Source organism: Balaenoptera physalus, assembly GCF_965194825.1.
Source record: "Balaenoptera physalus genome assembly, chromosome: X".
NCBI classification, from domain to species: domain Eukaryota; kingdom Metazoa; phylum Chordata; class Mammalia; order Artiodactyla; family Balaenopteridae; genus Balaenoptera; species Balaenoptera physalus.
Window position 1 is genome coordinate 145,450,328 of NC_138903.1, and position 144,179 is coordinate 145,594,506.

The window sequence follows — 144,179 nt, forward strand, 5'->3', positions numbered from 1 at the left end:
ATAGCCCTTTTGACCGATGGGAAGCGAGACTTCTTTGTAGCGCTGATTTGCCTTTCCAGGTTGCTTGGTTGGCCAAAAAGGGCGTATGCGTTTTTTCCTGAATATATTCAGGAAAAAACGCATACGCCCTTTTTGGCCAAGGGCCTCATTGTCAACGTTTTGCTGCTTTTCATGTGCTTTAAAGGCGATTCGAATCTACCTCCTGAAATCTGTTTCCTGAAATTCTGCCTTGATTTCAAATCCTCTTCTTTGCCTTCCCTCAATATATTTGTGGACGAGAGTTATCATTTATAACTCTGCAGGTTTGTGAATTGCAGTTCCCTGAAGCTCCATTTTACAACTCGCCTTTTGGGAGTTGGCCGTAAAAGCGCAGGATGGCTTCAGGCCCTGTTCTGGTTCCGGGGGGCCGCTGAACCTGTGGTTAATTCTTCTTCCTGATGGGAAAATAGAGTGACCTGTGCCTGTCCCAACACCTAGAGCTAGTCTCTCATTGGTTCCCCATCTTCCCATTCATCCTCAGGACAAATTGCAACCTGTACGGAACAGGAGGTTAAAGGTGCTGATGCTCCAAGTTGGGAGATTGCTAGTAAAGTGGCTGGAATGGCGAACCCGAGCACAAGGAGATGAGAAATGAGATGCGTTTTAGGAACCTTTCCCCATCACACGGTGTACCATCTTCTGGGTTTCTCATGCATGTTTTCGATGTAGGAAGATGCCCTTGAACCTGGAGATTTGGGACCCATGGGATGGGTACCACACAGTATTACTTTAAAGGGTCTGCGTTTGCTCACCCAACCTCACCAAACCTCTCAGCCCCAAGAGTGTCCACCCTTATGTCTCATCCAGCTGTGGGTCTAGATATGGTCAATCCGGGTTGCATCACAGCCCCTGAACGAATTGTGTAAGAATTTCTCTCTCTTTCTCTGTCTTTGTTACATGGGTTTTTAAAAGTAATTTATTTTTATAATGGGGTTTAGCTGCTTTTCACTGCTGTCTTTATGCCGCTTTACACCCACTTGACACACTAACAGAGAGATTTCAATACATAGGTTTTAAGATTATTACTAGTCAGATATATCCTTGTGTGGTGAATAGGGGGTGTTAAGTCCAGTTCTCTGAGCAAGGAGTAGGTCTTGTCTATTACATGTTGGGTTTATGGAACGGTATCTCAGCTAATTTGAAACCCTTGTTTTATGTATCACCCCACCTCACCTTTCCTGTTAAGCAGCCATAGTGTGTTTTCTGCATGTGTGACTCTGTTCTGTTTTGGAATTCAGTTCAAGTGTAATGGTTTTTACTTTCCCTGTATAAGTGATATATTATGAGAAGTGTCCTTTTCTGTGTGACTTATTTCACTTAGAATCGTTGTACCTAAATCCACTCATCATGCTGCTACTAGCCTTATGACATTGATTTCATGGCTGAGTGATATTCCATTGTACATAAGGACCACAACTTCTTTATCCATTTTTCTCTTTCCTGGGATATTTAAGGTGGAATGAAGTGGAGGTCCTTGGCAACAGAGCAGCCCTAAACTTTGGTGTGCTTGTGTCTTGCTGATTTTTAATTTTCCCAATTTATACCCCCATGCGTGGAAGTGCCCTATGCGCTCTAAGCTGTGTTTTTTAGATGTTTCAGGACACACCGTACCCTTCTCCAGCGTGGCTGTTGGCAATTTACATTCCGCCCATCAGCGTAGCAAGGCTCCCATTTCTCCATGGCCTGTTCTGCATTTCTGGTTTTGACACTTTTCTCAGCATGGCCCTTTTGACCGATGGGAAGCGAGACTTCTTTGTAGCGCTGATTTGCCTTTCCAGGTTGCTTGGTTGGCCAAAAAGGGCGTATGCGTTTTTTCCTGAATATATTCAGGAAAAAACGCATACGCCCTTTTTGGCCAAGGGCATCATTGTCAACGTTTTGCCGCTTTTCATGTGCTTTAAAGGCAATTCGAATCTACTTCCTGAAATCTGTTTCCTGCAATTCTGCCTTGATTTCAAATCCTCTTTTTTGCCTTCCCTCAATATATTTGTGGACGAGAGTTATCATTTATAACACTGCAGGTTTGTGAATTGCAGTGCCCTGAAGCTCCATTTTACAACTTGCTTTTTTGGGAGCTGGCCGCAAAAGCGCAGGATGGCTTCAGGCCCTGTTCTGGTTCTGGGGGGCAGGCTGAGCCTGTGGATAATTCTTCTTCCTGATGGGAAAATAGAGTGACCTGTGTCTGTCCCAATACCAAGAGCTAGTCTCTCATTGCTTCCCCGTCTTCCCGTTCATCCTCAGGACAAATTGCAACCTGTACGGAACAGGAGGTTAAAGGTGCTGATGCTCCAAGTAGGGAGATTGCTAGTAAAGTGGCTGGAATGGCGAACCCGAGCACAGGGAGATGAGAAATGAGGTGCGTTTTAAGAACCTTTCCCCATCACACGGTGTACCATCTTCTGGGTTTCTCATGCATGTTTTCGATGTAGGAAGATGCCCTTGAACCTCGAGATTTGGGACCCATGCGATGGGTACCACGCAGTATTACTTTAAAGGGTCTGCGTTTGCTCACCCAGCCTCACCAAATCTCTCAGCCCCAAGAGTGTCCACCCTTATGTCTCATCCAGCTGTGGGTCTAGATATGGTCAATCCAGGTTCCATCACAGCCCCTGAACGAATTGTGTAAGAATTTCTCTCTCTTTCACTGTCTTTGTTTCATGGGTTTTTAAAAGTAATTTATTTTTATAATGGGGTTTAGCTGCTTTTCACTGCTGTGTTTCTGCCGCTTTACGCCCACTTGACACACTAACAGAGAGATTTCAATACATAGGTTTTAAGATTATTACTAGTCAGATATATCCTTGTGTGGTGAATAGGGGGTGTTGAGTCCAGTTCTCTGAGCAAGGAGTTGGTCTTGTCTATTACATATTGGGATTATGGAACGGTATCTCAGCTAATTTGAAACCCTTGTTTTATGTATCACCCCACCTCACCTTTCCTGTTAAGCAGCCATAGTGTGTTTTCTGCATGTGTGACTCTGTTCTGTTTTATAATTCAGTTGAAGTGTAACGGTTTTTACTTTCCCTGTATAAGTGATATCTTATGAGAAGTGTCCTTTTCTGTGTGACTTATTTCACTTAGAATCGTCGTACATAAATCCACTCATCATGCTGCTACTAGCCTTATGACATTGATTTCATGGCTGAGTGATATTCCATTGTACTTAAGGACCACAACTTCTTTATCCATTTTTCTCTTTCCTGCGATATTAAAGGTGGAATGAAGTGGAGGTCCTTTGCAACAGAGCAGCCCTAAACTTTGGTGTGCTTGTGTCTTGCTGATTTTTAATTTTCCCAATTTATACCCCCATGCGTGGAAGTGCCCCTTGCGCTGTAAGCTGTGTTTTTTAGATGTTTGAGGACACACCGTACCCTTCTCCAGCATGGCTGTTGGCTATTTACATCCCGCCCATCAGCGTAGCAAGGCTCCCATTTCTCCATGGCCTGTCCTGCATTTCTGGTTTTGACACTTTTCTCAGCATAGCCCTTTTGACCGATGGGAAGCGAGACTTCTTTGTAGCGCTGATTTGCCTTTCCAGGTTGCTTGGTTGGCCAAAAAGGGCGTATGCGTTTTTTCCTGAATATATTCAGGAAAAAACGCATACGCCCTTTTTGGCCAAGGGCCTCATTGTCAACGTTTTGCTGCTTTTCATGTGCTTTAAAGGCGATTCGAATCTACCTCCTGAAATCTGTTTCCTGAAATTCTGCCTTGATTTCAAATCCTCTTCTTTGCCTTCCCTCAATATATTTGTGGACGAGAGTTATCATTTATAACTCTGCAGGTTTGTGAATTGCAGTTCCCTGAAGCTCCATTTTACAACTCGCCTTTTGGGAGTTGGCCGTAAAAGCGCAGGATGGCTTCAGGCCCTGTTCTGGTTCCGGGGGGCCGCTGAACCTGTGGTTAATTCTTCTTCCTGATGGGAAAATAGAGTGACCTGTGCCTGTCCCAACACCTAGAGCTAGTCTCTCATTGGTTCCCCATCTTCCCATTCATCCTCAGGACAAATTGCAACCTGTACGGAACAGGAGGTTAAAGGTGCTGATGCTCCAAGTTGGGAGATTGCTAGTAAAGTGGCTGGAATGGCGAACCCGAGCACAAGGAGATGAGAAATGAGATGCGTTTTAGGAACCTTTCCCCATCACACGGTGTACCATCTTCTGGGTTTCTCATGCATGTTTTCGATGTAGGAAGATGCCCTTGAACCTGGAGATTTGGGACCCATGGGATGTGTACCACACAGTATTACTTTAAAGGGTCTGCGTTTGCTCACCCAACCTCACCAAACCTCTCAGCCCCAAGAGTGTCCACCCTTATGTCTCATCCAGCTGTGGGTCTAGATATGGTCAATCCGGGTTGCATCACAGCCCCTGAACGAATTGTGTAAGAATTTCTCTCTCTTTCTCTGTCTTTGTTACATGGGTTTTTAAAAGTAATTTATTTTTATAATGGGGTTTAGCTGCTTTTCACTGCTGTGTTTATGCCGCTTTACACCCACTTGACACACTAACAGAGAGATTTCAATACATAGGTTTTAAGATTATTACTAGTCAGATATATCCTTGTGTGGTGAATAGGGGGTGTTAAGTCCAGTTCTCTGAGCAAGGAGTAGGTCTTGTCTATTACATGTTGGGTTTATGGAACGGTATCTCAGCTAATTTGAAACCCTTGTTTTATGTATCACCCCACCTCACCTTTCCTGTTAAGCAGCCATAGTGTGTTTTCTGCATGTGTGACTCTGTTCTGTTTTGGAATTCAGTTCAAGTGTAATGGTTTTTACTTTCCCTGTATAAGTGATATATTATGAGAAGTGTCCTTTTCTGTGTGACTTATTTCACTTAGAATCGTTGTACCTAAATCCACTCATCATGCTGCTACTAGCCTTATGACATTGATTTCATGGCTGAGTGATATTCCATTGTACATAAGGACCACAACTTCTTTATCCATTTTTCTCTTTCCTGGGATATTTAAGGTGGAATGAAGTGGAGGTCCTTGGCAACAGAGCAGCCCTAAACTTTGGTGTGCTTGTGTCTTGCTGATTTTTAATTTTCCCAATTTATACCCCCATGCGTGGAAGTGCCCTATGCGCTCTAAGCTGTGTTTTTTAGATGTTTCAGGACACACCGTACCCTTCTCCAGCGTGGCTGTTGGCAATTTACATTCCGCCCATCAGCGTAGCAAGGCTCCCATTTCTCCATGGCCTGTTCTGCATTTCTGGTTTTGACACTTTTCTCAGCATGGCCCTTTTGACCGATGGGAAGCGAGACTTCTTTGTAGCGCTGATTTGCCTTTCCAGGTTGCTTGGTTGGCCAAAAAGGGCGTATGCGTTTTTTCCTGAATATATTCAGGAAAAAACGCATACGCACTTTTTGGCCAAGGGCATCATTGTCAACGTTTTGCCGCTTTTCATGTGCTTTAAAGGCAATTCGAATCTACTTCCTGAAATCTGTTTCCTGCAATTCTGCCTTGATTTCAAATCCTCTTTTTTGCCTTCCCTCAATATATTTGTGGACGAGAGTTATCATTTATAACACTGCAGGTTTGTGAATTGCAGTGCCCTGAAGCTCCATTTTACAACTTGCTTTTTTGGGAGCTGGCCGCAAAAGCGCAGGATGGCTTCAGGCCCTGTTCTGGTTCTGGGGGGCAGGCTGAGCCTGTGGATAATTCTTCTTCCTGATGGGAAAATAGAGTGACCTGTGTCTGTCCCAATACCAAGAGCTAGTCTCTCATTGCTTCCCCGTCTTCCCGTTCATCCTCAGGACAAATTGCAACCTGTACGGAACAGGAGGTTAAAGGTGCTGATGCTCCAAGTAGGGAGATTGCTAGTAAAGTGGCTGGAATGGCGAACCCGAGCACAGGGAGATGAGAAATGAGGTGCGTTTTAAGAACCTTTCCCCATCACACGGTGTACCATCTTCTGGGTTTCTCATGCATGTTTTCGATGTAGGAAGATGCCCTTGAACCTCGAGATTTGGGACCCATGCGATGGGTACCACGCAGTATTACTTTAAAGGGTCTGCGTTTGCTCACCCAGCCTCACCAAATCTCTCAGCCCCAAGAGTGTCCACCCTTATGTCTCATCCAGCTGTGGGTCTAGATATGGTCAATCCAGGTTCCATCACAGCCCCTGAACGAATTGTGTAAGAATTTCTCTCTCTTTCACTGTCTTTGTTTCATGGGTTTTTAAAAGTAATTTATTTTTATAATGGGGTTTAGCTGCTTTTCACTGCTGTGTTTCTGCCGCTTTACGCCCACTTGACACACTAACAGAGAGATTTCAATACATAGGTTTTAAGATTATTACTAGTCAGATATATCCTTGTGTGGTGAATAGGGGGTGTTGAGTCCAGTTCTCTGAGCAAGGAGTTGGTCTTGTCTATTACATATTGGGATTATGGAACGGTATCTCAGCTAATTTGAAACCCTTGTTTTATGTATCACCCCACCTCACCTTTCCTGTTAAGCAGCCATAGTGTGTTTTCTGCATGTGTGACTCTGTTCTGTTTTATAATTCAGTTGAAGTGTAACGGTTTTTACTTTCCCTGTATAAGTGATATCTTATGAGAAGTGTCCTTTTCTGTGTGACTTATTTCACTTAGAATCGTCGTACATAAATCCACTCATCATGCTGCTACTAGCCTTATGACATTGATTTCATGGCTGAGTGATATTCCATTGTACTTAAGGACCACAACTTCTTTATCCATTTTTCTCTTTCCTGCGATATTAAAGGTGGAATGAAGTGGAGGTCCTTTGCAACAGAGCAGCCCTAAACTTTGGTGTGCTTGTGTCTTGCTGATTTTTAATTTTCCCAATTTATACCCCCATGCGTGGAAGTGCCCCTTGCGCTGTAAGCTGTGTTTTTTAGATGTTTGAGGACACACCGTACCCTTCTCCAGCATGGCTGTTGGCTATTTACATCCCGCCCATCAGCGTAGCAAGGCTCCCATTTCTCCATGGCCTGTCCTGCATTTCTGGTTTTGACACTTTTCTCAGCATAGCCCTTTTGACCGATGGGAAGCGAGACTTCTTTGTAGCGCTGATTTGCCTTTCCAGGTTGCTTGGTTGGCCAAAAAGGGCGTATGCGTTTTTTCCTGAATATATTCAGGAAAAAACGCATACGCCCTTTTTGGCCAAGGGCCTCATTGTCAACGTTTTGCTGCTTTTCATGTGCTTTAAAGGCGATTCGAATCTACCTCCTGAAATCTGTTTCCTGAAATTCTGCCTTGATTTCAAATCCTCTTCTTTGCCTTCCCTCAATATATTTGTGGACGAGAGTTATCATTTATAACTCTGCAGGTTTGTGAATTGCAGTTCCCTGAAGCTCCATTTTACAACTCGCTTTTTGGGAGTTGGCCGTAAAAGCGCAGGATGGCTTCAGGCCCTGTTCTGGTTCCGGGGGGCCGCTGAACCTGTGGTTAATTCTTCTTCCTGATGGGAAAATAGAGTGACCTGTGCCTGTCCCAACACCTAGAGCTAGTCTCTCATTGGTTCCCCATCTTCCCATTCATCCTCAGGACAAATTGCAACCTGTACTGAACAGGAGGTTAAAGGTGCTGATGCTCCAAGTTGGGAGATTGCTAGTAAAGTGGCTGGAATGGCGAACCCGAGCACAAGGAGATGAGAAATGAGGTGCGTTTTAGGAACCTTTCCCCATAACACGGTGTACCATCTTCTGGGTTTCTCATGCATGTTTTCGATGTAGGAAGATGCCCTTGAACCTGGAGATTTGGGACCCATGGGATGGGTACCACACAGTATTACTTTAAAGGGTCTGCGTTTGCTCACCCAACCTCACCAAACCTCTCAGCCCCAAGAGTGTCCACCCTTATGTCTCATCCAGCTGTGGGTCTAGATATGGTCAATCCGGGTTGCATCACAGCCCCTGAACGAATTGTGTAAGAATTTCTCTCTCTTTCTCTGTCTTTGTTACATGGGTTTTTAAAAGTAATTTATTTTTATAATGGGGTTTAGCTGCTTTTCACTGCTGTGTTTATGCCGCTTTACACCCACTTGACACACTAACAGAGAGATTTCAATACATAGGTTTTAAGATTATTACTAGTCAGATATATCCTTGTGTGGTGAATAGGGGGTGTTAAGTCCAGTTCTCTGAGCAAGGAGTAGGTCTTGTCTATTACATGTTGGGTTTATGGAACGGTATCTCAGCTAATTTGAAACCCTTGTTTTATGTATCACCCCACCTCACCTTTCCTGTTAAGCAGCCATAGTGTGTTTTCTGCATGTGTGACTCTGTTCTGTTTTGGAATTCAGTTCAAGTGTAATGGTTTTTACTTTCCCTGTATAAGTGATATATTATGAGAAGTGTCCTTTTCTGTGTGACTTATTTCACTTAGAATCGTTGTACCTAAATCCACTCATCATGCTGCTACTAGCCTTATGACATTGATTTCATGGCTGAGTGATATTCCATTGTACATAAGGACCACAACTTCTTTATCCATTTTTCTCTTTCCTGGGATATTTAAGGTGGAATGAAGTGGAGGTCCTTGGCAACAGAGCAGCCCTAAACTTTGGTGTGCTTGTGTCTTGCTGATTTTTAATTTTCCCAATTTATACCCCCATTCGTGGAAGTGCCCTATGCGCTCTAAGCTGTGTTTTTTAGATGTTTCAGGACACACCGTACCCTTCTCCAGCGTGGCTGTTGGCAATTTACATTCCGCCCATCAGCGTAGCAAGGCTCCCATTTCTCCATGGCCTGTTCTGCATTTCTGGCTTTGACACTTTTCTCAGCATGGCCCTTTTGACCGATGGGAAGCGAGACTTCTTTGTAGCGCTGATTTGCCTTTCCAGGTTGCTTGGTTGGCCAAAAAGGGCGTATGCGTTTTTTCCTGAATATATTCAGGAAAAAACGCATACGCACTTTTTGGCCAAGGGCATCATTGTCAACGTTTTGCCGCTTTTCATGTGCTTTAAAGGCGATTCGAATCTACCTCCTGAAATCTGTTTCCTGCAATTCTGCCTTGATTTCAAATCCTCTTCTTTGCCTTCCCTCAATATATTTGTGGACGAGAGTTATCATTTATAACTCTGCAGGTTTGTGAATTGCAGTGCCCTGAAGCTCCATTTTACAACTTGCTTTTTTGGGACCTGGCCGCAAAAGCGCAGGATGGCTTCAGGCCCTGTTCTGGTTCTGGGGGGCAGGCTGAGCCTGTGGATAATTCTTCTTCCTGATGGGAAAATAGAGTGACCTGTGTCTGTCCCAATACCAAGAGCTAGTCTCTCATTGCTTCCCCGTCTTCCCGTTCATCCTCAGGACAAATTGCAACCTGTACGGAACAGGAGGTTAAAGGTGCTGATACTCCAAGTAGGGAGATTGCTAGTAAAGTGGCTGGAATTGCGAACCCGAGCTCAAGGAGATGACAAATGAGGTGCGTTTTAGAAAGCTTTCCCCATCACACGGTGTACCATCTTCTGGGTTTCTCATGCATGTTTTCGATGTAGGAAGATGCCCTTGAACCTGGAGATTTGGTACCCATGGGATGGGTACCACACAGTATTACTTTAAAGGGTCTGCGTTTGCTCACCCAACCTCACCAAACCTCTCAGCCCCAAGAGTGTCCACCGTTATGTCTCATCCAGCTGTGGGTCTAGATATGGTCAATCCGGGTTGCATCACAGCCCCTGAACGAATTGTGTAAGAATTTCTCTCTCTTTCTCTGTCTTTGTTTCATGGGTTTTTAAAAGTAATTTATTTTTATAATGGGGTTTAGCTGCTTTTCACTGCTGTGTTTATGCCGCTTTACACCCACTTGACACACTAACAGAGAGATTTCAATACATAGGTTTTAAGATTATTACTAGTCAGATATATCCTTGTGTGGTGAATAGGGGGTGTTAAGTCCAGTTCTCTGAGCAAGGAGTAGGTCTTGTCTATTACATGTTGGGTTTATGGAACGGTATCTCAGCTAATTTGAAACCCTTGTTTTATGTATCACCCCACCTCACCTTTCCTGTTAAGCAGCCATAGTGTGTTTTCTGCATGTGTGACTCTGTTCTGTTTTGTAATTCAGTTCAAGTGTAATGGTTTTTACTTTCCCTGTATAAGTGATATCTTATGAGAAGTGTCCTTTTCTGTGTGACTTATTTCACTTAGAATCGTCGTACCTAAATCCACTCATCATGCTGCTACTAGCCTTATGACATTGATTTCATGGCTGAGTGATATTCCATTGTACATAAGGACCACAACTTCTTTATCCATTTTTCTCTTTCCTGGGATATTTAAGGTGGAATGAAGTGGAGGTCCTTGGCAACAGAGCAGCCCTAAACTTTGGTGTGCTTGTGTCTTGCTGATTTTTAATTTTCCCAATTTATACCCCCATGCGTGGAAGTGCCCTATGCGCTCTAAGCTGTGTTTTTTAGATGTTTGAGGACACACCGTACCCTTCTCCAGAGTGGCTGTTGGCAATTTACATCCCGCCCATCAGCGTAGCAAGGCTCCCATTTCTCCATGGCCTGTCCTGCATTTCTGGTTTTGACACTTTTCTCAGCATGGCCCTTTTGACCGATGGGAAGCGAGACTTCTTTGTAGCGCTGATTTGCCTTTCCAGGTTGCTTGGTTGGCCAAAAAGGGCGTATGCGTTTTTTCCTGAATATATTCAGGAAAAAACGCATACGCCCTTTTTGGCCAAGGGCCTCATTGTCAACGTTTTGCTGCTTTTCATGTGCTTTAAAGGCGATTCGAATCTACCTCCTGAAATCTGTTTCCTGCAATTCTGCCTTGATTTCAAATCCTCTTCTTTGCCTTCCCTCAATATATTTGTGGACGAGAGTTATCATTTATAATTCTGCAGGTTTGTGAATTGCAGTGCCCTGAAGCTCCATTTTACAACTCGCTTTTTGGGAGCTGGCCGTAAAAGCGAAGGATGGTTTCAGGCCCTGTGCTGGTTCCGGGGTGCAGCTGAGCCTGTGGTTAATTCTTCTTCCTGATGGGAAAATAGAGTGACCTGTGCCTGTCCCAACACCTAGAGCTAGCCTCTCATTGGTTCCCCATCTTCCCATTCATCCTCAGGACAAATTGCAACCTGTACGGAACAGGAGGTTAAAGGTGCTGATGCTCCAAGTAGGGAGATTGCTAGTAAAGTGGCTGGAATGGAGAACCCGAGCACAAGGAGATGAGAAATGAGGTGCGTTTTAGGAACCTTTCCCCATCACACGGTGTACCATCTTCTGGGTTTCTCATGCATGTTTTCGATGTAGGAAGATGCCCTTGAACCTGGAGATTTGGGACCCATGCGATGGGTACCACACAGTATTACTTTAAAGGGACTGCGTTTGCTCACCCAGCCTCACCAAATCTCTCAGCCCCAAGAGTGTCCACCCTTATGTCTCATCCAGCTGTGGGTCTAGATATGGTCAATCCAGGTTCCATCACAGCCCCTGAACGAATTGTGTAAGAATTTCTCTCTCTTTCACTGTCTTTGTTTCATGGGTTTTTAAAAGTAATTTATTTTTATAATGGGGTTTAGCTGCTTTTCACTGCTGTGTTTATGCTGCTTTACGCCCACTTGACACACTAACAGAGAGATTTCAATACATAGGTTTTAAGATTATTACTAGTCAGATATATCCTTGTGTGGTGAATAGGGGGTGTTGAGTCCAGTTCTCTGAGCAAGGAGTTGGTCTTGTCTATTACATATTGGGATTATGGAACGGTATCTCAGCTAATTTGAAACCCTTGTTTTATGTATCACCCCACCTCACCTTTCCTGTTAAGCAGCCATAGTGTGTTTTCTGCATGTGTGACTCTGTTCTGTTTTATAATTCAGTTGAAGTGTAACGGTTTTTACTTTCCCTGTATAAGTGATATCTTATGAGAAGTGTCCTTTTCTGTGTGACTTATTTCACTTAGAATCGTCGTACATAAATCCACTCATCATGCTGCTACTAGCCTTATGACATTGATTTCATGGCTGAGTGATATTCCATTGTACTTAAGGACCACAACTTCTTTATCCATTTTTCTCTTTCCTGCGATATTAAAGGTGGAATGAAGTGGAGGTCCTTTGCAACAGAGCAGCCCTAAACTTTGGTGTGCTTGTGTCTTGCTGATTTTTAATTTTCCCAATTTATACCCCCATGCGTGGAAGTGCCCCTTGCGCTGTAAGCTGTGTTTTTTAGATGTTTGAGGACACACCGTACCCTTCTCCAGCATGGCTGTTGGCTATTTACATCCCGCCCATCAGCGTAGCAAGGCTCCCATTTCTCCATGGCCTGTCCTGCATTTCTGGTTTTGACACTTTTCTCAGCATAGCCCTTTTGACCGATGGGAAGCGAGACTTCTTTGTAGCGCTGATTTGCCTTTCCAGGTTGCTTGGTTGGCCAAAAAGGGCGTATGCGTTTTTTCCTGAATATATTCAGGAAAAAACGCATACGCCCTTTTTGGCCAAGGGCCTCATTGTCAACGTTTTGCTGCTTTTCATGTGCTTTAAAGGCGATTCGAATCTACCTCCTGAAATCTGTTTCCTGAAATTCTGCCTTGATTTCAAATCCTCTTCTTTGCCTTCCCTCAATATATTTGTGGACGAGAGTTATCATTTATAACTCTGCAGGTTTGTGAATTGCAGTTCCCTGAAGCTCCATTTTACAACTCGCCTTTTGGGAGTTGGCCGTAAAAGCGCAGGATGGCTTCAGGCCCTGTTCTGGTTCCGGGGGGCCGCTGAACCTGTGGTTAATTCTTCTTCCTGATGGGAAAATAGAGTGACCTGTGCCTGTCCCAACACCTAGAGCTAGTCTCTCATTGGTTCCCCATCTTCCCATTCATCCTCAGGACAAATTGCAACCTGTACGGAACAGGAGGTTAAAGGTGCTGATGCTCCAAGTTGGGAGATTGCTAGTAAAGTGGCTGGAATGGCGAACCCGAGCACAAGGAGATGAGAAATGAGATGCGTTTTAGGAACCTTTCCCCATCACACGGTGTACCATCTTCTGGGTTTCTCATGCATGTTTTCGATGTAGGAAGATGCCCTTGAACCTGGAGATTTGGGACCCATGGGATGGGTACCACACAGTATTACTTTAAAGGGTCTGCGTTTGCTCACCCAACCTCACCAAACCTCTCAGCCCCAAGAGTGTCCACCCTTATGTCTCATCCAGCTGTGGGTCTAGATATGGTCAATCCGGGTTGCATCACAGCCCCTGAACGAATTGTGTAAGAATTTCTCTCTCTTTCTCTGTCTTTGTTACATGGGTTTTTAAAAGTAATTTATTTTTATAATGGGGTTTAGCTGCTTTTCACTGCTGTGTTTATGCCGCTTTACACCCACTTGACACACTAACAGAGAGATTTCAATACATAGGTTTTAAGATTATTACTAGTCAGATATATCCTTGTGTGGTGAAAAGGGGGTGTTAAGTCCAGTTCTCTGAGCAAGGAGTAGGTCTTGTCTATTACATGTTGGGTTTATGGAACGGTATCTCAGCTAATTTGAAACCCTTGTTTTATGTATCACCCCACCTCACCTTTCCTGTTAAGCAGCCATAGTGTGTTTTCTGCATGTGTGACTCTGTTCTGTTTTGGAATTCAGTTCAAGTGTAATGGTTTTTACTTTCCCTGTATAAGTGATATCTTATGAGAAGTGTCCTTTTCTGTGTGACTTATTTCACTTAGAATCGTTGTACCTAAATCCACTCATCATGCTGCTACTAGCCTTATGACATTGATTTCATGGCTGAGTGATATTCCATTGTACATAAGGACCACAACTTCTTTATCCATTTTTCTCTTTCCTGGGATATTTAAGGTGGAATGAAGTGGAGGTCCTTGGCAACAGAGCAGCCCTAAACTTTGGTGTGCTTGTGTCTTGCTGATTTTTAATTTTCCCAATTTATACCCCCATGCGTGGAAGTGCCCTATGCGCTCTAAGCTGTGTTTTTTAGATGTTTCAGGACACACCGTACCCTTCTCCAGCGTGGCTGTTGGCAATTTACATTCCGCCCATCAGCATAGCAAGGCTCCCATTTCTCCATGGCCTGTTCTGCATTTCTGGTTTTGACACTTTTCTCAGCATGGCCCTTTTGACCGATGGGAAGCGAGACTTCTTTGTAGCGCTGATTTGCCTTTCCAGGTTGCTTGGTTGGCCAAAAAGGGCGTATGCGTTTTTTCCTGAATATATTCAGGAAAAAACGCATACGCCCTTTTTGGCCAAGGGCATCATTGTCAACGTTTTGCCGCTTTTCATGTGCTTTAAAGGCGATTCGAATCTACCTCCTGAAATCTGTTTCCTGCAATTCTGCCTTGATTTCAAATCCTCTTCTTTGCCTTCCCTCAATATATTTGTGGACGAGAGTTATCATTTATAACACTGCAGGTTTGTGAATTGCAGTGCCCTGAAGCTCCATTTTACAACTTGCTTTTTTGGGAGCTGGCCGCAAAAGCGCAGGATGGCTTCAGGCCCTGTTCTTGTTCTGGGGGGCAGGCTGAGCCTGTGGATAATTCTTCTTCCTGATGGGAAAATAGAGTGACCTGTGTCTGTCCCAATACCAAGAGCTAGTCTCTCATTGCTTCCCCGTCTTCCCGTTCATCCTCAGGACAAATTGCAACCTGTACGGAACAGGAGGTTAAAGGTGCTGATACTCCAAGTAGGGAGATTGCTAGTAAAGTGGCTGGAATTGCGAACCCGAGCTTAAGGAGATGACAAATGAGGTGCGTTTTAGAAAGCTTTCCCCATCACACGGTGTACCATCTTCTGGGTTTCTCATGCATGTTTTCGATGTAGGAAGATGCCCTTGAACCTGTAGATTTCGGACCCAAGGGATGGGTACCACACAGTATTACTTTAAAGGGTCTGCGTTTGCTCACCCAACCTCACCAAACCTCTCAGCCCCAAGAGTGTCCACCCTTATGTCTCATCCAGCTGTGGGTCTAGATATGGTCAATCCGGGTTGCATCACAGCCCCTGAACGAATTGTGTAAGAATTTCTCTCTCTTTCTCTGTCTTTGTTTCATGGGTTTTTAAAAGTAATTTATTTTTATAATGGGGTTTAGCTGCTTTTCACTGCTGTGTTTATGCCGCTTTACACCCACTTGACACACTAACAGAGAGATTTCAATACATAGGTTTTAAGATTATTACTAGTCAGATATATCCTTGTGTGGTGAATAGGGGGTGTTAAGTCCAGTTCTCTGAGCAAGGAGTAGGTCTTGTCTATTACATGTTGGGTTTATGGAACGGTATCTCAGCTAATTTGAAACCCTTGTTTTATGTATCACCCCACCTCACCTTTCCTGTTAAGCAGCCATAGTGTGTTTTCTGCATGTGTGACTCTGTTCTGTTTTGTAATTCAGTTCAAGTGTAATGGTTTTTACTTTCCCTGTATAAGTGATATCTTATGAGAAGTGTCCTTTTCTGTGTGACTTATTTCACTTAGAATCGTCGTACCTAAATCCACTCATCATGCTGCTACTAGCCTTATGACATTGATTTCATGGCTGAGTGATATTCCATTGTACATAAGGACCACAACTTCTTTATCCATTTTTCTCTTTCCTGGGATATTTAAGGTGGAATGAAGTGGAGGTCCTTGGCAACAGAGCAGCCCTAAACTTTGGTGTGCTTGTGTCTTGCTGATTTTTAATTTTCCCAATTTATACCCCCATGCGTGGAAGTGCCCTATGCGCTCTAAGCTGTGTTTTTTAGATGTTTGAGGACACACCGTACCCTTCTCCAGAGTGGCTGTTGGCAATTTACATCCCGCCCATCAGCGTAGCAAGGCTCCCATTTCTCCATGGCCTGTCCTGCATTTCTGGTTTTGACACTTTTCTCAGCATGGCCCTTTTGACCGATGGGAAGCGAGACTTCTTTGTAGCGCTGATTTGCCTTTCCAGGTTGCTTGGTTGGCCAAAAAGGGCGTATGCGTTTTTTCCTGAATATATTCAGGAGAAAACGCATACGCCCTTTTTGGCCAAGGGCCTCATTGTCAACGTTTTGCTGCTTTTCATGTGCTTTAAAGGCGATTCGAATCTACCTCCTGAAATCTGTTTCCTGCAATTCTGCCTTGATTTCAAATCCTCTTCTTTGCCTTCCCTCAATATATTTGTGGACGAGAGTTATCATTTATAATTCTGCAGGTTTGTGAATTGCAGTGCCCTGAAGCTCCATTTTACAACTCGCTTTTTGGGAGCTGGCCGTAAAAGCGAAGGATGGTTTCAGGCCCTGTGCTGGTTCCGGGGTGCAGCTGAGCCTGTGGTTAATTCTTCTTCCTGATGGGAAAATAGAGTGACCTGTGCCTGTCCCAACACCTAGAGCTAGCCTCTCATTGGTTCCCCATCTTCCCATTCATCCTCAGGACAAATTGCAACCTGTACGGAACAGGAGGTTAAAGGTGCTGATGCTCCAAGTAGGGAGATTGCTAGTAAAGTGGCTGGAATGGAGAACCCGAGCACAAGGAGATGAGAAATGAGGTGCGTTTTAGGAACCTTTCCCCATCACACGGTGTACCATCTTCTGGGTTTCTCATGCATGTTTTCGATGTAGGAAGATGCCCTTGAACCTGGAGATTTGGGACCCATGCGATGGGTACCACACAGTATTACTTTAAAGGGACTGCGTTTGCTCACCCAGCCTCACCAAATCTCTCAGCCCCAAGAGTGTCCACCCTTATGTCTCATCCAGCTGTGGGTCTAGATATGGTCAATCCAGGTTCCATCACAGCCCCTGAACGAATTGTGTAAGAATTTCTCTCTCTTTCACTGTCTTTGTTTCATGGGTTTTTAAAAGTAATTTATTTTTATAATGGGGTTTAGCTGCTTTTCACTGCTGTGTTTATGCTGCTTTACGCCCACTTGACACACTAACAGAGAGATTTCAATACATAGGTTTTAAGATTATTACTAGTCAGATATATCCTTGTGTGGTGAATAGGGGGTGTTGAGTCCAGTTCTCTGAGCAAGGAGTTGGTCTTGTCTATTACATATTGGGATTATGGAACGGTATCTCAGCTAATTTGAAACCCTTGTTTTATGTATCACCCCACCTCACCTTTCCTGTTAAGCAGCCATAGTGTGTTTTCTGCATGTGTGACTCTGTTCTGTTTTATAATTCAGTTGAAGTGTAACGGTTTTTACTTTCCCTGTATAAGTGATATCTTATGAGAAGTGTCCTTTTCTGTGTGACTTATTTCACTTAGAATCGTCGTACATAAATCCACTCATCATGCTGCTACTAGCCTTATGACATTGATTTCATGGCTGAGTGATATTCCATTGTACTTAAGGACCACAACTTCTTTATCCATTTTTCTCTTTCCTGCGATATTAAAGGTGGAATGAAGTGGAGGTCCTTTGCAACAGAGCAGCCCTAAACTTTGGTGTGCTTGTGTCTTGCTGATTTTTAATTTTCCCAATTTATACCCCCATGCGTGGAAGTGCCCCTTGCGCTGTAAGCTGTGTTTTTTAGATGTTTGAGGACACACCGTACCCTTCTCCAGCATGGCTGTTGGCTATTTACATCCCGCCCATCAGCGTAGCAAGGCTCCCATTTCTCCATGGCCTGTCCTGCATTTCTGGTTTTGACACTTTTCTCAGCATAGCCCTTTTGACCGATGGGAAGCGAGACTTCTTTGTAGCGCTGATTTGCCTTTCCAGGTTGCTTGGTTGGGCAAAAAGGGCGTATGCGTTTTTTCCTGAATATATTCAGGAAAAAACGCATACGCCCTTTTTGGCCAAGGGCCTCATTGTCAACGTTTTGCTGCTTTTCATGTGCTTTAAAGGCGATTCGAATCTACCTCCTGAAATCTGTTTCCTGAAATTCTGCCTTGATTTCAAATCCTCTTCTTTGCCTTCCCTCAATATATTTGTGGACGAGAGTTATCATTTATAACTCTGCAGGTTTGTGAATTGCAGTTCCCTGAAGCTCCATTTTACAACTCGCCTTTTGGGAGTTGGCCGTAAAAGCGCAGGATGGCTTCAGGCCCTGTTCTGGTTCCGGGGGGCCGCTGAACCTGTGGTTAATTCTTCTTCCTGATGGGAAAATAGAGTGACCTGTGCCTGTCCCAACACCTAGAGCTAGTCTCTCATTGGTTCCCCATCTTCCCATTCATCCTCAGGACAAATTGCAACCTGTACGGAACAGGAGGTTAAAGGTGCTGATGCTCCAAGTTGGGAGATTGCTAGTAAAGTGGCTGGAATGGCGAACCCGAGCACAAGGAGATGAGAAATGAGATGCGTTTTAGGAACCTTTCCCCATCACACGGTGTACCATCTTCTGGGTTTCTCATGCATGTTTTCGATGTAGGAAGATGCCCTTGAACCTGGAGATTTGGGACCCATGGGATGGGTACCACACAGTATTACTTTAAAGGGTCTGCGTTTGCTCACCCAACCTCACCAAACCTCTCAGCCCCAAGAGTGTCCACCCTTATGTCTCATCCAGCTGTGGGTCTAGATATGGTCAATCCGGGTTGCATCACAGCCCCTGAACGAATTGTGTAAGAATTTCTCTCTCTTTCTCTGTCTTTGTTACATGGGTTTTTAAAAGTAATTTATTTTTATAATGGGGTTTAGCTGCTTTTCACTGCTGTGTTTATGCCGCTTTACACCCACTTGACACACTAACAGAGAGATTTCAATACATAGGTTTTAAGATTATTACTAGTCAGATATATCCTTGTGTGGTGAAAAGGGGGTGTTAAGTCCAGTTCTCTGAGCAAGGAGTAGGTCTTGTCTATTACATGTTGGGTTTATGGAACGGTATCTCAGCTAATTTGAAACCCTTGTTTTATGTATCACCCCACCTCACCTTTCCTGTTAAGCAGCCATAGTGTGTTTTCTGCATGTGTGACTCTGTTCTGTTTTGGAATTCAGTTCAAGTGTAATGGTTTTTACTTTCCCTGTATAAGTGATATCTTATGAGAAGTGTCCTTTTCTGTGTGACTTATTTCACTTAGAATCGTCGTACCTAAATCCACTCATCATGCTGCTACTAGCCTTATGACATTGATTTCATGGCTGAGTGATATTCCATTGTACATAAGGACCACAACTTCTTTATCCATTTTTCTCTTTCCTGGGATATTTAAGGTGGAATGAAGTGGAGGTCCTTGGCAACAGAGCAGCCCTAAACTTTGGTGTGCTTGTGTCTTGCTGATTTTTAATTTTCCCAATTTATACCCCCATGCGTGGAAGTGCCCTATGCGCTCTAAGCTGTGTTTTTTAGATGTTTCAGGACACACCGTACCCTTCTCCAGCGTGGCTGTTGGCAATTTACATTCCGCCCATCAGCATAGCAAGGCTCCCATTTCTCCATGGCCTGTTCTGCATTTCTGGTTTTGACACTTTTCTCAGCATGGCCCTTTTGACCGATGGGAAGCGAGACTTCTTTGTAGCGCTGATTTGCCTTTCCAGGTTGCTTGGTTGGCCAAAAAGGGCGTATGCGTTTTTTCCTGAATATATTCAGGAAAAAACGCATACGCCCTTTTTGGCCAAGGGCATCATTGTCAACGTTTTGCCGCTTTTCATGTGCTTTAAAGGCGATTCGAATCTACCTCCTGAAATCTGTTTCCTGCAATTCTGCCTTGATTTCAAATCCTCTTCTTTGCCTTCCCTCAATATATTTGTGGACGAGAGTTATCATTTATAACACTGCAGGTTTGTGAATTGCAGTGCCCTGAAGCTCCATTTTACAACTTGCTTTTTTGGGAGCTGGCCGCAAAAGCGCAGGATGGCTTCAGGCCCTGTTCTTGTTCTGGGGGGCAGGCTGAGCCTGTGGATAATTCTTCTTCCTGATGGGAAAATAGAGTGACCTGTGTCTGTCCCAATACCAAGAGCTAGTCTCTCATTGCTTCCCCGTCTTCCCGTTCATCCTCAGGACAAATTGCAACCTGTACGGAACAGGAGGTTAAAGGTGCTGATACTCCAAGTAGGGAGATTGCTAGTAAAGTGGCTGGAATTGCGAACCCGAGCTTAAGGAGATGACAAATGAGGTGCGTTTTAGAAAGCTTTCCCCATCACACGGTGTACCATCTTCTGGGTTTCTCATGCATGTTTTCGATGTAGGAAGATGCCCTTGAACCTGTAGATTTCGGACCCAAGGGATGGGTACCACACAGTATTACTTTAAAGGGTCTGCGTTTGCTCACCCAACCTCACCAAACCTCTCAGCCCCAAGAGTGTCCACCCTTATGTCTCATCCAGCTGTGGGTCTAGATATGGTCAATCCGGGTTGCATCACAGCCCCTGAACGAATTGTGTAAGAATTTCTCTCTCTTTCTCTGTCTTTGTTTCATGGGTTTTTAAAAGTAATTTATTTTTATAATGGGGTTTAGCTGCTTTTCACTGCTGTGTTTATGCCGCTTTACACCCACTTGACACACTAACAGAGAGATTTCAATACATAGGTTTTAAGATTATTACTAGTCAGATATATCCTTGTGTGGTGAATAGGGGGTGTTAAGTCCAGTTCTCTGAGCAAGGAGTAGGTCTTGTCTATTACATGTTGGGTTTATGGAACGGTATCTCAGCTAATTTGAAACCCTTGTTTTATGTATCACCCCACCTCACCTTTCCTGTTAAGCAGCCATAGTGTGTTTTCTGCATGTGTGACTCTGTTCTGTTTTGTAATTCAGTTCAAGTGTAATGGTTTTTACTTTCCCTGTATAAGTGATATCTTATGAGAAGTGTCCTTTTCTGTGTGACTTATTTCACTTAGAATCGTCGTACCTAAATCCACTCATCATGCTGCTACTAGCCTTATGACATTGATTTCATGGCTGAGTGATATTCCATTGTACATAAGGACCACAACTTCTTTATCCATTTTTCTCTTTCCTGGGATATTTAAGGTGGAATGAAGTGGAGGTCCTTGGCAACAGAGCAGCCCTAAACTTTGGTGTGCTTGTGTCTTGCTGATTTTTAATTTTCCCAATTTATACCCCCATGCGTGGAAGTGCCCTATGCGCTCTAAGCTGTGTTTTTTAGATGTTTGAGGACACACCGTACCCTTCTCCAGAGTGGCTGTTGGCAATTTACATCCCGCCCATCAGCGTAGTAAGGCTCCCATTTCTCCATGGCCTGTCCTGCATTTCTGGTTTTGACACTTTTCTCAGCATGGCCCTTTTGACCGATGGGAAGCGAGACTTCTTTGTAGCGCTGATTTGCCTTTCCAGGTTGCTTGGTTGGCCAAAAAGGGCGTATGCGTTTTTTCCTGAATATATTCAGGAGAAAACGCATACGCCCTTTTTGGCCAAGGGCCTCATTGTCAACGTTTTGCTGCTTTTCATGTGCTTTAAAGGCGATTCGAATCTACCTCCTGAAATCTGTTTCCTGCAATTCTGCCTTGATTTCAAATCCTCTTCTTTGCCTTCCCTCAATATATTTGTGGACGAGAGTTATCATTTATAATTCTGCAGGTTTGTGAATTGCAGTGCCCTGAAGCTCCATTTTACAACTGGCTTTTTGGGAGCTGGCCGTAAAAGCGAAGGATGGTTTCAGGCCCTGTGCTGGTTCCGGGGTGCATCTGAGCCTGTGGTTAATTCTTCTTCCTGATGGGAAAATAGAGTGACCTGTGCCTGTCCCAACACCTAGAGCTAGCCTCTCATTGGTTCCCCATCTTCCCATTCATCCTCAGGACAAATTGCAACCTGTACGGAACAGGAGGTTAAAGGTGCTGATGCTCCAAGTAGGGAGATTGCTAGTAAAGTGGCTGGAATGGAGAACCCGAGCACAAAGAGATGAGAAATGAGGTGCGTTTTAGGAACCTTTCCCCATCACACGGTGTACCATCTTCTGGGTTTCTCATGCATGTTTTCGATGTAGGAAGATGCCCTTGAACCTGGAGATTTGGGACCCATGCGATGGGTACCACACAGTATTACTTTAAAGGGACTGCGTTTGCTCACCCAGCCTCACCAAATCTCTCAGCCCCAAGAGTGTCCACCCTTATGTCTCATCCAGCTGTGGGTCTAGATATGGTCAATCCAGGTTCCATCACAGCCCCTGAACGAATTGTGTAAGAATTTCTCTCTCTTTCACTGTCTTTGTTTCATGGGTTTTTAAAAGTAATTTATTTTTATAATGGGGTTTAGCTGCTTTTCACTGCTGTGTTTATGCTGCTTTACGCCCACTTGACACACTAACAGAGAGATTTCAATACATAGGTTTTAAGATTATTACTAGTCAGATATATCCTTGTGTGGTGAATAGGGGGTGTTGAGTCCAGTTCTCTGAGCAAGGAGTTGGTCTTGTCTATTACATATTGGGATTATGGAACGGTATCTCAGCTAATTTGAAACCCTTGTTTTATGTATCACCCCACCTCACCTTTCCTGTTAAGCAGCCATAGTGTGTTTTCTGCATGTGTGACTCTGTTCTGTTTTATAATTCAGTTGAAGTGTAACGGTTTTTACTTTCCCTGTATAAGTGATATCTTATGAGAAGTGTCCTTTTCTGTGTGACTTATTTCACTTAGAATCGTCGTACATAAATCCACTCATCATGCTGCTACTAGCCTTATGACATTGATTTCATGGCTGAGTGATATTCCATTGTACTTAAGGACCACAACTTCTTTATCCATTTTTCTCTTTCCTGTGATATTAAAGGTGGAATGAAGTGGAGGTCCTTTGCAACAGAGCAGCCCTAAACTTTGGTGTGCTTGTGTCTTGCTGATTTTTAATTTTCCCAATTTATACCCCCATGCGTGGAAGTGCCCCTTGCGCTGTAAGCTGTGTTTTTTAGATGTTTGAGGACACACCGTACCCTTCTCCAGCATGGCTGTTGGCTATTTACATCCCGCCCATCAGCGTAGCAAGGCTCCCATTTCTCCATGGCCTGTCCTGCATTTCTGGTTTTGACACTTTTCTCAGCATAGCCCTTTTGACCGATGGGAAGCGAGACTTCTTTGTAGCGCTGATTTGCCTTTCCAGGTTGCTTGGTTGGCCAAAAAGGGCGTATGCGTTTTTTCCTGAATATATTCAGGAAAAAACGCATACGCCCTTTTTGGCCAAGGGCCTCATTGTCAACGTTTTGCTGCTTTTCATGTGCTTTAAAGGCGATTCGAATCTACCTCCTGAAATCTGTTTCCTGAAATTCTGCCTTGATTTCAAATCCTCTTCTTTGCCTTCCCTCAATATATTTGTGGACGAGAGTTATCATTTATAACTCTGCAGGTTTGTGAATTGCAGTTCCCTGAAGCTCCATTTTACAACTCGCTTTTTGGGAGTTGGCCGTAAAAGCGCAGGATGGCTTCAGGCCCTGTTCTGGTTCCGGGGGGCCGCTGAACCTGTGGTTAATTCTTCTTCCTGATGGGAAAATAGAGTGACCTGTGCCTGTCCCAACACCTAGAGCTAGTCTCTCATTGGTTCCCCATCTTCCCATTCATCCTCAGTACAAATTGCAACCTGTACGGAACAGGAGGTTAAAGGTGCTGATGCTCCAAGTTGGGAGATTGCTAGTAAAGTGGCTGGAATGGCGAACCCGAGCACAAGGAGATGAGAAATGAGATGCGTTTTAGGAACCTTTCCCCATCACACGGTGTACCATCTTCTGGGTTTCTCATGCATGTTTTCGATGTAGGAAGATGCCCTTGAACCTGGAGATTTGGGACCCATGGGATGGGTACCACACAGTATTACTTTAAAGGGTCTGCGTTTGCTCACCCCACCTCACCAAACCTCTCAGCCCCAAGAGTGTCCACCCTTATGTCTCATCCAGCTGTGGGTCTAGATATGGTCAATCCGGGTTGCATCACAGCCCCTGAACGAATTGTGTAAGAATTTCTCTCTCTTTCTCTGTCTTTGTTACATGGGTTTTTAAAAGTAATTTATTTTTATAATGGGGTTTAGCTGCTTTTCACTGCTGTGTTTATGCCGCTTTACACCCACTTGACACACTAACAGAGAGATTTCAATACATAGGTTTTAAGATTATTACTAGTCAGATATATCCTTGTGTGGTGAATAGGGGGTGTTAAGTCCAGTTCTCTGAGCAAGGAGTAGGTCTTGTCTATTACATGTTGGGTTTATGGAACGGTATCTCAGCTAATTTGAAACCCTTGTTTTATGTATCACCCCACCTCACCTTTCCTGTTAAGCAGCCATAGTGTGTTTTCTGCATGTGTGACTCTGTTCTGTTTTGGAATTCAGTTCAAGTGTAATGGTTTTTACTTTCCCTGTATAAGTGATATATTATGAGAAGTGTCCTTTTCTGTGTGACTTATTTCACTTAGAATCGTTGTACCTAAATCCACTCATCATGCTGCTACTAGCCTTATGACATTGATTTCATGGCTGAGTGATATTCCATTGTACATAAGGACCACAACTTCTTTATCCATTTTTCTCTTTCCTGGGATATTTAAGGTGGAATGAAGTGGAGGTCCTTGGCAACAGAGCAGCCCTAAACTTTGGTGTGCTTGTGTCTTGCTGATTTTTAATTTTCCCAATTTATACCCCCATGCGTGGAAGTGCCCTATGCGCTCTAAGCTGTGTTTTTTAGATGTTTCAGGACACACCGTACCCTTCTCCAGCGTGGCTGTTGGCAATTTACATTCCGCCCATCAGCGTAGCAAGGCTCCCATTTCTCCATGGCCTGTTCTGCATTTCTGGTTTTGACACTTTTCTCAGCATGGCCCTTTTGACCGATGGGAAGCGAGACTTCTTTGTAGCGCTGATTTGCCTTTCCAGGTTGCTTGGTTGGCCAAAAAGGGCGTATGCGTTTTTTCCTGAATATATTCAGGAAAAAACGCATACGCACTTTTTGGCCAAGGGCATCATTGTCAACGTTTTGCCGCTTTTCATGTGCTTTAAAGGCAATTCGAATCTACTTCTTGAAATCTGTTTCCTGCAATTCTGCCTTGATTTCAAATCCTCTTTTTTGCCTTCCCTCAATATATTTGTGGACGAGAGTTATCATTTATAACACTGCAGGTTTGTGAATTGCAGTGCCCTGAAGCTCCATTTTACAACTTGCTTTTTTGGGAGCTGGCCGCAAAAGCGCAGGATGGCTTCAGGCCCTGTTCTGGTTCTGGGGGGCAGGCTGAGCCTGTGGATAATTCTTCTTCCTGATGGGAAAATAGAGTGACCTGTGTCTGTCCCAATACCAAGAGCTAGTCTCTCATTGCTTCCCCGTCTTCCCGTTCATCCTCAGGACAAATTGCAACCTGTACGGAACAGGAGGTTAAAGGTGCTGATGCTCCAAGTAGGGAGATTGCTAGTAAAGTGGCTGGAATGGCGAACCCGAGCACAGGGAGATGAGAAATGAGGTGCGTTTTAAGAACCTTTCCCCATCACACGGTGTACCATCTTCTGGGTTTCTCATGCATGTTTTCGATGTAGGAAGATGCCCTTGAACCTCGAGATTTGGGACCCATGCGATGGGTACCACGCAGTATTACTTTAAAGGGTCTGCGTTTGCTCACCCAGCCTCACCAAATCTCTCAGCCCCAAGAGTGTCCACCCTTATGTCTCATCCAGCTGTGGGTCTAGATATGGTCAATCCAGGTTCCATCACAGCCCCTGAACGAATTGTGTAAGAATTTCTCTCTCTTTCACTGTCTTTGTTTCATGGGTTTTTAAAAGTAATTTATTTTTATAATGGGGTTTAGCTGCTTTTCACTGCTGTGTTTCTGCCGCTTTACGCCCACTTGACACACTAACAGAGAGATTTCAATACATAGGTTTTAAGATTATTACTAGTCAGATATATCCTTGTGTGGTGAATAGGGGGTGTTGAGTCCAGTTCTCTGAGCAAGGAGTTGGTCTTGTCTATTACATATTGGGATTATGGAACGGTATCTCAGCTAATTTGAAACCCTTGTTTTATGTATCACCCCACCTCACCTTTCCTGTTAAGCAGCCATAGTGTGTTTTCTGCATGTGTGACTCTGTTCTGTTTTATAATTCAGTTGAAGTGTAACGGTTTTTACTTTCCCTGTATAAGTGATATCTTATGAGAAGTGTCCTTTTCTGTGTGACTTATTTCACTTAGAATCGTCGTACATAAATCCACTCATCATGCTGCTACTAGCCTTATGACATTGATTTCATGGCTGAGTGATATTCCATTGTACTTAAGGACCACAACTTCTTTATCCATTTTTCTCTTTCCTGCGATATTAAAGGTGGAATGAAGTGGAGGTCCTTTGCAACAGAGCAGCCCTAAACTTTGGTGTGCTTGTGTCTTGCTGATTTTTAATTTTCCCAATTTATACCCCCATGCGTGGAAGTGCCCCTTGCGCTGTAAGCTGTGTTTTTTAGATGTTTGAGGACACACCGTACCCTTCTCCAGCATGGCTGTTGGCTATTTACATCCCGCCCATCAGCGTAGCAAGGCTCCCATTTCTCCATGGCCTGTCCTGCATTTCTGGTTTTGACACTTTTCTCAGCATAGCCCTTTTGACCGATGGGAAGCGAGACTTCTTTGTAGCGCTGATTTGCCTTTCCAGGTTGCTTGGTTGGCCAAAAAGGGCGTATGCGTTTTTTCCTGAATATATTCAGGAAAAAACGCATACGCCCTTTTTGGCCAAGGGCCTCATTGTCAACGTTTTGCTGCTTTTCATGTGCTTTAAAGGCGATTCGAATCTACCTCCTGAAATCTGTTTCCTGAAATTCTGCCTTGATTTCAAATCCTCTTCTTTGCCTTCCCTCAATATATTTGTGGACGAGAGTTATCATTTATAACTCTGCAGGTTTGTGAATTGCAGTTCCCTGAAGCTCCATTTTACAACTCGCTTTTTGGGAGTTGGCCGTAAAAGCGCAGGATGGCTTCAGGCCCTGTTCTGGTTCCGGGGGGCCGCTGAACCTGTGGTTAATTCTTCTTCCTGATGGGAAAATAGAGTGACCTGTGCCTGTCCCAACACCTAGAGCTAGTCTCTCATTGGTTCCCCATCTTCCCATTCATCCTCAGGACAAATTGCAACCTGTACTGAACAGGAGGTTAAAGGTGCTGATGCTCCAAGTTGGGAGATTGCTAGTAAAGTGGCTGGAATGGCGAACCCGAGCACAAGGAGATGAGAAATGAGGTGCGTTTTAGGAACCTTTCCCCATAACACGGTGTACCATCTTCTGGGTTTCTCATGCATGTTTTCGATGTAGGAAGATGCCCTTGAACCTGGAGATTTGGGACCCATGGGATGGGTACCACACAGTATTACTTTAAAGGGTCTGCGTTTGCTCACCCAACCTCACCAAACCTCTCAGCCCCAAGAGTGTCCACCCTTATGTCTCATCCAGCTGTGGGTCTAGATATGGTCAATCCGGGTTGCATCACAGCCCCTGAACGAATTGTGTAAGAATTTCTCTCTCTTTCTCTGTCTTTGTTACATGGGTTTTTAAAAGTAATTTATTTTTATAATGGGGTTTAGCTGCTTTTCACTGCTGTGTTTATGCCGCTTTACACCCACTTGACACACTAACAGAGAGATTTCAATACATAGGTTTTAAGATTATTACTAGTCAGATATATCCTTGTGTGGTGAATAGGGGGTGTTAAGTCCAGTTCTCTGAGCAAGGAGTAGGTCTTGTCTATTACATGTTGGGTTTATGGAACGGTATCTCAGCTAATTTGAAACCCTTGTTTTATGTATCACCCCACCTCACCTTTCCTGTTAAGCAGCCATAGTGTGTTTTCTGCATGTGTGACTCTGTTCTGTTTTGGAATTCAGTTCAAGTGTAATGGTTTTTACTTTCCCTGTATAAGTGATATATTATGAGAAGTGTCCTTTTCTGTGTGACTTATTTCACTTAGAATCGTTGTACCTAAATCCACTCATCATGCTGCTACTAGCCTTATGACATTGATTTCATGGCTGAGTGATATTCCATTGTACATAAGGACCACAACTTCTTTATCCATTTTTCTCTTTCCTGGGATATTTAAGGTGGAATGAAGTGGAGGTCCTTGGCAACAGAGCAGCCCTAAACTTTGGTGTGCTTGTGTCTTGCTGATTTTTAATTTTCCCAATTTATACCCCCATTCGTGGAAGTGCCCTATGCGCTCTAAGCTGTGTTTTTTAGATGTTTCAGGACACACCGTACCCTTCTCCAGCATGGCTGTTGGCAATTTACATTCCGCCCATCAGCGTAGCAAGGCTCCCATTTCTCCATGGCCTGTTCTGCATTTCTGGCTTTGACACTTTTCTCAGCATGGCCCTTTTGACCGATGGGAAGCGAGACTTCTTTGTAGCGCTGATTTGCCTTTCCAGGTTGCTTGGTTGGCCAAAAAGGGCGTATGCGTTTTTTCCTGAATATATTCAGGAAAAAACGCATACGCACTTTTTGGCCAAGGGCATCATTGTCAACGTTTTGCCGCTTTTCATGTGCTTTAAAGGCGATTCGAATCTACCTCCTGAAATCTGTTTCCTGCAATTCTGCCTTGATTTCAAATCCTCTTCTTTGCCTTCCCTCAATATATTTGTGGACGAGAGTTATCATTTATAACTCTGCAGGTTTGTGAATTGCAGTGCCCTGAAGCTCCATTTTACAACTTGCTTTTTTGGGACCTGGCCGCAAAAGCGCAGGATGGCTTCAGGCCCTGTTCTGGTTCTGGGGGGCAGGCTGAGCCTGTGGATAATTCTTCTTCCTGATGGGAAAATAGAGTGACCTGTGTCTGTCCCAATACCAAGAGCTAGTCTCTCATTGCTTCCCCGTCTTCCCGTTCATCCTCAGGACAAATTGCAACCTGTACGGAACAGGAGGTTAAAGGTGCTGATACTCCAAGTAGGGAGATTGCTAGTAAAGTGGCTGGAATTGCGAACCCGAGCTCAAGGAGATGACAAATGAGGTGCGTTTTAGAAAGCTTTCCCCATCACACGGTGTACCATCTTCTGGGTTTCTCATGCATGTTTTCGATGTAGGAAGATGCCCTTGAACCTGGAGATTTGGTACCCATGGGATGGGTACCACACAGTATTACTTTAAAGGGTCTGCGTTTGCTCACCCAACCTCACCAAACCTCTCAGCCCCAAGAGTGTCCACCGTTATGTCTCATCCAGCTGTGGGTCTAGATATGGTCAATCCGGGTTGCATCACAGCCCCTGAACGAATTGTGTAAGAATTTCTCTCTCTTTCTCTGTCTTTGTTTCATGGGTTTTTAAAAGTAATTTATTTTTATAATGGGGTTTAGCTGCTTTTCACTGCTGTGTTTATGCTGCTTTACACCCACTTGACACACTAACAGAGAGATTTCAATACATAGGTTTTAAGATTATTACTAGTCAGATATATCCTTGTGTGGTGAATAGGGGGTGTTAAGTCCAGTTCTCTGAGCAAGGAGTAGGTCTTGTCTATTACATGTTGGGTTTATGGAACGGTATCTCAGCTAATTTGAAACCCTTGTTTTATGTATCACCCCACCTCACCTTTCCTGTTAAGCAGCCATAGTGTGTTTTCTGCATGTGTGACTCTGTTCTGTTTTGTAATTCAGTTCAAGTGTAATGGTTTTTACTTTCCCTGTATAAGTGATATCTTATGAGAAGTGTCCTTTTCTGTGTGACTTATTTCACTTAGAATCGTCGTACCTAAATCCACTCATCATGCTGCTACTAGCCTTATGACATTGATTTCATGGCTGAGTGATATTCCATTGTACATAAGGACCACAACTTCTTTATCCATTTTTCTCTTTCCTGGGATATTTAAGGTGGAATGAAGTGGAGGTCCTTGGCAACAGAGCAGCCCTAAACTTTGGTGTGCTTGTGTCTTGCTGATTTTTAATTTTCCCAATTTATACCCCCATGCGTGGAAGTGCCCTATGCGCTCTAAGCTGTGTTTTTTAGATGTTTGAGGACACACCGTACCCTTCTCCAGAGTGGCTGTTGGCAATTTACATCCCGCCCATCAGCGTAGCAAGGCTCCCATTTCTCCATGGCCTGTCCTGCATTTCTGGTTTTGACACTTTTCTCAGCATGGCCCTTTTGACCGATGGGAAGCGAGACTTCTTTGTAGCGCTGATTTGCCTTTCCAGGTTGCTTGGTTGGCCAAAAAGGGCGTATGCGTTTTTTCCTGAATATATTCAGGAAAAAACGCATACGCCCTTTTTGGCCAAGGGCCTCATTGTCAAAGTTTTGCTGCTTTTCATGTGCTTTAAAGGCGATTCGAATCTACCTCCTGAAATCTGTTTCCTGCAATTCTGCCTTGATTTCAAATCCTCTTCTTTGCCTTCCCTCAATATATTTGTGGACGAGAGTTATCATTTATAATTCTGCAGGTTTGTGAATTGCAGTGCCCTGAAGCTCCATTTTACAACTCGCTTTTTGGGAGCTGGCCGTAAAAGCGAAGGATGGTTTCAGGCCCTGTGCTGGTTCCGGGGTGCAGCTGAGCCTGTGGTTAATTCTTCTTCCTGATGGGAAAATAGAGTGACCTGTGCCTGTCCCAACACCTAGAGCTAGCCTCTCATTGGTTCCCCATCTTCCCATTCATCCTCAGGACAAATTGCAACCTGTACGGAACAGGAGGTTAAAGGTGCTGATGCTCCAAGTAGGGAGATTGCTAGTAAAGTGGCTGGAATGGAGAACCCGAGCACAAGGAGATGAGAAATGAGGTGCGTTTTAGGAACCTTTCCCCATCACACGGTGTACCATCTTCTGGGTTTCTCATGCATGTTTTCGATGTAGGAAGATGCCCTTGAACCTGGAGATTTGGGACCCATGCGATGGGTACCACACAGTATTACTTTAAAGGGACTGCGTTTGCTCACCCAGCCTCACCAAATCTCTCAGCCCCAAGAGTGTCCACCCTTATGTCTCATCCAGCTGTGGGTCTAGATATGGTCAATCCAGGTTCCATCACAGTCCCTGAACGAATTGTGTAAGAATTTCTCTCTCTTTCACTGTCTTTGTTTCATGGGTTTTTAAAAGTAATTTTTTTTTATAATGGGGTTTAGCTGCTTTTCACTGCTGTGTTTATGCTGCTTTACGCCCACTTGACACACTAACAGAGAGATTTCAATACATAGGTTTTAAGATTATTACTAGTCAGATATATCCTTGTGTGGTGAATAGGGGGTGTTGAGTCCAGTTCTCTGAGCAAGGAGTTGGTCTTGTCTATTACATATTGGGATTATGGAACGGTATCTCAGCTAATTTGAAACCCTTGTTTTATGTATCACCCCACCTCACCTTTCCTGTTAAGCAGCCATAGTGTGTTTTCTGCATGTGTCACTCTGTTCTGTTTTATAATTCAGTTGAAGTGTAACGGTTTTTACTTTCCCTGTATAAGTGATATCTTATGAGAAGTGTCCTTTTCTGTGTGACTTATTTCACTTAGAATCGTCGTACATAAATCCACTCATCATGCTGCTACTAGCCTTATGACATTGATTTCATGGCTGAGTGATATTCCATTGTACTTAAGGACCACAACTTCTTTATCCATTTTTCTCTTTCCTGCGATATTAAAGGTGGAATGAAGTGGAGGTCCTTTGCAACAGAGCAGCCCTAAACTTTGGTGTGCTTGTGTCTTGCTGATTTTTAATTTTCCCAATTTATACCCCCATGCGTGGAAGTGCCCCTTGCGCTGTAAGCTGTGTTTTTTAGATGTTTGAGGACACACCGTACCCTTCTCCAGCATGGCTGTTGGCTATTTACATCCCGCCCATCAGCGTAGCAAGGCTCCCATTTCTCCATGGCCTGTCCTGCATTTCTGGTTTTGACACTTTTCTCAGCATAGCCCTTTTGACCGATGGGAAGCGAGACTTCTTTGTAGCGCTGATTTGCCTTTCCAGGTTGCTTGGTTGGCCAAAAAGGGCGTATGCGTTTTTTCCTGAATATATTCAGGAAAAAACGCATACGCCCTTTTTGGCCAAGGGCCTCATTGTCAACGTTTTGCTGCTTTTCATGTGCTTTAAAGGCGATTCGAATCTACCTCCTGAAATCTGTTTCCTGAAATTCTGCCTTGATTTCAAATCCTCTTCTTTGCCTTCCCTCAATATATTTGTGGACGAGAGTTATCATTTATAACTCTGCAGGTTTGTGAATTGCAGTTCCCTGAAGCTCCATTTTACAACTCGCCTTTTGGGAGTTGGCCGTAAAAGCGCAGGATGGCTTCAGGCCCTGTTCTGGTTCCGGGGGGCCGCTGAACCTGTGGTTAATTCTTCTTCCTGATGGGAAAATAGAGTGACCTGTGCCTGTCCCAACACCTAGAGCTAGTCTCTCATTGGTTCCCCATCTTCCCATTCATCCTCAGGACAAATTGCAACCTGTACGGAACAGGAGGTTAAAGGTGCTGATGCTCCAAGTTGGGAGATTGCTAGTAAAGTGGCTGGAATGGCGAACCCGAGCACAAGGAGATGAGAAATGAGATGCGTTTTAGGAACCTTTCCCCATCACACGGTGTACCATCTTCTGGGTTTCTCATGCATGTTTTCGATGTAGGAAGATGCCCTTGAACCTGGAGATTTGGGACCCATGGGATGGGTACCACACAGTATTACTTTAAAGGGTCTGCGTTTGCTCACCCAACCTCACCAAACCTCTCAGCCCCAAGAGTGTCCACCCTTATGTCTCATCCAGCTGTGGGTCTAGATATGGTCAATCCGGGTTGCATCACAGCCCCTGAACGAATTGTGTAAGAATTTCTCTCTCTTTCTCTGTCTTTGTTACATGGGTTTTTAAAAGTAATTTATTTTTATAATGGGGTTTAGCTGCTTTTCACTGCTGTGTTTATGCCGCTTTACACCCACTTGACACACTAACAGAGAGATTTCAATACATAGGTTTTAAGATTATTACTAGTCAGATATATCCTTGTGTGGTGAAAAGGGGGTGTTAAGTCCAGTTCTCTGAGCAAGGAGTAGGTCTTGTCTATTACATGTTGGGTTTATGGAACGGTATCTCAGCTAATTTGAAACCCTTGTTTTATGTATCACCCCACCTCACCTTTCCTGTTAAGCAGCCATAGTGTGTTTTCTGCATGTGTGACTCTGTTCTGTTTTGGAATTCAGTTCAAGTGTAATGGTTTTTACTTTCCCTGTATAAGTGATATCTTATGAGAAGTGTCCTTTTCTGTGTGACTTATTTCACTTAGAATCGTTGTACCTAAATCCACTCATCATGCTGCTACTAGCCTTATGACATTGATTTCATGGCTGAGTGATATTCCATTGTACATAAGGACCACAACTTCTTTATCCATTTTTCTCTTTCCTGGGATATTTAAGGTGGAATGAAGTGGAGGTCCTTGGCAACAGAGCAGCCCTAAACTTTGGTGTGCTTGTGTCTTGCTGATTTTTAATTTTCCCAATTTATACCCCCATGCGTGGAAGTGCCCTATGCGCTCTAAGCTGTGTTTTTTAGATGTTTCAGGACACACCGTACCCTTCTCCAGCGTGGCTGTTGGCAATTTACATTCCGCCCATCAGCATAGCAAGGCTCCCATTTCTCCATGGCCTGTTCTGCATTTCTGGTTTTGACACTTTTCTCAGCATGGCCCTTTTGACCGATGGGAAGCGAGACTTCTTTGTAGCGCTGATTTGCCTTTCCAGGTTGCTTGGTTGGCCAAAAAGGGCGTATGCGTTTTTTCCTGAATATATTCAGGAAAAAACGCATACGCCCTTTTTGGCCAAGGGCATCATTGTCAACGTTTTGCCGCTTTTCATGTGCTTTAAAGGCGATTCGAATCTACCTCCTGAAATCTGTTTCCTGCAATTCTGCCTTGATTTCAAATCCTCTTCTTTGCCTTCCCTCAATATATTTGTGGACGAGAGTTATCATTTATAACACTGCAGGTTTGTGAATTGCAGTGCCCTGAAGCTCCATTTTACAACTTGCTTTTTTGGGAGCTGGCCGCAAAAGCGCAGGATGGCTTCAGGCCCTGTTCTTGTTCTGGGGGGCAGGCTGAGCCTGTGGATAATTCTTCTTCCTGATGGGAAAATAGAGTGACCTGTGTCTGTCCCAATACCAAGAGCTAGTCTCTCATTGCTTCCCCGTCTTCCCGTTCATCCTCAGGACAAATTGCAACCTGTACGGAACAGGAGGTTAAAGGTGCTGATACTCCAAGTAGGGAGATTGCTAGTAAAGTGGCTGGAATTGCGAACCCGAGCTTAAGGAGATGACAAATGAGGTGCGTTTTAGAAAGCTTTCCCCATCACACGGTGTACCATCTTCTGGGTTTCTCATGCATGTTTTCGATGTAGGAAGATGCCCTTGAACCTGTAGATTTCGGACCCAAGGGATGGGTACCACACAGTATTACTTTAAAGGGTCTGCGTTTGCTCACCCAACCTCACCAAACCTCTCAGCCCCAAGAGTGTCCACCCTTATGTCTCATCCAGCTGTGGGTCTAGATATGGTCAATCCGGGTTGCATCACAGCCCCTGAACGAATTGTGTAAGAATTTCTCTCTCTTTCTCTGTCTTTGTTTCATGGGTTTTTAAAAGTAATTTATTTTTATAATGGGGTTTAGCTGCTTTTCACTGCTGTGTTTATGCCGCTTTACACCCACTTGACACACTAACAGAGAGATTTCAATACATAGGTTTTAAGATTATTACTAGTCAGATATATCCTTGTGTGGTGAATAGGGGGTGTTAAGTCCAGTTCTCTGAGCAAGGAGTAGGTCTTGTCTATTACATGTTGGGTTTATGGAACGGTATCTCAGCTAATTTGAAACCCTTGTTTTATGTATCACCCCACCTCACCTTTCCTGTTAAGCAGCCATAGTGTGTTTTCTGCATGTGTGACTCTGTTCTGTTTTGTAATTCAGTTCAAGTGTAATGGTTTTTACTTTCCCTGTATAAGTGATATCTTATGAGAAGTGTCCTTTTCTGTGTGACTTATTTCACTTAGAATCGTCGTACCTAAATCCACTCATCATGCTGCTACTAGCCTTATGACATTGATTTCATGGCTGAGTGATATTCCATTGTACATAAGGACCACAACTTCTTTATCCATTTTTCTCTTTCCTGGGATATTTAAGGTGGAATGAAGTGGAGGTCCTTGGCAACAGAGCAGCCCTAAACTTTGGTGTGCTTGTGTCTTGCTGATTTTTAATTTTCCCAATTTATACCCCCATGCGTGGAAGTGCCCTATGCGCTCTAAGCTGTGTTTTTTAGATGTTTGAGGACACACCGTACCCTTCTCCAGAGTGGCTGTTGGCAATTTACATCCCGCCCATCAGCGTAGTAAGGCTCCCATTTCTCCATGGCCTGTCCTGCATTTCTGGTTTTGACACTTTTCTCAGCATGGCCCTTTTGACCGATGGGAAGCGAGACTTCTTTGTAGCGCTGATTTGCCTTTCCAGGTTGCTTGTTTGGCCAAAAAGGGCGTATGCGTTTTTTCCTGAATATATTCAGGAGAAAACGCATACGCCCTTTTTGGCCAAGGGCCTCATTGTCAACGTTTTGCTGCTTTTCATGTGCTTTAAAGGCGATTCGAATCTACCTCCTGAAATCTGTTTCCTGCAATTCTGCCTTGATTTCAAATCCTCTTCTTTGCCTTCCCTCAATATATTTGTGGACGAGAGTTATCATTTATAATTCTGCAGGTTTGTGAATTGCAGTGCCCTGAAGCTCCATTTTACAACTGGCTTTTTGGGAGCTGGCCGTAAAAGCGAAGGATGGTTTCAGGCCCTGTGCTGGTTCCGGGGTGCATCTGAGCCTGTGGTTAATTCTTCTTCCTGATGGGAAAATAGAGTGACCTGTGCCTGTCCCAACACCTAGAGCTAGCCTCTCATTGGTTCCCCATCTTCCCATTCATCCTCAGGACAAATTGCAACCTGTACGGAACAGGAGGTTAAAGGTGCTGATGCTCCAAGTAGGGAGATTGCTAGTAAAGTGGCTGGAATGGAGAACCCGAGCACAAAGAGATGAGAAATGAGGTGCGTTTTAGGAACCTTTCCCCATCACACGGTGTACCATCTTCTGGGTTTCTCATGCATGTTTTCGATGTAGGAAGATGCCCTTGAACCTGGAGATTTGGGACCCATGCGATGGGTACCACACAGTATTACTTTAAAGGGACTGCGTTTGCTCACCCAGCCTCACCAAATCTCTCAGCCCCAAGAGTGTCCACCCTTATGTCTCATCCAGCTGTGGGTCTAGATATGGTCAATCCAGGTTCCATCACAGCCCCTGAACGAATTGTGTAAGAATTTCTCTCTCTTTCACTGTCTTTGTTTCATGGGTTTTTAAAAGTAATTTATTTTTATAATGGGGTTTAGCTGCTTTTCACTGCTGTGTTTATGCTGCTTTACGCCCACTTGACACACTAACAGAGAGATTTCAATACATAGGTTTTAAGATTATTACTAGTCAGATATATCCTTGTGTGGTGAATAGGGGGTGTTGAGTCCAGTTCTCTGAGCAAGGAGTTGGTCTTGTCTATTACATATTGGGATTATGGAACGGTATCTCAGCTAATTTGAAACCCTTGTTTTATGTATCACCCCACCTCACCTTTCCTGTTAAGCAGCCATAGTGTGTTTTCTGCATGTGTGACTCTGTTCTGTTTTATAATTCAGTTGAAGTGTAACGGTTTTTACTTTCCCTGTATAAGTGATATCTTATGAGAAGTGTCCTTTTCTGTGTGACTTATTTCACTTAGAATCGTCGTACATAAATCCACTCATCATGCTGCTACTAGCCTTATGACATTGATTTCATGGCTGAGTGATATTCCATTGTACTTAAGGACCACAACTTCTTTATCCATTTTTCTCTTTCCTGTGATATTAAAGGTGGAATGAAGTGGAGGTCCTTTGCAACAGAGCAGCCCTAAACTTTGGTGTGCTTGTGTCTTGCTGATTTTTAATTTTCCCAATTTATACCCCCATGCGTGGAAGTGCCCCTTGCGCTGTAAGCTGTGTTTTTTAGATGTTTGAGGACACACCGTACCCTTCTCCAGCATGGCTGTTGGCTATTTACATCCCGCCCATCAGCGTAGCAAGGCTCCCATTTCTCCATGGCCTGTCCTGCATTTCTGGTTTTGACACTTTTCTCAGCATAGCCCTTTTGACCGATGGGAAGCGAGACTTCTTTGTAGCGCTGATTTGCCTTTCCAGGTTGCTTGGTTGGCCAAAAAGGGCGTATGCGTTTTTTCCTGAATATATTCAGGAAAAAACGCATACGCCCTTTTTGGCCAAGGGCCTCATTGTCAACGTTTTGCTGCTTTTCATGTGCTTTAAAGGCGATTCGAATCTACCTCCTGAAATCTGTTTCCTGAAATTCTGCCTTGATTTCAAATCCTCTTCTTTGCCTTCCCTCAATATATTTGTGGACGAGAGTTATCATTTATAACTCTGCAGGTTTGTGAATTGCAGTTCCCTGAAGCTCCATTTTACAACTCGCTTTTTGGGAGTTGGCCGTAAAAGCGCAGGATGGCTTCAGGCCCTGTTCTGGTTCCGGGGGGCCGCTGAACCTGTGGTTAATTCTTCTTCCTGATGGGAAAATAGAGTGACCTGTGCCTGTCCCAACACCTAGAGCTAGTCTCTCATTGGTTCCCCATCTTCCCATTCATCCTCAGTACAAATTGCAACCTGTACGGAACAGGAGGTTAAAGGTGCTGATGCTCCAAGTTGGGAGATTGCTAGTAAAGTGGCTGGAATGGCGAACCCGAGCACAAGGAGATGAGAAATGAGGTGCGTTTTAGGAACCTTTCCCCATCACACGGTGTACCATCTTCTGGGTTTCTCATGCATGTTTTCGATGTAGGAAGATGCCCTTGAACCTGGAGATTTGGGACCCATGGGATGGGTACCACACAGTATTACTTTAAAGGGTCTGCGTTTGCTCACCCAACCTCACCAAACCTCTCAGCCCCAAGAGTGTCCACCCTTATGTCTCATCCAGCTGTGGGTCTAGATATGGTCAATCCGGGTTGCATCACAGCCCCTGAACGAAATGTGTAAGAATTTCTCTCTCTTTCTCTGTCTTTGTTACATGGGTTTTTAAAAGTAATTTATTTTTATAATGGGGTTTAGCTGCTTTTCACTGCTGTGTTTATGCCGCTTTACACCCACTTGACACACTAACAGAGAGATTTCAATACATAGGTTTTAAGATTATTACTAGTCAGATATATCCTTGTGTGGTGAATAGGGGGTGTTAAGTCCAGTTCTCTGAGCAAGGAGTAGGTCTTGTCTATTACATGTTGGGTTTATGGAACGGTATCTCAGCTAATTTGAAACCCTTGTTTTATGTATCACCCCACCTCACCTTTCCTGTTAAGCAGCCATAGTGTGTTTTCTGCATGTGTGACTCTGTTCTGTTTTGGAATTCAGTTCAAGTGTAATGGTTTTTACTTTCCCTGTATAAGTGATATATTATGAGAAGTGTCCTTTTCTGTGTGACTTATTTCACTTAGAATCGTTGTACCTAAATCCACTCATCATGCTGCTACTAGCCTTATGACATTGATTTCATGGCTGAGTGATATTCCATTGTACATAAGGACCACAACTTCTTTATCCATTTTTCTCTTTCCTGGGATATTTAAGGTGGAATGAAGTGGAGGTCCTTGGCAACAGAGCAGCCCTAAACTTTGGTGTGCTTGTGTCTTGCTGATTTTTAATTTTCCCAATTTATACCCCCATGCGTGGAAGTGCCCTATGCGCTCTAAGCTGTGTTTTTTAGATGTTTCAGGACACACCGTACCCTTCTCCAGCGTGGCTGTTGGCAATTTACATTCCACCCATCAGCGTAGCAAGGCTCCCATTTCTCCATGGCCTGTTCTGCATTTCTGGTTTGACACTTTTCTCAGCATGGCCCTTTTGACCGATGGGAAGCGAGACTTCTTTGTAGCGCTGATTTGCCTTTCCAGGTTGCTTGGTTGGCCAAAAAGGGCGTATGCGTTTTTTCCTGAATATATTCAGGAAAAAACGCATACGCCCTTTTTGGCCAAGGGCATCATTGTCAACGTTTTGCCGCTTTTCATGTGCTTTAAAGGCGATTCGAATCTACCTCCTGAAATCTGTTTCCTGCAATTCTGCCTTGATTTCAAATCCTCTTCTTTGCCTTCCCTCAATATATTTGTGGACGAGAGTTATCATTTATAACTCTGCAGGTTTGTGAATTGCAGTGCCCTGAAGCTCCATTTTACAACTCGCTTTTTGGGAGCTGGCCGTAAAAGCGCAGGATGGTTTCAGGCCCTGTGCTGGTTCCGGGGGGCAGCTGAGCCTGTGGTTAATTCTTCTTCCTGATGGGAAAATAGAGTGACCTGTGCCTGTCCCAACACCTAGAGCTAGCCTCTCATTGGTTCCCCATCTTCCCCTTCATCCTCAGGACAAATTGCAACCTGTACGGAACAGGAAGTTAAAGGTGCTGATGCTCCAAGTAGGGAGATTGCTAGTAAAGTGGCTGGAATGGCGAACCCGAGCACAAGGAGATGAGAAATGAGGTGCGTTTTAGGAACCTTTCCCCATCACACGGTGTACCATCTTCTGGGTTTCTCATGCATGTTTTCCATGTAGGAAGATGCCCTTGAACCTCGAGATTTGGGACCCATGCGATGGGTACCACGCAGTATTACTTTAAAGGGTCTGCGTTTGCTCACCCAGCCTCACCAAATCTCTCAGCCCCAAGAGTGTCCACCCTTATGTCTCATCCAGCTGTGGGTCTAGATATGGTCAATTCAGGTTCCATCACAGCCCCTGAACGAATTGTGTAAGAATTTCTCTCTCTTTCACTGTCTTTGTTTCATGGGTTTTTAAAAGTAATTTATTTTTATAATGGGGTTTAGCTGCTTTTCACGGCTGTGTTTATGCCGCTTTACACCCACTTGACACACTAACAGAGAGATTTCAATACATAGGTTTTAAGATTATTACTAGTCAGATATATCCTTGTGTGGTGAATAGGGGGTGTTGAGTCCAGTTCTCTGAGCAAGGAGTAGGTCTTGTCTATTACATGTTGGGTTTATGGAACTGTATCTCAGGTAATTTGAAACCCTTGTTTTATGTATCACCCCACCTCACCTTTCCTGTTAAGCAGCCATAGTGTGTTTTCTGCATGTGTGACTCTGTTCTGTTTTGGAATTCAGTTCAAGTGTAATGGTTTTTACTTTCCCTGTATAAGTGATATCTTATGAGAAGTGTCCTTTTCTGTGTGACTTATTTCACTTAGAATCGTCGTACCTAAATCCACTCATCATGCTGCTACTAGCCTTATGACATTGATTTCATGGCTGAGTGATATTCCATTGTACATAAGGACCACAACTTCTTTATCCATTTTTCTCTTTCCTGGGATATTTAAGGTGGAATGAAGTGGAGGTCCTTGGCAACAGAGCAGCCCTAAACTTTGGTGTGCTTGTGTCTTGCTGATTTTTAATTTTCCCAATTTATACCCCCATGCGTGGAAGTGCCCTATGCGCTCTAAGCTGTGTTTTTTAGATGTTTGAGGACACACCGTACCCTTCTCCAGAGTGGCTGTTGGCAATTTACATCCCGCCCATCAGCGTAGCAAGGCTCCCATTTCTCCATGGCCTGTCCTGCATTTCTGGTTTTGACACTTTTCTCAGCATGGCCCTTTTGACCGATGGGAAGCGAGACTTCTTTGTAGCGCTGATTTGCCTTTCCAGGTTGCTTGGTTGGCCAAAAAGGGCGTATGCGTTTTTTCCTGAATATATTCAGGAAAAAACGCATACGCCCTTTTTGGCCAAGGGCCTCATTGTCAACGTTTTGCTGCTTTTCATGTGCTTTAAAGGCGATTCGAATCTACCTCCTGAAATCTGTTTCCTGCAATTCTGCCTTGATTTCAAATCCTCTTCTTTGCCTTCCCTCAATATATTTGTGGACGAGAGTTATCATTTATAATTCTGCAGGTTTGTGAATTGCAGTGCCCTGAAGCTCCATTTTACAACTCGCTTTTTGGGAGCTGGCCGTAAAAGCGAAGGATGGTTTCAGGCCCTGTGCTGGTTCCGGGGTGCAGCTGAGCCTGTGGTTAATTCTTCTTCCTGATGGGAAAATAGAGTGACCTGTGCCTGTCCCAACACCTAGAGCTAGCCTCTCATTGGTTCCCCATCTTCCCATTCATCCTCAGGACAAATTGCAACCTGTACGGAACAGGAGGTTAAAGGTGCTGATGCTCCAAGTAGGGAGATTGCTAGTAAAGTGGCTGGAATGGAGTACCCGAGCACAAGGAGATGAGAAATGAGGTGCGTTTTAGGAACCTTTCCCCATCACACGGTGTACCATCTTCTGGGTTTCTCATGCATGTTTTCGATGTAGGAAGATGCCCTTGAACCTGGAGATTTGGGACCCATGCGATGGGTACCACACAGTATTACTTTAAAGGGACTGCGTTTGCTCACCCAGCCTCACCAAATCTCTCAGCCCCAAGAGTGTCCACCCTTATGTCTCATCCAGCTGTGGGTCTAGATATGGTCAATCCAGGTTCCATCACAGCCCCTGAACGAATTGTGTAAGAATTTCTCTCTCTTTCACTGTCTTTGTTTCATGGGTTTTTAAAAGTAATTTATTTTTATAATGGGGTTTAGCTGCTTTTCACTGCTGTGTTTATGCTGCTTTACGCCCACTTGACACACTAACAGAGAGATTTCAATACATAGGTTTTAAGATTATTACTAGTCAGATATATCCTTGTGTGGTGAATAGGGGGTGTTGAGTCCAGTTCTCTGAGCAAGGAGTTGGTCTTGTCTATTACATATTGGGATTATGGAACGGTATCTCAGCTAATTTGAAACCCTTGTTTTATGTATCACCCCACCTCACCTTTCCTGTTAAGCAGCCATAGTGTGTTTTCTGCATGTGTGACTCTGTTCTGTTTTATAATTCAGTTCAAGTGTAACGGTTTTTACTTTCCCTGTATAAGTGATATCTTATGAGAAGTGTCCTTTTCTGTGTGACTTATTTCACTTAGAATCGTCGTACCTAAATCCACTCATCATGCTGCTACTAGCCTTATGACATTGATTTCATGGCTGAGTGATATTCCATTGTACTTAAGGACCACAACTTCTTTATCCATTTTTCTCTTTCCTGCGATATTAAAGGTGGAATGAAGTGGAGGTCCTTTGCAATAGAGCAGCCCTAAACTTTGGTGTGCTTGTGTCTTGCTGATTTTTAATTTTTCCAATTTATACCCCCATGCGTGGAAGTGCCACTTGCGCTCTAAGCTGTGTTTTTTAGATGTTTGAGGACACACCGTACCCTTCTCCAGCATGGCTGTTGGCAATTTACATCCCGCCCATCAGCGTAGCAAGGCTCCCATTTCTCCATGGCCTGTCCTGCATTTCTGGTTTTGACACTTTTCTCAGCATAGCCCTTTTGACCGATGGGAAGCGAGACTTCTTTGTAGCGCTGATTTGCCTTTCCAGGTTGCTTGGTTGGCCAAAAAGGGCGTATGCGTTTTTTCCTGAATATATTCAGGAAAAAACGCATACGCCCTTTTTGGCCAAGGGCCTCATTGTCAACGTTTTGCTGATTTTCATGTGCTTTAAAGGCGATTTCAATCTACCTCCTGAAATCTGTTTCCTGCAATTCTGCCTTGATTTCAAATCCTCTTCTTTGCCTTCCCTCAATATATTTGTGGACGAGAGTTATCATTTATAACTCTGCAGGTTTGTGAATTGCAGTTCCCTGAAGCTCCATTTTACAACTCGCTTTTTGGGAGTTGGCCGTAAAAGCGCAGGATGGCTTCAGGCCCTGTTCTGGTTACGGGGGGCAGCTGAGCCTGTGGTTAATTCTTCTTCCTAATGGGAAAAGAGAGTGACCTGTGCCTGTCCCAACACCTAGAGCTAGTCTCTCATTGGTTCCCCATCTTCCCATTCATCCTCAGGACAAATTGCAACCTGTACGGAACAGGAGGTTAAAGGTGCTGATGCTCCAAGTTGGGAGATTGCTAGTAAAGTGGCTGGAATGGCGAACCCGAGCACAAGGAAATGAGAAATGAGGTGCGTTTTAGGAACCTTTCCCCATCACACCGTGTACCAACTTCTTGGTTTCTCATGCATGTTTTCGATGTAGGAAGATGCCCTTGAACCTCGAGATTTAGGACCCCTGCAATGGGTACCACGCAGTATTACTTTAAAGGGTCTGCGTTTGCTCACCCAACCTCACCAAACCTCTCAGCCCCAAGAGTGTCCACCCTTATGTCTCATCCAGCTGTGGGTCTAGATATGGTCAATCCAGGTTCCATCACAGCCCCTGAACGAATTGTGTAAGAATTTCTCTCTCTTTCACTGTCTTTGTTTCATGGGTTTTAAAAGTAATTTATTTTTATAATGGGGTTTAGCTGCTTTTCACTGCTGTGTTTATGCCGCTTTACACCCACTTGACACACTAACAGAGAGATTTCAATACATAGGTTTTAAGATTATTACTAGTCAGATATATCCTTGTGTGGTGAATAGGGGGTGTTGAGTCCAGTTCTCTGAGCAAGGAGTAGGTCTTGTCTATTACATGTTGGGTTTATGGAACTGTATCTCAGGTAATTTGAAACCCTTGTTTTATGTATCACCCCACCTCACCTTTCCTGTTAAGCAGCCATAGTGTGTTTTCTGCATGTGTGACTCTTCTGTTTTGTAATTCAGTTCAAGTGTAATGGTTTTTACTTTCCCTGTATAAGTGATATCTTATGAGAAGTGTCCTTTTCTGTGTGACTTATTTCACTTAGAATCGTCGTACCTAAATCCACTCATCATGCTGCTACTAGCCTTATGACATTGATTTCATGGCTGAGTGATATTCCATTGTACATAAGGACCACAACTTCTTTATCCATTTTTCTCTTTCCTGGGATATTTAAGGTGGAATGAAGTGGAGGTCCTTGGCAACAGAGCAGCCCTAAACTTTGGTGTGCTTGTGTCTTGCTGATTTTTAATTTTCCCAATTTATACCCCCATGCGTGGAAGTGCCCTATGCTCTCTAAGCTGTGTTTTTTAGATGTTTCAGGACACACCGTACCCTTCTCCAGCGTGGCTGTTGGCAATTTACATTCCGCCCATCAGCATAGCAAGGCTCCCATTTCTCCATGGCCTGTTCTGCATTTCTGGTTTTGACACTTTTCTCAGCATGGCCCTTTTGACCGATGGGAAGCGAGACTTCTTTGTAGCGCTGATTTGCCTTTCCAGGTTGCTTGGTTGGCCAAAAAGGGCGTATGCGTTTTTTCCTGAATATATTCAGGAAAAAACGCATACGCCCTTTTTGGCCAAGGGCATCATTGTCAACGTTTTGCCGCTTTTCATGTGCTTTAAAGGCGATTCGAATCTACCTCCTGAAATCTGTTTCCTGCAATTCTGCCTTGATTTCAAATCCTTTTCTTTGCCTTCCCTCAATATATTTGTGGACGAGAGTTATCATTTATAACACTGCAGGTTTGTGAATTGCAGTGCCCTGAAGCTCCATTTTACAACTTGCTTTTTTGGGAGCTGGCCGCAAAAGCGCAGGATGGCTTCAGGCCCTGTTCTTGTTCTGGGGGGCAGGCTGAGCCTGTGGATAATTCTTCTTCATGATGGGAAAATAGAGTGACCTGTGTCTGTCCCAATACCAAGAGCTAGTCTCTCATTGCTTCCCCGTCTTCCCGTTCATCCTCAGGACAAATTGCAACCTGTACGGAACAGGAGGTTAAAGGTGCTGATACTCCAAGTAGGGAGATTGCTAGTAAAGTGGCTGGAATTGCGAACCCGAGCTTAAGGAGATGACAAATGAGGTGCGTTTTAGAAAGCTTTCCCCATCACACGGTGTACCATCTTCTGGGTTTCTCATGCATGTTTTCGATGTAGGAAGATGCCCTTGAACCTGTAGATTTCGGACCCAAGGGATGGGTACCACACAGTATTACTTTAAAGGGTCTGCGTTTGCTCACCCAACCTCACCAAACCTCTCAGCCCCAAGAGTGTCCACCCTTATGTCTCATCCAGCTGTGGGTCTAGATATGGTCAATCCGGGTTGCATCACAGCCCCTGAACGAATTGTGTAAGAATTTCTCTCTCTTTCTCTGTCTTTGTTTCATGGGTTTTTAAAAGTAATTTATTTTTATAATGGGGTTTAGCTGCTTTTCACTGCTGTGTTTATGCCGCTTTACACCCACTTGACACACTAACAGAGAGATTTCAATACATAGGTTTTAAGATTATTACTAGTCAGATATATCCTTGTGTGGTGAATAGGGGGTGTTAAGTCCAGTTCTCTGAGCAAGGAGTAGGTCTTGTCTATTACATGTTGGGTTTATGGAACGGTATCTCAGCTAATTTGAAACCCTTGTTTTATGTATCACCCCACCTCACCTTTCCTGTTAAGCAGCCATAGTGTGTTTTCTGCATGTGTGACTCTGTTCTGTTTTGGAATTCAGTTCAAGTGTAATGGTTTTTACTTTCCCTGTATAAGTGATATATTATGAGAAGTGTCCTTTTCTGTGTGACTTATTTCACTTAGAATCGTTGTACCTAAATCCACTCATCATGCTGCTACTAGCCTTATGACATTGATTTCATGTCTGAGTGATATTCCATTGTACATAAGGACCACAACTTCTTTATCCATTTTTCTCTTTCCTGGGATATTTAAGGTGGAATGAAGTGGAGGTCCTTGGCAACAGAGCAGCCCTAAACTTTGGTGTGCTTGTGTCTTGCTGATTTTTAATTTTCCCAATTTATACCCCCATGCGTGGAAGTGCCCTATGCGCTCTAAGCTGTGTTTTTTAGATGTTTCAGGACACACCGTACCCTTCTCCAGCGTGGCTGTTGGCAATTTACATCCCGCCCATCAGCGTAGCAAGGCTCCCATTTCTCCATGGCCTGTTCTGCATTTCTGGTTTTGACACTTTTCTCAGCATGGCCCTTTTGACCGATGGGAAGCGAGACTTCTTTGTAGCGCTGATTTGCCTTTCCAGGTTGCTTGGTTGGCCAAAAAGGGCGTATGCGTTTTTTCCTGAATATATTCAGGAAAAAACGCATACGCACTTTTTGGCCAAGGGCATCATTGTCAACGTTTTGCCGCTTTTCATGTGCTTTAAAGGCGATTCGAATCTACCTCCTGAAATCTGTTTCCTGCATTTCTGCCTTGATTTCAAATCCTCTTCTTTGCCTTCCCTCAATATATTTGTGGACGAGAGTTATCATTTATAACACTGCAGGTTTGTGAATTGCAGTGCCCTGAAGCTCCATTTTACAACTTGCTTTTTTGGGAGCTGGCCGCAAAAGCGCAGGATGGCTTCAGGCCCTGTTCTGGTTCTGGGGGGCAGGGTGAGCCTGTGGATAATTCTTCTTCCTGATGGGAAAATAGAGTGACCTGTGTCTGTCCCAATACCAAGAGCTAGTCTCTCATTGCTTCCCCGTCTTCCCGTTCATCCTCAGGACAAATTGCAACCTGTACGGAACAGGAGGTTAAAGGTGCTGATACTCCAAGTAGGGAGATTGCTAGTAAAGTGGCTGGAATTGCGAACCCGAGCTCAAGGAGATGACAAATGAGGTGCGTTTTAGAAAGCTTTCCCCATCACACGGTGTACCATCTTCTGGGTTTCTCATGCATGTTTTCGATGTAGGAAGATGCCCTTGAACCTGGAGATTTGGGACCCATGGGATGGGTACCACACAGTATTACTTTAAAGGGTCTGCGTTTGCTCACCCAACCTCACCAAACCTCTCAGCCCCAAGAGTGTCCACCCTTATGTCTCATCCAGCTGTGGGTCTAGATATGGTCAATCCGGGTTGCGTCACAGCCCCTGAACGAATTGTGTAAGAATTTCTCTCTCTTTCTCTGTCTTTGTTTCATGGGTTTTTAAAAGTAATTTATTTTTATAATGGGGTTTAGCTGCTTTTCACTGCTGTGTTTATGCCGCTTTACACCCACTTGACACACTAACAGAGAGATTTCAATACATAGGTTTTAAGATTATTACTAGTCAGATATATCCTTGTGTGGTGAATAGGGGGTGTTAAGTCCAGTTCTCTGAGCAAGGAGTAGGTCTTGTCTATTACATGTTGGGTTTATGGAACGGTATCTCAGCTAATTTGAAACCCTTGTTTTATGTATCACCCCACCTCACTTTTCCTGTTAAGCAGCCATAGTGTGTTTTCTGCATGTGTGACTCTGTTCTGTTTTGGAATTCAGTTCAAGTGTAATGGTTTTTACTTTCCCTGTATAAGTGATATCTTATGAGAAGTGTCCTTTTCTGTGTGACTTATTTCACTTAGAATCGACGTACCTAAATCCACTCATCATGCTGCTACTAGCCTTATGACATTGATTTCATGGCTGAGTGATATTCCATTGTACATAAGGACCACAACTTCTTTATCCATTTTTCTCTTTCCTGGGATATTTAAGGTGGAATGAAGTGGAGGTCCTTGGCAACAGAGCAGCCCTAAACTTTGGTGTGCTTGTGTCTTGCTGATTTTTAATTTTCCCAATTTATACCCCCATGCGTGGAAGTGCCCTTAGCGCTCTAAGCTGTGTTTTTTAGATGTTTCAGGACACACTGTACCCTTCTCCAGCGTGGCTGTTGGCAATTTACATCCCGCCCATCAGCGTAGCAAGGCTCCCATTTCTCCATGGCCTGTCCTGCATTTCTGGTTTTGACACTTTTCTCAGCATGGCCCTTTTGACCGATGGGAAGCGAGACTTCTTTGTAGCGCTGATTTGCCTTTCCAGGTTGCTTGGTTGGCCAAAAAGGGCGTATGCGTTTTTTCCTGAATATATTCAGGAAAAAACGCATACGCCCTTTTTGGCCAAGGGCCTCATTGTCAACGTTTTGCTGCTTTTCATGTGCTTTAAAGGCGATTCGAATCTACCTCCTGAAATCTGTTTCCTGCAATTCTGCCTTGATTTCAAATCCTCTTCTTTGCCTTCCCTCAATATATTTGTGGACGAGAGTTATCATTTATAACTCTGCAGGTTTGTGAATTGCAGTGCCCTGAAGCTCCATTTTACAACTCGCTTTTTGGGAGCTGGCCGTAAAAGCGCAGGATGGTTTCAGGCCCTGTGCTGGTTCCGGGGGGCAGCTGAGCCTGTGGTTAATTCTTCTTCCTGATGGGAAAATAGAGTGACCTGTGCCTGTCCCAACACCTAGAGCTAGCCTCTCATTGGTTCCCCATCTTCCCCTTCATCCTCAGGACAAATTGCAACCTGTACGGAACAGGAAGTTAAAGGTGCTGATGCTCCAAGTAGGGAGATTGCTAGTAAAGTGGCTGGAATGGCGAACCCGAGCACAAGGAGATGAGAAATGAGGTGCGTTTTAGGAACCTTTCCCCATCACACGGTGTACCATCTTCTGGGTTTCTCATGCATGTTTTCCATGTAGGAAGATGCCCTTGAACCTCGAGATTTGGGACCCATGCGATGGGTACCACGCAGTATTACTTTAAAGGGTCTGCGTTTGCTCACCCAGCCTCACCAAATCTCTCAGCCCCAAGAGTGTCCACCCTTATGTCTCATCCAGCTGTGGGTCTAGATATGGTCAATCCAGGTTCCATCACAGCCCCTGAACGAATTGTGTAAGAATTTCTCTCTCTTTCACTGTCTTTGTTTCATGGGTTTTTAAAAGTAATTTATTTTTATAATGGGGTTTAGCTGCTTTTCACGGCTGTGTTTATGCCGCTTTACACCCACTTGACACACTAACAGAGAGATTTCAATACATAGGTTTTAAGATTATTACTAGTCAGATATATCCTTGTGTGGTGAATAGGGGGTGTTGAGTCCAGTTCTCTGAGCAAGGAGTAGGTCTTGTCTATTACATGTTGGGTTTATGGAACTGTATCTCAGGTAATTTGAAACCCTTGTTTTATGTATCACCCCACCTCACCTTTCCTGTTAAGCAGCCATAGTGTGTTTTCTGCATGTGTGACTCTGTTCTGTTTTGGAATTCAGTTCAAGTGTAATGGTTTTTACTTTTCCTGTATAAGTGATATCTTATGAGAAGTGTCCTTTTCTGTGTGACTTATTTCACTTAGAATCGTCGTACCTAAATCCACTCATCATGCTGCTACTAGCCTTATGACATTGATTTCATGGCTGAGTGATATTCCATTGTACATAAGGACCACAACTTCTTTATCCATTTTTCTCTTTCCTGGGATATTTAAGGTGGAATGAAGTGGAGGTCCTTGGCAACAGAGCAGCCCTTAACTTTGGTGTGCTTGTGTCTTGCTGATTTTTAATTTTCCCAATTTATACCCCCATGCGTGGAAGTGCCCTATGCGCTGTAAGCTGTGTTTTTTAGATGTTTCAGGACACACCGTACCCTTCTCCAGCGTGGCTGTTGGCAATTTACATTCCGCCCATCAGCGTAGCAAGGCTCCCATTTCTCCATGGCCTGTTCTGCATTTCTGGTTTTGACACTTTTCTCAGCATGGCCCTTTTGACCGATGGGCAGCGAGACTTCTTTGTAGCGCTGATTTGCCTTTCCAGGTTGCTTGGTTGGCCAAAAAGGGCGTATGCGTTTTTTCCTGAATATATTCAGGAAAAAACGCATACGCCCTTTTTGGCCAAGGGCATCATTGTCAACGTTTTGCCGCTTTTCATGTGCTTTAAAGGCGATTCGAATCTACCTCCTGAAATCTGTTTCCTGCAATTCTGCCTTGATTTCAAATCCTCTTCTTTGCCTTCCCTCAATATATTTGTGGACGAGAGTTATCATTTATAACTCTGCAGGTTTGTGAATTGCAGTGCCCTGAAGCTCCATTTTACAACTTGCTTTTTTGGGAGCTGGCCGCAAAAGCGCAGGATGGCTTCAGGCCCTGTTCTGGTTCTGGGGGGCAGGCTGAGCCTGTGGATAATTCTTCTTCCTGATGGGAAAATAGAGTGACCTGTGTCTGTCCCCATACCAAGAGCAAGTCTCTCATTGCTTCCCCGTCTTCCCGTTCATCCTCAGGACAAATTGCAACCTGTACGGAACAGGAGGTTAAAGGTGCTGATACTCCAAGTAGGGAGATTGCTAGTAAAGTGGCTGGAATTGCGAACCCGAGCTCAAGGAGATGACAAATGAGGTGCGTTTTAGAAAGCTTTCCCCATCACACGGTGTACCATCTTCTGGGTTTCTCATGCATGTTTTCGATGTAGGAAGATGCCCTTGAACCTGGAGATTTGGGACCCATGGGATGGGTACCACACAGTATTACTTTAAAGGGTCTGCGTTTGCTCACCCAACCTCACCAAACCTCTCAGCCCCAAGAGTGTCCACCCTTATGTCTCATCCAGCTGTGGGTCTAGATATGGTCAATCCGGGTTGCATCACAGCCCCTGAACGAATTGTGTAAGAATTTCTCTCTCTTTCTCTGTCTTTGTTTCATGGGTTTTTAAAAGTAATTTATTTTTATAATGGGGTTTACCTGCTTTTCACTGCTGTGTTTATGCCGCTTTACACCCACTTGACACACTAACAGAGAGATTTCAATACATAGGTTTTAAGATTATTACTAGTCAGATATATCCTTGTGTGGTGAATAGGGGGTGTTAAGTCCAGTTCTCTGAGCAAGGAGTAGGTCTTGTCTATTACATGTTGGGTTTATGGAACGGTATCTCAGCTAATTTGAAACCCTTGTTTTATGTATCACCCCACCTCACTTTTCCTGTTAAGCAGCCATAGTGTGTTTTCTGCATGTGTGACTCTGTTCTGTTTTGGAATTCAGTTCAAGTGTAATGGTTTTTACTTTCCCTGTATAAGTGATATCTTATGAGAAGTGTCCTTTTCTGTGTGACTTATTTCACTTAGAATCGACGTACCTAAATCCACTCATCATGCTGCTACTAGCCTTATGACATTGATTTCATGGCTGAGTGATATTCCATTGTACATAAGGACCACGACTTCTTTATCCATTTTTCTCTTTCCTGGGATATTTAAGGTGGAATGAAGTGGAGGTCCTTGGCAACAGAGCAGCCCTAAACTTTGGTGTGCTTGTGTCTTGCTGATTTTTAATTTTCCCAATTTATACCCCCATGCGTGGAAGTGCCCTTAGCGCTCTAAGCTGTGTTTTTTAGATGTTTCAGGACACACTGTACCCTTCTCCAGCGTGGCTGTTGGCAATTTACATCCCGCCCATCAGCGTAGCAAGGCTCCCATTTCTCCATGGCCTGTCCTGCATTTCTGGTTTTGACACTTTTCTCAGCATGGCCCTTTTGACCGATGGGAAGCGAGACTTCTTTGTAGCGCTGATTTGCCTTTCCAGGTTGCTTGGTTGGCCAAAAAGGGCGTATGCGTTTTTTCCTGAATATATTCAGGAAAAAACGCATACGCCCTTTTTGGCCAAGGGCCTCATTGTCAACGTTTTGCTGCTTTTCATGTGCTTTAAAGGCGATTCGAATCTACCTCCTGAAATCTGTTTCCTGCAATTCTGCCTTGATTTCAAATCCTCTTCTTTGCCTTCCCTCAATATATTTGTGGACGAGAGTTATCATTTATAACTCTGCAGGTTTGTGAATTGCAGTGCCCTGAAGCTCCATTTTACAACTCGCTTTTTGGGAGCTGGCCGTAAAAGCGCAGGATGGTTTCAGGCCCTGTGCTGGTTCCGGGGGGCAGCTGAGCCTGTGGTTAATTCTTCTTCCTGATGGGAAAATAGAGTGACCTGTGCCTGTCCCAACACCTAGAGCTAGCCTCTCATTGGTTCCCCATCTTCCCCTTCATCCTCAGGACAAATTGCAACCTGTACGGAACAGGAGGTTAAAGGTGCTGATGCTCCAAGTAGGGAGATTGCTAGTAAAGTGGCTGGAATGGCGAACCCGAGCACAAGGAGATGAGAAATGAGGTGCGTTTTAGGAACCTTTCCCCATCACACGGTGTACCATCTTCTGGGTTTCTCATGCATGTTTTCCATGTAGGAAGATGCCCTTGAACCTCGAGATTTGGGACCCATGCGATGGGTACCACGCAGTATTACTTTAAAGGGTCTGCGTTTGCTCACCCAGCCTCACCAAATCTCTCAGCCCCAAGAGTGTCCACCCTTATGTCTCATCCAGCTGTGGGTCTAGATATGGTCAATCCAGGTTCCATCACAGCCCCTGAACGAATTGTGTAAGAATTTCTCTCTCTTTCACTGTCTTTGTTTCATGGGTTTTTAAAAGTAATTTATTTTTATAATGGGGTTTAGCTGCTTTTCACGGCTGTGTTTATGCCGCTTTACACCCACTTGACACACTAACAGAGAGATTTCAATACATAGGTTTTAAGATTATTACTAGTCAGATATATCCTTGTGTGGTGAATAGGGGGTGTTGAGTCCAGTTCTCTGAGCAAGGAGTAGGTCTTGTCTATTACATGTTGGGTTTATGGAACTGTATCTCAGGTAATTTGAAACCCTTGTTTTATGTATCACCCCACCTCACCTTTCCTGTTAAGCAGCCATAGTGTGTTTTCTGCATGTGTGACTCTGTTCTGTTTTGGAATTCAGTTCAAGTGTAATGGTTTTTACTTTTCCTGTATAAGTGATATCTTATGAGAAGTGTCCTTTTCTGTGTGACTTATTTCACTTAGAATCGTCGTACCTAAATCCACTCATCATGCTGCTACTAGCCTTATGACATTGATTTCATGGCTGAGTGATATTCCATTGTACATAAGGACCACAACTTCTTTATCCATTTTTCTCTTTCCTGGGATATTTAAGGTGGAATGAAGTGGAGGTCCTTGGCAACAGAGCAGCCCTTAACTTTGGTGTGCTTGTGTCTTGCTGATTTTTAATTTTCCCAATTTATACCCCCATGCGTGGAAGTGCCCTATGCGCTGTAAGCTGTGTTTTTTAGATGTTTCAGGACACACCGTACCCTTCTCCAGCGTGGCTGTTGGCAATTTACATTCCGCCCATCAGCGTAGCAAGGCTCCCATTTCTCCATGGCCTGTTCTGCATTTCTGGTTTTGACACTTTTCTCAGCATGGCCCTTTTGACCGATGGGCAGCGAGACTTCTTTGTAGCGCTGATTTGCCTTTCCAGGTTGCTTGGTTGGCCAAAAAGGGCGTATGCGTTTTTTCCTGAATATATTCAGGAAAAAACGCATACGCCCTTTTTGGCCAAGGGCATCATTGTCAACGTTTTGCCGCTTTTCATGTGCTTTAAAGGCGATTCGAATCTACCTCCTGAAATCTGTTTCCTGCAATTCTGCCTTGATTTCAAATCCTCTTCTTTGCCTTCCCTCAATATATTTGTGGACGAGAGTTATCATTTATAACTCTGCAGGTTTGTGAATTGCAGTGCCCTGAAGCTCCATTTTACAACTTGCTTTTTTGGGAGCTGGCCGCAAAAGCGCAGGATGGCTTCAGGCCCTGTTCTGGTTCTGGGGGGCAGGCTGAGCCTGTGGATAATTCTTCTTCCTGATGGGAAAATAGAGTGACCTGTGTCTGTCCCCATACCAAGAGCAAGTCTCTCATTGCTTCCCCGTCTTCCCGTTCATCCTCAGGACAAATTGCAACCTGTACGGAACAGGAGGTTAAAGGTGCTGATACTCCAAGTAGGGAGATTGCTAGTAAAGTGGCTGGAATTGCGAACCCGAGCTCAAGGAGATGACAAATGAGGTGCGTTTTAGAAAGCTTTCCCCATCACACGGTGTACCATCTTCTGGGTTTCTCATGCATGTTTTCGATGTAGGAAGATGCCCTTGAACCTGGAGATTTGGGACCCATGGGATGGGTACCACACAGTATTACTTTAAAGGGTCTGCGTTTGCTCACCCAACCTCACCAAACCTCTCAGCCCCAAGAGTGTCCACCCTTATGTCTCATCCAGCTGTGGGTCTAGATATGGTCAATCCGGGTTGCATCACAGCCCCTGAAGGAATTGTGTAAGAATTTCTCTCTCTTTCTCTGTCTTTGTTTCATGGGTTTTTAAAAGTAATTTATTTTTATAATGGGGTTTACCTGCTTTTCACTGCTGTGTTTATGCCGCTTTACACCCACTTGACACACTAACAGAGAGATTTCAATACATAGGTTTTAAGATTATTACTAGTCAGATATATCCTTGTGTGGTGAATAGGGGGTGTTAAGTCCAGTTCTCTGAGCAAGGAGTAGGTCTTGTCTATTACATGTTGGGTTTATGGAACGGTATCTCAGCTAATTTGAAACCCTTGTTTTATGTATCACCCCACCTCACTTTTCCTGTTAAGCAGCCATAGTGTGTTTTCTGCATGTGTGACTCTGTTCTGTTTTGGAATTCAGTTCAAGTGTAATGGTTTTTACTTTCCCTGTATAAGTGATATCTTATGAGAAGTGTCCTTTTCTGTGTGACTTATTTCACTTAGAATCGACGTACCTAAATCCACTCATCATGCTGCTACTAGCCTTATGACATTGATTTCATGGCTGAGTGATATTCCATTGTACATAAGGACCACGACTTCTTTATCCATTTTTCTCTTTCCTGGGATATTTAAGGTGGAATGAAGTGGAGGTCCTTGGCAACAGAGCAGCCCTAAACTTTGGTGTGCTTGTGTCTTGCTGATTTTTAATTTTCCCAATTTATACCCCCATGCGTGGAAGTGCCCTTAGCGCTCTAAGCTGTGTTTTTTAGATGTTTCAGGACACACTGTACCCTTCTCCAGCGTGGCTGTTGGCAATTTACATCCCGCCCATCAGCGTAGCAAGGCTCCCATTTCTCCATGGCCTGTCCTGCATTTCTGGTTTTGACACTTTTCTCAGCATGGCCCTTTTGACCGATGGGAAGCGAGACTTCTTTGTAGCGCTGATTTGCCTTTCCAGGTTGCTTGGTTGGCCAAAAAGGGCGTATGCGTTTTTTCCTGAATATATTCAGGAAAAAACGCATACGCCCTTTTTGGCCAAGGGCCTCATTGTCAACGTTTTGCTGCTTTTCATGTGCTTTAAAGGCGATTCGAATCTACCTCCTGAAATCTGTTTCCTGCAATTCTGCCTTGATTTCAAATCCTCTTCTTTGCCTTCCCTCAATATATTTGTGGACGAGAGTTATCATTTATAACTCTGCAGGTTTGTGAATTGCAGTGCCCTGAAGCTCCATTTTACAACTCGCTTTTTGGGAGCTGGCCGTAAAAGCGCAGGATGGTTTCAGGCCCTGTGCTGGTTCCGGGGGGCAGCTGAGCCTGTGGTTAATTCTTCTTCCTGATGGGAAAATAGAGTGACCTGTGCCTGTCCCAACACCTAGAGCTAGCCTCTCATTGGTTCCCCATCTTCCCCTTCATCCTCAGGACAAATTGCAACCTGTACGGAACAGGAGGTTAAAGGTGCTGATGCTCCAAGTAGGGAGATTGCTAGTAAAGTGGCTGGAATGGCGAACCCGAGCACAAGGAGATGAGAAATGAGGTGCGTTTTAGGAACCTTTCCCCATCACACGGTGTACCATCTTCTGGGTTTCTCATGCATGTTTTCCATGTAGGAAGATGCCCTTGAACCTCGAGATTTGGGACCCATGCGATGGGTACCACGCAGTATTACTTTAAAGGGTCTGCGTTTGCTCACCCAGCCTCACCAAATCTCTCAGCCCCAAGAGTGTCCACCCTTATGTCTCATCCAGCTGTGGGTCTAGATATGGTCAATCCAGGTTCCATCACAGCCCCTGAACGAATTGTGTAAGAATTTCTCTCTCTTTCACTGTCTTTGTTTCATGGGTTTTTAAAAGTAATTTATTTTTATAATGGGGTTTAGCTGCTTTTCACGGCTGTGTTTATGCCGCTTTACACCCACTTGACACACTAACAGAGAGATTTCAATACATAGGTTTTAAGATTATTACTAGTCAGATATATCCTTGTGTGGTGAATAGGGGGTGTTGAGTCCAGTTCTCTGAGCAAGGAGTAGGTCTTGTCTATTACATGTTGGGTTTATGGAACTGTATCTCAGGTAATTTGAAACCCTTGTTTTATGTATCACCCCACCTCACCTTTCCTGTTAAGCAGCCATAGTGTGTTTTCTGCATGTGTGACTCTGTTCTGTTTTGGAATTCAGTTCAAGTGTAATGGTTTTTACTTTCCCTGTATAAGTGATATCTTATGAGAAGTGTCCTTTTCTGTGTGACTTATTTCACTTAGAATCGTCGTACCTAAATCCACTCATCATGCTGCTACTAGCCTTATGACATTGATTTCATGGCTGAGTGATATTCCATTGTACATAAGGACCACAACTTCTTTATCCATTTTTCTCTTTCCTGGGATATTTAAGGTGGAATGAAGTGGAGGTCCTTGGCAACAGAGCAGCCCTAAACTTTGGTGTGCTTGTGTCTTGCTGATTTTTAATTTTCCCAATTTATACCCCCATGCGTGGAAGTGCCCTTAGCGCTCTAAGCTGTGTTTTTTAGATGTTTCAGGACACACTGTACCCTTCTCCAGCGTGGCTGTTGGCAATTTACATCCCGCCCATCAGCGTAGCAAGGCTCCCATTTCTCCATGGCCTGTCCTGCATTTCTGGTTTTGACACTTTTCTCAGCATGGCCCTTTTGACCGATGGGAAGCGAGACTTCTTTGTAGCGCTGATTTGCCTTTCCAGGTTGCTTGGTTGGCCAAAAAGGGCGTATGCGTTTTTTCCTGAATATATTCAGGAAAAAACGCATACGCCCTTTTTGGCCAAGGGCCTCATTGTCAACGTTTTGCTGCTTTTCAGGTGCTTTAAAGGCGATTCGAATCTACCTCCTGAAATCTGTTTCCTGCAATTCTGCCTTGATTTCAAATCCTCTTCTTTTCCTTCCCTCAATATATTTGTGGACGAGAGTTATCATTTATAACTCTGCAGGTTTGTGAATTGCAGTGCCCTGAAGCTCCATTTTACAACTCGCTTTTTGGGAGCTGGCCGTAAAAGCGCAGGATGGTTTCAGGCCCTGTGCTGGTTCCGGGGGGCAGCTGAGCCTGTGGTTAATTCTTCTTCCTGATGGGAAAATAGAGTGACCTGTGCCTGTCCCAACACCTAGAGCTAGCCTCTCATTGGTTCCCCATCTTCCCCTTCATCCTCAGGACAAATTGCAACCTGTACGGAACAGGAGGTTAAAGGTGCTGATGCTCCAAGTAGGGAGATTGCTAGTAAAGTGGCTGGAATGGCGAACCCGAGCACAAGGAGATGAGAAATGAGGTGCGTTTTAGGAACCTTTCCCCATCACACGGTGTACCATCTTCTGGGTTTCTCATGCATGTTTTCCATGTAGGAAGATGCCCTTGAACCTCGAGATTTGGGACCCATGCGATGGGTACCACGCAGTATTACTTTAAAGGGTCTGCGTTTGCTCACCCAGCCTCACCAAATCTCTCAGCCCCAAGAGTGTCCACCCTTATGTCTCATCCAGCTGTGGGTCTAGATATGGTCAACCCAGGTTCCATCACAGCCCCTGAACGAATTGTGTAAGAATTTCTCTCTCTTTCACTGTCTTTGTTTCATGGGTTTTTAAAAGTAATTTATTTTTATAATGGGGTTTAGCTGCTTTTCACGGCTGTGTTTATGCCGCTTTACACCCACTTGACACACTAACAGAGAGATTTCAATACATAGGTTTTAAGATTATTACTAGTCAGATATATCCTTGTGTGGTGAATAGGGGGTGTTGAGTCCAGTTCTCTGAGCAAGGAGTAGGTCTTGTCTATTACATGTTGGGTTTATGGAACTGTATCTCAGGTAATTTGAAACCCTTGTTTTATGTATCACCCCACCTCACCTTTCCTGTTAAGCAGCCATAGTGTGTTTTCTGCATGTGTGACTCTGTTCTGTTTTGGAATTCAGTTCAAGTGTAATGGTTTTTACTTTCCCTGTATAAGTGATATCTTATGAGAAGTGTCCTTTTCTGTGTGACTTATTTCACTTAGAATCGTCGTACCTAAATCCACTCATCATGCTGCTACTAGCCTTATGACATTGATTTCATGGCTGAGTGATATTCCATTGTACATAAGGACCACAACTTCTTTATCCATTTTTCTCTTTCCTGGGATATTTAAGGTGGAATGAAGTGGAGGTCCTTGGCAACAGAGCAGCCCTAAACTTTGGTGTGCTTGTGTCTTGCTGATTTTTAATTTTCCCAATTTATACCCCCATGCGTGGAAGTGCCCTATGCGCTCTAAGCTGTGTTTTTTAGATGTTTCAGGACACACCGTACCCTTCTCCAGCGTGGCTGTTGGCAATTTACATTCCGCCCATCAGCGTAGCAAGGCTCCCATTTCTCCATGGCCTGTTCTGCATTTCTGGTTTTGACACTTTTCTCAGCATGGCCCTTTTGACCGATGGGCAGCGAGACTTCTTTGTAGCGCTGATTTGCCTTTCCAGGTTGCTTGGTTGGCCAAAAAGGGCGTATGCGTTTTTTCCTGAATATATTCAGGAAAAAACGCATACGCCCTTTTTGGCCAAGGGCATCATTGTCAACGTTTTGCCGCTTTTCATGTGCTTTAAAGGCGATTCGAATCTACCTCCTGAAATCTGTTTCCTGCAATTCTGCCTTGATTTCAAATCCTCTTCTTTGCCTTCCCTCAATATATTTGTGGACGAGAGTTATCATTTATAACTCTGCAGGTTTGTGAATTGCAGTGCCCTGAAGCTCCATTTTACAACTTGCTTTTTTGGGAGCTGGCCGCAAAAGCGCAGGATGGCTTCAGGCCCTGTTCTGGTTCTGGGGGGCAGGCTGAGCCTGTGGATAATTCTTCTTCCTGATGGGAAAATAGAGTGACCTGTGTCTGTCCCCATACCAAGAGCAAGTCTCTCATTGCTTCCCCGTCTTCCCGTTCATCCTCAGGACAAATTGCAACCTGTACGGAACAGGAGGTTAAAGGTGCTGATACTCCAAGTAGGGAGATTGCTAGTAAAGTGGCTGGAATTGCGAACCCGAGCTCAAGGAGATGACAAATGAGGTGCGTTTTAGAAAGCTTTCCCCATCACACGGTGTACCATCTTCTGGGTTTCTCATGCATGTTTTCGATGTAGGAAGATGCCCTTGAACCTGGAGATTTGGGACCCATGGGATGGGTACCACACAGTATTACTTTAAAGGGTCTGCGTTTGCTCACCCAACCTCACCAAACCTCTCAGCCCCAAGAGTGTCCACCCTTATGTCTCATCCAGCTGTGGGTCTAGATATGGTCAATCCGGGTTGCATCACAGCCCCTGAACGAATTGTGTAAGAATTTCTCTCTCTTTCTCTGTCTTTGTTTCATGGGTTTTTAAAAGTAATTTATTTTTATAATGGGGTTTACCTGCTTTTCACTGCTGTGTTTATGCCGCTTTACACCCACTTGACACACTAACAGAGAGATTTCAATACATAGGTTTTAAGATTATTACTAGTCAGATATATCCTTGTGTGGTGAATAGGGGGTGTTAAGTCCAGTTCTCTGAGCAAGGAGTAGGTCTTGTCTATTACATGTTGGGTTTATGGAACGGTATCTCAGCTAATTTGAAACCCTTGTTTTATGTATCACCCCACCTAACTTTTCCTGTTAAGCAGCCATAGTGTGTTTTCTGCATGTGTGACTCTGTTCTGTTTTGGAATTCAGTTCAAGTGTAATGGTTTTTACTTTCCCTGTATAAGTGATATCTTATGAGAAGTGTACTTTTCTGTGTGACTTATTTCACTTAGAATCGACGTACCTAAATCCACTCATCATGCTGCTACTAGCCTTATGACATTGATTTCATGGCTGAGTGATATTCCATTGTACATAAGGACCACGACTTCTTTATCCATTTTTCTCTTTCCTGGGATATTTAAGGTGGAATGAAGTGGAGGTCCTTGGCAACAGAGCAGCCCTAAACTTTGGTGTGCTTGTGTCTTGCTGATTTTTAATTTTCCCAATTTATACCCCCATGCGTGGAAGTGCCCTTAGCGCTCTAAGCTGTGTTTTTTAGATGTTTCAGGACACACTGTACCCTTCTCCAGCGTGGCTGTTGGCAATTTACATCCCGCCCATCAGCGTAGCAAGGCTCCCATTTCTCCATGGCCTGTCCTGCATTTCTGGTTTTGACACTTTTCTCAGCATGGCCCTTTTGACCGATGGGAAGCGAGACTTCTTTGTAGCGCTGATTTGCCTTTCCAGGTTGCTTGGTTGGCCAAAAAGGGCGTATGCGTTATTTCCTGAATATATTCAGGAAAAAACGCATACGCCCTTTTTGGCCAAGGGCCTCATTGTCAACGTTTTGCTGCTTTTCATGTGCTTTAAAGGCGATTCGAATCTACCTCCTGAAATCTGTTTCCTGCAATTCTGCCTTGATTTCAAATCCTCTTCTTTGCCTTCCCTCAATATATTTGTGGACGAGAGTTATCATTTATAACTCTGCAGGTTTGTGAATTGCAGTGCCCTGAAGCTCCATTTTACAACTCGCTTTTTGGGAGCTGGCCGTAAAAGCGCAGGATGGTTTCAGGCCCTGTGCTGGTTCCGGGGGGCAGCTGAGCCTGTGGTTAATTCTTCTTCCTGATGGGAAAATAGAGTGACCTGTGCCTGTCCCAACACCTAGAGCTAGCCTCTCATTGGTTCCCCATCTTCCCCTTCATCCTCAGGACAAATTGCAACCTGTACGGAACAGGAGGTTAAAGGTGCTGATGCTCCAAGTAGGGAGATTGCTAGTAAAGTGGCTGGAATGGCGAACCCGAGCACAAGGAGATGAGAAATGAGGTGCGTTTTAGGAACCTTTCCCCATCACACGGTGTACCATCTTCTGGGTTTCTCATGCATGTTTTCCATGTAGGAAGATGCCCTTGAACCTCGAGATTTGGGACCCATGCGATGGGTACCACGCAGTATTACTTTAAAGGGTCTGCGTTTGCTCACCCAGCCTCACCAAATCTCTCAGCCCCAAGAGTGTCCACCCTTATGTCTCATCCAGCTGTGGGTCTAGATATGGTCAATCCAGGTTCCATCACAGCCCCTGAACGAATTGTGTAAGAATTTCTCTCTCTTTCACTGTCTTTGTTTCATGGGTTTTTAAAAGTAATTTATTTTTATAATGGGGTTTAGCTGCTTTTCACGGCTGTGTTTATGCCGCTTTACACCCACTTGACACACTAACAGAGAGATTTCAATACATAGGTTTTAAGATTATTACTAGTCAGATATATCCTTGTGTGGTGAATAGGGGGTGTTGAGTCCAGTTCTCTGAGCAAGGAGTAGGTCTTGTCTATTACATGTTGGGTTTATGGAACTGTATCTCAGGTAATTTGAAACCCTTGTTTTATGTATCACCCCACCTCACCTTTCCTGTTAAGCAGCCATAGTGTGTTTTCTGCATGTGTGACTCTGTTCTGTTTTGGAATTCAGTTCAAGTGTAATGGTTTTTACTTTCCCTGTATAAGTGATATCTTATGAGAAGTGTCCTTTTCTGTGTGACTTATTTCACTTAGAATCGTCGTACCTAAATCCACTCATCATGCTGCTACTAGCCTTATGACATTGATTTCATGGCTGAGTGATATTCCATTGTACATAAGGACCACAACTTCTTTATCCATTTTTCTCTTTCCTGGGATATTTAAGGTGGAATGAAGTGGAGGTCCTTGGCAACAGAGCAGCCCTAAACTTTGGTGTGCTTGTGTCTTGCTGATTTTTAATTTTCCCAATTTATACCCCCATGCGTGGAAGTGCCCTTAGCGCTCTAAGCTGTGTTTTTTAGATGTTTCAGGACACACTGTACCCTTCTCCAGCGTGGCTGTTGGCAATTTACATCCCGCCCATCAGCGTAGCAAGGCTCCCATTTCTCCATGGCCTGTCCTGCATTTCTGGTTTTGACACTTTTCTCAGCATGGCCCTTTTGACCGATGGGAAGCGAGACTTCTTTGTAGCGCTGATTTGCCTTTCCAGGTTGCTTGGTTGGCCAAAAAGGGCGTATGCGTTTTTTCCTGAATATATTCAGGAAAAAACGCATACGCCCTTTTTGGCCAAGGGCCTCATTGTCAACGTTTTGCTGCTTTTCAGGTGCTTTAAAGGCGATTCGAATCTACCTCCTGAAATCTGTTTCCTGCAATTCTGCCTTGATTTCAAATCCTCTTCTTTGCCTTCCCTCAATATATTTGTGGACGAGAGTTATCATTTATAACTCTGCAGGTTTGTGAATTGCAGTGCCCTGAAGCTCCATTTTACAACTCGCTTTTTGGGAGCTGGCCGTAAAAGCGCAGGATGGTTTCAGGCCCTGTGCTGGTTCCGGGGGGCAGCTGAGCCTGTGGTTAATTCTTCTTCCTGATGGGAAAATAGAGTGACCTGTGCCTGTCCCAACACCTAGAGCTAGCCTCTCATTGGTTCCCCATCTTCCCCTTCATCCTCAGGACAAATTGCAACCTGTACGGAACAGGAGGTTAAAGGTGCTGATGCTCCAAGTAGGGAGATTGCTAGTAAAGTGGCTGGAATGGCGAACCCGAGCACAAGGAGATGAGAAATGAGGTGCGTTTTAGGAACCTTTCCCCATCACACGGTGTACCATCTTCTGGGTTTCTCATGCATGTTTTCCATGTAGGAAGATGCCCTTGAACCTCGAGATTTGGGACCCATGCGATGGGTACCACGCAGTATTACTTTAAAGGGTCTGCGTTTGCTCACCCAGCCTCACCAAATCTCTCAGCCCCAAGAGTGTCCACCCTTGTGTCTCATCCAGCTGTGGGTCTAGATATGGTCAACCCAGGTTCCATCACAGCCCCTGAACGAATTGTGTAAGAATTTCTCTCTCTTTCACTGTCTTTGTTTCATGGGTTTTTAAAAGTAATTTATTTTTATAATGGGGTTTAGCTGCTTTTCACGGCTGTGTTTATGCCGCTTTACACCCACTTGACACACTAACAGAGAGATTTCAATACATAGGTTTTAAGATTATTACTAGTCAGATATATCCTTGTGTGGTGAATAGGGGGTGTTGAGTCCAGTTCTCTGAGCAAGGAGTAGGTCTTGTCTATTACATGTTGGGTTTATGGAACTGTATCTCAGGTAATTTGAAACCCTTGTTTTATGTATCACCCCACCTCACCTTTCCTGTTAAGCAGCCATAGTGTGTTTTCTGCATGTGTGACTCTGTTCTGTTTTGGAATTCAGTTCAAGTGTAATGGTTTTTACTTTCCCTGTATAAGTGATATCTTATGAGAAGTGTCCTTTTCTGTGTGACTTATTTCACTTAGAATCGTCGTACCTAAATCCACTCATCATGCTGCTACTAGCCTTATGACATTGATTTCATGGCTGAGTGATATTCCATTGTACATAAGGACCACAACTTCTTTATCCATTTTTCTCTTTCCTGGGATATTTAAGGTGGAATGAAGTGGAGGTCCTTGGCAACAGAGCAGCCCTAAACTTTGGTGTGCTTGTGTCTTGCTGATTTTTAATTTTCCCAATTTATACCCCCATGCGTGGAAGTGCCCTATGCGCTGTAAGCTGTATTTTTTAGATGTTTCAGGACACACCGTACCCTTCTCCAGCGTGGCTGTTGGCAATTTACATTCCGCCCATCAGCGTAGCAAGGCTCCCATTTCTCCATGGCCTGTTCTGCATTTCTGGTTTTGACACTTTTCTCAGCATGGCCCTTTTGACCGATGGGCAGCGAGACTTCTTTGTAGCGCTGATTTGCCTTTCCAGGTTGCTTGGTTGGCCAAAAAGGGCGTATGCGTTTTTTCCTGAATATATTCAGGAAAAAACGCATACGCCCTTTTTGGCCAAGGGCATCATTGTCAACGTTTTGCCGCTTTTCATGTGCTTTAAAGGCGATTCGAATCTACCTCCTGAAATCTGTTTCCTGCAATTCTGCCTTGATTTCAAATCCTCTTCTTTGCCTTCCCTCAATATATTTGTGGACGAGAGTTATCATTTATAACTCTGCAGGTTTGTGAATTGCAGTGCCCTGAAGCTCCATTTTACAACTTGCTTTTTTGGGAGCTGGCCGCAAAAGCGCAGGATGGCTTCAGGCCCTGTTCTGGTTCTGGGGGGCAGGCTGAGCCTGTGGATAATTCTTCTTCCTGATGGGAAAATAGAGTGACCTGTGTCTGTCCCCATACCAAGAGCAAGTCTCTCATTGCTTCCCCGTCTTCCCGTTCATCCTCAGGACAAATTGCAACCTGTACGGAACAGGAGGTTAAAGGTGCTGATACTCCAAGTAGGGAGATTGCTAGTAAAGTGGCTGGAATTGCGAACCCGAGCTCAAGGAGATGACAAATGAGGTGCGTTTTAGAAAGCTTTCCCCATCACACGGTGTACCATCTTCTGGGTTTCTCATGCATGTTTTCGATGTAGGAAGATGCCCTTGAACCTGGAGATTTGGGACCCATGGGATGGGTACCACACAGTATTACTTTAAAGGGTCTGCGTTTGCTCACCCAACCTCACCAAACCTCTCAGCCCCAAGAGTGTCCACCCTTATGTCTCATCCAGCTGTGGGTCTAGATATGGTCAATCCGGGTTGCATCACAGCCCCTGAACGAATTGTGTAAGAATTTCTCTCTCTTTCTCTGTCTTTGTTTCATGGGTTTTTAAAAGTAATTTATTTTTATAATGGGGTTTACCTGCTTTTCACTGCTGTGTTTATGCCGCTTTACACCCACTTGACACACTAACAGAGAGATTTCAATACATAGGTTTTAAGATTATTACTAGTCAGATATATACTTGTGTGGTGAATAGGGGGTGTTAAGTCCAGTTCTCTGAGCAAGGAGTAGGTCTTGTCTATTACATGTTGGGTTTATGGAACGGTATCTCAGCTAATTTGAAACCCTTGTTTTATGTATCACCCCACCTCACTTTTCCTGTTAAGCAGCCATAGTGTGTTTTCTGCATGTGTGACTCTGTTCTGTTTTGGAATTCAGTTCAAGTGTAATGGTTTTTACTTTCCCTGTATAAGTGATATCTTATGAGAAGTGTCCTTTTCTGTGTGACTTATTTCACTTAGAATCGACGTACCTAAATCCACTCATCATGCTGCTACTAGCCTTATGACATTGATTTCATGGCTGAGTGATATTCCATTGTACATAAGGACCACGACTTCTTTATCCATTTTTCTCTTTCCTGGGATATTTAAGGTGGAATGAAGTGGAGGTCCTTGGCAACAGAGCAGCCCTAAACTTTGGTGTGCTTGTGTCTTGCTGATTTTTAATTTTCCCAATTTATACCCCCATGCGTGGAAGTGCCCTTAGAGCTCTAAGCTGTGTTTTTTAGATGTTTCAGGACACACTGTACCCTTCTCCAGCGTGGCTGTTGGCAATTTACATCCCGCCCATCAGCGTAGCAAGGCTCCCATTTCTCCATGGCCTGTCCTGCATTTCTGGTTTTGACACTTTTCTCAGCATGGCCCTTTTGACCGATGGGAAGCGAGACTTCTTTGTAGCGCTGATTTGCCTTTCCAGGTTGCTTGGTTGGCCAAAAAGGGCGTATGCGTTTTTTCCTGAATATATTCAGGAAAAAACGCATACGCCCTTTTTGGCCAAGGGCCTCATTGTCAACGTTTTGCTGCTTTTCATGTGCTTTAAAGGCGATTCGAATCTACCTCCTGAAATCTGTTTCCTGCAATTCTGCCTTGATTTCAAATCCTCTTCTTTGCCTTCCCTCAATATATTTGTGGACGAGAGTTATCATTTATAACTCTGCAGGTTTGTGAATTGCAGTGCCCTGAAGCTCCATTTTACAGCTCGCTTTTTGGGAGCTGGCCGTAAAAGCGCAGGATGGTTTCAGGCCCTGTGCTGGTTCCGGGGGGCAGCTGAGCCTGTGGTTAATTCTTCTTCCTGATGGGAAAATAGAGTGACCTGTGCCTGTCCCAACACCTAGAGCTAGCCTCTCATTGGTTCCCCATCTTCCCCTTCATCCTCAGGACAAATTGCAACCTGTACGGAACAGGAGGTTAAAGGTGCTGATGCTCCAAGTAGGGAGATTGCTAGTAAAGTGGCTGGAATGGCGAACCCGAGCACAAGGAGATGAGAAATGAGGTGCGTTTTAGGAACCTTTCCCCATCACACGGTGTACCATCTTCTGGGTTTCTCATGCATGTTTTCCATGTAGGAAGATGCCCTTGAACCTCGAGATTTGGGACCCATGCGATGGGTACCACGCAGTATTACTTTAAAGGGTCTGCGTTTGCTCACCCAGCCTCACCAAATCTCTCAGCCCCAAGAGTGTCCACCCTTATGTCTCATCCAGCTGTGGGTCTAGATATGGTCAATCCAGGTTCCATCACAGCCCCTGAACGAATTGTGTAAGAATTTCTCTCTCTTTCACTGTCTTTGTTTCATGGGTTTTTAAAAGTAATTTATTTTTATAATGGGGTTTAGCTGCTTTTCACGGCTGTGTTTATGCCGCTTTACACCCACTTGACACACTAACAGAGAGATTTCAATACATAGGTTTTAAGATTATTACTAGTCAGATATATCCTTGTGTGGTGAATAGGGGGTGTTGAGTCCAGTTCTCTGAGCAAGGAGTAGGTCTTGTCTATTACATGTTGGGTTTATGGAACTGTATCTCAGGTAATTTGAAACCCTTGTTTTATGTATCACCCCACCTCACCTTTCCTGTTAAGCAGCCATAGTGTGTTTTCTGCATGTGTGACTCTGTTCTGTTTTGGAATTCAGTTCAAGTGTAATGGTTTTTACTTTCCCTGTATAAGTGATATCTTATGAGAAGTGTCCTTTTCTGTGTGACTTATTTCACTTAGAATCGTCGTACCTAAATCCACTCATCATGCTGCTACTAGCCTTATGACATTGATTTCATGGCTGAGTGATATTCCATTGTACATAAGGACCACAACTTCTTTATCCATTTTTCTCTTTCCTGGGATATTTAAGGTGGAATGAAGTGGAGGTCCTTGGCAACAGAGCAGCCCTAAACTTTGGTGTGCTTGTGTCTTGCTGATTTTTAATTTTCCCAATTTATACCCCCATGCGTGGAAGTGCCCTTAGCGCTCTAAGCTGTGTTTTTTAGATGTTTCAGGACACACTGTACCCTTCTCCAGCGTGGCTGTTGGCAATTTACATCCCGCCCATCAGCGTAGCAAGGCTCCCATTTCTCCATGGCCTGTCCTGCATTTCTGGTTTTGACACTTTTCTCAGCATGGCCCTTTTGACCGATGGGAAGCGAGACTTCTTTGTAGCGCTGATTTGCCTTTCCAGGTTGCTTGGTTGGCCAAAAAGGGCGTATGCGTTTTTTCCTGAATATATTCAGGAAAAAACGCATACGCCCTTTTTGGCCAAGGGCCTCATTGTCAACGTTTTGCTGCTTTTCAGGTGCTTTAAAGGCGATTCGAATCTACCTCCTGAAATCTGTTTCCTGCAATTCTGCCTTGATTTCAAATCCTCTTCTTTGCCTTCCCTCAATATATTTGTGGACGAGAGTTATCATTTATAACTCTGCAGGTTTGTGAATTGCAGTGCCCTGAAGCTCCATTTTACAACTCGCTTTTTGGGAGCTGGCCGTAAAAGCGCAGGATGGTTTCAGGCCCTGTGCTGGTTCCGGGGGGCAGCTGAGCCTGTGGTTAATTCTTCTTCCTGATGGGAAAATAGAGTGACCTGTGCCTGTCCCAACACCTAGAGCTAGCCTCTCATTGGTTCCCCATCTTCCCCTTCATCCTCAGGACAAATTGCAACCTGTACGGAACAGGAGGTTTAAGGTGCTGATGCTCCAAGTAGGGAGATTGCTAGTAAAGTGGCTGGAATGGCGAACCCGAGCACAAGGAGATGAGAAATGAGGTGCGTTTTAGGAACCTTTCCCCATCACACGGTGTACCATCTTCTGGGTTTCTCATGCATGTTTTCCATGTAGGAAGATGCCCTTGAACCTCGAGATTTGGGACCCATGCGATGGGTACCACGCAGTATTACTTTAAAGGGTCTGCGTTTGCTCACCCAGCCTCACCAAATCTCTCAGCCCCAAGAGTGTCCACCCTTATGTCTCATCCAGCTGTGGGTCTAGATATGGTCAACCCAGGTTCCATCACAGCCCCTGAACGAATTGTGTAAGAATTTCTCTCTCTTTCACTGTCTTTGTTTCATGGGTTTTTAAAAGTAATTTATTTTTATAATGGGGTTTAGCTGCTTTTCACGGCTGTGTTTATGCCGCTTTACACCCACTTGACACACTAACAGAGAGATTTCAATACATAGGTTTTAAGATTATTACTAGTCAGATATATCCTTGTGTGGTGAATAGGGGGTGTTGAGTCCAGTTCTCTGAGCAAGGAGTAGGTCTTGTCTATTACATGTTGGGTTTATGGAACTGTATCTCAGGTAATTTGAAACCCTTGTTTTATGTATCACCCCACCTCACCTTTCCTGTTAAGCAGCCATAGTGTGTTTTCTGCATGTGTGACTCTGTTCTGTTTTGGAATTCAGTTCAAGTGTAATGGTTTTTACTTTCCCTGTATAAGTGATATCTTATGAGAAGTGTCCTTTTCTGTGTGACTTATTTCACTTAGAATCGTCGTACCTAAATCCACTCATCATGCTGCTACTAGCCTTATGACATTGATTTCATGGCTGAGTGATATTCCATTGTACATAAGGACCACAACTTCTTTATCCATTTTTCTCTTTCCTGGGATATTTAAGGTGGAATGAAGTGGAGGTCCTTGGCAACAGAGCAGCCCTAAACTTTGGTGTGCTTGTGTCTTGCTGATTTTTAATTTTCCCAATTTATACCCCCATGCGTGGAAGTGCCCTATGCCCTCTAAGCTGTGTTTTTTAGATGTTTCAGGACACACCGTACCCTTCTCCAGCGTGGCTGTTGGCAATTTACATTCCGCCCATCAGCGTAGCAAGGCTCCCATTTCTCCATGGCCTGTTCTGCATTTCTGGTTTTGACACTTTTCTCAGCATGGCCCTTTTGACCGATGGGCAGCGAGACTTCTTTGTAGCGCTGATTTGCCTTTCCAGGTTGCTTGGTTGGCCAAAAAGGGCGTATGCGTTTTTTCCTGAATATATTCAGGAAAAAACGCATACGCCCTTTTTGGCCAAGGGCATCATTGTCAACGTTTTGCCGCTTTTCATGTGCTTTAAAGGCGATTCGAATCTACCTCCTGAAATCTGTTTCCTGCAATTCTGCCTTGATTTCAAATCCTCTTCTTTGCCTTCCCTCAATATATTTGTGGACGAGAGTTATCATTTATAACTCTGCAGGTTTGTGAATTGCAGTGCCCTGAAGCTCCATTTTACAACTTGCTTTTTTGGGAGCTGGCCGCAAAAGCGCAGGATGGCTTCAGGCCCTGTTCTGGTTCTGGGGGGCAGGCTGAGCCTGTGGATAATTCTTCTTCCTGATGGGAAAATAGAGTGACCTGTGTCTGTCCCAATACCAAGAGCTAGTCTCTCATTGCTTCCCCGTCTTCCCGTTCATCCTCAGGACAAATTGCAACCTGTACGGAACAGGAGGTTAAAGGTGCTGATACTCCAAGTAGGGAGATTGCTAGTAAAGTGGCTGGAATTGCGAACCCGAGCTCAAGGAGATGACAAATGAGGTGCGTTTTAGAAAGCTTTCCCCATCACACGGTGTACCATCTTCTGGGTTTCTCATGCATGTTTTCGATGTAGGAAGATGCCCTTGAACCTCGAGATTTGGGACCCATGGGATGGGTACCACACAGTATTACTTTAAAGGGTCTGCGTTTGCTCACCCAACCTCACCAAACCACTCAGCCCCAAGAGTGTCCACCCTTATGTCTCATCCAGCTGTGGGTCTAGATATGGTCAATCCGGGTTGCATCACAGCCCCTGAACGAATTGTGTAAGAATTTCTCTCTCTTTCTCTGTCTTTGTTTCATGGGTTTTTAAAAGTAATTTATTTTTATAATGGGGTTTACCTGCTTTTCACTGCTGTGTTTATGCCGCTTTACACCCACTTGACACACTAACAGAGAGATTTCAATACATAGGTTTTAAGATTATTACTAGTCAGATATATCCTTGTGTGGTGAATAGGGGGTGTTAAGTCCAGTTCTCTGAGCAAGGAGTAGGTCTTGTCTATTACATGCTGGGTTTATGGAACGGTATCTCAGCTAATTTGAAACCCTTGTTTTATGTATCACCCCACCTCACTTTTCCTGTTAAGCAGCCATAGTGTGTTTTCTGCATGTGTGACTCTGTTCTGTTTTGGAATTCAGTTCAAGTGTAATGGTTTTTACTTTCCCTGTATAAGTGATATCTTATGAGAAGTGTCCTTTTCTGTGTGACTTATTTCACTTAGAATCGACGTACCTAAATCCACTCATCATGCTGCTACTAGCCTTATGACATTGATTTCATGGCTGAGTGATATTCCATTGTACATAAGGACCACAACTTCTTTATCCATTTTTCTCTTTCCTGGGATATTTAAGGTGGAATGAAGTGGAGGTCCTTGGCAACAGAGCAGCCCTAAACTTTGGTGTGCTTGTGTCTTGCTGATTTTTAATTTTCCCAATTTATAACCCCATGCGTGGAAGTGCCCTTAGCGCTCTAAGCTGTGTTTTTTAGATGTTTCAGGACACACTGTACCCTTCTCCAGCGTGGCTGTTGGCAATTTACATCCCGCCCATCAGCGTAGCAAGGCTCCCATTTCTCCATGGCCTGTCCTGCATTTCTGGTTTTGACACTTTTCTCAGCATAGCCCTTTTGACCGATGGGAAGCGAGACTTCTTTGTAGCGCTGATTTGCCTTTCCAGGTTGCTTGGTTGGCCAAAAAGGGCGTATGCGTTTTTTCCTGAATATATTCAGGAAAAAACGCATACGCCCTTTTTGGCCAAGGGCCTCATTGTCAACGTTTTGCTGCTTTTCATGTGCTTTAAAGGCGATTCGAATCTACCTCCTGAAATCTGTTTCCTGCAATTCTGCCTTGATTTCAAATCCTCTTCTTTGCCTTCCCTCAATATATTTGTGGACGAGAGTTATCATTTATAACTCTGCAGGTTTGTGAATTGCAGTGCCCTGAAGCTCCATTTTACAACTCGCTTTTTGGGAGCTGGCCGTAAAAGCGCAGGATGGTTTCAGGCCCTGTGCTGGTTCCGGGGGGCAGCTGAGCCTGTGGTTAATTCTTCTTCCTGATGGGAAAATAGAGTGACCTGTGCCTGTCCCAACACCTAGAGCTAGCCTCTCATTGGTTCCCCATCTTCCCATTCATCCTCAGGACAAATTGCAACCTGTACGGAACAGGAGGTTAAAGGTGCTGATGCTCCAAGTAGGGAGATTGCTAGTAAAGTGGCTGGAATGGCGAACCCGAGCACAAGGAGATGAGAAATGAGGTGCGTTTTAGGAACCTTTCCCCATCACACGGTGTACCATCTTCTGGGTTTCTCATGCATGTTTTCCATGTAGGAAGATGCCCTTGAACCTCGAGATTTGGGACCCATGCGATGGGTACCACGCAGTATTACTTTAAAGGGTCTGCGTTTGCTCACCCAGCCTCACCAAATCTCTCAGCCCCAAGAGTGTCCACCCTTATGTCTCATCCAGCTGTGGGTCTAGATATGGTCAATCCAGGTTCCATCACAGCCCCTGAACGAATTGTGTAAGAATTTCTCTCTCTTTCACTGTCTTTGTTTCATGGGTTTTTAAAAGTAATTTATTTTTATAATGGGGTTTAGCTGCTTTTCACGGCTGTGTTTATGCCTCTTTACACCCACTTGACACACTAACAGAGAGATTTCAATACATAGGTTTTAAGATTATTACTAGTCAGATATATCCTTGTGTGGTGAATAGGGGGTGTTGAGTCCAGTTCTCTGAGCAAGGAGTAGGTCTTGTCTATTACATGTTGGGTTTATGGAACTGTATCTCAGGTAATTTGAAACCCTTGTTTTATGTATCACCCCACCTCACCTTTCCTGTTAAGCAGCCATAGTGTGTTTTCTGCATGTGTGACTCTGTTCTGTTTTGGAATTCAGTTCAAGTGTAATGGTTTTTACTTTCCCTGTATAAGTGATATCTTATGAGAAGTGTCCTTTTCTGTGTGACTTATTTCACTTAGAATCGTCGTACCTAAATCCACTCATCATGCTGCTACTAGCCTTATGACATTGATTTCATGGCTGAGTGATATTCCATTGTACATAAGGACCACAACTTCTTTATCCATTTTTCTCTTTCCTGGGATATTTAAGGTGGAATGAAGTGGAGGTCCTTGGCAACAGAGCAGCCCTAAACTTTGGTGTGCTTGTGTCTTGCTGATTTTTAATTTTCCCAATTTATACCCCCATGCGTGGAAGTGCCCTATGCGCTCTAAGCTGTGTTTTTTAGATGTTTCAGGACACACCGTACCCTTCTCCAGCGTGGCTGTTGGCAATTTACATTCCGCCCATCAGCGTAGCAAGGCTCCCATTTCTCCATGGCCTGTTCTGCATTTCTGGTTTTGACACTTTTCTCAGCATGGCCCTTTTGACCGATGGGCAGCGAGACTTCTTTGTAGCGCTGATTTGCCTTTAAAGGTTGCTTGGTTGGCCAAAAAGGGCGTATGCGTTTTTGCCTGAATATATTCAGGAAAAAACGCATACGCCCGTTTTGGCCAAGGGCATCATTGTCAACGTTTTGCCGCTTTTCATGTGCTTTAAAGGCGATTCGAATCTACCTCCTGAAATCTGTTTCCTGCAATTCTGCCTTGATTTCAAATCCTCTTCTTTGCCTTCCCTCAATATATTTGTGGACGAGAGTTATCATTTATAACTCTGCAGGTTTGTGAATTGCAGTGCCCTGAAGCTCCATTTTACAACTTGCTTTTTTGGGAGCTGGCCGCAAAAGCGCAGGATGGCTTCAGGCCCTGTTCTGGTTCTGGGGGGCAGGCTGAGCCTGTGGATAATTCTTCTTCCTGATGGGAAAATAGAGTGACCTGTGTCTGTCCCAATACCAAGAGCTAGTCTCTCATTGCTTCCCCGTCTTCCCGTTCATCCTCAGGACAAATTGCAACCTGTACGGAACAGGAGGTTAAAGGTGCTGATACTCCAAGTAGGGAGATTGCTAGTAAAGTGGCTGGAATTGCGAACCCGAGCTCAAGGAGATGACAAATGAGGTGCGTTTTAGAAAGCTTTCCCCATCACACGGTGTACCATCTTCTGGGTTTCTCATGCATGTTTTCGATGTAGGAAGATGCCCTTGAACCTGGAGATTTGGGACACATGGGATGGGTACCACACAGTATTACTTTAAAGGGTCTGCGTTTGCTCACCCAACCTCACCAAACCTCTCAGCCCCAAGAGTGTCCACCCTTATGTCTCATCCAGCTGTGGGTCTAGATATGGTCAATCCGGGTTGCATCACAGCCCCTGAACGAATTGTGTAAGAATTTCTCTCTCTTTCTCTGTCTTTGTTTCATGGGTTTTTAAAAGTAATTTATTTTTATAATGGGGTTTAGCTGCTTTTCACTGCTGTGTTTATGCCGCTTTACACCCACTTGACACACTAACAGAGAGATTTCAATACATAGGTTTTAAGATTATTACTAGTCAGATATATCCTTGTGTGGTGAATAGGGGGTGTTAAGTCCAGTTCTCTGAGCAAGGAGTAGGTCTTGTCTATTACATGTTGGGTTTATGGAACGGTATCTCAGCTAATTTGAAACCCTTGTTTTATGTATCACCCCACCTCACTTTTCCTGTTAAGCAGCCATAGTGTGTTTTCTGCATGTGTGACTCTGTTCTGTTTTGGAATTCAGTTCAAGTGTAATGGTTTTTACTTTCCCTGTATAAGTGATATCTTATGAGAAGTGTCCTTTTCTGTGTGACTTATTTCACTTAGAATCGACGTACCTAAATCCACTCATCATGCTGCTACTAGCCTTATGACATTGATTTCATGGCTGAGTGATATTCCATTGTACATAAGGACCACAACTTCTTTATCCATTTTTCTCTTTCCTGGGATATTTAAGGTGGAATGAAGTGGAGGTCCTTGGCAACAGAGCAGCCCTAAACTTTGGTGTGCTTGTGTCTTGCTGATTTTTAACTTTCCCAATTTATACCCCCATGCGTGGAAGTGCCCTTAACGCTCTAAGCTGTGTTTTTTAGATGTTTCAGGACACACTGTACCCTTCTCCAGCGTGGCTGTTGGCAATTTACATCCCGCCCATCAGCGTAGCAAGGCTCCCATTTCTCCATGGCCTGTCCTGCATTTCTGGTTTTGACACTTTTCTCAGCATGGCCCTTTTGACCGATGGGAAGCGAGACTTCTTTGTAGCGCTGATTTGCCTTTCCAGGTTGCTTGGTTGGCCAAAAAGGGCGTATGCGTTTTTTCCTGAATATATTCAGGAAAAAACGCATACGCCCTTTTTGGCCAAGGGCCTCATTGTCAACGTTTTGCTGCTTTTCATGTGCTTTAAAGGCGATTCGAATCTACCTCCTGAAATCTGTTTCCTGCAATTCTGCCTTGATTTCAAATCCTCTTCTTTGCCTTCCCTCAATATATTTGTGGACGAGAGTTATCATTTATAACTCTGCAGGTTTGTGAATTGCAGTGCCCTGAAGCTCCATTTTACAACTCGATTTTTGGGAGCTGGCCGTAAAAGCGCAGGATGGTTTCAGGCCCTGTGCTGGTTCCGGGGGGCAGCTGAGACTGTGGTTAATTCTTCTTCCTGATGGGAAAATAGAGTGACCTGTGCCTGTCCCAACACCTAGAGCTAGCCTCTCATTGGTTCCCCATCTTCCCATTCATCCTCAGGACAAATTGCAACCTGTACGGAACAGGAGGTTAAAGGTGCTGATGCTCCAAGTAGGGAGATTGCTAGTAAAGTGGCTGGAATGGCGAACCCGAGCACAAGGAGATGAGAAATGAGGTGCGTTTTAGGAACCTTTCCCCATCACACGGTGTACCATCTTCTGGGTTTCTCATGCATGTTTTCGATGTAGGAAGATGCCCTTGAACCTCGAGATTTGGGACCCATGCGATGGGTACCACGCAGTATTACTTTAAAGGGTCTGCGTTTGCTCACCCAGCCTCACCAAATCTCTCAGCCCCAAGAGTGTCCACCCTTATGTCTCATCCAGCTGTGGGTCTAGATATGGTCAATCCAGGTTCCATCACAGCCCCTGAACGAATTGTGTAAGAATTTCTCTCTCTTTCACTGTCTTTGTTTCATGGGTTTTTAAAAGTAATTTATTTTTATAATGGGGTTTAGCTGCTTTTCACGGCTGTGTTTATGCCGCTTTACACCCACTTGACACACTAACAGAGAGATTTCAATACATAGGTTTTAAGATTATTACTAGTCAGATATATCCTTGTGTGGTGAATAGGGGGTGTTGAGTCCAGTTCTCTGAGCAAGGAGTAGGTCTTGTCTATTACATGTTGGGTTTATGGAACTGTATCTCAGGTAATTTGAAACCCTTGTTTTATGTATCACCCCACCTCACCTTTCCTGTTAAGCAGCCATAGTGTGTTTTCTGCATGTGTGACTCTGTTCTGTTTTGGAATTCAGTTCAAGTGTAATGGTTTTTACTTTCCCTGTATAAGTGATATCTTATGAGAAGTGTCCTTTTCTGTGTGACTTATTTCACTTAGAATCGTCGTACCTAAATCCACTCATCATGCTGCTACTAGCCTTATGACATTGATTTCATGGCTGAGTGATATTCCATTGTACATAAGGACCACAACTTCTTTATCCATTTTTCTCTTTCCTGGGATATTTAAGGTGGAATGAAGTGGAGGTCCTTGGCAACAGAGCAGCCCTAAACTTTGGTGTGCTTGTGTCTTGCTGATTTTTAATTTTCCCAATTTATACCCCCATGCGTGGAAGTGCCCTATGCGCTCTAAGCTGTGTTTTTTAGATGTTTCAGGACACACCGTACCCTTCTCCAGCGTGGCTGTTGGCAATTTACATTCCGCCCATCAGCGTAGCAAGGCTCCCATTTCTCCATGGCCTGTTCTGCATTTCTGGTTTTGACACTTTTCTCAGCATGGCCCTTTTGACCGATGGGCAGCGAGACTTCTTTGTAGCGCTGATTTGCCTTTCCAGGTTGCTTGGTTGGCCAAAAAGGGCGTATGCGTTTTTTCCTGAATATATTCAGGAAAAAACGCATACGCCCTTTTTGGCCAAGGGCATCATTGTCAACGTTTTGCCGCTTTTCATGTGCTTTAAAGGCGATTCGAATCTACCTCCTGAAATCTGTTTCCTGCAATTCTGCCTTGATTTCAAATCCTCTTCTTTGCCTTCCCTCAATATATTTGTGGACGAGAGTTATCATTTATAACTCTGCAGGTTTGTGAATTGCAGTGCCCTGAAGCTCCATTTTACAACTTGCTTTTTTGGGAGCTGGCCGCAAAAGCGCAGGATGGCTTCAGGCCCTGTTCTGGTTCTGGGGGGCAGGCTGAGCCTGTGGATAATTCTTCTTCCTGATGGGAAAATAGAGTGACCTGTGTCTGTCCCAATACCAAGAGCTAGTCTCTCATTGCTTCCCCGTCTTCCCGTTCATCCTCAGGACAAATTGCAACCTGTACGGAACAGGAGGTTAAAGGTGCTGATACTCCAAGTAGGGAGATTGCTAGTAAAGTGGCTGGAATTGCGAACCCGAGCTCAAGGAGATGACAAATGAGGTGCGTTTTAGAAAGCTTTCCCCATCACACGGTGTACCATCTTCTGGGTTTCTCATGCATGTTTTCGATGTAGGAAGATGCCCTTGAACCTGCAGATTTGGGACACATGGGATGGGTACCACACAGTATTACTTTAAAGGGTCTGCGTTTGCTCACCCAACCTCACCAAACCTCTCAGCCCCAAGAGTGTCCACCCTTATGTCTCATCCAGCTGTGGGTCTAGATATGGTCAATCCGGGTTGCATCACAGCCCCTGAACGAATTGTGTAAGAATTTCTCTCTCTTTCTCTGTCTTTGTTTCATGGGTTTTTAAAAGTAATTTATTTTTATAATGGGGTTTACCTGCTTTTCACTGCTGTGTTTATGCCGCTTTACACCCACTTGACACACTAACAGAGAGATTTCAATACATAGGTTTTAAGATTATTACTAGTCAGATATATCCTTGTGTGGTGAATAGGGGGTGTTAAGTCCAGTTCTCTGAGCAAGGAGTAGGTCTTGTCTATTACATGTTGGGTTTATGGAACGGTATCTCAGCTAATTTGAAACCCTTGTTTTATGTATCACCCCACCTCACTTTTCCTGTTAAGCAGCCATAGTGTGTTTTCTGCATGTGTGACTCTGTTCTGTTTTGGAATTCAGTTCAAGTGTAATGGTTTTTACTTTCCCTGTATAAGTGATATCTTATGAGAAGTGTCCTTTTCTGTGTGACTTATTTCACTTAGAATCGACGTACCTAAATCCACTCATCATGCTGCTACTAGCCTTATGACATTGATTTCATGGCTGAGTGATATTCCATTGTACATAAGGACCACAACTTCTTTATCCATTTTTCTCTTTCCTGGGATATTTAAGGTGGAATGAAGTGGAGGTCCTTGGCAACAGAGCAGCCCTAAACTTTGGTGTGCTTGTGTCTTGCTGATTTTTAATTTTCCCAATTTATACCCCCATGCGTGGAAGTGCCCTTAGCGCTCTAAGCTGTGTTTTTTAGATGTTTCAGGACACACTGTACCCTTCTCCAGCGTGGCTGTTGGCAATTTACATCCCGCCCATCAGCGTAGCAAGGCTCCCATTTCTCCATGGCCTGTCCTGCATTTCTGGTTTTGACACTTTTCTCAGCATGGCCCTTTTGACCGATGGGAAGCGAGACTTCTTTGTAGCGCTGATTTGCCTTTCCAGGTTGCTTGGTTGGCCAAAAAGGGCGTATGCGTTTTTTCCTGAATATATTCAGGAAAAAACGCATACGCCCTTTTTGGCCAAGGGCCTCATTGTCAACGTTTTGCTGCTTTTCATGTGCTTTAAAGGCGATTCGAATCTACCTCCTGAAATCTGTTTCCTGCAATTCTGCCTTGATTTCAAATCCTCTTCTTTGCCTTCCCTCAATATATTTGTGGACGAGAGTTATCATTTATAACTCTGCAGGTTTGTGAATTGCAGTGCCCTGAAGCTCCATTTTACAACTCGCTTTTTGGGAGCTGGCCGTAAAAGCGCAGGATGGTTTCAGGCCCTGTGCTGGTTCCGGGGGGCAGCTGAGCCTGTGGTTAATTCTTCTTCCTGATGGGAAAATAGAGTGACCTGTGCCTGTCCCAACACCTAGAGCTAGCCTCTCATTGGTTCCCCATCTTCCCATTCATCCACAGGACAAATTGCAACCTGTACGGAACAGGAGGTTAAAGGTGCTGATGCTCCAAGTAGGGAGATTGCTAGTAAAGTGGCTGGAATGGCGAACCCGAGCACAAGGAGATGAGAAATGAGGTGCGTTTTAGGAACCTTTCCCCATCACACGGTGTACCATCTTCTGGGTTTCTCATGCATGTTTTCCATGTAGGAAGATGCCCTTGAACCTCGAGATTTGGGACCCATGCGATGGGTACCACGCAGTATTACTTTAAAGGGTCTGCGTTTGCTCACCCAGCCTCACCAAATCTCTCAGCCCCAAGAGTGTCCACCCTTATGTCTCATCCAGCTGTGGGTCTAGATATGGTCAATCCAGGTTCCATCACAGCCCCTGAACGAATTGTGTAAGAATTTCTCTCTCTTTCACTGTCTTTGTTTCATGGGTTTTTAAAAGTAATTTATTTTTATAATGGGGTTTAGCTGCTTTTCACGGCTGTGTTTATGCCGCTTTACACCCACTTGACACACTAACAGAGAGATTTCAATACATAGGTTTTAAGATTATTACTAGTCAGATATATCCTTGTGTGGTGAATAGGGGGTGTTGAGTCCAGTTCTCTGAGCAAGGAGTAGGTCTTGTCTATTACATGTTGGGTTTATGGAACTGTATCTCAGGTAATTTGAAACCCTTGTTTTATGTATCACCCCACCTCACCTTTCCTGTTAAGCAGCCATAGTGTGTTTTCTGCATGTGTGACTCTGTTCTGTTTTGGAATTCAGTTCAAGTGTAATGGTTTTTACTTTCCCTGTATAAGTGATATCTTATGAGAAGTGTCCTTTTCTGTGTGACTTATTTCACTTAGAATCGTCGTACCTAAATCCACTCATCATGCTGCTACTAGCCTTATGACATTGATTTCATGGCTGAGTGATATTCCATTGTACATAAGGACCACAACTTCTTTATCCATTTTTCTCTTTCCTGGGATATTTAAGGTGGAATGAAGTGGAGGTCCTTGGCAACAGAGCAGCCCTAAACTTTGGTGTGCTTGTGTCTTGCTGATTTTTAATTTTCCCAATTTATACCCCCATGCGTGGAAGTGCCCTATGCGCTCTAAGCTGTGTTTTTTAGATGTTTCAGGACACACCGTACCCTTCTCCAGCGTGGCTGTTGGCAATTTACATTCCGCCCATCAGCGTAGCAAGGCTCCCATTTCTCCATGGCCTGTTCTGCATTTCTGGTTTTGACACTTTTCTCAGCATGGCCCTTTTGACCGATGGGCAGCGAGACTTCTTTGTAGCGCTGATTTGCCTTTCCAGGTTGCTTGGTTGGCCAAAAAGGGCGTATGCGTTTTTGCCTGAATATATTCAGGAAAAAACGCATACGCCCGTTTTGGCCAAGGGCATCATTGTCAACGTTTTGCCGCTTTTCATGTGCTTTAAAGGCGATTTGAATCTACCTCCTGAAATCTGTTTCCTGCAATTCTGCCTTGATTTCAAATCCTCTTCTTTGCCTTCCCTCAATATATTTGTGGACGAGAGTTATCATTTATAACTCTGCAGGTTTGTGAATTGCAGTGCCCTGAAGCTCCATTTTACAACTTGCTTTTTTGGGAGCTGGCCGCAAAAGCGCAGGATGGCTTCAGGCCCTGTTCTGGTTCTGGGGGGCAGGCTGAGCCTGTGGATAATTCTTCTTCCTGATGGGAAAATAGAGTGACCTGTGTCTGTCCCAATACCAAGAGCTAGTCTCTCATTGCTTCCCCGTCTTCCCGTTCATCCTCAGGACAAATTGCAACCTGTACGGAACAGGAGGTTAAAGGTGCTGATACTCCAAGTAGGGAGATTGCTAGTAAAGTGGCTGGAATTGCGAACCCGAGCTCAAGGAGATGACAAATGAGGTGCGTTTTAGAAAGCTTTCCCCATCACACGGTGTACCATCTTCTGGGTTTCTCATGCATGTTTTCGATGTAGGAAGATGCCCTTGAACCTGGAGATTTGGGACACATGGGATGGGTACCACACAGTATTACTTTAAAGGGTCTGCGTTTGCTCACCCAACCTCACCAAACCTCTCAGCCCCAAGAGTGTCCACCCTTATGTCTCATCCAGCTGTGGGTCTAGATATGGTCAATCCGGGTTGCATCACAGCCCCTGAACGAATTGTGTAAGAATTTCTCTCTCTTTCTCTGTCTTTGTTTCATGGGTTTTTAAAAGTAATTTATTTTTATAATGGGGTTTACCTGCTTTTCACTGCTGTGTTTATGCCGCTTTACACCCACTTGACACACTAACAGAGAGATTTCAATACATAGGTTTTAAGATTATTACTAGTCAGATATATCCTTGTGTGGTGAATAGGGGGTGTTAAGTCCAGTTCTCTGAGCAAGGAGTAGGTCTTGTCTATTACATGTTGGGTTTATGGAACGGTATCTCAGCTAATTTGAAACCCTTGTTTTATGTATCACCCCACCTCACTTTTCCTGTTAAGCAGCCATAGTGTGTTTTCTGCATGTGTGACTCTGTTCTGTTTTGGAATTCAGTTCAAGTGTAATGGTTTTTACTTTCCCTGTATAAGTGATATCTTATGAGAAGTGTCCTTTTCTGTGTGACTTATTTCACTTAGAATCGACGTACCTAAATCCACTCATCATGCTGCTACTAGCCTTATGACATTGATTTCATGGCTGAGTGATATTCCATTGTACATAAGGACCACAACTTCTTTATCCATTTTTCTCTTTCCTGGGATATTTAAGGTGGAATGAAGTGGAGGTCCTTGGCAACAGAGCAGCCCTAAACTTTGGTGTGCTTGTGTCTTGCTGATTTTTAATTTTCCCAATTTATACCCCCATGCGTGGAAGTGCCCTTAGCGCTCTAAGCTGTGTTTTTTAGATGTTTCAGGACACACTGTACCCTTCTCCAGCGTGGCTGTTGGCAATTTACATCCCGCCCATCAGCGTAGCAAGGCTCCCATTTCTCCATGGCCTGTCCTGCATTTCTGGTTTTGACACTTTTCTCAGCATGGCCCTTTTGACCGATGGGAAGCGAGACTTCTTTGTAGCGCTGATTTGCCTTTCCAGGTTGCTTGGTTGGCCAAAAAGGGCGTATGCGTTTTTTCCTGAATATATTCAGGAAAAAACGCATACGCCCTTTTTGGCCAAGGGCCTCATTGTCAACGTTTTGCTGCTTTTCATGTGCTTTAAAGGCGATTCGAATCTACCTCCTGAAATCTGTTTCCTGCAATTCTGCCTTGATTTCAAATCCTCTTCTTTGCCTTCCCTCAATATATTTGTGGACGAGAGTTATCATTTATAACTCTGCAGGTTTGTGAATTGCAGTGCCCTGAAGCTCCATTTTACAACTCGATTTTTGGGAGCTGGCCGTAAAAGCGCAGGATGGTTTCAGGCCCTGTGCTGGTTCCGGGGGGCAGCTGAGACTGTGGTTAATTCTTCTTCCTGATGGGAAAATAGAGTGACCTGTGCCTGTCCCAACACCTAGAGCTAGCCTCTCATTGGTTCCCCATCTTCCCATTCATCCTCAGGACAAATTGCAACCTGTACGGAACAGGAGGTTAAAGGTGCTGATGCTCCAAGTAGGGAGATTGCTAGTAAAGTGGCTGGAATGGCGAACCCGAGCACAAGGAGATGAGAAATGAGGTGCGTTTTAGGAACCTTTCCCCATCACACGGTGTACCATCTTCTGGGTTTCTCATGCATGTTTTCGATGTAGGAAGATGCCCTTGAACCTCGAGATTTGGGACCCATGCGATGGGTACCACGCAGTATTACTTTAAAGGGTCTGCGTTTGCTCACCCAGCCTCACCAAATCTCTCAGCCCCAAGAGTGTCCACCCTTATGTCTCATCCAGCTGTGGGTCTAGATATGGTCAATCCAGGTTCCATCACAGCCCCTGAACGAATTGTGTAAGAATTTCTCTCTCTTTCACTGTCTTTGTTTCATGGGTTTTTAAAAGTAATTTATTTTTATAATGGGGTTTAGCTGCTTTTCACGGCTGTGTTTATGCCGCTTTACACCCACTTGACACACTAACAGAGAGATTTCAATACATAGGTTTTAAGATTATTACTAGTCAGATATATCCTTGTGTGGTGAATAGGGGGTGTTGAGTCCAGTTCTCTGAGCAAGGAGTAGGTCTTGTCTATTACATGTTGGGTTTATGGAACTGTATCTCAGGTAATTTGAAACCCTTGTTTTATGTATCACCCCACCTCACCTTTCCTGTTAAGCAGCCATAGTGTGTTTTCTGCATGTGTGACTCTGTTCTGTTTTGGAATTCAGTTCAAGTGTAATGGTTTTTACTTTCCCTGTATAAGTGATATCTTATGAGAAGTGTCCTTTTCTGTGTGACTTATTTCACTTAGAATCGTCGTACCTAAATCCACTCATCATGCTGCTACTAGCCTTATGACATTGATTTCATGGCTGAGTGATATTCCATTGTACATAAGGACCACAACTTCTTTATCCATTTTTCTCTTTCCTGGGATATTTAAGGTGGAATGAAGTGGAGGTCCTTGGCAACAGAGCAGCCCTAAACTTTGGTGTGCTTGTGTCTTGCTGATTTTTAATTTTCCCAATTTATACCCCCATGCGTGGAAGTGCCCTATGCGCTCTAAGCTGTGTTTTTTAGATGTTTCAGGACACACCGTACCCTTCTCCAGCGTGGCTGTTGGCAATTTACATTCCGCCCATCAGCGTAGCAAGGCTCCCATTTCTCCATGGCCTGTTCTGCATTTCTGGTTTTGACACTTTTCTCAGCATGGCCCTTTTGACCGATGGGCAGCGAGACTTCTTTGTAGCGCTGATTTGCCTTTCCAGGTTGCTTGGTTGGCCAAAAAGGGCGTATGCGTTTTTGCCTGAATATATTCAGGAAAAAACGCATACGCCCGTTTTGGCCAAGGGCATCATTGTCAACGTTTTGCCGCTTTTCATGTGCTTTAAAGGCGATTCGAATCTACCTCCTGAAATCTGTTTCCTGCAATTCTGCCTTGATTTCAAATCCTCTTCTTTGCCTTCCCTCAATATATTTGTGGACGAGAGTTATCATTTATAACTCTGCAGGTTTGTGAATTGCAGTGCCCTGAAGCTCCATTTTACAACTTGCTTTTTTGGGAGCTGGCCGCAAAAGCGCAGGATGGCTTCAGGTCCTGTTCTGGTTCTGGGGGGCAGGCTGAGCCTGTGGATAATTCTTCTTCCTGATGGGAAAATAGAGTGACCTGTGTCTGTCCCAATACCAAGAGCTAGTCTCTCATTGCTTCCCCGTTTTCCCGTTCATCCTCAGGACAAATTGCAACCTGTACGGAACAGGAGGTTAAAGGTGCTGATACTCCAAGTAGGGAGATTGCTAGTAAAGTGGCTGGAATTGCGAACCCGAGCTCAAGGAGATGACAAATGAGGTGCGTTTTAGAAAGCTTTCCCCATCACACGGTGTACCATCTTCTGGGTTTCTCATGCATGTTTTCGATGTAGGAAGATGCCCTTGAACCTGGAGATTTGGGACACATGGGATGGGTACCACACAGTATTACTTTAAAGGGTCTGCGTTTGCTCACCCAACCTCACCAAACCTCTCAGCCCCAAGAGTGTCCACCCTTATGTCTCATCCAGCTGTGGGTCTAGATATGGTCAATCCGGGTTGCATCACAGCCCCTGAACGAATTGTGTAAGAATTTCTCTCTCTTTCTCTGTCTTTGTTTCATGGGTTTTTAAAAGTAATTTATTTTTATAATGGGGTTTACCTGCTTTTCACTGCTGTGTTTATGCCGCTTTACACCCACTTGACACACTAACAGAGAGATTTCAATACATAGGTTTTAAGATTATTACTAGTCAGATATATCCTTGTGTGGTGAATAGGGGGTGTTAAGTCCAGTTCTCTGAGCAAGGAGTAGGTCTTGTCTATTACATGTTGGGTTTATGGAACGGTATCTCAGCTAATTTGAAACCCTTGTTTTATGTATCACCCCACCTCACTTTTCCTGTTAAGCAGCCATAGTGTGTTTTCTGCATGTGTGACTCTGTTCTGTTTTGGAATTCAGTTCAAGTGTAATGGTTTTTACTTTCCCTGTATAAGTGATATCTTATGAGAAGTGTCCTTTTCTGTGTGACTTATTTCACTTAGAATCGACGTACCTAAATCCACTCATCATGCTGCTACTAGCCTTATGACATTGATTTCATGGCTGAGTGATATTCCATTGTACATAAGGACCACAACTTCTTTATCCATTTTTCTCTTTCCTGGGATATTTAAGGTGGAATGAAGTGGAGGTCCTTGGCAACAGAGCAGCCCTAAACTTTGGTGTGCTTGTGTCTTGCTGATTTTTAATTTTCCCAATTTATACCCCCATGCGTGGAAGTGCCCTTAGCGCTCTAAGCTGTGTTTTTTAGATGTTTCAGGACACACTGTACCCTTCTCCAGCGTGGCTGTTGGCAATTTACATCCCGCCCATCAGCGTAGCAAGGCTCCCATTTCTCCATGGCCTGTCCTGCATTTCTGGTTTTGACACTTTTCTCAGCATGGCCCTTTTGACCGATGGGAAGCGAGACTTCTTTGTAGCGCTGATTTGCCTTTCCAGGTTGCTTGGTTGGCCAAAAAGGGCGTATGCGTTTTTTCCTGAATATATTCAGGAAAAAACGCATACGCCCTTTTTGGCCAAGGGCCTCATTGTCAACGTTTTGCTGCTTTTCATGTGCTTTAAAGGCGATTCGAATCTACCTCCTGAAATCTGTTTCCTGCAATTCTGCCTTGATTTCAAATCCTCTTCTTTGCCTTCCCTCAATATATTTGTGGACGAGAGTTATCATTTATAACTCTGCAGGTTTGTGAATTGCAGTGCCCTGAAGCTCCATTTTACAACTCGCTTTTTGGGAGCTGGCCGTAAAAGCGCAGGATGGTTTCAGGCCCTGTGCTGGTTCCGGGGGGCAGCTGAGCCTGTGGTTAATTCTTCTTCCTGATGGGAAAATAGAGTGACCTGTGCCTGTCCCAACACCTAGAGCTAGCCTCTCATTGGTTCCCCATCTTCCCATTCATCCTCAGGACAAATTGCAACCTGTACGGAACAGGAGGTTAAAGGTGCTGATGCTCCAAGTAGGGAGATTGCTAGTAAAGTGGCTGGAATGGCGAACCCGAGCACAAGGAGATGAGAAATGAGGTGCGTTTTAGGAACCTTTCCCCATCACACGGTGTACCATCTTCTGGGTTTCTCATGCATGTTTTCGATGTAGGAAGATGCCCTTGAACCTCGAGATTTGGGACCCATGCGATGGGTACCACGCAGTATTACTTTAAAGGGTCTGCGTTTGCTCACCCAGCCTCACCAAATCTCTCAGCCCCAAGAGTGTCCACCCTTATGTCTCATCCAGCTGTGGGTCTAGATATGGTCAATCCAGGTTCCATCACAGCCCCTGAACGAATTGTGTAAGAATTTCTCTCTCTTTCACTGTCTTTGTTTCATGGGTTTTTAAAAGTAATTTATTTTTATAATGGGGTTTAGCTGCTTTTCACGGCTGTGTTTATGCCGCTTTACACCCACTTGACACACTAACAGAGAGATTTCAATACATAGGTTTTAAGATTATTACTAGTCAGATATATCCTTGTGTGGTGAATAGGGGGTGTTGAGTCCAGTTCTCTGAGCAAGGAGTAGGTCTTGTCTATTACATGTTGGGTTTATGGAACTGTATCTCAGGTAATTTGAAACCCTTGTTTTATGTATCACCCCACCTCACCTTTCCTGTTAAGCAGCCATAGTGTGTTTTCTGCATGTGTGACTCTGTTCTGTTTTGGAATTCAGTTCAAGTGTAATGGTTTTTACTTTCCCTGTATAAGTGATATCTTATGAGAAGTGTCCTTTTCTGTGTGACTTATTTCACTTAGAATCGTCGTACCTAAATCCACTCATCATGCTGCTACTAGCCTTATGACATTGATTTCATGGCTGAGTGATATTCCATTGTACATAAGGACCACAACTTCTTTATCCATTTTTCTCTTTCCTGGGATATTTAAGGTGGAATGAAGTGGAGGTCCTTGGCAACAGAGCAGCCCTAAACTTTGGTGTGCTTGTGTCTTGCTGATTTTTAATTTTCCCAATTTATACCCCCATGCGTGGAAGTGCCCTATGCGCTCTAAGCTGTGTTTTTTAGATGTTTCAGGACACACCGTACCCTTCTCCAGCGTGGCTGTTGGCAATTTACATTCCGCCCATCAGCGTAGCAAGGCTCCCATTTCTCCATGGCCTGTTCTGCATTTCTGGTTTTGACACTTTTCTCAGCATGGCCCTTTTGACCGATGGGCAGCGAGACTTCTTTGTAGCGCTGATTTGCCTTTCCAGGTTGCTTGGTTGGCCAAAAAGGGCGTATGCGTTTTTGCCTGAATATATTCAGGAAAAAACGCATACGCCCGTTTTGGCCAAGGGCATCATTGTCAACGTTTTGCCGCTTTTCATGTGCTTTAAAGGCGATTTGAATCTACCTCCTGAAATCTGTTTCCTGCAATTCTGCCTTGATTTCAAATCCTCTTCTTTGCCTTCCCTCAATATATTTGTGGACGAGAGTTATCATTTATAACTCTGCAGGTTTGTGAATTGCAGTGCCCTGAAGCTCCATTTTACAACTTGCTTTTTTGGGAGCTGGCCGCAAAAGCGCAGGATGGCTTCAGGCCCTGTTCTGGTTCTGGGGGGCAGGCTGAGCCTGTGGATAATTCTTCTTCCTGATGGGAAAATAGAGTGACCTGTGTCTGTCCCAATACCAAGAGCTAGTCTCTCATTGCTTCCCCGTCTTCCCGTTCATCCTCAGGACAAATTGCAACCTGTACGGAACAGGAGGTTAAAGGTGCTGATCCTCCAAGTAGGGAGATTGCTAGTAAAGTGGCTGGAATTGCGAACCCGAGCTCAAGGAGATGACAAATGAGGTGCGTTTTAGAAAGCTTTCCCCATCACACGGTGTACCATCTTCTGGGTTTCTCATGCATGTTTTCGATGTAGGAAGATGCCCTTGAACCTGGAGATTTGGGACACATGGGATGGGTACCACACAGTATTACTTTAAAGGGTCTGCGTTTGCTCACCCAACCTCACCAAACCTCTCAGCCCCAAGAGTGTCCACCCTTATGTCTCATCCAGCTGTGGGTCTAGATATGGTCAATCCGGGTTGCATCACAGCCCCTGAACGAATTGTGTAAGAATTTCTCTCTCTTTCTCTGTCTTTGTTTCATGGGTTTTTAAAAGTAATTTATTTTTATAATGGGGTTTACCTGCTTTTCACTGCTGTGTTTATGCCGCTTTACACCCACTTGACACACTAACAGAGAGATTTCAATACATAGGTTTTAAGATTATTACTAGTCAGATATATCCTTGTGTGGTGAATAGGGGGTGTTAAGTCCAGTTCTCTGAGCAAGGAGTAGGTCTTGTCTATTACATGTTGGGTTTATGGAACGGTATCTCAGCTAATTTGAAACCCTTGTTTTATGTATCACCCCACCTCACTTTTCCTGTTAAGCAGCCATAGTGTGTTTTCTGCATGTGTGACTCTGTTCTGTTTTGGAATTCAGTTCAAGTGTAATGGTTTTTACTTTCCCTGTATAAGTGATATCTTATGAGAAGTGTCCTTTTCTGTGTGACTTATTTCACTTAGAATCGACGTACCTAAATCCACTCATCATGCTGCTACTAGCCTTATGACATTGATTTCATGGCTGAGTGATATTCCATTGTACATAAGGACCACAACTTCTTTATCCATTTTTCTCTTTCCTGGGATATTTAAGGTGGAATGAAGTGGAGGTCCTTGGCAACAGAGCAGCCCTAAACTTTGGTGTGCTTGTGTCTTGCTGATTTTTAATTTTCCCAATTTATACCCCCATGCGTGGAAGTGCCCTTAGCGCTCTAAGCTGTGTTTTTTAGATGTTTCAGGACACACTGTACCCTTCTCCAGCGTGGCTGTTGGCAATTTACATCCCGCCCATCAGCGTAGCAAGGCTCCCATTTCTCCATGGCCTGTCCTGCATTTCTGGTTTTGACACTTTTCTCAGCATGGCCCTTTTGACCGATGGGAAGCGAGACTTCTTTGTAGCGCTGATTTGCCTTTCCAGGTTGCTTGGTTGGCCAAAAAGGGCGTATGCGTTTTTTCCTGAATATATTCAGGAAAAAACGCATACGCCCTTTTTGGCCAAGGGCCTCATTGTCAACGTTTTGCTGCTTTTCATGTGCTTTAAAGGCGATTCGAATCTACCTCCTGAAATCTGTTTCCTGCAATTCTGCCTTGATTTCAAATCCTCTTCTTTGCCTTCCCTCAATATATTTGTGGACGAGAGTTATCATTTATAACTCTGCAGGTTTGTGAATTGCAGTGCCCTGAAGCTCCATTTTACAACTCGCTTTTTGGGAGCTGGCCGTAAAAGCGCAGGATGGTTTCAGGCCCTGTGCTGGTTCCGGGGGGCAGCTGAGCCTGTGGTTAATTCTTCTTCCTGATGGGAAAATAGAGTGACCTGTGCCTGTCCCAACACCTAGAGCTAGCCTCTCATTGGTTCCCCATCTTCCCATTCATCCTCAGGACAAATTGCAACCTGTACGGAACAGGAGGTTAAAGGTGCTGATGCTCCAAGTAGGGAGATTGCTAGTAAAGTGGCTGGAATGGCGAACCCGAGCACAAGGAGATGAGAAATGAGGTGCGTTTTAGGAACCTTTCCCCATCACACGGTGTACCATCTTCTGGGTTTCTCATGCATGTTTTCGATGTAGGAAGATGCCCTTGAACCTCGAGATTTGGGACCCATGCGATGGGTACCACGCAGTATTACTTTAAAGGGTCTGCGTTTGCTCACCCAGCCTCACCAAATCTCTCAGCCCCAAGAGTGTCCACCCTTATGTCTCATCCAGCTGTGGGTCTAGATATGGTCAATCCAGGTTCCATCACAGCCCCTGAACGAATTGTGTAAGAATTTCTCTCTCTTTCACTGTCTTTGTTTCATGGGTTTTTAAAAGTAATTTATTTTTATAATGGGGTTTAGCTGCTTTTCACGGCTGTGTTTATGCCGCTTTACACCCACTTGACACACTAACAGAGAGATTTCAATACATAGGTTTTAAGATTATTACTAGTCAGATATATCCTTGTGTGGTGAATAGGGGGTGTTGAGTCCAGTTCTCTGAGCAAGGAGTAGGTCTTGTCTATTACATGTTGGGTTTATGGAACTGTATCTCAGGTAATTTGAAACCCTTGTTTTATGTATCACCCCACCTCACCTTTCCTGTTAAGCAGCCATAGTGTGTTTTCTGCATGTGTGACTCTGTTCTGTTTTGGAATTCAGTTCAAGTGTAATGGTTTTTACTTTCCCTGTATAAGTGATATCTTATGAGAAGTGTCCTTTTCTGTGTGACTTATTTCACTTAGAATCGTCGTACCTAAATCCACTCATCATGCTGCTACTAGCCTTATGACATTGATTTCATGGCTGAGTGATATTCCATTGTACATAAGGACCACAACTTCTTTATCCATTTTTCTCTTTCCTGGGATATTAAAGGTGGAATGAAGTGGAGGTCCTTGGCAACAGAGCAGCCCTAAACTTTGGTGTGCTTGTGTCTTGCTGATTTTTAATTTTCCCAATTTATACCCCCATGCGTGGAAGTGCCCTATGCGCTCTAAGCTGTGTTTTTTAGATGTTTCAGGACACACCGTACCCTTCTCCAGCGTGGCTGTTGGCAATTTACATTCCGCCCATCAGCGTAGCAAGGCTCCCATTTCTCCATGGCCTGTTCTGCATTTCTGGTTTTGACACTTTTCTCAGCATGGCCCTTTTGACCGATGGGCAGTGAGACTTCTTTGTAGCGCTGATTTGCCTTTCCAGGTTGCTTGGTTGGCCAAAAAGGGCGTATGCGTTTTTGCCTGAATATATTCAGGAAAAAACGCATACGCCCGTTTTGGCCAAGGGCATCATTGTCAACGTTTTGCCGCTTTTCATGTGCTTTAAAGGCGATTCGAATCTACCTCCTGAAATCTGTTTCCTGCAATTCTGCCTTGATTTCAAATCCTCTTCTTTGCCTTCCCTCAATATATTTGTGGACGAGAGTTATCATTTATAACTCTGCAGGTTTGTGAATTGCAGTGCCCTGAAGCTCCATTTTACAACTTGCTTTTTTGGGAGCTGGCCGCAAAAGCGCAGGATGGCTTCAGGCCCTGTTCTGGTTCTGGGGGGCAGGCTGAGCCTGTGGATAATTCTTCTTCCTGATGGGAAAATAGAGTGACCTGTGTCTGTCCCAATACCAAGAGCTAGTCTCTCATTGCTTCCCCGTCTTCCCGTTCATCCTCAGGACAAATTGCAACCTGTACGGAACAGGAGGTTAAAGGTGCTGATCCTCCAAGTAGGGAGATTGCTAGTAAAGTGGCTGGAATTGCGAACCCGAGCTCAAGGAGATGACAAATGAGGTGCGTTTTAGAAAGCTTTCCCCATCACACGGTGTACCATCTTCTGGGTTTCTCATGCATGTTTTCGATGTAGGAAGATGCCCTTGAACCTGGAGATTTGGGACACATGGGATGGGTACCACACAGTATTACTTTAAAGGGTCTGCGTTTGCTCACCCAACCTCACCAAACCTCTCAGCCCCAAGAGTGTCCACCCTTATGTCTCATCCAGCTGTGGGTCTAGATATGGTCAATCCGGGTTGCATCACAGCCCCTGAACGAATTGTGTAAGAATTTCTCTCTCTTTCTCTGTCTTTGTTTCATGGGTTTTTAAAAGTAATTTATTTTTATAATGGGGTTTACCTGCTTTTCACTGCTGTGTTTATGCCGCTTTACACCCACTTGACACACTAACAGAGAGATTTCAATACATAGGTTTTAAGATTATTACTAGTCAGATATATCCTTGTGTGGTGAATAGGGGGTGTTAAGTCCAGTTCTCTGAGCAAGGAGTAGGTCTTGTCTATTACATGTTGGGTTTATGGAACGGTATCTCAGCTAATTTGAAACCCTTGTTTTATGTATCACCCCACCTCACTTTTCCTGTTAAGCAGCCATAGTGTGTTTTCTGCATGTGTGACTCTGTTCTGTTTTGGAATTCAGTTCAAGTGTAATGGTTTTTACTTTCCCTGTATAAGTGATATCTTATGAGAAGTGTCCTTTTCTGTGTGACTTATTTCACTTAGAATCGACGTACCTAAATCCACTCATCATGCTGCTACTAGCCTTATGACATTGATTTCATGGCTGAGTGATATTCCATTGTACATAAGGACCACAACTTCTTTATCCATTTTTCTCTTTCCTGGGATATTTAAGGTGGAATGAAGTGGAGGTCCTTGGCAACAGAGCAGCCCTAAACTTTGGTGTGCTTGTGTCTTGCTGATTTTTAATTTTCCCAATTTATACCCCCATGCGTGGAAGTGCCCTTAGCGCTCTAAGCTGTGTTTTTTAGATGTTTCAGGACACACTGTACCCTTCTCCAGCGTGGCTGTTGGCAATTTACATCCCGCCCATCAGCGTAGCAAGGCTCCCATTTCTCCATGGCCTGTCCTGCATTTCTGGTTTTGACACTTTTCTCAGCATGGCCCTTTTGACCGATGGGAAGCGAGACTTCTTTGTAGCGCTGATTTGCCTTTCCAGGTTGCTTGGTTGGCCAAAAAGGGCGTATGCGTTTTTTCCTGAATATATTCAGGAAAAAACGCATACGCCCTTTTTGGCCAAGGGCCTCATTGTCAACGTTTTGCTGCTTTTCATGTGCTTTAAAGGCGATTCGAATCTACCTCCTGAAATCTGTTTCCTGCAATTCTGCCTTGATTTCAAATCCTCTTCTTTGCCTTCCCTCAATATATTTGTGGACGAGAGTTATCATTTATAACTCTGCAGGTTTGTGAATTGCAGTGCCCTGAAGCTCCATTTTACAACTCGCTTTTTGGGAGCTGGCCGTAAAAGCGCAGGATGGTTTCAGGCCCTGTGCTGGTTCCGGGGGGCAGCTGAGCCTGTGGTTAATTCTTCTTCCTGATGGGAAAATAGAGTGACCTGTGCCTGTCCCAACACCTAGAGCTAGCCTCTCATTGGTTCCCCATCTTCCCATTCATCCTCAGGACAAATTGCAACCTGTACGGAACAGGAGGTTAAAGGTGCTGATGCTCCAAGTAGGGAGATTGCTAGTAAAGTGGCTGGAATGGCGAACCCGAGCACAAGAAGATGAGAAATGAGGTGCGTTTTAGGAACCTTTCCCCATCACACGGTGTACCATCTTCTGGGTTTCTCATGCATGTTTTCCATGTAGGAAGATGCCCTTGAACCTCGAGATTTGGGACCCATGCGATGGGTACCACGCAGTATTACTTTAAAGGGTCTGCGTTTGCTCACCCAGCCTCACCAAATCTCTCAGCCCCAAGAGTGTCCACCCTTATGTCTCATCCAGCTGTGGGTCTAGATATGGTCAATCCAGGTTCCATCACAGCCCCTGAACGAATTGTGTAAGAATTTCTCTCTCTTTCACTGTCTTTGTTTCATGGGTTTTTAAAAGTAATTTATTTTTATAATGGGGTTTAGCTGCTTTTCACGGCTGTGTTTATGCCGCTTTACACCCACTTGACACACTAACAGAGAGATTTCAATACATAGGTTTTAAGATTATTACTAGTCAGATATATCCTTGTGTGGTGAATAGGGGGTGTTGAGTCCAGTTCTCTGAGCAAGGAGTAGGTCTTGTCTATTACATGTTGGGTTTATGGAACTGTATCTCAGGTAATTTGAAACCCTTGTTTTATGTATCACCCCACCTCACCTTTCCTGTTAAGCAGCCATAGTGTGTTTTCTGCATGTGTGACTCTGTTCTGTTTTGGAATTCAGTTCAAGTGTAATGGTTTTTACTTTCCCTGTATAAGTGATATCTTATGAGAAGTGTCCTTTTCTGTGTGACTTATTTCACTTAGAATCGTCGTACCTAAATCCACTCATCATGCTGCTACTAGCCTTATGACATTGATTTCATGGCTGAGTGATATTCCATTGTACATAAGGACCACAACTTCTTTATCCATTTTTCTCTTTCCTGGGATATTTAAGGTGGAATGAAGTGGAGGTCCTTGGCAACAGAGCAGCCCTAAACTTTGGTGTGCTTGTGTCTTGCTGATTTTTAATTTTCCCAATTTATACCCCCATGCGTGGAAGTGCCCTATGCGCTCTAAGCTGTGTTTTTTAGATGTTTCAGGACACACCGTACCCTTCTCCAGCGTGGCTGTTGGCAATTTACATTCCGCCCATCAGCGTAGCAAGGCTCCCATTTCTCCATGGCCTGTTCTGCATTTCTGGTTTTGACACTTTTCTCAGCATGGCCCTTTTGACCGATGGGCAGCGAGACTTCTTTGTAGCGCTGATTTGCCTTTCCAGGTTGCTTGGTTGGCCAAAAAGGGCGTATGCGTTTTTTCCTGAATATATTCAGGAAAAAACGCATACGCCCTTTTTGGCCAAGGGCATCATTGTCAACGTTTTGCCGCTTTTCATGTGCTTTAAAGGCGATTCGAATCTACCTCCTGAAATCTGTTTCCTGCAATTCTGCCTTGATTTCAAATCCTCTTCTTTGCCTTCCCTCAATATATTTGTGGACGAGAGTTATCATTTATAACTCTGCAGGTTTGTGAATTGCAGTGCCCTGAAGCTCCATTTTACAACTTGCTTTTTTGGGAGCTGGCCGCAAAAGCGCAGGATGGCTTCAGGCCCTGTTCTGGTTCTGGGGGGCAGGCTGAGCCTGTGGATAATTCTTCTTCCTGATGGGAAAATAGAGTGACCTGTGTCTGTCCCAATACCAAGAGCTAGTCTCTCATTGCTTCCCCGTCTTCCCGTTCATCCTCAGGACAAATTGCAACCTGTACGGAACAGGAGGTTAAAGGTGCTGATACTCCAAGTAGGGAGATTGCTAGTAAAGTGGCTGGAATTGCGAACCCGAGCTCAAGGAGATGACAAATGAGGTGCGTTTTAGAAAGCTTTCCCCATCACACGGTGTACCATCTTCTGGGTTTCTCATGCATGTTTTCGATGTAGGAAGATGCCCTTGAACCTGGAGATTTGGGACACATGGGATGGGTACCACACAGTATTACTTTAAAGGGTCTGCGTTTGCTCACCCAACCTCACCAAACCTCTCAGCCCCAAGAGTGTCCACCCTTATGTCTCATCCAGCTGTGGGTCTAGATATGGTCAATCCGGGTTGCATCACAGCCCCTGAACGAATTGTGTAAGAATTTCTCTCTCTTTCTCTGTCTTTGTTTCATGGGTTTTTAAAAGTAATTTATTTTTATAATGGGGTTTACCTGCTTTTCACTGCTGTGTTTATGCCGCTTTACACCCACTTGACACACTAACAGAGAGATTTCAATACATAGGTTTTAAGATTATTACTAGTCAGATATATCCTTGTGTGGTGAATAGGGGGTGTTAAGTCCAGTTCTCTGAGCAAGGAGTAGGTCTTGTCTATTACATGTTGGGTTTATGGAACGGTATCTCAGCTAATTTGAAACCCTTGTTTTATGTATCACCCCACCTCACTTTTCCTGTTAAGCAGCCATAGTGTGTTTTCTGCATGTGTGACTCTGTTCTGTTTTGGAATTCAGTTCAAGTGTAATGGTTTTTACTTTCCCTGTATAAGTGATATCTTATGAGAAGTGTCCTTTTCTGTGTGACTTATTTCACTTAGAATCGACGTACCTAAATCCACTCATCATGCTGCTACTAGCCTTATGACATTGATTTCATGGCTGAGTGATATTCCATTGTACATAAGGACCACAACTTCTTTATCCATTTTTCTCTTTCCTGGGATATTTAAGGTGGAATGAAGTGGAGGTCCTTGGCAACAGAGCAGCCCTAAACTTTGGTGTGCTTGTGTCTTGCTGATTTTTAATTTTCCCAATTTATACCCCCATGCGTGGAAGTGCCCTTAGCGCTCTAAGCTGTGTTTTTTAGATGTTTCAGGACACACTGTACCCTTCTCCAGCGTGGCTGTTGGCAATTTACATCCCGCCCATCAGCGTAGCAAGGCTCCCATTTCTCCATGGCCTGTCCTGCATTTCTGGTTTTGACACTTTTCTCAGCATGGCCCTTTTGACCGATGGGAAGCGAGACTTCTTTGTAGCGCTGATTTGCCTTTCCAGGTTGCTTGGTTGGCCAAAAAGGGCGTATGCGTTTTTTCCTGAATATATTCAGGAAAAAACGCATACGCCCTTTTTGGCCAAGGGCCTCATTGTCAACGTTTTGCTGCTTTTCATGTGCTTTAAAGGCGATTCGAATCTACCTCCTGAAATCTGTTTCCTGCAATTCTGCCTTGATTTCAAATCCTCTTCTTTGCCTTCCCTCAATATATTTGTGGACGAGAGTTATCATTTATAACTCTGCAGGTTTGTGAATTGCAGTGCCCTGAAGCTCCATTTTACAACTCGCTTTTTGGGAGCTGGCCGTAAAAGCGCAGGATGGTTTCAGGCCCTGTGCTGGTTCCGGGGGGCAGCTGAGCCTGTGGTTAATTCTTCTTCCTGATGGGAAAATAGAGTGACCTGTGCCTGTCCCAACACCTAGAGCTAGCCTCTCATTGGTTCCCCATCTTCCCATTCATCCACAGGACAAATTGCAACCTGTACGGAACAGGAGGTTAAAGGTGCTGATGCTCCAAGTAGGGAGATTGCTAGTAAAGTGGCTGGAATGGCGAACCCGAGCACAAGGAGATGAGAAATGAGGTGCGTTTTAGGAACCTTTCCCCATCACACGGTGTACCATCTTCTGGGTTTCTCATGCATGTTTTCCATGTAGGAAGATGCCCTTGAACCTCGAGATTTGGGACCCATGCGATGGGTACCACGCAGTATTACTTTAAAGGGTCTGCGTTTGCTCACCCAGCCTCACCAAATCTCTCAGCCCCAAGAGTGTCCACCCTTATGTCTCATCCAGCTGTGGGTCTAGATATGGTCAATCCAGGTTCCATCACAGCCCCTGAACGAATTGTGTAAGAATTTCTCTCTCTTTCACTGTCTTTGTTTCATGGGTTTTTAAAAGTAATTTATTTTTATAATGGGGTTTAGCTGCTTTTCACGGCTGTGTTTATGCCGCTTTACACCCACTTGACACACTAACAGAGAGATTTCAATACATAGGTTTTAAGATTATTACTAGTCAGATATATCCTTGTGTGGTGAATAGGGGGTGTTGAGTCCAGTTCTCTGAGCAAGGAGTAGGTCTTGTCTATTACATGTTGGGTTTATGGAACTGTATCTCAGGTAATTTGAAACCCTTGTTTTATGTATCACCCCACCTCACCTTTCCTGTTAAGCAGCCATAGTGTGTTTTCTGCATGTGTGACTCTGTTCTGTTTTGGAATTCAGTTCAAGTGTAATGGTTTTTACTTTCCCTGTATAAGTGATATCTTATGAGAAGTGTCCTTTTCTGTGTGACTTATTTCACTTAGAATCGTCGTACCTAAATCCACTCATCATGCTGCTACTAGCCTTATGACATTGATTTCATGGCTGAGTGATATTCCATTGTACATAAGGACCACAACTTCTTTATCCATTTTTCTCTTTCCTGGGATATTTAAGGTGGAATGAAGTGGAGGTCCTTGGCAACAGAGCAGCCCTAAACTTTGGTGTGCTTGTGTCTTGCTGATTTTTAATTTTCCCAATTTATACCCCCATGCGTGGAAGTGCCCTATGCGCTCTAAGCTGTGTTTTTTAGATGTTTCAGGACACACCGTACCCTTCTCCAGCGTGGCTGTTGGCAATTTACATTCCGCCCATCAGCGTAGCAAGGCTCCCATTTCTCCATGGCCTGTTCTGCATTTCTGGTTTTGACACTTTTCTCAGCATGGCCCTTTTGACCGATGGGCAGCGAGACTTCTTTGTAGCGCTGATTTGCCTTTCCAGGTTGCTTGGTTGGCCAAAACGGGCGTATGCGTTTTTGCCTGAATATATTCAGGAAAAAACGCATACGCCCGTTTTGGCCAAGGGCATCATTGTCAACGTTTTGCCGCTTTTCATGTGCTTTAAAGGCGATTCGAATCTACCTCCTGAAATCTGTTTCCTGCAATTCTGCCTTGATTTCAAATCCTCTTCTTTGCCTTCCCTCAATATATTTGTGGACGAGAGTTATCATTTATAACTCTGCAGGTTTGTGAATTGCAGTGCCCTGAAGCTCCATTTTACAACTTGCTTTTTTGGGAGCTGGCCGCAAAAGCGCAGGATGGCTTCAGGCCCTGTTCTGGTTCTGGGGGGCAGGCTGAGCCTGTGGATAATTCTTCTTCCTGATGGGAAAATAGAGTGACCTGTGTCTGTCCCAATACCAAGAGCTAGTCTCTCATTGCTTCCCCGTCTTCCCGTTCATCCTCAGGACAAATTGCAACCTGTACGGAACAGGAGGTTAAAGGTGCTGATACTCCAAGTAGGGAGATTGCTAGTAAAGTGGCTGGAATTGCGAACCCGAGCTCAAGGAGATGACAAATGAGGTGCGTTTTAGAAAGCTTTCCCCATCACACGGTGTACCATCTTCTGGGTTTCTCATGCATGTTTTCGATGTAGGAAGATGCCCTTGAACCTGGAGATTTGGGACACATGGGATGGGTACCACACAGTATTACTTTAAAGGGTCTGCGTTTGCTCACCCAACCTCACCAAACCTCTCAGCCCCAAGAGTGTCCACCCTTATGTCTCATCCAGCTGTGGGTCTAGATATGGTCAATCCGGGTTGCATCACAGCCCATGAACGAATTGTGTAAGAATTTCTCTCTCTTTCTCTGTCTTTGTTTCATGGGTTTTTAAAAGTAATTTATTTTTATAATGGGGTTTACCTGCTTTTCACTGCTGTGTTTATGCCGCTTTACACCCACTTGACACACTAACAGAGAGATTTCAATACATAGGTTTTAAGATTATTACTAGTCAGATATATCCTTGTGTGGTGAATAGGGGGTGTTAAGTCCAGTTCTCTGAGCAAGGAGTAGGTCTTGTCTATTACATGTTGGGTTTATGGAACGGTATCTCAGCTAATTTGAAACCCTTGTTTTATGTATCACCCCACCTCACTTTTCCTGTTAAGCAGCCATAGTGTGTTTTCTGCATGTGTGACTCTGTTCTGTTTTGGAATTCAGTTCAAGTGTAATGGTTTTTACTTTCCCTGTATAAGTGATATCTTATGAGAAGTGTCCTTTTCTGTGTGACTTATTTCACTTAGAATCGACGTACCTAAATCCACTCATCATGCTGCTACTAGCCTTATGACATTGATTTCATGGCTGAGTGATATTCCATTGTACATAAGGACCACAACTTCTTTATCCATTTTTCTCTTTCCTGGGATATTTAAGGTGGAATGAAGTGGAGGTCCTTGGCAACAGAGCAGCCCTAAACTTTGGTGTGCTTGTGTCTTGCTGATTTTTAATTTTCCCAATTTATACCCCCATGCGTGGAAGTGCCCTTAGCGCTCTAAGCTGTGTTTTTTAGATGTTTCAGGACACACTGTACCCTTCTCCAGCGTGGCTGTTGGCAATTTACATCCCGCCCATCAGCGTAGCAAGGCTCCCATTTCTCCATGGCCTGTCCTGCATTTCTGGTTTTGACACTTTTCTCAGCATGGCCCTTTTGACCGATGGGAAGCGAGACTTCTTTGTAGCGCTGATTTGCCTTTCCAGGTTGCTTGGTTGGCCAAAAAGGGCGTATGCGTTTTTTCCTGAATATATTCAGGAAAAAACGCATACGCCCTTTTTGGCCAAGGGCCTCATTGTCAACGTTTTGCTGCTTTTCATGTGCTTTAAAGGCGATTCGAATCTACCTCCTGAAATCTGTTTCCTGCAATTCTGCCTTGATTTCAAATCCTCTTCTTTGCCTTCCCTCAATATATTTGTGGACGAGAGTTATCATTTATAACTCTGCAGGTTTGTGAATTGCAGTGCCCTGAAGCTCCATTTTACAACTCGATTTTTGGGAGCTGGCCGTAAAAGCGCAGGATGGTTTCAGGCCCTGTGCTGGTTCCGGGGGGCAGCTGAGCCTGTGGTTAATTCTTCTTCCTGATGGGAAAATAGAGTGACCTGTGCCTGTCCCAACACCTAGAGCTAGCCTCTCATTGGTTCCCCATCTTCCCATTCATCCTCAGGACAAATTGCAACCTGTACGGAACAGGAGGTTAAAGGTGCTGATGCTCCAAGTAGGGAGATTGCTAGTAAAGTGGCTGGAATGGCGAACCCGAGCACAAGGAGATGAGAAATGAGGTGCGTTTTAGGAACCTTTCCCCATCACACGGTGTACCATCTTCTGGGTTTCTCATGCATGTTTTCGATGTAGGAAGATGCCCTTGAACCTCGAGATTTGGGACCCATGCGATGGGTACCACGCAGTATTACTTTAAAGGGTCTGCGTTTGCTCACCCAGCCTCACCAAATCTCTCAGCCCCAAGAGTGTCCACCCTTATGTCTCATCCAGCTGTGGGTCTAGATATGGTCAATCCAGGTTCCATCACAGCCCCTGAACGAATTGTGTAAGAATTTCTCTCTCTTTCACTGTCTTTGTTTCATGGGTTTTTAAAAGTAATTTATTTTTATAATGGGGTTTAGCTGCTTTTCACGGCTGTGTTTATGCCGCTTTACACCCACTTGACACACTAACAGAGAGATTTCAATACATAGGTTTTAAGATTATTACTAGTCAGATATATCCTTGTGTGGTGAATAGGGGGTGTTGAGTCCAGTTCTCTGAGCAAGGAGTAGGTCTTGTCTATTACATGTTGGGTTTATGGAACTGTATCTCAGGTAATTTGAAACCCTTGTTTTATGTATCACCCCACCTCACCTTTCCTGTTAAGCAGCCATAGTGTGTTTTCTGCATGTGTGACTCTGTTCTGTTTTGGAATTCAGTTCAAGTGTAATGGTTTTTACTTTCCCTGTATAAGTGATATCTTATGAGAAGTGTCCTTTTCTGTGTGACTTATTTCACTTAGAATCGTCGTACCTAAATCCACTCATCATGCTGCTACTAGCCTTATGACATTGATTTCATGGCTGAGTGATATTCCATTGTACATAAGGACCACAACTTCTTTATCCATTTTTCTCTTTCCTGGGATATTTAAGGTGGAATGAAGTGGAGGTCCTTGGCAACAGAGCAGCCCTAAACTTTGGTGTGCTTGTGTCTTGCTGATTTTTAATTTTCCCAATTTATACCCCCATGCGTGGAAGTGCCCTATGCGCTCTAAGCTGTGTTTTTTAGATGTTTCAGGACACACCGTACCCTTCTCCAGCGTGGCTGTTGGCAATTTACATTCCGCCCATCAGCGTAGCAAGGCTCCCATTTCTCCATGGCCTGTTCTGCATTTCTGGTTTTGACACTTTTCTCAGCATGGCCCTTTTGACCGATGGGCAGCGAGACTTCTTTGTAGCGCTGATTTGCCTTTCCAGGTTGCTTGGTTGGCCAAAAAGGGCGTATGCGTTTTTTCCTGAATATATTCAGGAAAAAACGCATACGCCCTTTTTGGCCAAGGGCATCATTGTCAACGTTTTGCCGCTTTTCATGTGCTTTAAAGGCGATTCGAATCTACCTCCTGAAATCTGTTTCCTGCAATTCTGCCTTGATTTCAAATCCTCTTCTTTGCCTTCCCTCAATATATTTGTGGACGAGAGTTATCATTTATAACTCTGCAGGTTTGTGAATTGCAGTGCCCTGAAGCTCCATTTTACAACTTGCTTTTTTGGGAGCTGGCCGCAAAAGCGCAGGATGGCTTCAGGCCCTGTTCTGGTTCTGGGGGGCAGGCTGAGCCTGTGGATAATTCTTCTTCCTGATGGGAAAATAGAGTGACCTGTGTCTGTCCCAATACCAAGAGCTAGTCTCTCATTGCTTCCCCGTCTTCCCGTTCATCCTCAGGACAAATTGCAACCTGTACGGAACAGGAGGTTAAAGGTGCTGATACTCCAAGTAGGGAGATTGCTAGTAAAGTGGCTGGAATTGCGAACCCGAGCTCAAGGAGATGACAAATGAGGTGCGTTTTAGAAAGCTTTCCCCATCACACGGTGTACCATCTTCTGGGTTTCTCATGCATGTTTTCGATGTAGGAAGATGCCCTTGAACCTGGAGATTTGGGACACATGGGATGGGTACCACACAGTATTACTTTAAAGGGTCTGCGTTTGCTCACCCAACCTCACCAAACCTCTCAGCCCCAAGAGTGTCCACCCTTATGTCTCATCCAGCTGTGGGTCTAGATATGGTCAATCCGGGTTGCATCACAGCCCCTGAACGAATTGTGTAAGAATTTCTCTCTCTTTCTCTGTCTTTGTTTCATGGGTTTTTAAAAGTAATTTATTTTTATAATGGGGTTTACCTGCTTTTCACTGCTGTGTTTATGCCGCTTTACACCCACTTGACACACTAACAGAGAGATTTCAATACATAGGTTTTAAGATTATTACTAGTCAGATATATCCTTGTGTGGTGAATAGGGGGTGTTAAGTCCAGTTCTCTGAGCAAGGAGTAGGTCTTGTCTATTACATGTTGGGTTTATGGAACGGTATCTCAGCTAATTTGAAACCCTTGTTTTATGTATCACCCCACCTCACTTTTCCTGTTAAGCAGCCATAGTGTGTTTTCTGCATGTGTGACTCTGTTCTGTTTTGGAATTCAGTTCAAGTGTAATGGTTTTTACTTTCCCTGTATAAGTGATATCTTATGAGAAGTGTCCTTTTCTGTGTGACTTATTTCACTTAGAATCGACGTACCTAAATCCACTCATCATGCTGCTACTAGCCTTATGACATTGATTTCATGGCTGAGTGATATTCCATTGTACATAAGGACCACAACTTCTTTATCCATTTTTCTCTTTCCTGGGATATTTAAGGTGGAATGAAGTGGAGGTCCTTGGCAACAGAGCAGCCCTAAACTTTGGTGTGCTTGTGTCTTGCTGATTTTTAATTTTCCCAATTTATACCCCCATGCGTGGAAGTGCCCTTAGCGCTCTAAGCTGTGTTTTTTAGATGTTTCAGGACACACTGTACCCTTCTCCAGCGTGGCTGTTGGCAATTTACATCCCGCCCATCAGCGTAGCAAGGCTCCCATTTCTCCATGGCCTGTCCTGCATTTCTGGTTTTGACACTTTTCTCAGCATGGCCCTTTTGACCGATGGGAAGCGAGACTTCTTTGTAGCGCTGATTTGCCTTTCCAGGTTGCTTGGTTGGCCAAAAAGGGCGTATGCGTTTTTTCCTGAATATATTCAGGAAAAAACGCATACGCCCTTTTTGGCCAAGGGCCTCATTGTCAACGTTTTGCTGCTTTTCATGTGCTTTAAAGGCGATTCGAATCTACCTCCTGAAATCTGTTTCCTGCAATTCTGCCTTGATTTCAAATCCTCTTCTTTGCCTTCCCTCAATATATTTGTGGACGAGAGTTATCATTTATAACTCTGCAGGTTTGTGAATTGCAGTGCCCTGAAGCTCCATTTTACAACTCGCTTTTTGGGAGCTGGCCGTAAAAGCGCAGGATGGTTTCAGGCCCTGTGCTGGTTCCGGGGGGCAGCTGAGCCTGTGGTTAATTCTTCTTCCTGATGGGAAAATAGAGTGACCTGTGCCTGTCCCAACACCTAGAGCTAGCCTCTCATTGGTTCCCCATCTTCCCATTCATCCACAGGACAAATTGCAACCTGTACGGAACAGGAGGTTAAAGGTGCTGATGCTCCAAGTAGGGAGATTGCTAGTAAAGTGGCTGGAATGGCGAACCCGAGCACAAGGAGATGAGAAATGAGGTGCGTTTTAGGAACCTTTCCCCATCACACGGTGTACCATCTTCTGGGTTTCTCATGCATGTTTTCCATGTAGGAAGATGCCCTTGAACCTCGAGATTTGGGACCCATGCGATGGGTACCACGCAGTATTACTTTAAAGGGTCTGCGTTTGCTCACCCAGCCTCACCAAATCTCTCAGCCCCAAGAGTGTCCACCCTTATGTCTCATCCAGCTGTGGGTCTAGATATGGTCAATCCAGGTTCCATCACAGCCCCTGAACGAATTGTGTAAGAATTTCTCTCTCTTTCACTGTCTTTGTTTCATGGGTTTTTAAAAGTAATTTATTTTTATAATGGGGTTTAGCTGCTTTTCACGGCTGTGTTTATGCCGCTTTACACCCACTTGACACACTAACAGAGAGATTTCAATACATAGGTTTTAAGATTATTACTAGTCAGATATATCCTTGTGTGGTGAATAGGGGGTGTTGAGTCCAGTTCTCTGAGCAAGGAGTAGGTCTTGTCTATTACATGTTGGGTTTATGGAACTGTATCTCAGGTAATTTGAAACCCTTGTTTTATGTATCACCCCACCTCACCTTTCCTGTTAAGCAGCCATAGTGTGTTTTCTGCATGTGTGACTCTGTTCTGTTTTGGAATTCAGTTCAAGTGTAATGGTTTTTACTTTCCCTGTATAAGTGATATCTTATGAGAAGTGTCCTTTTCTGTGTGACTTATTTCACTTAGAATCGTCGTACCTAAATCCACTCATCATGCTGCTACTAGCCTTATGACATTGATTTCATGGCTGAGTGATATTCCATTGTACATAAGGACCACAACTTCTTTATCCATTTTTCTCTTTCCTGGGATATTTAAGGTGGAATGAAGTGGAGGTCCTTGGCAACAGAGCAGCCCTAAACTTTGGTGTGCTTGTGTCTTGCTGATTTTTAATTTTCCCAATTTATACCCCCATGCGTGGAAGTGCCCTATGCGCTCTAAGCTGTGTTTTTTAGATGTTTCAGGACACACCGTACCCTTCTCCAGCGTGGCTGTTGGCAATTTACATTCCGCCCATCAGCGTAGCAAGGCTCCCATTTCTCCATGGCCTGTTCTGCATTTCTGGTTTTGACACTTTTCTCAGCATGGCCCTTTTGACCGATGGGCAGCGAGACTTCTTTGTAGCGCTGATTTGCCTTTCCAGGTTGCTTGGTTGGCCAAAAAGGGCGTATGCGTTTTTGCCTGAATATATTCAGGAAAAAAAGCATACGCCCGTTTTGGCCAAGGGCATCATTGTCAACGTTTTGCCGCTTTTCATGTGCTTTAAAGGCGATTCGAATCTACCTCCTGAAATCTGTTTCCTGCAATTCTGCCTTGATTTCAAATCCTCTTCTTTGCCTTCCCTCAATATATTTGTGGACGAGAGTTATCATATATAACTCTGCAGGTTTGTGAATTGCAGTGCCCTGAAGCTCCATTTTACAACTTGCTTTTTTGGGAGCTGGCCGCAAAAGCGCAGGATGGCTTCAGGCCCTGTTCTGGTTCTGGGGGGCAGGCTGAGCCTGTGGATAATTCTTCTTCCTGATGGGAAAATAGAGTGACCTGTGTCTGTCCCAATACCAAGAGCTAGTCTCTCATTGCTTCCCCGTCTTCCCGTTCATCCTCAGGACAAATTGCAACCTGTACGGAACAGGAGGTTAAAGGTGCTGATACTCCAAGTAGGGAGATTGCTAGTAAAGTGGCTGGAATTGCGAACCCGAGCTCAAGGAGATGACAAATGAGGTGCGTTTTAGAAAGCTTTCCCCATCACACGGTGTACCATCTTCTGGGTTTCTCATGCATGTTTTCGATGTAGGAAGATGCCCTTGAACCTGGAGATTTGGGACACATGGGATGGGTACCACACAGTATTACTTTAAAGGGTCTGCGTTTGCTCACCCAACCTCACCAAACCTCTCAGCCCCAAGAGTGTCCACCCTTATGTCTCATCCAGCTGTGGGTCTAGATATGGTCAATCCGGGTTGCATCACAGCCCCTGAACGAATTGTGTAAGAATTTCTCTCTCTTTCTCTGTCTTTGTTTCATGGGTTTTTAAAAGTAATTTATTTTTATAATGGGGTTTACCTGCTTTTCAATGCTGTGTTTATGCCGCTTTACACCCACTTGACACACTAACAGAGAGATTTCAATACATAGGTTTTAAGATTATTACTAGTCAGATATATCCTTGTGTGGTGAATAGGGGGTGTTAAGTCCAGTTCTCTGAGCAAGGAGTAGGTCTTGTCTATTACATGTTGGGTTTATGGAACGGTATCTCAGCTAATTTGAAACCCTTGTTTTATGTATCACCCCACCTCACTTTTCCTGTTAAGCAGCCATAGTGTGTTTTCTGCATGTGTGACTCTGTTCTGTTTTGGAATTCAGTTCAAGTGTAATGGTTTTTACTTTCCCTGTATAAGTGATATCTTATGAGAAGTGTCCTTTTCTGTGTGACTTATTTCACTTAGAATCGACGTACCTAAATCCACTCATCATGCTGCTACTAGCCTTATGACATTGATTTCATGGCTGAGTGATATTCCATTGTACATAAGGACCACAACTTCTTTATCCATTTTTCTCTTTCCTGGGATATTTAAGGTGGAATGAAGTGGAGGTCCTTGGCAACAGAGCAGCCCTAAACTTTGGTGTGCTTGTGTCTTGCTGATTTTTAATTTTCCCAATTTATACCCCCATGCGTGGAAGTGCCCTATGCGCTCTAAGCTGTGTTTTTTAGATGTTTCAGGACACACTGTACCCTTCTCCAGCGTGGCTGTTGGCAATTTACATCCCGCCCATCAGCGTAGCAAGGCTCCCATTTCTCCATGGCCTGTCCTGCATTTCTGGTTTTGACACTTTTCTCAGCATGGCCCTTTTGACCGATGGGAAGCGAGACTTCTTTGTAGCGCTGATTTGCCTTTCCAGGTTGCTTGGTTGGCCAAAAAGGGCGTATGCGTTTTTTCCTGAATATATTCAGGAAAAAACGCATACGCCCTTTTTGGCCAAGGGCCTCATTGTCAACGTTTTGCTGCTTTTCATGTGCTTTAAAGGCGATTCGAATCTACCTCCTGAAATCTGTTTCCTGCAATTCTGCCTTGATTTCAAATCCTCTTCTTTGCCTTCCCTCAATATATTTGTGGACGAGAGTTATCATTTATAACTCTGCAGGTTTGTGAATTGCAGTGCCCTGAAGCTCCATTTTACAACTCGATTTTTGGGAGCTGGCCGTAAAAGCGCAGGATGGTTTCAGGCCCTGTGCTGGTTCCGGGGGGCAGCTGAGCCTGTGGTTAATTCTTCTTCCTGATGGGAAAATAGAGTGACCTGTGCCTGTCCCAACACCTAGAGCTAGCCTCTCATTGGTTCCCCATCTTCCCATTCATCCTCAGGACAAATTGCAACCTGTACGGAACAGGAGGTTAAAGGTGCTGATGCTCCAAGTAGGGAGATTGCTAGTAAAGTGGCTGGAATGGCGAACCCGAGCACAAGGAGATGAGAAATGAGGTGCGTTTTAGGAACCTTTCCCCATCACACGGTGTACCATCTTCTGGGTTTCTCATGCATGTTTTCGATGTAGGAAGATGCCCTTGAACCTCGAGATTTGGGACCCATGCGATGGGTACCACGCAGTATTACTTTAAAGGGTCTGCGTTTGCTCACCCAGCCTCACCAAATCTCTCAGCCCCAAGAGTGTCCACCCTTATGTCTCATCCAGCTGTGGGTCTAGATATGGTCAATCCAGGTTCCATCACAGCCCCTGAACGAATTGTGTAAGAATTTCTCTCTCTTTCACTGTCTTTGTTTCATGGGTTTTTAAAAGTAATTTATTTTTATAATGGGGTTTAGCTGCTTTTCACGGCTGTGTTTATGCCGCTTTACACCCACTTGACACACTAACAGAGAGATTTCAATACATAGGTTTTAAGATTATTACTAGTCAGATATATCCTTGTGTGGTGAATAGGGGGTGTTGAGTCCAGTTCTCTGAGCAAGGAGTAGGTCTTGTCTATTACATGTTGGGTTTATGGAACTGTATCTCAGGTAATTTGAAACCCTTGTTTTATGTATCACCCCACCTCACCTTTCCTGTTAAGCAGCCATAGTGTGTTTTCTGCATGTGTGACTCTGTTCTGTTTTGGAATTCAGTTCAAGTGTAATGGTTTTTACTTTCCCTGTATAAGTGATATCTTATGAGAAGTGTCCTTTTCTGTGTGACTTATTTCACTTAGAATCGTCGTACCTAAATCCACTCATCATGCTGCTACTAGCCTTATGACATTGATTTCATGGCTGAGTGATATTCCATTGTACATAAGGACCACAACTTCTTTATCCATTTTTCTCTTTCCTGGGATATTTAAGGTGGAATGAAGTGGAGGTCCTTGGCAACAGAGCAGCCCTAAACTTTGGTGTGCTTGTGTCTTGCTGATTTTTAATTTTCCCAATTTATACCCCCATGCGTGGAAGTGCCCTATGCGCTCTAAGCTGTGTTTTTTAGATGTTTCAGGACACACCGTACCCTTCTCCAGCGTGGCTGTTGGCAATTTACATTCCGCCCATCAGCGTAGCAAGGCTCCCATTTCTCCATGGCCTGTTCTGCATTTCTGGTTTTGACACTTTTCTCAGCATGGCCCTTTTGACCGATGGGCAGCGAGACTTCTTTGTAGCGCTGATTTGCCTTTCCAGGTTGCTTGGTTGGCCAAAAAGGGCGTATGCGTTTTTGCCTGAATATATTCAGGAAAAAAAGCATACGCCCGTTTTGGCCAAGGGCATCATTGTCAACGTTTTGCCGCTTTTCATGTGCTTTAAAGGCGATTCGAATCTACCTCCTGAAATCTGTTTCCTGCAATTCTGCCTTGATTTCAAATCCTCTTCTTTGCCTTCCCTCAATATATTTGTGGACGAGAGTTATCATTTATAACTCTGCAGGTTTGTGAATTGCAGTGCCCTGAAGCTCCATTTTACAACTTGCTTTTTTGGGAGCTGGCCGCAAAAGCGCAGGATGGCTTCAGGCCCTGTTCTGGTTCTGGGGGGCAGGCTGAGCCTGTGGATAATTCTTCTTCCTGATGGGAAAATAGAGTGACCTGTGTCTGTCCCAATACCAAGAGCTAGTCTCTCATTGCTTCCCCGTCTTCCCGTTCATCCTCAGGACAAATTGCAACCTGTACGGAACAGGAGGTTAAAGGTGCTGATACTCCAAGTAGGGAGATTGCTAGTAAAGTGGCTGGAATTGCGAACCCGAGCTCAAGGAGATGACAAATGAGGTGCGTTTTAGAAAGCTTTCCCCATCACACGGTGTACCATCTTCTGGGTTTCTCATGCATGTTTTCGATGTAGGAAGATGCCCTTGAACCTGGAGATTTGGGACACATGGGATGGGTACCACACAGTATTACTTTAAAGGGTCTGCGTTTGCTCACCCAACCTCACCAAACCTCTCAGCCCCAAGAGTGTCCACCCTTATGTCTCATCCAGCTGTGGGTCTAGATATGGTCAATCCGGGTTGCATCACAGCCCCTGAACGAATTGTGTAAGAATTTCTCTCTCTTTCTCTGTCTTTGTTTCATGGGTTTTTAAAAGTAATTTATTTTTATAATGGGGTTTAGCTGCTTTTCACTGCTGTGTTTATGCCGCTTTACACCCACTTGACACACTAACAGAGAGATTTCAATACATAGGTTTTAAGATTATTACTAGTCAGATATATCCTTGTGTGGTGAATAGGGGGTGTTAAGTCCAGTTCTCTGAGCAAGGAGTAGGTCTTGTCTATTACATGTTGGGTTTATGGAACGGTATCTCAGCTAATTTGAAACCCTTGTTTTATGTATCACCCCACCTCACTTTTCCTGTTAAGCAGCCATAGTGTGTTTTCTGCATGTGTGACTCTGTTCTGTTTTGGAATTCAGTTCAAGTGTAATGGTTTTTACTTTCCCTGTATAAGTGATATCTTATGAGAAGTGTCCTTTTCTGTGTGACTTATTTCACTTAGAATCGACGTACCTAAATCCACTCATCATGCTGCTACTAGCCTTATGACATTGATTTCATGGCTGAGTGATATTCCATTGTACATAAGGACCACAACTTCTTTATCCATTTTTCTCTTTCCTGGGATATTTAAGGTGGAATGAAGTGGAGGTCCTTGGCAACAGAGCAGCCCTAAACTTTGGTGTGCTTGTGTCTTGCTGATTTTTAATTTTCCCAATTTATACCCCCATGCGTGGAAGTGCCCTTAGCGCTCTAAGCTGTGTTTTTTAGATGTTTCAGGACACACTGTACCCTTCTCCAGCGTGGCTGTTGGCAATTTACATCCCGCCCATCAGCGTAGCAAGGCTCCCATTTCTCCATGGCCTGTCCTGCATTTCTGGTTTTGACACTTTTCTCAGCATGGCCCTTTTGACCGATGGGAAGCGAGACTTCTTTGTAGCGCTGATTTGCCTTTCCAGGTTGCTTGGTTGGCCAAAAAGGGCGTATGCGTTTTTTCCTGAATATATTCAGGAAAAAACGCATACGCCCTTTTTGGCCAAGGGCCTCATTGTCAACGTTTTGCTGCTTTTCATGTGCTTTAAAGGCGATTCGAATCTACCTCCTGAAATCTGTTTCCTGCAATTCTGCCTTGATTTCAAATCCTCTTCTTTGCCTTCCCTCAATATATTTGTGGACGAGAGTTATCATTTATAACTCTGCAGGTTTGTGAATTGCAGTGCCCTGAAGCTCCATTTTACAACTCGATTTTTGGGAGCTGGCCGTAAAAGCGCAGGATGGTTTCAGGCCCTGTGCTGGTTCCGGGGGGCAGCTGAGCCTGTGGTTAATTCTTCTTCCTGATGGGAAAATAGAGTGACCTGTGCCTGTCCCAACACCTAGAGCTAGCCTCTCATTGGTTCCCCATCTTCCCATTCATCCTCAGGACAAATTGCAACCTGTACGGAACAGGAGGTTAAAGGTGCTGATGCTCCAAGTAGGGAGATTGCTAGTAAAGTGGCTGGAATGGCGAACCCGAGCACAAGGAGATGAGAAATGAGGTGCGTTTTAGGAACCTTTCCCCATCACACGGTGTACCATCTTCTGGGTTTCTCATGCATGTTTTCGATGTAGGAAGATGCCCTTGAACCTCGAGATTTGGGACCCATGCGATGGGTACCACGCAGTATTACTTTAAAGGGTCTGCGTTTGCTCACCCAGCCTCACCAAATCTCTCAGCCCCAAGAGTGTCCACCCTTATGTCTCATCCAGCTGTGGGTCTAGATATGGTCAATCCAGGTTCCATCACAGCCCCTGAACGAATTGTGTAAGAATTTCTCTCTCTTTCACTGTCTTTGTTTCATGGGTTTTTAAAAGTAATTTATTTTTATAATGGGGTTTAGCTGCTTTTCACGGCTGTGTTTATGCCGCTTTACACCCACTTGACACACTAACAGAGAGATTTCAATACATAGGTTTTAAGATTATTACTAGTCAGATATATCCTTGTGTGGTGAATAGGGGGTGTTGAGTCCAGTTCTCTGAGCAAGGAGTAGGTCTTGTCTATTACATGTTGGGTTTATGGAACTGTATCTCAGGTAATTTGAAACCCTTGTTTTATGTATCACCCCACCTCACCTTTCCTGTTAAGCAGCCATAGTGTGTTTTCTGCATGTGTGACTCTGTTCTGTTTTGGAATTCAGTTCAAGTGTAATGGTTTTTACTTTCCCTGTATAAGTGATATCTTATGAGAAGTGTCCTTTTCTGTGTGACTTATTTCACTTAGAATCGTCGTACCTAAATCCACTCATCATGCTGCTACTAGCCTTATGACATTGATTTCATGGCTGAGTGATATTCCATTGTACATAAGGACCACAACTTCTTTATCCATTTTTCTCTTTCCTGGGATATTTAAGGTGGAATGAAGTGGAGGTCCTTGGCAACAGAGCAGCCCTAAACTTTGGTGTGCTTGTGTCTTGCTGATTTTTAATTTTCCCAATTTATACCCCCATGCGTGGAAGTGCCCTATGCGCTCTAAGCTGTGTTTTTTAGATGTTTCAGGACACACCGTACCCTTCTCCAGCGTGGCTGTTGGCAATTTACATTCCGCCCATCAGCGTAGCAAGGCTCCCATTTCTCCATGGCCTGTTCTGCATTTCTGGTTTTGACACTTTTCTCAGCATGGCCCTTTTGACCGATGGGCAGCGAGACTTCTTTGTAGCGCTGATTTGCCTTTCCAGGTTGCTTGGTTGGCCAAAAAGGGCGTATGCGTTTTTGCCTGAATATATTCAGGAAAAAAAGCATACGCCCGTTTTGGCCAAGGGCATCATTGTCAACGTTTTGCCGCTTTTCATGTGCTTTAAAGGCGATTCGAATCTACCTCCTGAAATCTGTTTCCTGCAATTCTGCCTTGATTTCAAATCCTCTTCTTTGCCTTCCCTCAATATATTTGTGGACGAGAGTTATCATTTATAACTCTGCAGGTTTGTGAATTGCAGTGCCCTGAAGCTCCATTTTACAACTTGCTTTTTTGGGAGCTGGCCGCAAAAGCGCAGGATGGCTTCAGGCCCTGTTCTGGTTCTGGGGGGCAGGCTGAGCCTGTGGATAATTCTTCTTCCTGATGGGAAAATAGAGTGACCTGTGTCTGTCCCAATACCAAGAGCTAGTCTCTCATTGCTTCCCCGTCTTCCCGTTCATCCTCAGGACAAATTGCAACCTGTACGGAACAGGAGGTTAAAGGTGCTGATACTCCAAGTAGGGAGATTGCTAGTAAAGTGGCTGGAATTGCGAACCCGAGCTCAAGGAGATGACAAATGAGGTGCGTTTTAGAAAGCTTTCCCCATCACACGGTGTACCATCTTCTGGGTTTCTCATGCATGTTTTCGATGTAGGAAGATGCCCTTGAACCTGGAGATTTGGGACACATGGGATGGGTACCACACAGTATTACTTTAAAGGGTCTGCGTTTGCTCACCCAACCTCACCAAACCTCTCAGCCCCAAGAGTGTCCACCCTTATGTCTCATCCAGCTGTGGGTCTAGATATGGTCAATCCGGGTTGCATCACAGCCCCTGAACGAATTGTGTAAGAATTTCTCTCTATTTCTCTGTCTTTGTTTCATGGGTTTTTAAAAGTAATTTATTTTTATAATGGGGTTTACCTGCTTTTCACTGCTGTGTTTATGCCGCTTTACACCCACTTGACACACTAACAGAGAGATTTCAATACATAGGTTTTAAGATTATTACTAGTCAGATATATCCTTGTGTGGTGAATAGGGGGTGTTAAGTCCAGTTCTCTGAGCAAGGAGTAGGTCTTGTCTATTACATGTTGGGTTTATGGAACGGTATCTCAGCTAATTTGAAACCCTTGTTTTATGTATCACCCCACCTCACTTTTCCTGTTAAGCAGCCATAGTGTGTTTTCTGCATGTGTGACTCTGTTCTGTTTTGGAATTCAGTTCAAGTGTAACGGTTTTTACTTTCCCTGTATAAGTGATATCTTATGAGAAGTGTCCTTTTCTGTGTGACTTATTTCACTTAGAATCGACGTACCTAAATCCACTCATCATGCTGCTACTAGCCTTATGACATTGATTTCATGGCTGAGTGATATTCCATTGTACATAAGGACCACAACTTCTTTATCCATTTTTCTCTTTCCTGGGATATTTAAGGTGGAATGAAGTGGAGGTCCTTGGCAACAGAGCAGCCCTAAACTTTGGTGTGCTTGTGTCTTGCTGATTTTTAATTTTCCCAATTTATACCCCCATGCGTGGAAGTGCCCTTAGCGCTCTAAGCTGTGTTTTTTAGATGTTTCAGGACACACTGTACCCTTCTCCAGCGTGGCTGTTGGCAATTTACATCCCGCCCATCAGCGTAGCAAGGCTCCCATTTCTCCATGGCCTGTCCTGCATTTCTGGTTTTGACACTTTTCTCAGCATGGCCCTTTTGACCGATGGGAAGCGAGACTTCTTTGTAGCGCTGATTTGCCTTTCCAGGTTGCTTGGTTGGCCAAAAAGGGCGTATGCGTTTTTTCCTGAATATATTCAGGAAAAAACGCATACGCCCTTTTTGGCCAAGGGCCTCATTGTCAACGTTTTGCTGCTTTTCATGTGCTTTAAAGGCGATTCGAATCTACCTCCTGAAATCTGTTTCCTGCAATTCTGCCTTGATTTCAAATCCTCTTCTTTGCCTTCCCTCAATATATTTGTGGACGAGAGTTATCATTTATAACTCTGCAGGTTTGTGAATTGCAGTGCCCTGAAGCTCCATTTTACAACTCGATTTTTGGGAGCTGGCCGTAAAAGCGCAGGATGGTTTCAGGCCCTGTGCTGGTTCCGGGGGGCAGCTGAGCCTGTGGTTAATTCTTCTTCCTGATGGGAAAATAGAGTGACCTGTGCCTGTCCCAACACCTAGAGCTAGCCTCTCATTGGTTCCCCATCTTCCCATTCATCCTCAGGACAAATTGCAACCTGTACGGAACAGGAGGTTAAAGGTGCTGATGCTCCAAGTAGGGAGATTGCTAGTAAAGTGGCTGGAATGGCGAACCCGAGCACAAGGAGATGAGAAATGAGGTGCGTTTTAGGAACCTTTCCCCATCACACGGTGTACCATCTTCTGGGTTTCTCATGCATGTTTTCGATGTAGGAAGATGCCCTTGAACCTCGAGATTTGGGACCCATGCGATGGGTACCACGCAGTATTACTTTAAAGGGTCTGCGTTTGCTCACCCAGCCTCACCAAATCTCTCAGCCCCAAGAGTGTCCACCCTTATGTCTCATCCAGCTGTGGGTCTAGATATGGTCAATCCAGGTTCCATCACAGCCCCTGAACGAATTGTGTAAGAATTTCTCTCTCTTTCACTGTCTTTGTTTCATGGGTTTTTAAAAGTAATTTATTTTTATAATGGGGTTTAGCTGCTTTTCACGGCTGTGTTTATGCCGCTTTACACCCACTTGACACACTAACAGAGAGATTTCAATACATAGGTTTTAAGATTATTACTAGTCAGATATATCCTTGTGTGGTGAATAGGGGGTGTTGAGTCCAGTTCTCTGAGCAAGGAGTAGGTCTTGTCTATTACATGTTGGGTTTATGGAACTGTATCTCAGGTAATTTGAAACCCTTGTTTTATGTATCACCCCACCTCACCTTTCCTGTTAAGCAGCCATAGTGTGTTTTCTGCATGTGTGACTCTGTTCTGTTTTGGAATTCAGTTCAAGTGTAATGGTTTTTACTTTCCCTGTATAAGTGATATCTTATGAGAAGTGTCCTTTTCTGTGTGACTTATTTCACTTAGAATCGTCGTACCTAAATCCACTCATCATGCTGCTACTAGCCTTATGACATTGATTTCATGGCTGAGTGATATTCCATTGTACATAAGGACCACAACTTCTTTATCCATTTTTCTCTTTCCTGGGATATTTAAGGTGGAATGAAGTGGAGGTCCTTGGCAACAGAGCAGCCCTAAACTTTGGTGTGCTTGTGTCTTGCTGATTTTTAATTTTCCCAATTTATACCCCCATGCGTGGAAGTGCCCTATGCGCTCTAAGCTGTGTTTTTTAGATGTTTCAGGACACACCGTACCCTTCTCCAGCGTGGCTGTTGGCAATTTACATTCCGCCCATCAGCGTAGCAAGGCTCCCATTTCTCCATGGCCTGTCCTGCATTTCTGGTTTTGACACTTTTCTCAGCATGGCCCTTTTGACCGATGGGCAGCGAGACTTCTTTGTAGCGCTGATTTGCCTTTCCAGGTTGCTTGGTTGGCCAAAAAGGGCGTATGCGTTTTTGCCTGAATATATTCAGGAAAAAAAGCATACGCCCGTTTTGGCCAAGGGCATCATTGTCAACGTTTTGCCGCTTTTCATGTGCTTTAAAGGCGATTCGAATCTACCTCCTGAAATCTGTTTCCTGCAATTCTGCCTTGATTTCAAATCCTCTTCTTTGCCTTCCCTCAATATATTTGTGGACGAGAGTTATCATTTATAACTCTGCAGGTTTGTGAATTGCAGTGCCCTGAAGCTCCATTTTACAACTTGCTTTTTTGGGAGCTGGCCGCAAAAGCGCAGGATGGCTTCAGGCCCTGTTCTGGTTCTGGGGGGCAGGCTGAGCCTGTGGATAATTCTTCTTCCTGATGGGAAAATAGAGTGACCTGTGTCTGTCCCAATACCAAGAGCTAGTCTCTCATTGCTTCCCCGTCTTCCCGTTCATCCTCAGGACAAATTGCAACCTGTACGGAACAGGAGGTTAAAGGTGCTGATACTCCAAGTAGGGAGATTGCTAGTAAAGTGGCTGGAATTGCGAACCCGAGCTCAAGGAGATGACAAATGAGGTGCGTTTTAGAAAGCTTTCCCCATCACACGGTGTACCATCTTCTGGGTTTCTCATGCATGTTTTCGATGTAGGAAGATGCCCTTGAACCTGGAGATTTGGGACACATGGGATGGGTACCACACAGTATTACTTTAAAGGGTCTGCGTTTGCTCACCCAACCTCACCAAACCTCTCAGCCCCAAGAGTGTCCACCCTTATGTCTCATCCAGCTGTGGGTCTAGATATGGTCAATCCGGGTTGCATCACAGCCCCTGAACGAATTGTGTAAGAATTTCTCTCTCTTTCTCTGTCTTTGTTTCATGGGTTTTTAAAAGTAATTTATTTTTATAATGGGGTTTACCTGCTTTTCACTGCTGTGTTTATGCCGCTTTACACCCACTTGACACACTAACAGAGAGATTTCAATACATAGGTTTTAAGATTATTACTAGTCAGATATATCCTTGTGTGGTGAATAGGGGGTGTTAAGTCCAGTTCTCTGAGCAAGGAGTAGGTCTTGTCTATTACATGTTGGGTTTATGGAACGGTATCTCAGCTAATTTGAAACCCTTGTTTTATGTATCACCCCACCTCACTTTTCCTGTTAAGCAGCCATAGTGTGTTTTCTGCATGTGTGACTCTGTTCTGTTTTGGAATTCAGTTCAAGTGTAATGGTTTTTACTTTCCCTGTATAAGTGATATCTTATGAGAAGTGTCCTTTTCTGTGTGACTTATTTCACTTAGAATCGACGTACCTAAATCCACTCATCATGCTGCTACTAGCCTTATGACATTGATTTCATGGCTGAGTGATATTCCATTGTACATAAGGACCACAACTTCTTTATCCATTTTTCTCTTTCCTGGGATATTTAAGGTGGAATGAAGTGGAGGTCCTTGGCAACAGAGCAGCCCTAAACTTTGGTGTGCTTGTGTCTTGCTGATTTTTAATTTTCCCAATTTATACCCCCATGCGTGGAAGTGCCCTTAGCGCTCTAAGCTGTGTTTTTTAGATGTTTCAGGACACACTGTACCCTTCTCCAGCGTGGCTGTTGGCAATTTACATCCCGCCCATCAGCGTAGCAAGGCTCCCATTTCTCCATGGCCTGTCCTGCATTTCTGGTTTTGACACTTTTCTCAGCATGGCCCTTTTGACCGATGGGAAGCGAGACTTCTTTGTAGCGCTGATTTGCCTTTCCAGGTTGCTTGGTTGGCCAAAAAGGGCGTATGCGTTTTTTCCTGAATATATTCAGGAAAAAACGCATACGCCCTTTTTGGCCAAGGGCCTCATTGTCAACGTTTTGCTGCTTTTCATGTGCTTTAAAGGCGATTCGAATCTACCTCCTGAAATCTGTTTCCTGCAATTCTGCCTTGATTTCAAATCCTCTTCTTTGCCTTCCCTCAATATATTTGTGGACGAGAGTTATCATTTATAACTCTGCAGGTTTGTGAATTGCAGTGCCCTGAAGCTCCATTTTACAACTCGCTTTTTGGGAGCTGGCCGTAAAAGCGCAGGATGGTTTCAGGCCCTGTGCTGGTTCCGGGGGGCAGCTGAGCCTGTGGTTAATTCTTCTTCCTGATGGGAAAATAGAGTGACCTGTGCCTGTCCCAACACCTAGAGCTAGCCTCTCATTGGTTCCCCATCTTCCCATTCATCCTCAGGACAAATTGCAACCTGTACGGAACAGGAGGTTAAAGGTGCTGATGCTCCAAGTAGGGAGATTGCTAGTAAAGTGGCTGGAATGGCGAACCCGAGCACAAGGAGATGAGAAATGAGGTGCGTTTTAGGAACCTTTCCCCATCACACGGTGTACCATCTTCTGGGTTTCTCATGCATGTTTTCGATGTAGGAAGATGCCCTTGAACCTCGAGATTTGGGACCCATGCGATGGGTACCACGCAGTATTACTTTAAAGGGTCTGCGTTTGCTCACCCAGCCTCACCAAATCTCTCAGCCCCAAGAGTGTCCACCCTTATGTCTCATCCAGCTGTGGGTCTAGATATGGTCAATCCAGGTTCCATCACAGCCCCTGAACGAATTGTGTAAGAATTTCTCTCTCTTTCACTGTCTTTGTTTCATGGGTTTTTAAAAGTAATTTATTTTTATAATGGGGTTTAGCTGCTTTTCACGGCTGTGTTTATGCCGCTTTACACCCACTTGACACACTAACAGAGAGATTTCAATACATAGGTTTTAAGATTATTACTAGTCAGATATATCCTTGTGTGGTGAATAGGGGGTGTTGAGTCCAGTTCTCTGAGCAAGGAGTAGGTCTTGTCTATTACATGTTGGGTTTATGGAACTGTATCTCAGGTAATTTGAAACCCTTGTTTTATGTATCACCCCACCTCACCTTTCCTGTTAAGCAGCCATAGTGTGTTTTCTGCATGTGTGACTCTGTTCTGTTTTGGAATTCAGTTCAAGTGTAATGGTTTTTACTTTCCCTGTATAAGTGATATCTTATGAGAAGTGTCCTTTTCTGTGTGACTTATTTCACTTAGAATCGTCGTACCTAAATCCACTCATCATGCTGCTACTAGCCTTATGACATTGATTTCATGGCTGAGTGATATTCCATTGTACATAAGGACCACAACTTCTTTATCCATTTTTCTCTTTCCTGGGATATTTAAGGTGGAATGAAGTGGAGGTCCTTGGCAACAGAGCAGCCCTAAACTTTGGTGTGCTTGTGTCTTGCTGATTTTTAATTTTCCCAATTTATACCCCCATGCGTGGAAGTGCCCTATGCGCTCTAAGCTGTGTTTTTTAGATGTTTCAGGACACACCGTACCCTTCTCCAGCGTGGCTGTTGGCAATTTACATTCCGCCCATCAGCGTAGCAAGGCTCCCATTTCTCCATGGCCTGTTCTGCATTTCTGGTTTTGACACTTTTCTCAGCATGGCCCTTTTGACCGATGGGCAGCGAGACTTCTTTGTAGCGCTGATTTGCCTTTCCAGGTTGCTTGGTTGGCCAAAAAGGGCGTATGCGTTTTTGCCTGAATATATTCAGGAAAAAAAGCATACGCCCGTTTTGGCCAAGGGCATCATTGTCAACGTTTTGCCGCTTTTCATGTGCTTTAAAGGCGATTCGAATCTACCTCCTGAAATCTGTTTCCTGCAATTCTGCCTTGATTTCAAATCCTCTTCTTTGCCTTCCCTCAATATATTTGTGGACGAGAGTTATCATTTATAACTCTGCAGGTTTGTGAATTGCAGTGCCCTGAAGCTCCATTTTACAACTTGCTTTTTTGGGAGCTGGCCGCAAAAGCGCAGGATGGCTTCAGGCCCTGTTCTGGTTCTGGGGGGCAGGCTGAGCCTGTGGATAATTCTTCTTCCTGATGGGAAAATAGAGTGACCTGTGTCTGTCCCAATACCAAGAGCTAGTCTCTCATTGCTTCCCCGTCTTCCCGTTCATCCTCAGGACAAATTGCAACCTGTACGGAACAGGAGGTTAAAGGTGCTGATACTCCAAGTAGGGAGATTGCTAGTAAAGTGGCTGGAATTGCGAACCCGAGCTCAAGGAGATGACAAATGAGGTGCGTTTTAGAAAGCTTTCCCCATCACACGGTGTACCATCTTCTGGGTTTCTCATGCATGTTTTCGATGTAGGAAGATGCCCTTGAACCTGGAGATTTGGGACACATGGGATGGGTACCACACAGTATTACTTTAAAGGGTCTGCGTTTGCTCACCCAACCTCACCAAACCTCTCAGCCCCAAGAGTGTCCACCCTTATGTCTCATCCAGCTGTGGGTCTAGATATGGTCAATCCGGGTTGCATCACAGCCCCTGAACGAATTGTGTAAGAATTTCTCTCTCTTTCTCTGTCTTTGTTTCATGGGTTTTTAAAAGTAATTTATTTTTATAATGGGGTTTACCTGCTTTTCACTGCTGTGTTTATGCCGCTTTACACCCACTTGACACACTAACAGAGAGATTTCAATACATAGGTTTTAAGATTATTACTAGTCAGATATATCCTTGTGTGGTGAATAGGGGGTGTTAAGTCCAGTTCTCTGAGCAAGGAGTAGGTCTTGTCTATTACATGTTGGGTTTATGGAACGGTATCTCAGCTAATTTGAAACCCTTGTTTTATGTATCACCCCACCTCACTTTTCCTGTTAAGCAGCCATAGTGTGTTTTCTGCATGTGTGACTCTGTTCTGTTTTGGAATTCAGTTCAAGTGTAACGGTTTTTACTTTCCCTGTATAAGTGATATCTTATGAGAAGTGTCCTTTTCTGTGTGACTTATTTCACTTAGAATCGACGTACCTAAATCCACTCATCATGCTGCTACTAGCCTTATGACATTGATTTCATGGCTGAGTGATATTCCATTGTACATAAGGACCACAACTTCTTTATCCATTTTTCTCTTTCCTGGGATATTTAAGGTGGAATGAAGTGGAGGTCCTTGGCAACAGAGCAGCCCTAAACTTTGGTGTGCTTGTGTCTTGCTGATTTTTAATTTTCCCAATTTATACCCCCATGCGTGGAAGTGCCCTTAGCGCTCTAAGCTGTGTTTTTTAGATGTTTCAGGACACACTGTACCCTTCTCCAGCGTGGCTGTTGGCAATTTACATCCCGCCCATCAGCGTAGCAAGGCTCCCATTTCTCCATGGCCTGTCCTGCATTTCTGGTTTTGACACTTTTCTCAGCATGGCCCTTTTGACCGATGGGAAGCGAGACTTCTTTGTAGCGCTGATTTGCCTTTCCAGGTTGCTTGGTTGGCCAAAAAGGGCGTATGCGTTTTTTCCTGAATATATTCAGGAAAAAACGCATACGCCCTTTTTGGCCAAGGGCCTCATTGTCAACGTTTTGCTGCTTTTCATGTGCTTTAAAGGCGATTCGAATCTACCTCCTGAAATCTGTTTCCTGCAATTCTGCCTTGATTTCAAATCCTCTTCTTTGCCTTCCCTCAATATATTTGTGGACGAGAGTTATCATTTATAACTCTGCAGGTTTGTGAATTGCAGTGCCCTGAAGCTCCATTTTACAACTCGATTTTTGGGAGCTGGCCGTAAAAGCGCAGGATGGTTTCAGGCCCTGTGCTGGTTCCGGGGGGCAGCTGAGCCTGTGGTTAATTCTTCTTCCTGATGGGAAAATAGAGTGACCTGTGCCTGTCCCAACACCTAGAGCTAGCCTCTCATTGGTTCCCCATCTTCCCATTCATCCTCAGGACAAATTGCAACCTGTACGGAACAGGAGGTTAAAGGTGCTGATGCTCCAAGTAGGGAGATTGCTAGTAAAGTGGCTGGAATGGCGAACCCGAGCACAAGGAGATGAGAAATGAGGTGCGTTTTAGGAACCTTTCCCCATCACACGGTGTACCATCTTCTGGGTTTCTCATGCATGTTTTCGATGTAGGAAGATGCCCTTGAACCTCGAGATTTGGGACCCATGCGATGGGTACCACGCAGTATTACTTTAAAGGGTCTGCGTTTGCTCACCCAGCCTCACCAAATCTCTCAGCCCCAAGAGTGTCCACCCTTATGTCTCATCCAGCTGTGGGTCTAGATATGGTCAATCCAGGTTCCATCACAGCCCCTGAACGAATTGTGTAAGAATTTCTCTCTCTTTCACTGTCTTTGTTTCATGGGTTTTTAAAAGTAATTTATTTTTATAATGGGGTTTAGCTGCTTTTCACGGCTGTGTTTATGCCGCTTTACACCCACTTGACACACTAACAGAGAGATTTCAATACATAGGTTTTAAGATTATTACTAGTCAGATATATCCTTGTGTGGTGAATAGGGGGTGTTGAGTCCAGTTCTCTGAGCAAGGAGTAGGTCTTGTCTATTACATGTTGGGTTTATGGAACTGTATCTCAGGTAATTTGAAACCCTTGTTTTATGTATCACCCCACCTCACCTTTCCTGTTAAGCAGCCATAGTGTGTTTTCTGCATGTGTGACTCTGTTCTGTTTTGGAATTCAGTTCAAGTGTAATGGTTTTTACTTTCCCTGTATAAGTGATATCTTATGAGAAGTGTCCTTTTCTGTGTGACTTATTTCACTTAGAATCGTCGTACCTAAATCCACTCATCATGCTGCTACTAGCCTTATGACATTGATTTCATGGCTGAGTGATATTCCATTGTACATAAGGACCACAACTTCTTTATCCATTTTTCTCTTTCCTGGGATATTTAAGGTGGAATGAAGTGGAGGTCCTTGGCAACAGAGCAGCCCTAAACTTTGGTGTGCTTGTGTCTTGCTGATTTTTAATTTTCCCAATTTATACCCCCATGCGTGGAAGTGCCCTATGCGCTCTAAGCTGTGTTTTTTAGATGTTTCAGGACACACCGTACCCTTCTCCAGCGTGGCTGTTGGCAATTTACATTCCGCCCATCAGCGTAGCAAGGCTCCCATTTCTCCATGGCCTGTTCTGCATTTCTGGTTTTGACACTTTTCTCAGCATGGCCCTTTTGACCGATGGGCAGCGAGACTTCTTTGTAGCGCTGATTTGCCTTTCCAGGTTGCTTGGTTGGCCAAAAAGGGCGTATGCGTTTTTGCCTGAATATATTCAGGAAAAAAAGCATACGCCCGTTTTGGCCAAGGGCATCATTGTCAACGTTTTGCCGCTTTTCATGTGCTTTAAAGGCGATTCGAATCTACCTCCTGAAATCTGTTTCCTGCAATTCTGCCTTGATTTCAAATCCTCTTCTTTGCCTTCCCTCAATATATTTGTGGACGAGAGTTATCATTTATAACTCTGCAGGTTTGTGAATTGCAGTGCCCTGAAGCTCCATTTTACAACTTGCTTTTTTGGGAGCTGGCCGCAAAAGCGCAGGATGGCTTCAGGCCCTGTTCTGGTTCTGGGGGGCAGGCTGAGCCTGTGGATAATTCTTCTTCCTGATGGGAAAATAGAGTGACCTGTGTCTGTCCCAATACCAAGAGCTAGTCTCTCATTGCTTCCCCGTCTTCCCGTTCATCCTCAGGACAAATTGCAACCTGTACGGAACAGGAGGTTAAAGGTGCTGATACTCCAAGTAGGGAGATTGCTAGTACAGTGGCTGGAATTGCGAACCCGAGCTCAAGGAGATGACAAATGAGGTGCGTTTTAGAAAGCTTTCCCCATCACACGGTGTACCATCTTCTGGGTTTCTCATGCATGTTTTCGATGTAGGAAGATGCCCTTGAACCTGGAGATTTGGGACACATGGGATGGGTACCACACAGTATTACTTTAAAGGGTCTGCGTTTGCTCACCCAACCTCACCAAACCTCTCAGCCCCAAGAGTGTCCACCCTTATGTCTCATCCAGCTGTGGGTCTAGATATGGTCAATCCGGGTTGCATCACAGCCCCTGAACGAATTGTGTAAGAATTTCTCTCTCTTTCTCTGTCTTTGTTTCATGGGTTTTTAAAAGTAATTTATTTTTATAATGGGGTTTACCTGCTTTTCACTGCTGTGTTTATGCCGCTTTACACCCACTTGACACACTAACAGAGAGATTTCAATACATAGGTTTTAAGATTATTACTAGTCAGATATATCCTTGTGTGGTGAATAGGGGGTGTTAAGTCCAGTTCTCTGAGCAAGGAGTAGGTCTTGTCTATTACATGTTGGGTTTATGGAACGGTATCTCAGCTAATTTGAAACCCTTGTTTTATGTATCACCCCACCTCACTTTTCCTGTTAAGCAGCCATAGTGTGTTTTCTGCATGTGTGACTCTGTTCTGTTTTGGAATTCAGTTCAAGTGTAACGGTTTTTACTTTCCCTGTATAAGTGATATCTTATGAGAAGTGTCCTTTTCTGTGTGACTTATTTCACTTAGAATCGACGTACCTAAATCCACTCATCATGCTGCTACTAGCCTTATGACATTGATTTCATGGCTGAGTGATATTCCATTGTACATAAGGACCACAACTTCTTTATCCATTTTTCTCTTTCCTGGGATATTTAAGGTGGAATGAAGTGGAGGTCCTTGGCAACAGAGCAGCCCTAAACTTTGGTGTGCTTGTGTCTTGCTGATTTTTAATTTTCCCAATTTATACCCCCATGCGTGGAAGTGCCCTTAGCGCTCTAAGCTGTGTTTTTTAGATGTTTCAGGACACACTGTACCCTTCTCCAGCGTGGCTGTTGGCAATTTACATCCCGCCCATCAGCGTAGCAAGGCTCCCATTTCTCCATGGCCTGTCCTGCATTTCTGGTTTTGACACTTTTCTCAGCATGGCCCTTTTGACCGATGGGAAGCGAGACTTCTTTGTAGCGCTGATTTGCCTTTCCAGGTTGCTTGGTTGGCCAAAAAGGGCGTATGCGTTTTTTCCTGAATATATTCAGGAAAAAACGCATACGCCCTTTTTGGCCAAGGGCCTCATTGTCAACGTTTTGCTGCTTTTCATGTGCTTTAAAGGCGATTCGAATCTACCTCCTGAAATCTGTTTCCTGCAATTCTGCCTTGATTTCAAATCCTCTTCTTTGCCTTCCCTCAATATATTTGTGGACGAGAGTTATCATTTATAACTCTGCAGGTTTGTGAATTGCAGTGCCCTGAAGCTCCATTTTACAACTCGATTTTTGGGAGCTGGCCGTAAAAGCGCAGGATGGTTTCAGGCCCTGTGCTGGTTCCGGGGGGCAGCTGAGCCTGTGGTTAATTCTTCTTCCTGATGGGAAAATAGAGTGACCTGTGCCTGTCCCAACACCTAGAGCTAGCCTCTCATTGGTTCCCCATCTTCCCATTCATCCTCAGGACAAATTGCAACCTGTACGGAACAGGAGGTTAAAGGTGCTGATGCTCCAAGTAGGGAGATTGCTAGTAAAGTGGCTGGAATGGCGAACCCGAGCACAAGGAGATGAGAAATGAGGTGCGTTTTAGGAACCTTTCCCCATCTCACGGTGTACCATCTTCTGGGTTTCTCATGCATGTTTTCGATGTAGGAAGATGCCCTTGAACCTCGAGATTTGGGACCCATGCGATGGGTACCACGCAGTATTACTTTAAAGGGTCTGCGTTTGCTCACCCAGCCTCACCAAATCTCTCAGCCCCAAGAGTGTCCACCCTTATGTCTCATCCAGCTGTGGGTCTAGATATGGTCAATCCAGGTTCCATCACAGCCCCTGAACGAATTGTGTAAGAATTTCTCTCTCTTTCACTGTCTTTGTTTCATGGGTTTTTAAAAGTAATTTATTTTTATAATGGGGTTTAGCTGCTTTTCACGGCTGTGTTTATGCCGCTTTACACCCACTTGACACACTAACAGAGAGATTTCAATACATAGGTTTTAAGATTATTACTAGTCAGATATATCCTTGTGTGGTGAATAGGGGGTGTTGAGTCCAGTTCTCTGAGCAAGGAGTAGGTCTTGTCTATTACATGTTGGGTTTATGGAACTGTATCTCAGGTAATTTGAAACCCTTGTTTTATGTATCACCCCACCTCACCTTTCCTGTTAAGCAGCCATAGTGTGTTTTCTGCATGTGTGACTCTGTTCTGTTTTGGAATTCAGTTCAAGTGTAATGGTTTTTACTTTCCCTGTATAAGTGATATCTTATGAGAAGTGTCCTTTTCTGTGTGACTTATTTCACTTAGAATCGTCGTACCTAAATCCACTCATCATGCTGCTACTAGCCTTATGACATTGATTTCATGGCTGAGTGATATTCCATTGTACATAAGGACCACAACTTCTTTATCCATTTTTCTCTTTCCTGGGATATTTAAGGTGGAATGAAGTGGAGGTCCTTGGCAACAGAGCAGCCCTAAACTTTGGTGTGCTTGTGTCTTGCTGATTTTTAATTTTCCCAATTTATACCCCCATGCGTGGAAGTGCCCTATGCGCTCTAAGCTGTGTTTTTTAGATGTTTCAGGACACACCGTACCCTTCTCCAGCGTGGCTGTTGGCAATTTACATTCCGCCCATCAGCGTAGCAAGGCTCCCATTTCTCCATGGCCTGTTCTGCATTTCTGGTTTTGACACTTTTCTCAGCATGGCCCTTTTGACCGATGGGCAGCGAGACTTCTTTGTAGCGCTGATTTGCCTTTCCAGGTTGCTTGGTTGGCCAAAAAGGGCGTATGCGTTTTTGCCTGAATATATTCAGGAAAAAACGCATACGCCCGTTTTGGCCAAGGGCATCATTGTCAACGTTTTGCCGCTTTTCATGTGCTTTAAAGGCGATTCGAATCTACCTCCTGAAATCTGTTTCCTGCAATTCTGCCTTGATTTCAAATCCTCTTCTTTGCCTTCCCTCAATATATTTGTGGACGAGAGTTATCATTTATAACTCTGCAGGTTTGTGAATTGCAGTGCCCTGAAGCTCCATTTTACAACTTGCTTTTTTGGGAGCTGGCCGCAAAAGCGCAGGATGGCTTCAGGCCCTGTTCTGGTTCTGGGGGGCAGGCTGAGCCTGTGGATAATTCTTCTTCCTGATGGGAAAATAGAGTGACCTGTGTCTGTCCCAATACCAAGAGCTAGTCTCTCATTGCTTCCCCGTCTTCCCGTTCATCCTCAGGACAAATTGCAACCTGTACGGAACAGGAGGTTAAAGGTGCTGATACTCCAAGTAGGGAGATTGCTAGTAAAGTGGCTGGAATTGCGAACCCGAGCTCAAGGAGATGACAAATGAGGTGCGTTTTAGAAAGCTTTCCCCATCACACGGTGTACCATCTTCTGGGTTTCTCATGCATGTTTTCGATGTAGGAAGATGCCCTTGAACCTGGAGATTTGGGACACATGGGATGGGTACCACACAGTATTACTTTAAAGGGTCTGCGTTTGCTCACCCAACCTCACCAAACCTCTCAGCCCCAAGAGTGTCCACCCTTATGTCTCATCCAGCTGTGGGTCTAGATATGGTCAATCCGGGTTGCATCACAGCCCCTGAACGAATTGTGTAAGAATTTCTCTCTCTTTCTCTGTCTTTGTTTCATGGGTTTTTAAAAGTAATTTATTTTTATAATGGGGTTTACCTGCTTTTCACTGCTGTGTTTATGCCGCTTTACACCCACTTGACACACTAACAGAGAGATTTCAATACATAGGTTTTAAGATTATTACTAGTCAGATATATCCTTGTGTGGTGAATAGGGGGTGTTAAGTCCAGTTCTCTGAGCAAGGAGTAGGTCTTGTCTATTACATGTTGGGTTTATGGAACGGTATCTCAGCTAATTTGAAACCCTTGTTTTATGTATCACCCCACCTCACTTTTCCTGTTAAGCAGCCATAGTGTGTTTTCTGCATGTGTGACTCTGTTCTGTTTTGGAATTCAGTTCAAGTGTAACGGTTTTTACTTTCCCTGTATAAGTGATATCTTATGAGAAGTGTCCTTTTCTGTGTGACTTATTTCACTTAGAATCGACGTACCTAAATCCACTCATCATGCTGCTACTAGCCTTATGACATTGATTTCATGGCTGAGTGATATTCCATTGTACATAAGGACCACAACTTCTTTATCCATTTTTCTCTTTCCTGGGATATTTAAGGTGGAATGAAGTGGAGGTCCTTGGCAACAGAGCAGCCCTAAACTTTGGTGTGCTTGTGTCTTGCTGATTTTTAATTTTCCCAATTTATACCCCCATGCGTGGAAGTGCCCTTAGCGCTCTAAGCTGTGTTTTTTAGATGTTTCAGGACACACTGTACCCTTCTCCAGCGTGGCTGTTGGCAATTTACATCCCGCCCATCAGCGTAGCAAGGCTCCCATTTCTCCATGGCCTGTCCTGCATTTCTGGTTTTGACACTTTTCTCAGCATGGCCCTTTTGACCGATGGGAAGCGAGACTTCTTTGTAGCGCTGATTTGCCTTTCCAGGTTGCTTGGTTGGCCAAAAAGGGCGTATGCGTTTTTTCCTGAATATATTCAGGAAAAAACGCATACGCCCTTTTTGGCCAAGGGCCTCATTGTCAACGTTTTGCTGCTTTTCATGTGCTTTAAAGGCGATTCGAATCTACCTCCTGAAATCTGTTTCCTGCAATTCTGCCTTGATTTCAAATCCTCTTCTTTGCCTTCCCTCAATATATTTGTGGACGAGAGTTATCATTTATAACTCTGCAGGTTTGTGAATTGCAGTGCCCTGAAGCTCCATTTTACAACTCGATTTTTGGGAGCTGGCCGTAAAAGCGCAGGATGGTTTCAGGCCCTGTGCTGGTTCCGGGGGGCAGCTGAGCCTGTGGTTAATTCTTCTACCTGATGGGAAAATAGAGTGACCTGTGCCTGTCCCAACACCTAGAGCTAGCCTCTCATTGGTTCCCCATCTTCCCATTCATCCTCAGGACAAATTGCAACCTGTACGGAACAGGAGGTTAAAGGTGCTGATGCTCCAAGTAGGGAGATTGCTAGTAAAGTGGCTGGAATGGCGAACCCGAGCACAAGGAGATGAGAAATGAGGTGCGTTTTAGGAACCTTTCCCCATCACACGGTGTACCATCTTCTGGGTTTCTCATGCATGTTTTCCATGTAGGAAGATGCCCTTGAACCTCGAGATTTGGGACCCATGCGATGGGTACCACGCAGTATTACTTTAAAGGGTCTGCGTTTGCTCACCCAGCCTCACCAAATCTCTCAGCCCCAAGAGTGTCCACCCTTATGTCTCATCCAGCTGTGGGTCTAGATATGGTCAATCCAGGTTCCATCACAGCCCCTGAACGAATTGTGTAAGAATTTCTCTCTCTTTCACTGTCTTTGTTTCATGGGTTTTTAAAAGTAATTTATTTTTATAATGGGGTTTAGCTGCTTTTCACGGCTGTGTTTATGCCGCTTTACACCCACTTGACACACTAACAGAGAGATTTCAATACATAGGTTTTAAGATTATTACTAGTCAGATATATCCTTGTGTGGTGAATAGGGGGTGTTGAGTCCAGTTCTCTGAGCAAGGAGTAGGTCTTGTCTATTACATGTTGGGTTTATGGAACTGTATCTCAGGTAATTTGAAACCCTTGTTTTATGTATCACCCCACCTCACCTTTCCTGTTAAGCAGCCATAGTGTGTTTTCTGCATGTGTGACTCTGTTCTGTTTTGGAATTCAGTTCAAGTGTAATGGTTTTTACTTTCCCTGTATAAGTGATATCTTATGAGAAGTGTCCTTTTCTGTGTGACTTATTTCACTTAGAATCGTCGTACCTAAATCCACTCATCATGCTGCTACTAGCCTTATGACATTGATTTCATGGCTGAGTGATATTCCATTGTACATAAGGACCACAACTTCTTTATCCATTTTTCTCTTTCCTGGGATATTTAAGGTGGAATGAAGTGGAGGTCCTTGGCAACAGAGCAGCCCTAAACTTTGGTGTGCTTGTGTCTTGCTGATTTTTAATTTTCCCAATTTATACCCCCATGCGTGGAAGTGCCCTATGCGCTCTAAGCTGTGTTTTTTAGATGTTTCAGGACACACCGTACCCTTCTCCAGCGTGGCTGTTGGCAATTTACATTCCGCCCATCAGCGTAGCAAGGCTCCCATTTCTCCATGGCCTGTTCTGCATTTCTGGTTTTGACACTTTTCTCAGCATGGCCCTTTTGACCGATGGGCAGCGAGACTTCTTTGTAGCGCTGATTTGCCTTTCCAGGTTGCTTGGTTGGCCAAAAAGGGCGTATGCGTTTTTTCCTGAATATATTCAGGAAAAAACGCATACGCCCTTTTTGGCCAAGGGCATCATTGTCAACGTTTTGCCGCTTTTCATGTGCTTTAAAGGCGATTCGAATCTACCTCCTGAAATCTGTTTCCTGCAATTCTGCCTTGATTTCAAATCCTCTTCTTTGCCTTCCCTCAATATATTTGTGGACGAGAGTTATCATTTATAACTCTGCAGGTTTGTGAATTGCAGTGCCCTGAAGCTCCATTTTACAACTTGCTTTTTTGGGAGCTGGCCGCAAAAGCACAGGATGGCTTCAGGCCCTGTTCTGGTTCTGGGGGGCAGGCTGAGCCTGTGGATAATTCTTCTTCCTGATGGGAAAATAGAGTGACCTGTGTCTGTCCCAATACCAAGAGCTAGTCTCTCATTGCTTCCCCGTCTTCCCGTTCATCCTCAGGACAAATTGCAACCTGTACGGAACAGGAGGTTAAAGGTGCTGATACTCCAAGTAGGGAGATTGCTAGTAAAGTGGCTGGAATTGCGAACCCGAGCTCAAGGAGATGACAAATGAGGTGCGTTTTAGAAAGCTTTCCCCATCACACGGTGTACCATCTTCTGGGTTTCTCATGCATGTTTTCGATGTAGGAAGATGCCCTTGAACCTGGAGATTTGGGACACATGGGATGGGTACCACACAGTATTACTTTAAAGGGTCTGCGTTTGCTCACCCAACCTCACCAAACCTCTCAGCCCCAAGAGTGTCCACCCTTATGTCTCATCCAGCTGTGGGTCTAGATATGGTCAATCCGGGTTGCATCACAGCCCCTGAACGAATTGTGTAAGAATTTCTCTCTCTTTCTCTGTCTTTGTTTCATGGGTTTTTAAAAGTAATTTATTTTTATAATGGGGTTTACCTGCTTTTCACTGCTGTGTTTATGCTGCTTTACACCCACTTGACACACTAACAGAGAGATTTCAATACATAGGTTTTAAGATTATTACTAGTCAGATATATCCTTGTGTGGTGAATAGGGGGTGTTAAGTCCAGTTCTCTGAGCAAGGAGTAGGTCTTGTCTATTACATGTTGGGTTTATGGAACGGTATCTCAGCTAATTTGAAACCCTTGTTTTATGTATCACCCCACCTCACTTTTCCTGTTAAGCAGCCATAGTGTGTTTTCTGCATGTGTGACTCTGTTCTGTTTTGGAATTCAGTTCAAGTGTAATGGTTTTTACTTTCCCTGTATAAGTGATATCTTATGAGAAGTGTCCTTTTCTGTGTGACTTATTTCACTTAGAATCGACGTACCTAAATCCACTCATCATGCTGCTACTAGCCTTATGACATTGATTTCATGGCTGAGTGATATTCCATTGTACATAAGGACCACAACTTCTTTATCCATTTTTCTCTTTCCTGGGATATTTAAGGTGGAATGAAGTGGAGGTCCTTGGCAACAGAGCAGCCCTAAACTTTGGTGTGCTTGTGTCTTGCTGATTTTTAATTTTCCCAATTTATACCCCCATGCGTGGAAGTGCCCTTAGCGCTCTAAGCTGTGTTTTTTAGATGTTTCAGGACACACTGTACCCTTCTCCAGCGTGGCTGTTGGCAATTTACATCCCGCCCATCAGCGTAGCAAGGCTCCCATTTCTCCATGGCCTGTCCTGCATTTCTGGTTTTGACACTTTTCTCAGCATGGCCCTTTTGACCGATGGGAAGCGAGACTTCTTTGTAGCGCTGATTTGCCTTTCCAGGTTGCTTGGTTGGCCAAAAAGGGCGTATGCGTTTTTTCCTGAATATATTCAGGAAAAAACGCATACGCCCTTTTTGGCCAAGGGCCTCATTGTCAACGTTTTGCTGCTTTTCATGTGCTTTAAAGGCGATTCGAATCTACCTCCTGAAATCTGTTTCCTGCAATTCTGCCTTGATTTCAAATCCTCTTCTTTGCCTTCCCTCAATATATTTGTGGACGAGAGTTATCATTTATAACTCTGCAGGTTTGTGAATTGCAGTGCCCTGAAGCTCCATTTTACAACTCGCTTTTTGGGAGCTGGCCGTAAAAGCGCAGGATGGTTTCAGGCCCTGTGCTGGTTCCGGGGGGCAGCTGAGCCTGTGGTTAATTCTTCTTCCTGATGGGAAAATAGAGTGACCTGTGCCTGTCCCAACACCTAGAGCTAGCCTCTCATTGGTTCCCCATCTTCCCATTCATCCTCAGGACAAATTGCAACCTGTACGGAACAGGAGGTTAAAGGTGCTGATGCTCCAAGTAGGGAGATTGCTAGTAAAGTGGCTGGAATGGCGAACCCGAGCACAAGGAGATGAGAAATGAGGTGCGTTTTAGGAACCTTTCCCCATCACACGGTGTACCATCTTCTGGGTTTCTCATGCATGTTTTCGATGTAGGAAGATGCCCTTGAACCTCGAGATTTGGGACCCATGCGATGGGTACCACGCAGTATTACTTTAAAGGGTCTGCGTTTGCTCACCCAGCCTCACCAAATCTCTCAGCCCCAAGAGTGTCCACCCTTATGTCTCATCCAGCTGTGGGTCTAGATATGGTCAATCCGGGTTCCATCACAGCCCCTGAACGAATTGTGTAAGAATTTCTCTCTCTTTCACTGTCTTTGTTTCATGGGTTTTTAAAAGTAATTTATTTTTATAATGGGGTTTACCTGCTTTTCACTGCTGTGTTTATGCCGCTTTACACCCACTTGACACACTAACAGAGAGATTTCAATACATAGGTTTTAAGATTATTACTAGTCAGATATATCCTTGTGTGGTGAATAGGGGGTGTTGAGTCCAGTTCTCTGAGCAAGGAGTAGGTCTTGTCTATTACATGTTGGGTTTATGGAACTGTATCTCAGGTAATTTGAAACCCTTGTTTTATGTATCACCCCACCTCACCTTTCCTGTTAAGCAGCCATAGTGTGTTTTCTGCATGTGTGACTCTGTTCTGTTTTGGAATTCAGTTCAAGTGTAATGGTTTTTACTTTCCCTGTATAAGTCATATCTTATGAAAAGTGTCCTTTTCTGTGTGACTTATTTCACTTAGAATCGTCGTACCTAAATCCACTCATCATGCTGCTACTAGCCTTATGACATTGATTTCATGGCTGAGTGATATTCCATTGTACATAAGGACCACAACTTCTTTATCCATTTTTCTCTTTCCTGGGATATTTAAGGTGGAATGAAGTGGAGGTCCTTGGCAACAGAGCAGCCCTAAACTTTGGTGTGCTTGTGTCTTGCTGATTTTTAATTTTCCCAATTTATACCCCCATGCGTGGAAGTGCCCTATGCGCTCTAAGCTGTGTTTTTTAGATGTTTCAGGACACACCGTACCCTTCTCCAGCGTGGCTGTTGGCAATTTACATTCCGCCCATCAGCGTAGCAAGGCTCCCATTTCTCCATGGCCTGTCCTGCATTTCTGGTTTTGACACTTTTCTCAGCATGGCCCTTTTGACCGATGGGCAGCGAGACTTCTTTGTAGCGCTGATTTGCCTTTCCAGGTTGCTTGGTTGGCCAAAAAGGGCGTATGCGTTTTTTCCTGAATATATTCAGGAAAAAACGCATACGCCCTTTTTGGCCAAGGGCATCATTGTCAACGTTTTGCCGCTTTTCATGTGCTTTAAAGGCGATTCGAATCTACCTCCTGAAATCTGTTTCCTGCAATTCTGCCTTGATTTCAAATCCTCTTCTTTGCCTTCCCTCAATATATTTGTGGACGAGAGTTATCATTTATAACTCTGCAGGTTTGTGAATTGCAGTGCCCTGAAGCTCCATTTTACAACTTGCTTTTTTGGGAGCTGGCCGCAAAAGCGCAGGATGGCTTCAGGCCCTGTTCTGGTTCTGGGGGGCAGGCTGAGCCTGTGGATAATTCTTCTTCCTGATGGGAAAATAGAGTGACCTGTGTCTGTCCCAATACCAAGAGCTAGTCTCTCATTGCTTCCCCGTCTTCCCGTTCATCCTCAGGACAAATTGCAACCTGTACGGAACAGGAGGTTAAAGGTGCTGATCCTCCAAGTAGGGAGATTGCTAGTAAAGTGGCTGGAATTGCGAACCCGAGCTCAAGGAGATGACAAATGAGGTGCGTTTTAGAAAGCTTTCCCCATCACACGGTGTACCATCTTCTGGGTTTCTCATGCATGTTTTCGATGTAGGAAGATGCCCTTGAACCTGGAGATTTGGGACACATGGGATGGGTACCACACAGTATTACTTTAAAGGGTCTGCGTTTGCTCACCCAACCTCACCAAACCTCTCAGCCCCAAGAGTGTCCACCCTTATGTCTCATCCAGCTGTGGGTCTAGATATGGTCAATCCGGGTTGCATCACAGCCCCTGAACGAATTGTGTAAGAATTTCTCTCTCTTTCTCTGTCTTTGTTTCATGGGTTTTTAAAAGTAATTTATTTTTATAATGGGGTTTACCTGCTTTTCACTGCTGTGTTTATGCCGCTTTACACCCACTTGACACACTAACAGAGAGATTTCAATACATAGGTTTTAAGATTATTACTAGTCAGATATATCCTTGTGTGGTGAATAGGGGGTGTTAAGTCCAGTTCTCTGAGCAAGGAGTAGGTCTTGTCTATTACATGTTGGGTTTATGGAACGGTATCTCAGCTAATTTGAAACCCTTGTTTTATGTATCACCCCACCTCACTTTTCCTGTTAAGCAGCCATAGTGTGTTTTCTGCATGTGTGACTCTGTTCTGTTTTGGAATTCAGTTCAAGTGTAATGGTTTTTACTTTCCCTGTATAAGTGATATCTTATGAGAAGTGTCCTTTTCTGTGTGACTTATTTCACTTAGAATCGACGTACCTAAATCCACTCATCATGCTGCTACTAGCCTTATGACATTGATTTCATGGCTGAGTGATATTCCATTGTACATAAGGACCACAACTTCTTTATCCATTTTTCTCTTTCCTGGGATATTTAAGGTGGAATGAAGTGGAGGTCCTTGGCAACAGAGCAGCCCTAAACTTTGGTGTGCTTGTGTCTTGCTGATTTTTAATTTTCCCAATTTATACCCCCATGCGTGGAAGTGCCCTTAGCGCTCTAAGCTGTGTTTTTTAGATGTTTCAGGACACACTGTACCCTTCTCCAGCGTGGCTGTTGGCAATTTACATCCCGCCCATCAGCGTAGCAAGGCTCCCATTTCTCCATGGCCTGTCCTGCATTTCTGGTTTTGACACTTTTCTCAGCATGGCCCTTTTGACCGATGGGAAGCGAGACTTCTTTGTAGCGCTGATTTGCCTTTCCAGGTTGCTTGGTTGGCCAAAAAGGGCGTATGCGTTTTTTCCTGAATATATTCAGGAAAAAACGCATACGCCCTTTTTGGCCAAGGGCCTCATTGTCAACGTTTTGCTGCTTTTCATGTGCTTTAAAGGCGATTCGAATCTACCTCCTGAAATCTGTTTCCTGCAATTCTGCCTTGATTTCAAATGCTCTTCTTTGCCTTCCCTCAATATATTTGTGGACGAGAGTTATCATTTATAACTCTGCAGGTTTGTGAATTGCAGTGCCCTGAAGCTCCATTTTACAACTCGCTTTTTGGGAGCTGGCCGTAAAAGCGCAGGATGGTTTCAGGCCCTGTGCTGGTTCCGGGGGGCAGCTGAGCCTGTGGTTAATTCTTCTTCCTGATGGGAAAATAGAGTGACCTGTGCCTGTCCCAACACCTAGAGCTAGCCTCTCATTGGTTCCCCATCTTCCCATTCATCCTCAGGACAAATTGCAACCTGTACGGAACAGGAGGTTAAAGGTGCTGATGCTCCAAGTAGGGAGATTGCTAGTAAATTGGCTGGAATGGCGAACCCGAGCACAAGGAGATGAGAAATGAGGTGCGTTTTAGGAACCTTTCCCCATCACACGGTGTACCATCTTCTGGGTTTCTCATGCATGTTTTCGATGTAGGAAGATGCCCTTGAACCTCGAGATTTGGGACCCATGCGATGGGTACCACGCAGTATTACTTTAAAGGGTCTGCGTTTGCTCACCCAGCCTCACCAAATCTCTCAGCCCCAAGAGTGTCCACCCTTATGTCTCATCCAGCTGTGGGTCTAGATATGGTCAATCCAGGTTCCATCACAGCCCCTGAACGAAATGTGTAAGAATTTCTCTCTCTTTCCCTGTCTTTGTTTCATGGGTTTTTAAAAGTAATTTATTTTTATAATGGGGTTTAGCTGCTTTTCACGGCTGTGTTTATGCCGCTTTACACCCACTTGACACACTAACAGAGAGATTTCAATACATAGGTTTTAAGATTATTACTAGTCAGATATATCCTTGTGTGGTGAATAGGGGGTGTTGAGTCCAGTTCTCTGAGCAAGGAGTAGGTCTTGTCTATTACATATTGGGTTTATGGAACTGTATCTCAGGTAATTTGAAACCCTTGTTTTATGTATCACCCCACCTCACCTTTCCTGTTAAGCAGCCATAGTGTGTTTTCTGCATGTGTGACTCTGTTCTGTTTTGGAATTCAGTTCAAGTGTAATGGTTTTTACTTTCCCTGTATAAGTGATATCTTATGAGAAGTGTCCTTTTCTGTGTGACTTATTTCACTTAGAATCGTCGTACCTAAATCCACTCATCATGCTGCTACTAGCCTTATGACATTGATTTCATGGCTGAGTGATATTCCATTGTACATAAGGACCACAACTTCTTTATCCATTTTTCTCTTTCCTGGGATATTTAAGGTGGAATGAAGTGGAGGTCCTTGGCAACAGAGCAGCCCTAAACTTTGGTGTGCTTGTGTCTTGCTGATTTTTAATTTTCCCAATTTATACCCCCATGCGTGGAAGTGCCCTATGCGCTCTAAGCTGTGTTTTTTAGATGTTTCAGGACACACCGTACCCTTCTCCAGCGTGGCTGTTGGCAATTTACATTCCGCCCATCAGCGTAGCAAGGCTCCCATTTCTCCATGGCCTGTCCTGCATTTCTGGTTTTGACACTTTTCTCAGCATGGCCCTTTTGACCGATGGGCAGCGAGACTTCTTTGTAGCGCTGATTTGCCTTTCCAGGTTGCTTGGTTGGCCAAAAAGGGCGTATGCGTTTTTGCCTGAATATATTCAGGAAAAAACGCATACGCCCGTTTTGGCCAAGGGCATCATTGTCAACGTTTTGCCGCTTTTCATGTGCTTTAAAGGCGATTCGAATCTACCTCCTGAAATCTGTTTCCTGCAATTCTGCCTTGATTTCAAATCCTCTTCTTTGCCTTCCCTCAATATATTTGTGGACGAGAGTTATCATTTATAACTCTGCAGGTTTGTGAATTGCAGTGCCCTGAAGCTCCATTTTACAACTTGCTTTTTTGGGAGCTGGCCGCAAAAGCGCAGGATGGCTTCAGGCCCTGTTCTGGTTCTGGGGGGCAGGCTGAGCCTGTGGATAATTCTTCTTCCTGATGGGAAAATAGAGTGACCTGTGTCTGTCCCAATACCAAGAGCTAGTCTCTCATTGCTTCCCCGTCTTCCCGTTCATCCTCAGGACAAATTGCAACCTGTACGGAACAGGAGGTTAAAGGTGCTGATCCTCCAAGTAGGGAGATTGCTAGTAAAGTGGCTGGAATTGCGAACCCGAGCTCAAGGAGATGACAAATGAGGTGCGTTTTAGAAAGCTTTCCCCATCACACGGTGTACCATCTTCTGGGTTTCTCATGCATGTTTTCGATGTAGGAAGATGCCCTTGAACCTGGAGATTTGGGACACATGGGATGGGTACCACACAGTATTACTTTAAAGGGTCTGCGTTTGCTCACCCAACCTCACCAAACCTCTCAGCCCCAAGAGTGTCCACCCTTATGTCTCATCCAGCTGTGGGTCTAGATATGGTCAATCCGGGTTGCATCACAGCCCCTGAACGAATTGTGTAAGAATTTCTCTCTCTTTCTCTGTCTTTGTTTCATGGGTTTTTAAAAGTAATTTATTTTTATAATGGGGTTTACCTGCTTTTCACTGCTGTGTTTATGCCGCTTTACACCCACTTGACACACTAACAGAGAGATTTCAATACATAGGTTTTAAGATTATTACTAGTCAGATATATCCTTGTGTGGTGAATAGGGGGTGTTAAGTCCAGTTCTCTGAGCAAGGAGTAGGTCTTGTCTATTACATGTTGGGTTTATGGAACGGTATCTCAGCTAATTTGAAACCCTTGTTTTATGTATCACCCCACCTCACTTTTCCTGTTAAGCAGCCATAGTGTGTTTTCTGCATGTGTGACTCTGTTCTGTTTTGGAATTCAGTTCAAGTGTAATGGTTTTTACTTTCCCTGTATAAGTGATATCTTATGAGAAGTGTCCTTTTCTGTGTGACTTATTTCACTTAGAATCGACGTACCTAAATCCACTCATCATGCTGCTACTAGCCTTATGACATTGATTTCATGGCTGAGTGATATTCCATTGTACATAAGGACCACAACTTCTTTATCCATTTTTCTCTTTCCTGGGATATTTAAGGTGGAATGAAGTGGAGGTCCTTGGCAACAGAGCAGCCCTAAACTTTGGTGTGCTTGTGTCTTGCTGATTTTTAATTTTCCCAATTTATACCCCCATGCGTGGAAGTGCCCTTAGCGCTCTAAGCTGTGTTTTTTAGATGTTTCAGGACACACTGTACCCTTCTCCAGCGTGGCTGTTGGCAATTTACATCCCGCCCATCAGCGTAGCAAGGCTCCCATTTCTCCATGGCCTGTCCTGCATTTCTGGTTTTGACACTTTTCTCAGCATGGCCCTTTTGACCGATGGGAAGCGAGACTTCTTTGTAGCGCTGATTTGCCTTTCCAGGTTGCTTGGTTGGCCAAAAAGGGCGTATGCGTTTTTTCCTGAATATATTCAGGAAAAAACGCATACGCCCTTTTTGGCCAAGGGCCTCATTGTCAACGTTTTGCTGCTTTTCATGTGCTTTAAAGGCGATTCGAATCTACCTCCTGAAATCTGTTTCCTGCAATTCTGCCTTGATTTCAAATCCTCTTCTTTGCCTTCCCTCAATATATTTGTGGACGAGAGTTATCATTTATAACTCTGCAGGTTTGTGAATTGCAGTGCCCTGAAGCTCCATTTTACAACTCGATTTTTGGGAGCTGGCCGTAAAAGCGCAGGATGGTTTCAGGCCCTGTGCTGGTTCCGGGGGGCAGCTGAGCCTGTGGTTAATTCTTCTTCCTGATGGGAAAATAGAGTGACCTGTGCCTGTCCCAACACCTAGAGCTAGCCTCTCATTGGTTCCCCATCTTCCCATTCATCCTCAGGACAAATTGCAACCTGTACGGAACAGGAGGTTAAAGGTGCTGATGCTCCAAGTAGGGAGATTGCTAGTAAAGTGGCTGGAATGGCGAACCCGAGCACAAGGAGATGAGAAATGAGGTGCGTTTTAGGAACCTTTCCCCATCACACGGTGTACCATCTTCTGGGTTTCTCATGCATGTTTTCGATGTAGGAAGATGCCCTTGAACCTCGAGATTTGGGACCCATGCGATGGGTACCACGCAGTATTACTTTAAAGGGTCTGCGTTTGCTCACCCAGCCTCACCAAATCTCTCAGCCCCAAGAGTGTCCACCCTTATGTCTCATCCAGCTGTGGGTCTAGATATGGTCAATCCAGGTTCCATCACAGCCCCTGAACGAATTGTGTAAGAATTTCTCTCTCTTTCCCTGTCTTTGTTTCATGGGTTTTTAAAAGTAATTTATTTTTATAATGGGGTTTAGCTGCTTTTCACGGCTGTGTTTATGCCGCTTTACACCCACTTGACACACTAACAGAGAGATTTCAATACATAGGTTTTAAGATTATTACTAGTCAGATATATCCTTGTGTGGTGAATAGGGGGTGTTGAGTCCAGTTCTCTGAGCAAGGAGTAGGTCTTGTCTATTACATGTTGGGTTTATGGAACTGTATCTCAGGTAATTTGAAACCCTTGTTTTATGTATCACCCCACCTCACCTTTCCTGTTAAGCAGCCATAGTGTGTTTTCTGCATGTGTGACTCTGTTCTGTTTTGGAATTCAGTTCAAGTGTAATGGTTTTTACTTTCCCTGTATAAGTCATATCTTATGAGAAGTGTCCTTTTCTGTGTGACTTATTTCACTTAGAATCGTCGTACCTAAATCCACTCATCATGCTGCTACTAGCCTTATGACATTGATTTCATGGCTGAGTGATATTCCATTGTACATAAGGACCACAACTTCTTTATCCATTTTTCTCTTTCCTGGGATATTTAAGGTGGAATGAAGTGGAGGTCCTTGGCAACAGAGCAGCCCTAAACTTTGGTGTGCTTGTGTCTTGCTGATTTTTAATTTTCCCAATTTATACCCCCATGCGTGGAAGTGCCCTATGCGCTCTAAGCTGTGTTTTTTAGATGTTTCAGGACACACCGTACCCTTCTCCAGCGTGGCTGTTGGCAATTTACATTCCGCCCATCAGCGTAGCAAGGCTCCCATTTCTCCATGGCCTGTTCTGCATTTCTGGTTTTGACACTTTTCTCAGCATGGCCCTTTTGACCGATGGGCAGCGAGACTTCTTTGTAGCGCTGATTTGCCTTTCCAGGTTGCTTGGTTGGCCAAAAAGGGCGTATGCGTTTTTGCCTGAATATATTCAGGAAAAAACGCATACGCCCGTTTTGGCCAAGGGCATCATTGTCAACGTTTTGCCGCTTTTCATGTGCTTTAAAGGCGATTCGAATCTACCTCCTGAAATCTGTTTCCTGCAATTCTGCCTTGATTTCAAATCCTCTTCTTTGCCTTCCCTCAATATATTTGTGGACGAGAGTTATCATTTATAACTCTGCAGGTTTGTGAATTGCAGTGCCCTGAAGCTCCATTTTACAACTTGCTTTTTTGGGAGCTGGCCGCAAAAGCGCAGGATGGCTTCAGGCCCTGTTCTGGTTCTGGGGGGCAGGCTGAGCCTGTGGATAATTCTTCTTCCTGATGGGAAAATAGAGTGACCTGTGTCTGTCCCAATACCAAGAGCTAGTCTCTCATTGCTTCCCCGTCTTCCCGTTCATCCTCAGGACAAATTGCAACCTGTACGGAACAGGAGGTTAAAGGTGCTGATACTCCAAGTAGGGAGATTGCTAGTAAAGTGGCTGGAATTGCGAACCCGAGCTCAAGGAGATGACAAATGAGGTGCGTTTTAGAAAGCTTTCCCCATCACACGGTGTACCATCTTCTGGGTTTCTCATGCATGTTTTCGATGTAGGAAGATGCCCTTGAACCTGGAGATTTGGGACACATGGGATGGGTACCACACAGTATTACTTTAAAGGGTCTGCGTTTGCTCACCCAACCTCACCAAACCTCTCAGCCCCAAGAGTGTCCACCCTTATGTCTCATCCAGCTGTGGGTCTAGATATGGTCAATCCGGGTTGCATCACAGCCCCTGAACGAATTGTGTAAGAATTTCTCTCTCTTTCTCTGTCTTTGTTTCATGGGTTTTTAAAAGTAATTTATTTTTATAATGGGGTTTACCTGCTTTTCACTGCTGTGTTTATGCCGCTTTACACCCACTTGACACACTAACAGAGAGATTTCAATACATAGGTTTTAAGATTATTACTAGTCAGATATATCCTTGTGTGGTGAATAGGGGGTGTTAAGTCCAGTTCTCTGAGCAAGGAGTAGGTCTTGTCTATTACATGTTGGGTTTATGGAACGGTATCTCAGCTAATTTGAAACCCTTGTTTTATGTATCACCCCACCTCACTTTTCCTGTTAAGCAGCCATAGTGTGTTTTCTGCATGTGTGACTCTGTTCTGTTTTGGAATTCAGTTCAAGTGTAATGGTTTTTACTTTCCCTGTATAAGTGATATCTTATGAGAAGTGTCCTTTTCTGTGTGACTTATTTCACTTAGAATCGACGTACCTAAATCCACTCATCATGCTGCTACTAGCCTTATGACATTGATTTCATGGCTGAGTGATATTCCATTGTACATAAGGACCACAACTTCTTTATCCATTTTTCTCTTTCCTGGGATATTTAAGGTGGAATGAAGTGGAGGTCCTTGGCAACAGAGCAGCCCTAAACTTTGGTGTGCTTGTGTCTTGCTGATTTTTAATTTTCCCAATTTATACCCCCATGCGTGGAAGTGCCCTTAGCGCTCTAAGCTGTGTTTTTTAGATGTTTCAGGACACACTGTACCCTTCTCCAGCGTGGCTGTTGGCAATTTACATCCCGCCCATCAGCGTAGCAAGGCTCCCATTTCTCCATGGCCTGTCCTGCATTTCTGGTTTTGACACTTTTCTCAGCATGGCCCTTTTGACCGATGGGAAGCGAGACTTCTTTGTAGCGCTGATTTGCCTTTCCAGGTTGCTTGGTTGGCCAAAAAGGGCGTATGCGTTTTTTCCTGAATATATTCAGGAAAAAACGCATACGCCCTTTTTGGCCAAGGGCCTCATTGTCAACGTTTTGCTGCTTTTCATGTGCTTTAAAGGCGATTCGAATCTACCTCCTGAAATCTGTTTCCTGCAATTCTGCCTTGATTTCAAATCCTCTTCTTTGCCTTCCCTCAATATATTTGTGGACGAGAGTTATCATTTATAACTCTGCAGGTTTGTGAATTGCAGTGCCCTGAAGCTCCATTTTACAACTCGCTTTTTGGGAGCTGGCCGTAAAAGCGCAGGATGGTTTCAGGCCCTGTGCTGGTTCCGGGGGGCAGCTGAGCCTGTGGTTAATTCTTCTTCCTGATGGGAAAATAGAGTGACCTGTGCCTGTCCCAACACCTAGAGCTAGCCTCTCATTGGTTCCCCATCTTCCCATTCATCCTCAGGACAAATTGCAACCTGTACGGAACAGGAGGTTAAAGGTGCTGATGCTCCAAGTAGGGAGATTGCTAGTAAAGTGGCTGGAATGGCGAACCCGAGCACAAGGAGATGAGAAATGAGGTGCGTTTTAGGAACCTTTCCCCATCACACGGTGTACCATCTTCTGGGTTTCTCATGCATGTTTTCGATGTAGGAAGATGCCCTTGAACCTCGAGATTTGGGACCCATGCGATGGGTACCACGCAGTATTACTTTAAAGGGTCTGCGTTTGCTCACCCAGCCTCACCAAATCTCTCAGCCCCAAGAGTGTCCACCCTTATGTCTCATCCAGCTGTGGGTCTAGATATGGTCAATCCGGGTTCCATCACAGCCCCTGAACGAATTGTGTAAGAATTTCTCTCTCTTTCACTGTCTTTGTTTCATGGGTTTTTAAAAGTAATTTATTTTTATAATGGGGTTTAGCTGCTTTTCACGGCTGTGTTTATGCCGCTTTACACCCACTTGACACACTAACAGAGAGATTTCAATACATAGGTTTTAAGATTATTACTAGTCAGATATATCCTTGTGTGGTGAATAGGGGGTGTTGAGTCCAGTTCTCTGAGCAAGGAGTAGGTCTTGTCTATTACATGTTGGGTTTATGGAACTGTATCTCAGGTAATTTGAAACCCTTGTTTTATGTATCACCCCACCTCACCTTTCCTGTTAAGCAGCCATAGTGTGTTTTCTGCATGTGTGACTCTGTTCTGTTTTGGAATTCAGTTCAAGTGTAATGGTTTTTACTTTCCCTGTATAAGTCATATCTTATGAGAAGTGTCCTTTTCTGTGTGACTTATTTCACTTAGAATCGTCGTACCTAAATCCACTCATCATGCTGCTACTAGCCTTATGACATTGATTTCATGGCTGAGTGATATTCCATTGTACATAAGGACCACAACTTCTTTATCCATTTTTCTCTTTCCTGGGATATTTAAGGTGGAATGAAGTGGAGGTCCTTGGCAACAGAGCAGCCCTAAACTTTGGTGTGCTTGTGTCTTGCTGATTTTTAATTTTCCCAATTTATACCCCCATGCGTGGAAGTGCCCTATGCGCTCTAAGCTGTGTTTTTTAGATGTTTCAGGACACACCGTACCCTTCTCCAGCGTGGCTGTTGGCAATTTACATTCCGCCCATCAGCGTAGCAAGGCTCCCATTTCTCCATGGCCTGTTCTGCATTTCTGGTTTTGACACTTTTCTCAGCATGGCCCTTTTGACCGATGGGCAGCGAGACTTCTTTGTAGCGCTGATTTGCCTTTCCAGGTTGCTTGGTTGGCCAAAAAGGGCGTATGCGTTTTTGCCTGAATATATTCAGGAAAAAACGCATACGCCCGTTTTGGCCAAGGGCATCATTGTCAACGTTTTGCCGCTTTTCATGTGCTTTAAAGGCGATTCGAATCTACCTCCTGAAATCTGTTTCCTGCAATTCTGCCTTGATTTCAAATCCTCTTCTTTGCCTTCCCTCAATATATTTGTGGACGAGAGTTATCATTTATAACTCTGCAGGTTTGTGAATTGCAGTGCCCTGAAGCTCCATTTTACAACTTGCTTTTTTGGGAGCTGGCCGCAAAAGCGCAGGATGGCTTCAGGCCCTGTTCTGGTTCTGGGGGGCAGGCTGAGCCTGTGGATAATTCTTCTTCCTGATGGGAAAATAGAGTGACCTGTGTCTGTCCCAATACCAAGAGCTAGTCTCTCATTGCTTCCCCGTCTTCCCGTTCATCCTCAGGACAAATTGCAACCTGTACGGAACAGGAGGTTAAAGGTGCTGATACTCCAAGTAGGGAGATTGCTAGTAAAGTGGCTGGAATTGCGAACCCGAGCTCAAGGAGATGACAAATGAGGTGCGTTTTAGAAAGCTTTCCCCATCACACGGTGTACCATCTTCTGGGTTTCTCATGCATGTTTTCGATGTAGGAAGATGCCCTTGAACCTGGAGATTTGGGACACATGGGATGGGTACCACACAGTATTACTTTAAAGGGTCTGCGTTTGCTCACCCAACCTCACCAAACCTCTCAGCCCCAAGAGTGTCCACCCTTATGTCTCATCCAGCTGTGGGTCTAGATATGGTCAATCCGGGTTGCATCACAGCCCCTGAACGAATTGTGTAAGAATTTCTCTCTCTTTCTCTGTCTTTGTTTCATGGGTTTTTAAAAGTAATTTATTTTTATAATGGGGTTTACCTGCTTTTCACTGCTGTGTTTATGCCGCTTTACACCCACTTGACACACTAACAGAGAGATTTCAATACATAGGTTTTAAGATTATTACTAGTCAGATATATCCTTGTGTGGTGAATAGGGGGTGTTAAGTCCAGTTCTCTGAGCAAGGAGTAGGTCTTGTCTATTACATGTTGGGTTTATGGAACGGTATCTCAGCTAATTTGAAACCCTTGTTTTATGTATCACCCCACCTCACTTTTCCTGTTAAGCAGCCATAGTGTGTTTTCTGCATGTGTGACTCTGTTCTGTTTTGGAATTCAGTTCAAGTGTAATGGTTTTTACTTTCCCTGTATAAGTGATATCTTATGAGAAGTGTCCTTTTCTGTGTGACTTATTTCACTTAGAATCGACGTACCTAAATCCACTCATCATGCTGCTACTAGCCTTATGACATTGATTTCATGGCTGAGTGATATTCCATTGTACATAAGGACCACAACTTCTTTATCCATTTTTCTCTTTCCTGGGATATTTAAGGTGGAATGAAGTGGAGGTCCTTGGCAACAGAGCAGCCCTAAACTTTGGTGTGCTTGTGTCTTGCTGATTTTTAATTTTCCCAATTTATACCCCCATGCGTGGAAGTGCCCTTAGCGCTCTAAGCTGTGTTTTTTAGATGTTTCAGGACACACTGTACCCTTCTCCAGCGTGGCTGTTGGCAATTTACATCCCGCCCATCAGCGTAGCAAGGCTCCCATTT